At 35.7% G+C, this 144,179-nt stretch overlaps 7 protein-coding genes and 1 non-coding gene across 9 annotated transcripts; 3 read left to right on the top strand and 5 right to left on the bottom strand.

The window, feature by feature from the left end:
• Window positions 1-54,087: 54,087 nt before the first annotated feature.
• Window positions 54,088-59,068, top strand: LOC115455887. 2 transcript variants are annotated; one of them, XM_030184676.2, is made up of 4 exons: window positions 54,088-54,106; window positions 55,994-56,117; window positions 57,446-58,477; window positions 58,818-59,068. In XM_030184676.2, exons 2-4 carry the CDS (start codon window positions 56,004-56,006, stop codon window positions 58,932-58,934), a joined length of 1,263 nt encoding a protein of 420 aa, XP_030040536.2. In that variant the 5' UTR covers window positions 54,088-54,106; window positions 55,994-56,003; the 3' UTR covers window positions 58,935-59,068. The 2 variants fall into 2 exon arrangements, with proteins under 2 accessions (XP_030040536.2, XP_030040535.2); XM_030184675.2 differs by lacking the exon at window positions 54,088-54,106 and adding an exon at window positions 54,686-54,929.
• On the bottom strand, window positions 59,062-69,805 carry LOC115455886. Its single transcript, XM_037443410.1, has 13 exons — window positions 69,769-69,805; window positions 69,519-69,580; window positions 69,115-69,304; window positions 68,469-68,574; window positions 67,492-67,628; window positions 66,567-66,641; window positions 64,632-64,714; window positions 64,058-64,183; window positions 62,966-63,113; window positions 62,103-62,224; window positions 61,291-61,423; window positions 60,591-60,896; window positions 59,062-59,579 (listed from the first exon to the last, which is right to left on the bottom strand). The coding sequence occupies exons 1-13, from the start codon at window positions 69,803-69,805 to the stop codon at window positions 59,338-59,340; spliced, it is 1,767 nt and encodes a 588-aa protein (XP_037299307.1). The 3' UTR covers window positions 59,062-59,337.
• Window positions 69,806-70,494: 689 nt separating this feature from the next.
• Window positions 70,495-72,568, bottom strand: LOC115455889 (mediator of RNA polymerase II transcription subunit 20). The gene is made up of 4 exons (XM_030184679.2): window positions 72,321-72,568; window positions 72,105-72,247; window positions 71,112-71,371; window positions 70,495-70,849 (listed from the first exon to the last, which is right to left on the bottom strand). The coding sequence occupies exons 1-4, from the start codon at window positions 72,332-72,334 to the stop codon at window positions 70,646-70,648; spliced, it is 621 nt and encodes a 206-aa protein (XP_030040539.1). The 5' UTR covers window positions 72,335-72,568; the 3' UTR covers window positions 70,495-70,645.
• A 360-nt stretch (window positions 72,569-72,928) lies between these two features.
• Window positions 72,929-85,801, top strand: LOC115455888 (homocysteine-responsive endoplasmic reticulum-resident ubiquitin-like domain member 2 protein). The gene is made up of 4 exons (XM_030184678.2): window positions 72,929-73,316; window positions 81,275-81,708; window positions 82,697-82,936; window positions 83,274-85,801. The coding sequence occupies exons 1-4, from the start codon at window positions 73,182-73,184 to the stop codon at window positions 83,506-83,508; spliced, it is 1,044 nt and encodes a 347-aa protein (XP_030040538.1). The 5' UTR covers window positions 72,929-73,181; the 3' UTR covers window positions 83,509-85,801.
• Window positions 85,802-86,378: 577 nt separating this feature from the next.
• LOC115455952 (TIMELESS-interacting protein) lies at window positions 86,379-90,131 on the bottom strand. The gene is made up of 5 exons (XM_030184783.2): window positions 89,859-90,131; window positions 89,486-89,632; window positions 88,311-88,447; window positions 87,612-87,814; window positions 86,379-87,464 (listed from the first exon to the last, which is right to left on the bottom strand). Exons 1-5 carry the CDS (start codon window positions 90,004-90,006, stop codon window positions 86,552-86,554), a joined length of 1,548 nt encoding a protein of 515 aa, XP_030040643.1. The 5' UTR covers window positions 90,007-90,131; the 3' UTR covers window positions 86,379-86,551.
• Window positions 90,132-90,739: 608 nt separating this feature from the next.
• Window positions 90,740-122,137, top strand: LOC115455913 (protein lingerer). The gene is made up of 26 exons (XM_037443836.1): window positions 90,740-90,831; window positions 97,974-98,137; window positions 98,728-98,802; window positions 100,712-100,834; window positions 101,047-101,155; window positions 101,465-101,665; window positions 102,233-102,312; window positions 102,717-102,791; window positions 103,290-103,397; window positions 103,973-104,140; window positions 104,406-104,684; window positions 105,021-105,119; window positions 105,505-105,586; window positions 106,475-106,680; window positions 107,767-107,853; window positions 108,567-108,674; window positions 109,310-109,420; window positions 110,837-111,073; window positions 111,711-111,818; window positions 112,370-112,456; window positions 113,106-113,238; window positions 113,570-113,667; window positions 114,235-114,357; window positions 118,983-119,018; window positions 121,108-121,206; window positions 121,541-122,137. Exons 2-25 carry the CDS (start codon window positions 98,018-98,020, stop codon window positions 121,195-121,197), a joined length of 2,943 nt encoding a protein of 980 aa, XP_037299733.1. The 5' UTR covers window positions 90,740-90,831; window positions 97,974-98,017; the 3' UTR covers window positions 121,198-121,206; window positions 121,541-122,137.
• A 541-nt stretch (window positions 122,138-122,678) lies between these two features.
• Window positions 122,679-125,462, bottom strand: LOC115455942 (6-phosphogluconolactonase). Its single transcript, XM_030184769.1, has 4 exons — window positions 125,230-125,462; window positions 124,346-124,546; window positions 123,810-124,090; window positions 122,679-123,631 (listed from the first exon to the last, which is right to left on the bottom strand). The coding sequence occupies exons 1-4, from the start codon at window positions 125,345-125,347 to the stop codon at window positions 123,530-123,532; spliced, it is 702 nt and encodes a 233-aa protein (XP_030040629.1). The 5' UTR covers window positions 125,348-125,462; the 3' UTR covers window positions 122,679-123,529.
• Window positions 125,463-126,110: 648 nt separating this feature from the next.
• Trnal-cag lies at window positions 126,111-126,194 on the bottom strand. The gene has a single exon. It is a non-coding gene; the product is annotated as a tRNA-Leu (tRNA).
• Between the last annotated feature and the right edge of the window lie 17,985 nt (window positions 126,195-144,179).

Raw genomic sequence — 144,179 nt, 5'->3', positions numbered from 1 at the left:
AATAATGACAGACGCCTCTGACTGCAGCCTTGGTGCCGTATTGCAACAAAAGGCTGGCGATGTGTGGAAACCACTCGCATATTTTTCCAAGACGATGAGCCCAACACAGCGTCGCTACAGTGTCTATGATCGCGAATTACTGGCTATTTACACTGCGGTGAAACACTTTCGACGACTTATAGAAGGCTGCGAAGTGACCGTATTCACTGACCATAAACCGTTAGCTTATGCACTCAAACGTCCTGCAAGCAGTAGCGACACGCCAAAGAGAGAGAGGCAGTTGCACTTTATCAGCCAATTTTGTGGAAACATAGAATATGTGCGCGGCGACGAAAATGCGGTGGCCGACGCATTGTCTCGCATCGAAGAATTACAATGTCCTTCCCCCATCGATTACGAAAAGCTATCTCTCGATCAACGCGGCGATCCTGAACTAGAGCAACTTGAAAAGCAAGCCAATTTGAACTTCAGTGACGTCACCGAACAAGGAAACAACCGACCAATCAGATGCGAGATGTCCACTGGCAAACCTCGACCATATCTGCCGCCAATATATCGTTTTGCTGCATTCAGAGCGCAACACGATTTGTGTCACCCAGGTATCAGAGCCACACGGAAGCAGATCAGTACGAAATTCTTTTGGCCAAACATGAACAAAGACATCAGCAACTGGGCCAGAGCATGCCTTGACTGTCAGCGAGCCAAGATACACCGCCATGTAACCACACCTTTAGGCGAATTTCCGCCTTCTAAGCATTTCGAACACATACATGTCGATATTGTGGGACCACTGCGATTGTCTAATAATTGTCGCTACTGTCTTACTATCATCGATCGTTGCACCAGGTGGCCGGAGGCAATTCCACTAGTTGACATCACGGCGGAAAACGTAACGAAAGCTATATACAACAACTGGATTACAAGATTTGGATGCCCGTCACGCATATCAACCGATCAAGGCCGGCAATTCGAGTCGCAACTTTTCAACTCACTGATGATGAAGTTTGGCATCTCACGCATCCGCACTACAGCCTATCATCCACAATCCAATGGCCTTATCGAAAGATGGCATCGAACCTTGAAAGCAGCACTAATGGCCCGCGGTAACTCCGTTCAGTGGACGGATGAATTGCCTACAGTGCTTTTGGGATTACGCACCGCACTCCGCCCCAACGGAAAATTTAGCCCGGCAATGATGACATACGGAACAACACTCCGTTTACCGTCTGATTTCATCATCCCGACGGCTAAGTTAAGTCATGAGGAAAATGACTACATTCGTCGGCTTATGGACACCATGGCATCGCTCAAGTCTACATCTTGCTCTAACAGTACTGGACGAGAGCCGTTCGTGCACAAAGACCTGGCAACGTGCACACATGTTTTCGTGCGAAACGATCAAGTTGTTCCTCCGCTGACTCCGCCCTACGACGGCCCTTACGAAGTTATCAAGCGTTACGACAAATACTTTAAGATCAAGTTACCGCTTCGTTCAGCTGTGATATCGCTAGACAGGCTTAAGCCAGCCTACATCTGCACTGAAACGATCGAGGAGACAGCCGACCTTAGTTTTCGACAGTCTAACCAGCCCTACGTCACCAGATCCGGGAGAGTGGTAAAACCAAATGTACGCTTCGCTTGAGGGGGGGAGTGATGTGGGATCTACCCACATAACCACATATCGCTGTTAAGCATGCGAACTGGCTACAGTGGGTGCAATCTCACACCGCGTACATGGAGCGCAAAATGTCTGTCCAATCGAACAAACCAAGACGGTACGTGGCGTGCTCACCGGCATCGGACCTGAGGTGCAATCAGCCATCGGCGCGCTGAGGCGCACATATTTATAGTGTGCGAGCGGGCGCGCTATAGGTTCGTGCGAGAGAGATGGACTGCTGCCCGCGCGCACTCATTGGTTGTGTCAACCTTACTGGCGTTAAGCAATTGATATAAATATAGGGCACCTGTATCAATAAATCATTCATTATTAATCCGAGCTTCGAGTTTCATTCGTCTCCAACAATTACCATATTCATTCTGTGTCCCTACAAAAGCAATTGATATTAGATTCGACCATATGGTAGAGGAATAAGATTACTTTTTCGGGATATCGTGCTCGAGCAATGCTCGTGCATTACCGAATACATATTACGATATAAATTTAAGAATGCAACAAAATAATGTTAATGGAAAAATATGTCTAATGGAATATAGCCGCGAGAGCCTAGCTGGCAGTGGAACGGACTGCCGAGACGAATGTCCGCAGGTTCAAAACCCAGGGATACGCATCACTAATTTTTCTAAAAATCTATGTGTGTATTCTTTGTGAATTATCGCTTGCTTAAACGGTGAAGGAAAACATCGTGAAGAAAACTGCATAAATGTGATATTCTCCATAATGATTTCGAAGATAATTGAAGTCTACCAATCCGCACTAGGCCAGCGTGGTGGACCGAGGCCACCACACTGGCCTAGTAAGAGGGCTTACCCTCTCAGTAGTAGAGGAGACAACACCAGCAGTGGCTGGGCACGGGTCTCTTCTACTACTGGACATAATATAATACAAGGCTGATATTATCATTATATTATATGTATAATGGAATGGAATCTAGAGCAAATACTAGATGCTATGGACGAGCGAATAACAATCAAGCCGCATTTACGCCTGGGCAAGCGGAAGAGGCAAACAGAGGATCTAAGCAAATAAAGTTCTGCTTCCTGAACAACATAATATACATTGCTTGTTATAGTTTCTTCCTCGCTATGGTAATTGTGTCTTGCTTTCGTTTATCATTTTAAGGTTCTATCTTTTGTACAGTTACCATCAAATTACGTCATCATCCAAAGACACTATTTCAAGTTATTTGCAGAATATAAATCTGACAGATTTTAGGCAGATAGAACAGTTATATTATAGAGCAAAAATGAACCCAAAAACTGCCATCTTCTTTTACACTTACAGCTGTTTTTAATAAACGATCCCAATCTCAATCCTTAATCCGATTTTGAGTTTGAACCAATAAAAATAACTCCTTTGAAAGAATGTCATAAACTTCGTTCTTTTTGGTCCATTTATTAAAAATGGCGGTAAATCGTGACGGAAACGTCACGCCATCGGAATATGCGGACGCACCTCGACCCCCTATAAAAGGATGTCTGTAGACGCAAAATTTTGAAGTTGTGACAGTTTTGCCGCAAAATGGAGCAAATGAAACGATTCAATATTTATTTGATAAATTTTCGAGACGAAGGCAATCAGTCGGGCTGAGGAAAGCGCGGCGGCTGTAACCTACGAAATCTTGGATGCGGTTATTTTAAATTCAAACAAATCGTTAATTTAAGAAGTTCATTTAATTAACAGACTCGCTCACTTACGATACAACTTAAGTTTTTGGTGTACTTTCTGCATATCTAATTGTTTTATTTTTCTCAAGTTTAGCCTAGTCGACGAATTAAAACGCAGAAATGGTCTATATATATACTTTATATTATTTTAATTGTAATCTAATCGCTCACTTATGATACAACTTAAAATTTTGGTGTACTTTACTTTTTTATTGTTACTATTTTCAAATTTTGTTTTTGTTTTGTATCCACTCACTTTAATCCCGAAACGAGGCTCTGTTATGTTTGTTATAGTATTTTCTGGTTTTATTTTATTTTGTAATTTTAATTTGTAATTCTAATTTTAATTTGTAATTCTATCTAGATGTTATTTGTGTGAGAATGCTGTGCATACCTTTAATAGTCATATGTATCAGAATTAGTTTTATTATTTATTATTTGTGATTTCTAGATGCATGTGTCACTGGTGTGTTATTCAATAAATAAATAAATAAATAAATATCTAATTGTTTTATTTTTCTGAAGTTGAGCCTAATCGGCGAATTAAAATGCAGAAATTGTCTAATATAGTTCTAATTTAGTCCAAATTTTATATTAGTTTAATTGTCACCTAAAATTCACAAATGTTTATTTCTCTTGTAAACGATATCATCTACTGTAAGAACAAACTATTTTCCACCTGTGACGTAGTTTATTTTAAATTTTCTTGTTTATTACAACGATGTTTGTTACAACGATTCAAAACCAGAAATCAACCAAGACACTTAATATATAAGATGCAAAATACCTCATCCAATAGACTATTTTATTCATCCCTAGCAGGGCAGAGGAGACGCGGCGAAATTAGTAGGACGTGAAACGTTGACTAAATCAACTGTGCCCGTTCGGTGCTCTACGCCGAGTGAGAGCCCAGTCTCCTCCGAACGGAAAAATGTCTATATTTACATAGGCTATTTATATTTACATTTTCTTTTTATTTCAGTCTAGCTTCATGCAGCTTTATGCTGTGATTATGAGCAGAGAGATGTTTAACTAATAAATAATATATCAGTAGTGGAAACGCTTTTTCATTATTTTTTTATGTTAACATGCTTTGTATTATGCGTTATCCAGGGTAATAATAAGTGATAATGGGGTTTTATTGGTAAGTGTATTGTAATTTCTTTTGTCACCGTTGGGGTGTAAAAAAAATCCTCGAGACAGACGCTTTAACTTTCGCACCAGAAACAGGACACAAAATGACGGCAAACCATTATTAGTATATTAATCAGCATTTTAGAATGTACCGTAATTATAAAAATAATATAAAATAGTCGTACTGATATAATTTGAATATGAAAAACTACAAAAGAATCTATTTGAAACTAGTATTCCAACAAAAATATACATGTCTGTAAAACTATACCATAAACAACAAGACATGTCAAAATCCTCAAGACAATATTTAAAAAGCGTTCAATCAAATATATAGGACAAATTCTCAGTTATATCTCAACAACAAAGTATAAAACTCGGCAACTGTTCGGATGAAAGGAGCATGTGTAAGTATTTCTACCAATTTGTTACTTGCGAAAGCTTTGAGTTGTTTGTTTAGGAGTCTGACATCTTGGTGTTTTAGTATACGCGGATTAGCTTTCAATTTTCTAGTTTGATATTACTAAAGATTTAGGTTATGTTGCTAATAAATAAAAAAAAATGAAATGTGCTGTAAAACATTGCTTATTGATAAATTTCATGATCCTAGGTCAACGAGAACTTCCGTATAGGTTTTGGATTCCCTTGTGAAAATATATAAAATCGCAATACTTCAAAATATCAGAGAATAATGACATAAACAGTTATATCTTCTGGTCGCGTTGACGTAGAAGTTTAATTTCACGGCTAAAAGAGACAGTAGACTTGGATCTAAACTTAACTTGGATCTAAACTTGACTTGACTTAGTAAATACTTGGGTATTTGATATTAATTTCAACTTGATACCTCTATGCGTTTCTGAGAAAAAGGGTCTTGGCAGGCAGACAAACGAAAAACAAAGTGGTCCTATAAGGGTACTTTGAGGAACAGAACCCTAAATATGAAAAGATATTCCAAGATACAGATTATCATGTATCAATGTTATAATGTAAAAGAAATAAAAATAGGGTTCATGTTGTACCTTATTCTATATTTAACTGTAAATCGTACGAAAAGACAGCTCTTCCTCGAAAACTGCACTGAAATTGGTTAAAAATGAACCAGTAATTGATATTTCAATTATTACATTGTGCAGTGCATTGCAGTTGGCGCATATTAGAGTTATCGCTTCATCTCTTTCTTTCGCAAGGGTGTAATTCCCAATGACGTCACGTGCGCGTATAGCGCCTCTTTTATGTTTCTTGACACTTACCCCTTCTACCAAGATTTAAAGACTTCTAACGTATATTTTAATGATTCTTTCTTGGCTATAATTTATATGACTTAAATATCTATATATAAAAATGAATCCCTATTTCCCTTTGTCACGCCATCACGCCTGAACGGCTGGACCGATTTCACATTTTTTTTTTGTTGTGTTTGTTGTTGTCAGAAAAAGGTTCTTATAAAAGAAAAAATTCAATAAATTGCGCGGAAAATTAGAAAATTTAAGAAAACTTAAAGAAAATATTGTTTTACATAACTGTCAATTGTTTGAAATAACTGTCAGCGATTGACAGAATGCGCGCTGCACATTCATAGTTAAGACAGGACAACGTCTATCGGGTCAGCTAGTATTTAATAAAAGTACAGAACAAAAATAAATCCTTTATGCTAGTATATTTGAGTTACAAAAACATCTTAAAGCAGTTGTAACTGATCTAGCTCCGAGAGCGAATAAGAGTGTTGTACCCGTCGGGGCGGCCTCTTCTGCCCCTGAGACACTGATGTTTTCTGATAAATGTTACTTTATGTTTCGTAGTTCTCATCCTGAATTAGGGATGTGTAGTTAGCCGAAGGAATAAACGAAACTAGTTTTCGGGATATCTGATTATTCGGCTGTTAGTTTTATTTTATATTAAGGTAATTTGTTGGCTTATCTTTTTTATACTAGATTTTTTGTAATAAAACCAAGTAATTACAAACTTTATACGGCTATTGTCATTTTAATGGATTTCTTGAGAGGTTGTAAAAATCATTTTAGTGAAAGATAAATTCGCAGTGTGATAACAAATAATAATAATATATCAATTTATAAAATTTACACATATTATTCTGAATGTCGTTTTTATCCGTGGGTTGATACCAAAGAGTCTCGACAAATATCTCCAAAAGCTCTCAATTGGCTGTTGGATCCTACGCCAGATGCAGAAAGCAGTATTGCTTGTCAAAGCTACATTTTGTGAGAAAATTCCTTTTTATATTTTTAAGATATATATAATAGCAAAAAGGAATAATACATTCAAAATAAAGAACAATCTTATTATAATCGTAAACAAATATTTTACAGTATAAATATTTTAATAATCTATTTATTATGAAGCCTGCAGTTTTTCAAATTTCCTTCACTTTATTAGTTTTACTATAATACAAACATTATCCGAATATTATTCTATAAGTATGCGTCGACCCTAACCGTCAATTCGGCCCAACTTTAGTAATATTTCACGTTTTTCTTACATCTCTACCATTCGTTTATATTCTTCAATGTTTTATTACAAACAAATGAGTTATTTATCGGTAAATAGTTGGCGAATAAATGTAACTGACTTATTTATTACTTTCCTTTGTGTTATACATACTTACGCAAGAAATCTGGTTATTTTTTTTGTTTAGTTATTTCCTAAGAATTGTATTGAGATTTTTTTTATAAGAGCATAGTAAAGTTACCCCTATACCTAAAGGTAAGTTGTGACCAATAGAATGTCGACTGACGAGAGATACCCCTCGGCAGTCGACACAACTATGCCGGCCTGTTGGAATCGGATATATACAGGCTGATCCCGGTTTTAACACTTTGTGTACAGTGATCGCTATCCGGGCAAATATAAAATATATCCTACCACTAACAAACGCAGATATTATATCGGAACTTTATAAAGGCCGATCAAAACATGTTATGTATCTTCTGGTTTTGCAGTTAACCGAAATTCAAATGCATATTCAAGTCTTCATAATTGATAATTTTTTACTAATCATAATATTAATGATGTCATTTTATTTCTATAGTGTGATATGTTACGTAGAGTTCGTCAGTAAAATTTTGAATACATTATATCTTAATTATAGGTATTTCTCAGTACATTCCTTAACTTATATTTAGAAAATCAACTTGCAAATACTAACCGAATAAGCCTCTTTAAATATACACAAAACTAAGATTATATCTTATGCCTAACTTGATTTAATGAAATATCTAATATTAAAAGAAACCGACCCACGCAAATTTAATTTCGTTTTAGGCATTTAATAAAAATAAAGTTTTACCGGGAATGCAAGATTGGTTTTGAAAACAAATCTCATATATTCATCACGGACTTTTTGGATAAAATTTTAATTTATATTCAAACGTACGAGCGGCCTGCACACTCGGCTACGTTCGAACAAAGCGTTCGTGTTCCGACAAAGAAATTATCAAATGAGGTTATATACCGGCCGGCTCTACGTTGATTTAATATGTCTTGTTTGGACCGCTTTTAGCGCGGATTTTATACTTTGCTGGTTGGATATATTTTATATCCGCCCGGATAGCGATAATTGAACAAGGTGTTAAAACCCGCCATCATGGTCCACGTAAGTGTGTCGCGTTGGATCAGCCTGTATATCAGGGTCCGACAAGCCGGCATAATTTTGTCGATTGTCGAGGGGTAATCATCTGTCGCCAGTCGACATTCTATTGGACCCCACTTCACTTACCATCAGATGCAGTAGGGTCGCTTTGCAGTGCCAGTGTAAAAAAAAAAGTTTAAATTTAGAACACTGAACTTAACACATAATCGCTTGTGAATTTAATCATAATTCTGTGAGGAGTAAGCAAAGGAATCTTATTTCATACAGCCATATGTGACCATAACTATTTGATCTAGACCCTTTCGTAAAATTTTAGAATTTCATTAGGAATCGCATGATCCTAATTTACTTGTCTACGCAAAATGGATCAAACATGATTTCCATACTTAATTTCTATTACTTAAATACCTACATAAATTCTTAGACATACCTTTGTTCATCATTCTCAATGCATTGTACAGAAACTAGAATAAAAATTAAACGCACAATAAGGTACAAGGCCGCTTGAGTATCGGCTTGAAGGGTGTTATTCTAAATGGAATGGTCACGTTGAGGGAGAAGGCAGAAAGTTTGACCGCCGCCCCAACTATGGTCATGTTTTGCATAAACTGCCTCTGGAATATTGATGAATATGCTGCGAGAGTTATTTTGAGGAACGGTAATAAAACGATAGTACTATAAGGGTCAACTTTCAATCATATAAAGAAAGAGAAAAATATTTTTTTTTCTTCTTTCATAGAAATAAATCTATGTTCTTTTTTTAAATCTTTACTTAAGGAGTTTGGTTGTTATTTTAAGAACATGTCGCTCCGTACCGTCTGCCTTCACCGGGGTTCTCTCACTTTTTATTTATGGTTTTTCAATTTATTCTTAATGATACCATAGACCCTTTCAACGCAGGAAGCGACAAAAAACTATTTACAATTCCCACATTGAGACTCAAAGCATGAGTTCCACTCCGACAAATCTATGTTCAAAAGAAAGTTTTGACACTAATTCAGACCAAATTCATGGACTTAGGAAACCAAAATTTTGCTTATAAGAACGCTTATGGTATAAGGTAAAAAAGGAAATTTTGAAATTCAAACCTTACTACATTTAAATTTTGTATGGACATTTACACTTATGAAAAGCCGAGCAAAAACAAAATGTTTATGTTGGTAAAATTAAAGGAATAAATATATAATTTAGCTACAAATAAATTCAGGATTAACAATAATTGAACATACTAGAAAATATTCCTTACATATTATAAAATAAAGTGTCACCGCGTCTGCCTGTTTGTCTCAACGCGATAAACTCAAAAACTACCGAACTAATTTTGATTAAATTTGGTGTAAAGGCAGTTAGAGACCTTGTTATGGACGTTATTTTTTATCCCTTAAAAATAAATCGCGGGCGAAGCCGCAAACTAAAGCTAGTTAATTATGTTTCCACATAATGCAACGTAACAATAAAAACCATTTTTATATTCAAAATTATTTTCCACCATCTTATATTTTAATCATAATTTCATAGACCTTTATTTATATCGATCCCAAAGCATCACATTATTCACTTAACTTTACTTTAAAAATTGATATTAAAACACCTTTCTCGCGCCTCTGGATAACCCTTGTTCGCGCAGATTTCGCCGCTCGGATTGAATTTTAACCATGGCTCAGTTACAGGCGGCGCCGCGGCGCGTTGTTATGCCGCCCCCGTCCGCTCTAACCTCTGTAATTGTTTACAACTGTGTTACTCGAAGGGTACTCTTAATAAAAAACAATAGAAATCTTACTATATGCAGCCGTTTTCAATTGACGTCCCCAATCTCAATCTTCAATCCGATTTCGAAAATGAACCAATCAAAATAACTCATTTATACGTATGTCAAAAGAACTGCGTTCTGATTGGTCCATTTTTGAGATCAAATGAAAAGAACGATTGGGATCTTATTGACAATGGCGGTAACTTAGAAAGTAGCACTGGCAATCACTATATAAGGCCACCTATATAAAGTCAGCTATAAATGAACATGATACTCGCCGATATTATTTATTGTTTTGAATGACGAAACGAGCTTACCTTTCTTCTGATGGTAAGCGATAAAACCACCCATAAACAGCAGAAACACCACCCAACACTAATCCGATTAAATTCGAAATACACTCCATTCGACCGCACGAAATGGAGAAGACCGCGTTCAGTTCTATCAGACCCAGAGGACGATATAACTCTGGCAATCCGTAGAAAGCACGAGCTGCTCAAAAAGCTCAAACACTCCACACGACCGCTGCTCCGTCCTCGCCGTCGAGTACCTCGCCGCGTCCCCCGTCCTCCCGACCCTTCTGATAATTCCGGCCCGGGCGCCGATGTAATCATGTTAGACAGTTAGGTCGCTTGCGCACCTTTCGCGTTGTCCATAATCGTCGATGTCCCCAAAACATCTTCTCTCAGTGGCCGTCCTGAGCCGAGGCCGTGACCCTTTAGAGGGTCGCCCTCAGCATGGCCACTTAAGGGCTCGTAGTGCCTAAAGCACTCACCCGCAAGACCGGTGTGTTTGTATAAGCCGGCCCTGCCAGGCTAACAAACGTATGTCAGAAATAAAAAAAAAAAACACAACACTTTGAATTACAAAGTATTGTTTGGTTTTCCACTGCGCTTGCCATCCTGAGATATGAGATGTTAAGTCTTGTTATTCCCAGTAGTTATACTGGCTGCAATGTTCTTATAACTGGAACACAATTCTGACTATACACTGCTATATGGCGCTAAAAATAGGCATTGCAGTAGTACCTCCCCAGGCGGACTCTCACATATGAGAGACCTACCAACAATTAATGTTTCATATTAATTACTTAGTCTTTACTCTTACTTTGTTATTATTGTGGTTATCGAAAATTAATTGGCGAATACATAAACGTCCTAAAAGGTATTTAGATACGAATCGATCGCGAAAATAAAACAATAAAAATAATGAATTTGTAGACATCAAACAACCTTTAATCTGATTGGTCCGATTTCAGAATCGACACAAAGATAACAAATTTCATTTTTGATATCGGAAGTAAAGTGATCTACTTAGACGTTGAAGAAGGTAGAATAATTTACTCCAAACAGATCTATATCACTGACATAACTACATATTATTTCATCATTCTAGTTCGTCTACAAATTCATCCGTACGAGAATATCTATCAATTCTGTTCAACAAATCAATCAAGCCAATATCATGTCGCACATAAATCAAGTCAGTTTATCATGTCATTATTATTATTGTCAGATGTCGTTGCTGTAACTAAATCTGCGTGATCACTGGGAATTAATTAATTAGACACTATGATCAATTAACGATCGTAAAATCGAAGAATACGACGTAAACATATTTAAAAAATTCAGCCTAGATCCTATGCAATCTGATTAATGTAGAGGGAAATATACTCAGAATTGTGTAATAATAATTGAATGATTCCTTTCCAGCCGAATTTCGGCTTCGGTGGCCAATCTCAGAGAAAATCCGCTAAGTTAGCATAAGATATTACAGCGTGCATAATATACAGGTGCAATCTCTGTTCCTTTTCTCTTATAGTCTAGTGAGACAGCAATCCAACGTGATCAGAAAAAGATCAGGCGCAGGGCCAACGGCTTTACGACCTTTCCCCGAGGCAGAGTATACGCACCGCCAACTTCCTGACTCCGAAATGCGACTGAGTTTTTAAGATGGAAAATCTCAGTTACTATTATTTTGGCCCGGGATATGAACCCAACACCTTAGCGTGATACAAATATTCGTACCACATACGTATTACAACGAAAGAGAAGATAGAAGTCTATAATTTTTTGACCAAGGCACCTAGAAACAAACAGCCTAAATAACATTGGCGATTAGACATCATCTGTCAACATTTCCCATTATCCGGGCGTGGTGTTAACCACTAACCACTAATCTGAAGCTGCCGTTACATACTTATGGCATGTTTGACGAGCGACGCCGCAGGCTGCACGCAGTTGCCAATATTAGTTCGCGCTGATATTGTTGTGTGGTTTGACGCATAGTTAACAATAAACCATGCTGACAAACAAGCTTCCCATATCGATTACTAGCCGGGAATGCACTCAGATTAAATATAGGGTCTTAAATTCAACATATTTGCTAGTAGTGGGATGTATTTTATATCCGCCCGGATAGCAACTACCGTACAAGGTGTTAAAACCCGCCATAGTGGCTCACGTAAGTGTTGCGTTCCGGGATCAGCCTGTGAATCCAGTTGTAACACGCCGGCATAGTTGTGTCGACTGCCGGGGAGAAACTATCTTTCATCACTTATCACTCTATTGGACCCTATTCCACTTTCCATCAGGTTCACTGAAGTCATTATGCCATGTCCGCTTTAAAAAAACTATAAAATAAAATTTCACCCCACAGTAAAATATCCTACCTTAACCAAAACATTTTTTATTAATCACAAAAAAATTGTTCAAAATTCAAATATAACGTATGAAATTATATTAAATCCATGTCGCCCAAGTCAAACCATCTAATAACTCATTAAGGTAAGAATATAGATAAACCTCGCCCAAACCTTGGTATTAACCACTAATTATAATGAATCGGTCACCTCAACTCCGCTCCTGGAGCTCACTTTGTCAATACGAGGAGCGTCTCGCATTCACGCCGGTAAATCACTCTTCAGACCAATTCAGGCTGGAACTGACTGTGGTAACGAGATCCTGACCATTTGCATCCGCTACGTGTTTGCACATCTAATTATCTTATTACAAATAGCTTGTACACTATAACGCGTCGAATCAAATGAAATCTCAAGAACCAAAACCGCGTCTTGAATGTAATGTAAAGAACCAAAAGTGATTTATTAAGGCATTTGCTGTATAGTACTAATATAGCTTACAGTGAAGCAAGTAAGTTACATTCGCGGGTGGTAGGATATGTTATATCCGACCAGATAGTGACTAATGTAAGGAGCTAAAATTCGCTATAGTAGCGCGTACACGCACGATACGATAGCTGGTAAGTGATCGCGTTCCGTGATCATTCTGTGTGTCACCGGATCCAAAAAGCCGGCATAATTGTGTCAACTGTCAAAGGGTAATCATCTCTTGACAATCGACATTCTACGTACATTGTTTTGTACATTTATTTTGAGAAATATCCTTGTACATAAAGAAAGATGTTAGATTTTTTTAGCTGCAACATTTTCACTACACATTTGAAGTTATAAACGGAAATTTCGAATGATAAAACGAAATAAGTAAAACACAACATACCGCCACAGCACGTTCAAAGAAATAAATCCCAACATTTTCTCAATAAAAACATCACATCTATCAATATACTAAAATACAACACAGGCGAAAGCAATTTTCCTACTAAATAGAAATATAAAGAAGGCGCCGTGGAGGCGAAACCTCGGGGACCGTTGAAAAAAATATAACGCCGGCTCTTTGAAGCGTTTGTATCGATTTATTATTATCAAATACAAAGATCTGCACCCGGTATGTATATGACTATAAAAATAGCTTTCATATGCCATAATAGATACAGAGATCATTAAATAAGCCTAATGAACTGAATTCTACATCGCCTAGAACATTATTAAAATGAGTTAACCATCATCATCATTATAAGCCACAGAATTTCCGCAGTTTAACATATCGCTGACTCAATCCGAAGGTCCTATGTAAATTCTTATTCATATAGCAAAAATCGGAAGAAAAATATTCATAATATGTATTATTATTATTATTAAATAAAATTACTTATAACGGGAAAAAAATATATAATAGTAAAAAAATTTATTACATAACAGTATTTATAATCGTAAAGTTAGTAAAAATTAGAAAAGATCATATAATAATGGGTCCTCCTTTATTTAATTTTCGGGATTATTGGAAATTTTCTGTGAAAACATTAGAAATCATGTGATATGTAAAATTCAATTTGCACATCTAACATAAAATAGAACCTTGTAATAGTGAGCCAGCGATATGCCTTCCATAAGCATTCAGACTAACATCTGAAAGCGTTCCTCTTAAAAAATTCAAAAAATATGCTATAAAACAAAGACTTTAGCCACATCTGATGAAATTTGGTATGGATATAGTTTGAGATCTTGGGAAGAACATAGGCTACTTTGTATCCCAGGAAAATATAAAGCTTGACTGTTATAACGGACACCTTTATCCCCAAAAACTATATCACGCGGACGGAATCGCGGGAAAAAGCTAGTATTATATAAAAGAAATACATATTATACATATATTTCATTTTTCTACGCTCCTATATATTAATTTAATTACACCAAATCTCATACTCCTCTGTACGCGCATTATACTTAAGAATGGATAGCAAGTTGTTCTTTACATATTAATATATAGATTTATAATGAAATGCTTTTAATCTTGAGCAGTATATTTAACAGCTGGAGCTTCACATTATGAACTCAGCTGGACGCCTTTGTATGTTATTAAATTCCAAGCAATTTTGAAACTTTGTCTAAAGTACTTAAACAATTTAGATTTTTTTTCAGCTGAATTAAAAGACAAGCAATTCACTCGCTTCATTATAACCAGAAAAGTAATAGGAACACAACTTTTAACTGAAAACCAGTGGCTAGCGGTCTAATATAATATAATAATAATAAAAATATCAACCCTGTATTGTATACTGTCCCACTGCTGGGCACAGGCCATATCTACTACTAAGAGAGATTAGGCTTTAGTCCACCACGCTGGCCATGGGCGGATTGGTAGACTTCACATACCCTCGAAAATTCCCAGAGAGAACTTCTCAGATATGCAGGTTTCCTCTCGATGTTTTCCTTCACTGGTAAAGCAATCCATAATGCATAAATACTCACATGATTTTAAGAAAGTCAGAGAAGTGTGTTCCCCTAGGTTTTGAACCTACGGACTTTCGTCTCGGCAGCCCGTTCCACAACCAACTAGGCTATTTCATTTATCCATAGATATTTTATCTAGGTTAATTAAAATCATGCTGAAACAATTTTTAATCTTGCTTTTAGATTTCATAGATGGTAAAACGACTTCCATTTTTAATCAGAAATATGTCTACATTAATAGTTTCATGCTTTTCGAACACAGAGGCACGAGATTACCAGATTTTAGTTTTGAAGATTTTCGGAACTCTAATGAAACGTTAACATCAAAAATTACGTCGTCTAAAAAGAGTAGAATGGTAGATTTGGAGTAGTATATTAACAAAATAATATTTCTTTCAATAATGCCATTGATTGTGCAATACGCAATCTCCAAATTCGCGCAAATAGTCCGAATAATGTCAAGGAAATTCATTGTCATTCAGTACAATTTGTGCTGTATCTAAAAGCACTACACAACTAACTTCTTGACACAGGGTGTAGATTAAAATGTTGAACACAAAATGATGACGCAATAACGCTCATTATTGCGAGCCATGCGCGGGTGGAAGCGGGTCAAGCCGACCTGACGTCATAAGGCACGCACTCCGGCCAAAATAGCAAGCATGTCGTATGATAAAAGTTTAATTTTAACTACATTATTATTATAAAGGAGTGTGAGCGCTGAATGCCCGGTTCCTAACAATACCCACCTTCCACGTTTTTGGTCTTTTTTTATTTTAGTGCATAAACATACTTCGATATTTTGTTTGCCCTTTTATTTGATATGTGGCAATTTAGTCAATGGTTTATCTTTATATTTCTTCATGAAAGATTTTATGTAGATTTTAAAATTAAGTAGACTTCCAAGGTTCCGTTAATAATTTTTCAAAAAACCTGTCACCAAATACAATGGAGAATATATAATTGAGGTATTTACTCCTTTAGAGGCTATGTGTTTTAAATATTTTAAAGAACTGGCGAGTCCTGTTCTAAGATTATTTTTACTAGATGTTTTTTTATAAATTGCTTGAATTTATTTGAGGGTAACTTTAAGAGTAGTGGAGGAGACTACGTCACTATTACCTACACTTGACTCCGCTGCAGGAACGAATTCCATTCTACAACCCCACCTTTAATCACATACCAGCAAAATTGAATATTCCTTCCATCAGGCACACGTATAAACAAAATCTCGAAACACTTTATAAAACAACGTCGATCAAACTAGAGAATGTTCGAAATTTTATTTCGTAAACTCCATCGAGGCAATGTGTTGCATTGAGTGCGGAACAAGGTAAGCTTCGACGTGAAACGATTTTCTTTCAAAACACGCCCGTGTATTTCCTTATAATCTGACGCGCAGGAACGTGCAGCCAGCGGAAAATATGTTATAATAACTTGCTGCAGAATTGAAAAGGGTTTGATGCTAAATTACAGAGCCGCCGAGGTGATATATAGTTGTACATTTCATCAAAAACTATGACTTGACAATCAACATCAAAAGAAATATTTGCCTAATAAGGTAAGAATGAAAGAGGAAGGGACGATAGCCTAGTTAAGAATGAAATGGACTGCCAAAACAAATGTCAGCAGGTTCAAAGCTCAAGTGCACGCACTTTAGACTTTTCTAAAGTTATGTGTGTGTTCTTCGTGAATTATCGCTGGCGCGGTGAAGAAACACGTCGTAAAGGAACCTGCATGCTTGAGAATTCTCTTTAGGAATTTTGAAGGTATGTGAAACCTACCAATCTGCACTAGGCCAACGTGGTGAACTAAAGCTTACTCCCTCTCAGTAATAGAGGAGGCCCGTGCTCAGCAGTTGGACAGTATAATACAGGGCTGATATTATTTTTATTATCATAGACTTTTGAAGCCCTGACCAATTAATATAATAAAATTTAGTTACCAGTGTTTTAAGTTTGTCCCCGATATAGCGATAGGCTCGTCCGCTATCATATCACGGGACGGAAAATGGTAGCACCAGTAGCGCCTCTGCCTACTCCTTCGGGGACAAAAGCTGTAAATGTGTTTGTAAAATATACGCTTCACACTAACAGCTCTACGGAAATTAACATAATGGACTGTAACTACAAACACTGACCGCATATTATCGAGTATCGTATGAGCAATTAAATACCTCACTCCATTTTGCGCTCACTCTACTACAGATTTGTGTTCGCCACTAATCAGTTGTAGACCTCCACATAATTGCTTGAAGCTTGGTAACCGTGCTGTCGACTATTTAGACCTTTGCGAACTAATTTATCGCTTCAGCGGTTATACTAAAATATATCGTGATTGGAATTGTTTTTAAGCAAATAAACTAGTAGAAGAGCCGGTAGGGGTCGACCGCACCGAACCTTCGAATGCCTGATATCTGACATCATTAGTTAAGACCAGGTCAAAGGTACCCGGAACCGACGGGAATACATGAAAAGAATGATGAAGGTGGATGTAGCAAGAGAATTATGACAGAATCGTGCTAAGTGGCAATCATAGCATAGTCTCTGCCTACCCCTAAGCGACAGAGGCGTGATACTATGTACGTACATGTGTATGTAAACCAATAGATTTCCCGCAACTCCATTTACTTAAAAGTTATTCATTAAATATACTGACTATAAAACTTTTTAATTTTCGAGATAATAAATGACCTCTCTTACTCTGACATAAACTGTGCCTATTCAAATGTATTTCGTTTCTTCACTTTACTACTTCAAAGAAGAACAAACCAACACACTTTTCGCTTTATTCACCAAGGTTTCACTGAATTTTGTAATCCAAAGCCAATCACACAATAGCGCTCCTCGATCAAATAAATCCACATCAATAATCATAGAATGCAAATTGTTATGAACGAAACGTTAATTCCGGCCACCGGGAGCACCGGGACGCTATGCCCCGTGAATAATGAGGGGAGTGTGTAATAAATCTTACTGCTTTGACGCTGTGACGTGAACCGGTATTGATGAGTACGGTCGGCAAATAAACTTCGCATTTTGTGAATGCAATGAGTTATATTAAGCTCGCCAGATGTCGCTTTGGATTGAATGACACGATTGGTCTAGTCCTTAGTATTGGGCACTAGTTAATATTAAACAGGCTATAGGATCAATAAGAGAAGTATCCGTTTGCCGACGTATCCGTATAGGAAGTGATAATAGAATATTCTGCTCAGTGTAGGGGCCGAGTCTAGAATTGTGCCCGGTAAATGGTATTAGAGTAGCTTTTATAGTTTCTGCCTGCCCCTGCAAAAAGGAAGAGGTATAATGCAATGAAACGCATTATCTGCATATTTATGGTATTTATTTATTTATTACCGGACGAATAGTTATAAGAAACTGAAAAGCGCCTGTATTCTAAACTCTAACATTTATTTTAATTCGCATTGTATTGTCAAGTCTGTTCTTGAATATATTGGTATTCTGAACAGACTCTACATCTACAGGTAGCTTATTCTACGCTTTTAGCAATGTAAGGATAAAATATCTATACTATTATATAAGCTGAAGAGTTTGTTTGTTTGAACACTTATACTTACTGATTACCTATACATTCAGTATACCACACGACAGAAATTCTGCAATTCCATATAGAACAAACATTATTATTTATATTTTCGTTGCTCACCAATCAAGTTTATAATTCACAAACGTTCAAGTAAACACGTAATAATTATTATGATTTTAATAATATCATACAAAAATCGCGCCAATAGTTCGATTGTAATATGGAAAAAATTATTGCACGATATCTTAACAAAACTAAAATAAACAACAAACTCCGATATAAACATAATAAAAATATTAAATTTTTCATCGAATATGACTTAAATGCAGACGGTACACGTGTCAAAGGAAGTTTTTCAATACTTGTACATAATACTTTCGTAAATTTCGCCGCAACATTCACGTGTCTCATTTAACTTATAAATAGGATCGTTTTACCAAACTTCCTAAGAATTTCAAACATATAACCACATATTTAGGGTTCCTTACTCCAACAGGAACCCTAATAGAATCAGTTTTTCGTCCGTCTGTCTGTCAAAACGCTTATTCTCAGGAACGCGCAGAGGCATCATGTTAGGTCTCATTCAGCTGTGAAATATACTTGTAAGTCTACGCGATCCAAAGGTATGACATATTTATATGTTTATGTATGTCGCATATTTTGCCATTTCAATAGAATCAAAATCTATAGACTACTTCCCGTTGAGCTACAATCATGAAATTTGTCTAAAACCAATTTCTTAGAGCATATACGACAGTCGACACAATTATGCCGGCCTGTTGGCACCGGATATACACAGGCTGATCCCAGAACGCGACGCACTTACGTGAGCCACTACGGCGGGTTTTAACACCTTGTGTATAGTGGGCGCTATCCGAGTGGATATAAATATATCCTACCACCAGCAAAATAACACTTGTACAAAACGTTGGAATACGCCGAACCATTTCCTTTAGAACAAACAAACGCCAGGACCAAGAGATAATGACGTTGTTTACCCACGATAGTCAACGAGCAATGTTCATCAAATTAAATTGCTGTAACAACCGAATTAAGTCCGTCACGGCGGTCGCAAATCAATGTAATTTGATCATTTAGCACTATCCGTGGCTCGCGAGTCGCGTCCACCAGTAATTTACAGCTGTTGTGCCGTCAATTATATAATTTACAAACATTTGGCGAATAAAAGAGCAATCGATTACCACAAATTGGTTTAATTGGTGCAAAATGGTATTTGATTGTGTAGTCAGAAACAATTAAATTAACAAAGGGTATATAGAGTAAGTAATAAATATATTACGTAAGCGTAGCAGCTAAGGTAAGTTTGTCGCGTGGGCGGTGAATTCCGAGCTGTTTATGAAGTAAGTAATGAATTACAACGTAGGCGTAGCAGCTAAGGTAAGTTTGTCGCGTGGGCGGTGAATTCCGAGCGGTTTATGAAGTAATGAATTACAACGTAAGCGTAGCAGCTAAGGTAAGTTTGTCGTGTGGGCGGTGAATTCCGGGCTGTTTATGAAGTAAGTAATGAATTACAACGTAAGCGTAGCAGCTAAGGTAAGTTTGTCGTGTGGGCGGTGAATTCCGGGCTGTTTATGAAGTAAGTAATGAATTACAACGTAAGCGTAGCAGCTAAGGTAAGTTTGTCGTGTGGGCGGTGAATTCCGGGCTGTTTATGAAGTAAGTAATGAATTACAACGTAAGCGTAGCAGCTAAGGTAAGTTTGTCGTGTGGGCGGTGAATTCCGGGCTGTTTACGAAGTAAGTGTTGGGACACACACACTTGCGCAGCTATGTAAGTGCACGTGCGTAGTTGTGCGAGAACGCTGTGTCACACCATACCTCCCATATAAAAGCAACGTACGCCTTTGTTTAATTAATACGTCTTACGATTTGTTACTATTACCATCTAAGTACGCCACTGTGTATTAAACGTACTCTGAAGTTTTGAAATATACAATATATACAGTGCCATCTTTGGAGTTTCATTATAGCTAGAGTTGTGACTCCCATACATTACCATCAAAAACTCAGTCAACTCTACATAAGTAATGAATTACTACGTAAGCGTAGCAGCTAAGGTAAGTTTGTCTTGTGGGCGGTGAATTCCGGGCTGTTTATAGAAACTGGGAAATAAATGATAAAGTTACACACACCGGCAAGCCATGGGTCAAAATGTACAATTGGAAATTAAATTAAAATTTAATTTCAAATTATTGAACTACTCTTTTTTATTGACTGTCTCGGTATCGTAGTTGTGGTGTTCGGCTGCAATGCAAGTGTCGGGTTTAATATCCGGGTCGAACAACGTGGTATTGGGTTTTTCTACTCAGTATCAGCCCGGAGTCTGAAATTTGTGTCCGATATAGCGATGCTGTACGATGACCGCTATCCAGGCAGACAGAAATGTCCTACTAGCAGAATTGTATTCGCTTAAAAAGTTATCCGAACTGAACAAACTGGCAAGCGTAGCGTCGGACGTCCACCCACGAGGTGGACAGATGATCTCATAAAAGTCGCAGGAGGACGCTGGATGCGGCTTACAATAGTTACAATAGATCAATCTGGAAATCTTTGGAGCAGGCCTATGTTCAGCCTGGGCCGTAGCTAGACTTGAATTTAAGGTAGGGCAGTGGTGGTTATAGCAAGGGCGGAAGTAAAAATGTTACTAGATCTGATTTTTGGCTTTCTTGACTTGTGAATGGAAATAAGCCAGGTTAATACTTTCGTAATTGTTAGGGTAGTAAGTGTTGGGCTTCGAGTCGCCCTTGCAGAGTAAGTGTTAAAAGTAAACCAGGTTTTCCGTAGAGTAGGAACTTATATTTTCAATAGAGTTAACACGTTAGACAACCGTATTAGACTAGCACACATTGCTTAGTAACAGTACATTGTTATTTCATTCCAAATACAATAATTCAAAAGATACATACTGTTACACGGCCAGTTTACATAACATTATTAAAAAGGCTTTGTATTTGGCTATGCAAACCTCAACACGCCCCCCTCAAATACAAAGTCTTCAATTAAAATTAAATGAAATAAATAAATAAATCCTGCAAGTATAAAAATCTTAACAAGATTTAAGACCTATACCGTCTATACATTTATAATGTTTAATGCTAGGCAGCGGTTTTGTTAATACATCTGCTATCATATCGGTAGTGGCTACATGTCCCAAACTTATACTTTTAATATCATTTAGAACCCTCCTAACAAAATGATATTTAATATCGATGTGTTTGCTCCTAGCATGAAACACAGGATCTTGGGCAAGGAAAATCGCAGATCTACTATCGGCATTAAGGGATATGGACGCATACCTTTCAAGCCCCAATTCGTTGAGTAAACTTTGTAGGTACAATCCTTCCTTAACAGCTTCCGCAAGACTGACATACTCCGCCTCGCAGCTGGATGTAGCAACAGTTCGTTGTTTACGCGACATCCACGTGATGCCAGCACCAGCTAAAGTAAAAACATATCCCGAAAATGACCGTCTGTCTATAGAACAACTCCCCCAATCTGCATCGCAGTATCCTTTCACGAACTCACCAGTTTTCTTATACACCAGTCCGTAGTTTATTGTTCCTTTCAAATAGCGTAAAATCCGTTTTGCCGCTTTCCAGTCTTCTTGCTTAGGATTGTTACAGAATTGTGCCAGTTTTACCACAGAATTTGTGATATCAGGCCTCGTTGCAACACTTAGGTACATCAATGAGCCTATCAATTCTCGATATGGCCAATTCTTAGCCTTTTCATCATCACATCGTTCTATTTTACTACCATTACTAATTTCCATAGGTGTTTTAATATTATTCGCATCTTGCATATTATATTTTGTTAATAATTGTTTACAATATTCTTCTTGCGACAATGTAATGACGTTGTCAGTTCGTCGGATGTCAATTCCTAAAAAATATTTTGCTTGACCATAATCTTTTAAGGCGATACCTCAAGGTCCATTTTCATACATTTTGTTTCACCTTTAATCTGGGTAACTAAACAAGTATTGGCAAGTAAAGAATTTAAATTCACGTCTAGTTAGTGATTAGTTCTCGCAGTTGAAAGAAAAACGTAAAAATAATTAATAATCATGGATATTTCGGCCTTTAAAATTTAATATGACGAAATTTAGATAGTAGCCTATAACCTTCCCAGGGTCTTATACTATCTCCATACCAAATTTCGTTTTGTTATACCACATTTTATGTCACGTCCCGTTCCTGTGGGAACAGGATAAAAATTATCCTATGTCCGTCGCCTAGTTCTAAGCTACCTCCCCACCAATTTCCAGCCAAATCGGTTCAGCTGTTCTTGAGTTATACATAGTGTAACTAACACAACTTTCTTTTATATATATAGATGTCCCCGAGGCAAGATATTATTATAATAATATAATACACTTACCGAAAATATATACACATGCGCATTAAAAAAGTGCAAATCAATATGGAAAAAATATAAAAAATTTTGAGAAAAAAAAATTGGGAACCTCTTGCTTCAACAAATATTGGAACATTTTACAGCACAACAAACAATATTTTCTTAAATCATTCCATAAAATGAAACGACATTAATATAAAAATATTAGCACCTACAATATTCGAAACATTGAAAACTAATTATGTCAGAATGAAAGCGGTATGAATTTTAATAGTTACAGAATTTAACATGCTAATTAATAATCTCAAAAGCCCCATTTGGATGGCTTTGATCGTGTAAACGCAGTTCTATTTAAAGCTGAATGGTGATTAAATAGCTTTGATGTTTACGTGTCATATGTTATTACATAAAATTAAAACAGTACTACAAAATTTCGAATGAAACGGAAAACATTTATTGCAGCTGCGTTTAGTTGATTAATTTCTCAAATTAATAGTTTATATTGCGTACAGTTTCACAGTAATATATTTATTTATTTATTACAATTCATACAAATTGTCATGTAAAGGCGGATTTAATGCCATAGGTATTCTCTAGGAGTCAATCTGAGGTGATATAGAGATAAAAACAAAGACGGGAGACTGCAATAGTAAAAATATATTTATTTATTATATTCCATAGATAATATAGTTTGATAACTTTTTCATCATCATCATCAGCCGCAGGATGTCCACTGCTGAACACAGTGCCGTAGCTAGGAGGGCGAGGGCATTGTGGGGCAATGCCCTACCTTAATAATTAACTAAATTATACATAACTCAATCAAAATATATGGAGCATCAGGTATTTTATTTCACGATTTGGAAGTTGGTCCCATAGTAAGAGTCTGGTGGCGACGTATGCTTGCTAAAAAAATCCTTATACGGATTAAAACAAGCTGGTCGGCAATGGAATATAAGACTCGATAAGAAGTTAAAGGAAATGGGTTTAACACAAAGTCTAAATGAACCCTGTTTATATTTTAGAAAACAAGGTAACGAACATTTATTTGTACTTGTATTTACAGATGGTATTCTTATAGCGTCGGAAAAAGAAGAGCGCATAACTCGTTTTAAAAATGAACTAAGGAAGGAGTTTGAATTAAGGCGATACCTCAAGGTCCATTTTCATACATTTTGTTTCACCTTTAATCTGGGTAACTAAACAAGTATTGGCAAGTAAAGAATTTAAATTCACGTCTAGTTAGTGATTAGTTCTCGCAGTTGAAAGAAAAACGTAAAAATAATTAATAATCATGGATATTTCGGCCTTTAAAATTTCGTCATATTAAATTAAGGTAGGGCATTGCCCCACAATGCCCTCGCCCTCCTAGCTACGGCACTGTGTTCAGCAGTGGACATCCTGCGGCTGATGATGATGATGAAAAAGTTATCAAACTATATTATCTATGGAATATAATAAATAAATATATTTTTACTATTGCAGTCTCCCGTCTTTGTTTTTATCTCTATATCACCTCAGATTGACTCCTAGAGAATACCTATGGCATTAAATCCGCCTTTACATGACAATTTGTATGAATTGTAATAAATAAATAAATATATTACTGTGAAACTGTACGCAATATAAACTATTAATTTGAGAAATTAATCAACTAAACGCAGCTGCAATAAATGTTTTCCGTTTCATTCGAAATTTTGTAGTACTGTTTTAATTTTATGTAATAACATATGACACGTAAACATCAAAGCTATTTAATCACCATTCAGCTTTAAATAGAACTGCGTTTACACGATCAAAGCCATCCAAATGGGGCTTTTGGGATTATTAATTAGCATGTTAAATTCTGTAACTATTAAAATTCATACCGCTCTCATTCTGACATAATTAGTTTTCAATGTTTCGAATATTGTAGGTGCTAATATTTTTATATTAATGTCGTTTCATTTTATGGAATGATTTAAGAAAATATTGTTTGTTGTGCTGTAAAATGTTCCAATATTTGTTGAAGCAAGAGGTTCCCAATTTTTTTTTCTCAAATTTTTTTATATTTTTTCCATATTGATTTGCACTTTTTTAATGCGCATGTGTATATATTTTCGGTAAGTGTATTATATTATTATAATAATATCTTGCCTCGGGGACATCTATATATATAAAAGAAAGTTGTGTTAGTTACACTATGTATAACTCAAGAACAGCTGAACCGATTTGGCTGGAAATTGGTGGGGAGGTAGCTTAGAACTAGGCGACGGACATAGGATAATTTTTATCCTGTTCCCACGGGAACGGGACGTGACATAAAATGTGGTATAACAAAACGAAATTTGGTATGGAGATAGTATAAGACCCTGGGAAGGTTATAGGCTACTATCCCGAGGAAATATATAGGCGGACTTTTATCCCGGAAAACTCCTTCACGCGGGCGAAGCCGCGAGCAAAAGCTAGTTTCAAATAAGACAACTACTCAATACCAATTGGTAATAACTTTTAAAGGACAAATTTGGTCCTGATATCGGGTCCATAAATAACTATACTATTTAATGTCTGAAGGTGAAATAGAAATTTAAAAACATTAGAATATATAATTTTTAACGGGTACGCTGTTTAAATTCTACATTATGTTTTTATTATTTTAATTTCATGTCCTATTTACAGCAAGCCAAAAGCAGGACAAGGCATTGGCTAATATGGTGTTGCGTCACTCGCCATAGTAAAGTTTTGTTATTTATCTACGCCACAAAAAGGAAAAATAAATCTCTACAAATACGCAGCATAAAAGTGTTGCAAATCGCACGAATCGTGCACACAAAGCCTCTCAGAGGGTCCTTGTAAAGTCGACGCCCTCGGCAGCGGCGTTGCACACTTTTATTGTTTTCGAAAGATCAATGAACTTCGATAGGGATTCAATTTTACTGCGTAAAACTTCAATAGGTTATTTGACTATGTTTGATTTTATTCAAAAAGAAAAAGCAATTAGTACAAAAAAGAAATTCTTCTGTGAAAATAGCATTAAAATTCGATAAGAAATGGGGCAGTAATTCATATTTTAAATATTGCTACGTGCAGGAGTGGGCATGGAAGGAGGATATCGCTCCATCTCTTTCTTTCGCACGCAGTGTTATGTCCGTTGACGTCACATGTATTTAATCTCCTTTTTGTTCCTTGACAGTCACCCTTACTAAAAAATTTCAATGACTTATAACTTATGGATTTCTGATCACATTTTAATGATTTCATAGCCTGAATACTTAAAGCCGAAATCATTTAAAAACTTCTTCACAGGGGTGGGGCTACGTGCAATGTGTATTAATTGTATGAAAAGTGTATCGAACAAGGTTTATAACAAGTCTCTGATATAGCATCTTAAATAAGAGATCATTAAGAACCTAACTGCCAGACTTCAAGACGCTCTGAGCTCATTCTACGTAGATTGAAAGGTCAATAGCTAAAATAAAGTAATTTAGAATTGGAAATGTAGAAATTTTGTCTTTACTTTGTCCTCAGACCACCCCGTGACCATGAAGACTACAGACTCCTAAAAAAACCAAATACAAAAAACCGCAATAAATCCGAAAACTAATTTTGTTTCCAAATCAATAAACTATAATGTATACCCTATTCTAATAACCTTTAGGTACTTTATGACTCCGAAGTTATCAACAGAATAAATGCATTTATTGATACAAATACCATAACACCGTTAATAATTCTGCTCATTAGCACACTCTTCTTAATCGCAACAGTCGTAATTTATTACCAATTGCGCAATTAGTTTAATTGCACATCCGATGTCTATATTTCCTGCAATTACCGTACAACTACGGCTTATATTCAAATTACCTGAGCGTACAATTGTAAATTTTCAATACATTGCGTGCAAAATTAGATTCAATGGTCATTTAGATGCATTGTATATATTATTTTGGTGGAAGGATATATTTTATATGAACTGGGAGAGCGACCACTGTACACAAGGTTTTAAACCCGGCATAGTGGCCCATGTAAGTGTGTCGCGTTGCGGGATCAGCCTGTGTATATCCGGTTCTAACAGGCCGACATTGTGTCGACTGTCGAAGGGTAATCATCTCTCGTCAGTCGATATTCTATTGGACCACACTCCACTTACCATCAAGTGCAGTGGAGGCACTTTGACTTGCACGTGTAAAAAAATGTTATATCTAGGAAAAACATTATTTTCATAATTATCACGCAGTAAGCTTTAAATAGCTTGAAATAACATTTTTTAAAGCTCGTATGTGTCGTCCAAAAACTATTCAACAGTAATTTCTTATATCTTACGTATCTTCGATAGGTATAGATATACGTAACTATTAACCATATTTATTTATCTTGAAATATGTATTCCGCAGTAAATATAGTCGAAATATTAAAAGACCAACATAAATGTTGACGCAGCACGAGTGGAGACTAGACTGAAATGGCAGCGGACAGGGATCTCGGTTAGATCTCATTGCGATGCTCGCGAATCGCAAGGACTTGGTACGGATAGCAGAATAAAATTACATCAACTAAAATCAAAGACATTAACAGTATATTTAGTTATAGTTTATCCTTTTATTTCCTATCTATCAGTCCGAGCAGGTTACTTCGGTTTGTAACTTGTTTTAAATATAAATTTTATCCCTAACTTAAAATGTCCATAGTTATATAAGTAATATTAAGTGTTGTTTACCTCAGTATAGAGGAATCGGTTACCTTAAAAAAAAAAAAAAAAAAAAAAAAAAAGTGTTGTTTAGAAATAATAATCATAATTATTCTTATACATTGTTTTGCCGTATCATAAGTGCTACTTTGTTCGCCTACGTGATAAATAAATTATTTTATTTTATTTATTATATAGACCGGACATTAGGATCGGATTTTTGCTCCAATAGTTAATACCAATTGGTAATAAGCCGCTGTCTTATTTAAAATGTCCGTATGACAAGACGTGATATCTTTAGATTTTAATACGAAAATAATACATTTACAGAAAATATGCTAATATACGCAATAAGAACGGACTAATCACGATATGGAATAAATATGCAATATATTTTAACCCCCTTATTCATAGACGTTATTTATCTAACGACGGAGCATTGCTGTGATAACAAGTCTGTTTCTCAGCTTTATTTATCTGTCAGCTTGCTGTTTGTTCAGCTTTGTTTATCTGACAGTCGACTAGATTCAAGTTGTATCTCAATATTAACCAATCACAACGGCCCTATGTCTACGCACTTCGAAGGCTGCCATGCCGTCAGCACTGAGAAACAGACTTGTTATCACAGCAATGATAGAGCTTAGATAAATAACATCTATGAATAAATGGGTAAATGTATATTTATGCGACCAAAATCGTGTAGAATTAAAGTAAACTAAAATCGAATCATCGTTTTATGCGAACAGTATTTAACATCAAAGTAAAATTCTTCAGCCCTCATGCATATTTTTATGAAATCTATATAAATAGCGGGGATTTTGTCCTGTCCGTACGTGGAATAACAAGTGCCGTATAGATAGCGGCCCTCAATAGACGCATTCGAGTAAAATCATAATACGAACTGAGTTGAGCGATCTGCGCATGTCTCAAGATATAAACGTAAGCGAGATAATTCTACATATTTCTTCCTTCAATGAACACAAGTCTTACTTATAAGCGGCGATAGCCTAGTTGGTTGTGAAACGGACTGCCAAGACGAATGTCCGCAGGTTCAAATCCCAAGGGCACACACCTCTGACTTTTCTAAAAATCATGTGTGTATTCTTTGTGAATTTATCGTTCGCTTTAACGGTGAAGGAAAACATCGTGAGGAAACCTGCAATCTGAGAAGTTTTCTATAGGAATTTCGAAGATATATGAAGTCTACCAATCCGCACTAGGCCAGCGTGGTGGACTAAGGCCTAATCTCTCTCAGTAGTAGAGGAGGCCCGTGCTCAGCAGTGGGCAAGTATATAATACAAGGCTGATATTATTATTATATAAAAAAATCGCAAAGCTATGCTTAATTAAAACACAAATTTACTCGATCAGCCGTAAGTCAAAATCCGCCATCTTGCCTCTTAATAAGGTTTAAATTTGGAACCTGTTTTTGACAGCTATTTAAGCAATTCTTAATCACCTCTTAACGCTAAAACAAGTTTATAAGTAAACGGTAACCCCCTTATTCATAGACGTTATTTATCTAAGGACGTAGCATTTCTGTGATAACAAGTCTGTTTACCGTTACCGCCTAAGACTTATATCCTCCAAAATATAAGCGATTTGCTGTCGGAAAACTCTACGAAAATACTCGGTGCAGGAACAAACCATATTATTGGGATGTATTAGAATTTTGCATTCATTCTATATAAATATATAAAATTATTCCGAAATGGAGCCAATTTCTTAGCTTATGTAGCTGTCGTCCCGTTTCTTAACTTGCGTGTACACTAATTATAGGCTATGATAAAAATCTCCCAGGTTTCATTCCCCGTCTATGCGACTAAATGCTATTTTACTGAGTCATCTGAAAGCCCCAGAGACCTTAATTCTTAGCATGATACATCTTTTCTCAATAAGAAAGCAAAGAATTTCCCGAATCGGTTCGTTGCAGAGTCTTCTTAAAACCAATTTAGTTTTATATTATAGGCAGACTTAATGTTTCAATTAAATTATTGAAAATATAATTACCCTGTCGTGTCTAAAGTTAAAGGCTTAACATACTCTGTAACTAAAATATTGTTCTTAAGAAATAAATGAAGACCGATTCTGCGATTGGCAAGTGTTTTGCAGGCGGTAAGTATTGATAAAATCTTTATTTGGAATAGTAATACAGTTTTTTAATGGAATGATCGATGGCCATCTGTGTTAGTTAAAAAAACTGCGGTATAATATTAAGCGATTTTTTTTTTTATTTTCTTCTGCCTGTCTATTTTTGTATGTGTATTATCGCACATATCCAAAACTGTTGATTTGTATGTAGTTTCCAAAATTGGAGACTATAACTGGCTTCTTTTTCATTAAAATCGAATAGGTATCGGAAAAAATCGTTGTCTTTTCAAGATATTTGGAATTTACTTTAAAACAGATAAAGATTTTTCTACGCGGAAAACTAGTATTAATTAAAGCGCAGATTAAAATACATTAACATTTCCAATATTCTAGATACTGCAGATAATTTTGAAACATGCAAACTCGATACCTAAAACGAATATCGCGACTGCCAGCAGCCTGACTGACAGAATAGGCCTGCTATTGATTATTATGCTAATATATTTTACATAACAAATAATCTCTCGTCGACGTGGTATAACAGCTCGATTTTTCTTCAACTTTCAGCGCAAGAGACAAAGTTTTAAGCTGTGCTACGTATTCTTGGAAGTTAGATCTAAAATGTTGACACCGTCGCGTTGTGTCATAAAATACATTGTATAATTTTCCAATTTTATTATTTAAAAAATAGATATATCATAAATATATCATATACTGTCCCTGTATTATATACTGTCTCACTGCTGGGCACGCGTCTCTACTACTGAAAGGGATTAGGCTATAGTCCACCAAGCTGGCTTAGAGCGGATTGGTAGACTTGACTCAACCTCGAAATTTCTATAGAAATTCTCAGGTATGCAGGTTTCGTTACGATATTTTCCTTCACTTTTAACAAAAATACATATCACACATGAAATTCGCATTATCAACTGTGTGATCTGGGCTCAAGTTCCATGCTGGGAAACTTAATTTTGATTGAGTTTTTTGGTTCCCATAAACACTTTACTTGTTTAGAATACTAATAGATAGCCGCTTAACAGATTAACCAATTGATGAGCTACGTAGCTTCAGTTATTGGGTCTCTATCTACCACTTTAAGATTAAGTTCGCTCTAAAAATTGAATCCAAAACCTTTAATTCTATAAGCAAACTGCCACTAAATCACCGGAGAGTATATTAATATTATTAATTATAGACCAATGGTAGATCGTATGCGCAACGTCGATGAATAAAGCATTTTATTTTATTTTAAAATGTTTCTTACAAATCGGTGTGAATGTCCGCCCCGAATAAAACGTAGGAAAGTACACGCGAACTTGTTTGCATTTGAGTGAACAGATCGAGTTTCTTCACGAATCGAGGACAAGTTTTCAATTCGCGCCTTAGATCGCGTCAGATGTGTGTTGTAGCTTGACGTCTATGTTCTAAAATGTAGGCCGAGGGGCTTACGGACTCTCGTTTATATCCAAGTTTGTAAACTTTGAAATACTAAACGATAATGATGGTAGCATTGACAGTATAGTAAGGGGTCTAAGATATTTATTTGTGAACAATGAACGGCAACTCAAAATGGATGGCAGATTTCACGACAATATAGTAAGGGCTCTTATATATTTATTTGTTTAACAATGAACAGCATCTCAAAATAGATGGCGGATCCCACTTCGATTACAAGAATGACGATTAACCGCCATTTTCAATAAACGAATGGTTTTTTTCAATATATCTCAAAAATTGACCAATCAGAACAAAGTATTTTTTGAAACTTACAAATGAATTATTCTTATTGGTTCATTCTCGAAATCGGAGTAATTTGTGACAAACTCTTTCTAAATTCATTCGGCAAGTAGAATACGTAAAACCTACTTATAAACCGAAACAGCTTACAAAATACACTCGTCACCACGCATTGTTTAAATTTCATAATTCTGGGTTTTTCTTTCAAATTTAAACCAAAAAAGGCATTGCTAGAAATTGCTTGTTGAAATAGAAAAGTAATATTGAATTAAAGGCTATGAAATGCAATAACTTTACCCAGAAAAACTGCTCATTATGCCAAAAAGGAACTAACAATATCGGTTGTCATAAAGCAATTCTCAACAGCACCGATGCAAGTATTTAAAGCAGTTGAAAGTTAGAAGGAACTAGCCTTAAGAAAGTTCTCAATAGAGCGCGCCACAATGGAGATGACAGAGGGATTCTTGTTAATATCACATTGTTAAAACTTGCATGAACGTTGAGATTTTTCTTCGGAACTTCGCCCTCGTTCTGTATTGGGCCGTGGACAGATTATGCACATGCCACGGGATGCAACTATTGAGCAACATACGTATAAATAAATATACTAGCTTTTGCCCCCGGCTACGCCCGCGTGATATAGTTTTTGTTTCTGGATCCAGTTTTCCGCTATAAAAGTCACGCTTTATATTTTCCCGAGATAGAAAGTAGCCTTCCCAAGGTCTCAAACTAATCCATACCGAATTTCATATAAATCCGATGGTTATTTTTTGAGTTCCAGGCGTTCAGACAGGCAGACAGATGCGGCGGGGGCCTTTGATGCATATATTTTTTAAAAACTTTTTAAGAGGAACAATTCCACCATACATATTTATTTTAAAACCGTTTAAGCGCATGCAACGGAAGCCCTTAAGAGAAATAAATTTTCCTGGTAATAGATACTGTACAAATATATGGTAATGTCACGCTGCAGGTTTTGGCTACTTTCCTAAATATCCAAGTAGCCTAAAAAGATACCAACCGAGTATTTAATGCCAAAATTCCTAAAAACTAGTACATATTTCAGCAACTTTTTAGTATAAATCTGGCATTGTAATAGCAAAATTAAATGAATATCATACATTAACTGGATTAGAACTTCGAAAAATATTACCAAGATAAATTAATGGATCATAATGAAAACTGCAAAGAACTCGCAAGAAATTTTATTTTATCTACAATTTTAAAAATACTTAGCAAAGTTAGTCTTGTATGATTTCTTTTGTTGGTAAGTTATGAAGTCCAACACTTGAAATGTAGAACTGAAACTAACTTATATTACTCACAACTTTCCGAACAGAATAATTAAGAACTAAATTACTCAATCATAAATTCCCCATATTCAATTTATCGAACGATTAATCTCCGACTTCGGTGTCCACAATATGGTATTTTGTTATATTCGATTTTAACAATTATTCTATAGTCTATAATATGTACAAATTTGCAATTAATTAAAAGAAAAACTAATTTGTGTCATCAATAATAAAATTGGTTCAAGAATGGATCGGCACTTCATAATAAATGTCAAATATTAAAAAGTGTTACAATGGACGCGTAGCGGGGTAATCATTTCATCTCTTTCTTTCGTTCACATCGTAATTCTCCGTGACGTCACAAGGATATAATTGCGTATCTTTTTCATATTTTTGACATCTAGCCCTTCTTGGTGATATTTAACCGGATTTTGATCGTCCTTTCTATATAAGATTTTAAACGACGATATTTTATATCGTAATAAAATTATGAGTAAAATAGACTATAGAAGTGATTTTATACTTTAAGACAACTATGATAGGATAGTATCGCTTGACGTATAACATCCCGAATTATTGCAAGTTGCGTCACGTGTGGTGTGGAATATGTGTTTATTTCAACTCAATATATTTTGCCGCCACTCGTGCGCCGTATATTGTGTACGATGTGTGCGAGGTGAGAGAACGAGGACGATACTTAAAAACAAGTTAGGAAGTCTTTTGGAATTTTAATTTAAAACAATTTATTTCATTTTATCCTCTAAACGTCGGCTGTGTGTGGACTTTTTTTTAATAAAAATCCCACTGAACTTGTTTTAAGGTAAAACCTAGCTTTTTATATCAATTTAATACTTAACCCATCTAAGACATTATTTTTTATTAAAAAAAAGACATTATTTTATCCAAAACCATTGAGCGGTGTACGACGGTTGGCCTACTTTGAAATGCGGCACAAATTTTAATGGTGTACCATTTGGCCTAGTTGAATACGACTGCACAAATTCAATAAAATAATATTAGTAGCATATTTTTTTTTTAAATAAATGAGATTTAAATATTAAAGAAAAATACAACATAATTCTGTGAAGTTTCCATTCCAAGGTAAATATTAATAAACTAAATTGAATATATTTCTAGAGTTCTTTTTTTTAATTTAACTATAGGCATAATATATGTCTCCTTTTTATTTAGAGTTGAGATTGTACCTCAGGGAAACACAATTTTAGCAATTCATTCTATAATACGATATGGCCAGATATCGGCCCAGAATCTCACTTAGGAAGTGACTAACATTTCTTTTCGCGGCGAAATCTCTACCTATATAACTATTAAGTAAAACTTCGTAAAGAGCAATAAAGCTTGCCTTGGGGCTACGTATAAAAGAAATGTTTATTAATAGCAGCAATTTAATAATTCAATTAAACATGAATATAAATATTATGTAGCACAACCCTGATTGTTAGGCGCAGCGCTCTAACATCGTTAAACAGAAAATGTAAACTATCGAGAGGAAGCTTTCAGCTCGCTAATGATTTGTGCGCAGGGTTGTCACTACTCACTTATTTAAATACAACTACAACACAGTTCAGAAACTGTAATACCTACTAATGGGAATATTTTACCGGAAATCGAGTTTTGAAAGCAAAGAATTTTATTTTTGGTGTTTTGAATACCATGCCCTTTTACAGTTTTTGAAGTTATACTTCTTTTGACGCGATAGGGAAAAAATATGACAGTAAATTTTTACGATGCGCGCGCACACCGTCACGAAAAACCATTACAATGAAATTAGTTAGTGAACATTTTAGTTTTTTTCTATTATTAGTGTAGTTTTCTCTACAAACATAGGAAAACAGGAAGGATAAAAGATTTAGAAAGATTTTTATCTTGTTACGCCAAAGAAGTATAACTTCTTACGTGCTTACATAAGTACACACACAAGTTTTTTGATTTAGAGACGTAATTGAACCTTACAAAGTCATTTTCTTCACACCTAGCATCCTTCGATGTTCGAGAGGTCACTTTTAGAATGCGTCGTACGCAAAATAATTATTCTGTGATCTGTTCAATATCAGTTGCAGATTTTAAAAGCACAAGTCGATATCTTGACCTCGTCAAAACAACGTCCGATCCATGACGCTGACTGATTGGAATCATTTTTATATATAATTATTGTCAGTCTTCTAGAAAATATGAACCAGTGTGTTAACTGAATAGAAAACAAGTTCAACTGTAACAGGGTTCAATCTTAAATACCATTTTTCGGTCATTAATTTATGTTTTTTCTAAATAATATTTAATAGTTTTGTGAGGTCTTATAGGATTTATTTGTGACGTATATAAGATTATATTAACGTAAATTTAAGTACCGTGTGTATTGCCGTCAGTAAATTTGGGTGACTCCTTAGAATTGCATATAAAAACAAATTACAAAATATTGAACACAATCGAGTGGCAACCCTACGCGTAGTTGGCTTCGTTTTAAGCGGCGCACGACAGTTGCACCGGAACTACTTACAGGTGGCAGCCCTGGGTGGCACCTTTGTCGACGGCCTCTTTGTTGTTGCCACCGTGTGTTTTGTGAGATAAGTTTAGTAACGACGTACGCGTAAGCGATGGAAGAACAATGACATACTTACAGACATATTAAAACTGTTTTTCGTTAAAAAAATAGTGACATACTTGCAGACATATTTTAACTGTTTTTCGTTAAAAAAATAGATTTTAATTATGATTACCACATGTTCGTTTGTTTAGACGAACGAACCATTAATGGTTAACGTACCATTTAAAAAAAATTCCTTTTACATTCCATTCAGGACCGATGTTATCTATCCGAGTGCTCGTTTTAAGCGGCTATTTTTGACTCAAAAATGTTTGTTTTTTTATCGAGTTCAGCAAAATGGTTATAATAAAATAATATTTTTTTTTTATTATGGCATCTCTGACCCGTTAAACGAATTGAAGCCCAAAGAATGATACCCGATGATATCATAGAAGATGATGACCCGAAAGATAGTGCCCGAATTATTTTGTCACATGCCACCACTGACACACGTGCTATTGGTTGGTCATCCTTGGTTTAGAATTACAGCCTGCCTAATATGTTTGGCTTAGAGGTAAAATATCATTCGCACAAATTTTTGTTTTTTTATTTTTAGTTCCTATACTCGCGGTCCACTCACTTAAAACTTTGCTTGGAATAAATGTCGTAGAGATATAAAAAAAATGAGAATAAATTAATCCAAACCTGGTCTATCAGTAAGTCAAACATCCAAATAGTTTAATAAAATGTGGATAACATTTAAAATTAGAGCAATTTGTTTGTAATAAAATCATTCGACGAACCAGTAACCAGACACAACATAACTATTTCTCGAAAGTCATAAAACAAAATACTGTCTCAGGATGACGAGCGCAGTGGAATACCAAACAATACTTTGTAATTCAAAGTGTTGATTGATAGTTCTGCTGTTTATGGGTGGTCGTATCGCGTACCATCAGGTGAACGGCAAGCTCGTCTCGTCATTCAGAGAAATAAAAAAAAACATATAACCATCAAAACAAAATCACGATAAATCGGCAAACTATAGCGAACAATAACTTGACGTTAAACTTTTGTCGTGTACTTTGCTGCCGGAATTATCTTGACGGCCCTCGACGCTGCTGAAGAGTGCTCTTAGGTTTGGCGAACAAAATTGAGCGGGAAAATTGTTTGTGAACCGATGAGTATAGGTTAACTTTACCAATAAAACCATTCCTGATTCCTTTATATTCCATCCCACTGTTGGGATAAGATTGACATACTATTAAGAGAGTCTAGGCCTTAGGGCGACACAGTGCAGGTTGGCGTCTTAATAATAAATTTATTAAAACAAAACAAGCAAACATCACGCATTTATGAGTTTCCCAGAATTCAGAAAAAATGGGTCAATGTCAAATATCTTTTATCTCCTATGACCCACTATTATAATAGATGGAATATTTAAAAAAACAGAAGTTAGAAAAAGGTTTGTTTTGCTTACGAAAATTTCAGTCTCCATACGAAATAAAAAAGTAAATTGTGAGTTCGCATCGATTTTCTATTACCCACTGACTACCTCGATTCTACCACCCACAAAATTAGCTATTACACACCTTAAAATGAAATATGAAGTACGTTCAGGTTTTTTTATGAGGGCGAATCCGTCTTTTTACAATTACGGGCGTTTTAATTGGAGAACAGCTATAATGCCTATATAGACTAACAGGATTTTTGAGTCACTCACTTTGCCATGCAATTATGAAAAAAGTGTGCGCTTTCGTTACTAATCACAGATAGTTTTCTTGATAACTTACAACTCTCTTCCTTGTTCAAACATGTACTATTACTACTTGTTTTATTTCTGCTACTAGGTATGTAGATACATCAAAACCAAAACATCCTATAACTTTTCTTTTATAATGTCCTCAAATTATAAAAGAGACTTCACGCACTAGAAGTTTAATATGCTTTATTCATACTCATAACTCCGGTAAGTCCTAATCTGAACCTCATGAGACCAATTCTTTGCATTCATTTCCAAAACTTTATTCTTGAATTTATTAGAATTTTATATTTTTTTATTTATAAAATCGAGAACGTGGTGACTTTCTGATTAAAGAAATCACAAGCACAGAAAGAGAAGATACTTTTCACTGTAAAGTATATCGTAAGTTAACGAAGTTAGAGTATATTTCAGATCGAAGTTGTATGGGAACATATGACGTTATGTACCTCCGCAGATCGTTAATTGAGTGGTTCCAGTTTTAAAAGTTTTTCCGCTATTAACTTTTAAACATTTTTACTTTTTGCTTAGGTCGTATCGAGAGCTAGCAAGTAGCAACTAAATTAAGATATCTATATATTTAGTAAGTCAAATATTTAGGAACTTGACAAAGAGACGACCTGATGATGAATTCAGTGCATTTCAGAGAATAGCGAGAGTTAATACTTTTCAATGGAAATTATTTGATATTCAATAGATTTATTACACGTTAATTGGCTGGCTCTGGCTTCCATTACCTATGGATATAGCAAGCGGATGGGGTAGGTACTCCAAACCCACCATAGAAGGATATTGATACCTCTCTCCTCGCCCTACCAGTATCCTGCTGGCTACCTTTAAAATCTATTATTGTACCATCCATTAAAAATTTTGCCCAGAAAAAAACCCCTGCATCCATACTCACTTCGAAAACACTCAAGCATCTATTTTGCTTTATATGAATGTGATCTCGTCTTGTCTCGTAGTAAATTCAAAAACAGGTGAACGTATTTGGATGAAATTTGCAACACGGGAAGACCATGTCCTTGATTAATATGCTACTTTTTATCCCGATAATTTGCTCTTATGGGAAAGTAAGTAATTATAAAAATAGATGACTCTGGCGTTGTATAGTTTTAGGGACTTTTGTAGCGGTTAAGGCTTTCCACGAGTGCGAAGCGGCGAGCAACACCATTAAACCACGGGTCATTAGGAAGAATTTTCGACGTTGGTGATTACATAGGTGGGTAAAAAGAGTCGCTAATAACTCTTATCCTTACTAAAATGCGTTACACTACCAGCATATTAACTATGGTTTCATAGTAGTTCCATCTAGCGGACTCTAGATTCAATCAATAAATATAAAAGCTATTCATATCGTGTAGCGTTTAATGTGACAGCGGGTCAATTCTAAAATAATAGAGGAACAAATTGTGGCTGCAAAGTTCATCTTTTCGATACCGAAATAGCTTGTTGATGGCTGTTCAATTGGACAGGCCATATCGATCTCAGAGCCCATTATAAAATCTACGTAAAAAGCTTGTCTTGAATATTGAGCCGCCGATGTCAAAAATATCGAAAAATTCTTTCGTGGATTTGATTTCCACAAATAAGATAAACTAATATATTTTACGCAGGCTGAAAACTATAAGTATTGAGTTTAGAGTGTTTGCAAAATTTCAGGGTATTGTTTTTTGCTATGTAGAGCGTCATTTACCGAAAAAGAAGCTACAAAGCATTGTACTATAAAATATAGCATTTATTAGTAACATCTATAGTACTACAAAATACTTCTTCGAGCTTGCCGTTCGCCTGATGGTAGCCGCTACGACCGCCCGTAAACAGTAAACACCATCCAACACCTTGAATTACAAAGTATTGTTTGGTATACCACTGCGCTCGCCATCCTAAGACAAGAGATGTTAAGTCTCATTATGTCCAGTAGTTACACTGGCTATAATGTCCTTCAAACCGGAAAACAACAGTAACTACACACTGCTGCTTAGCGGCAGAAACTTTGCGGTGGTACCTACCCGAAGACTCTCACATATGAGAGACCTACCACCAGTAAAAACCCGCTTGTGAAAATATATCCGCTCGATATTTCCGCGAAGGCCGAATCAGGCACTAGACCGTGTGTTACCCGATTAAGGGGAGAGTAGACGGCGGTATCAGATCGCGCGCCGTCGCCGCGTCACGTTCCAGATTACAGATACTAGATAGCTTTCTGTTACAATCTATCGAATGCAAACGTTAATATACTTTTATAGTTTTAATTTTTATTCATCTTAGTTCCTTTTGATTTTATGTCTGATATGGTAGGGTTTATTTTCAGAATTGGAAGTTTCTCAGATAATCACAGATATAATATTGTACCAAATATGAACCATAGCAAAACAGTAACAAAAATAAATAATGAACCCAGCTCGCACTGCTATTTAATTATAAAAAAAATAATATTATTTACAGTAATGCACATACGAGGCATAAAACAGCTATTGAAGCAGATTGAAGAAAATTGTAATATGAACTTTAAAAAAATGCTAACAAAAATGAATAAAGTGCCAGATCGTACTACTATTTAAATATAAATCACTTAATAATATTTAAAATTATATACATATAAGCTCAAAACAGCTTTATAATAATAAGTTTACAAAATAAATATTTAATTAATAAATATAAAATACTCTACGATGCTGAATAAACCATTACCATTGCCAGCGTTGACGCGTCGAATTGGCTTTGTGCCAATATATTTAATTTTAAAGTTCATTTCGTATTAACGGAGTGTAATGAAATTATTAATTACTATTTTCATTATTATAAATGGCGCTTTATTGGAAAGTTGATTATTAATACGTTAAATTGCGGCTTATTTTTGTAAATACGGATTTGGATAATTGGTATATCATGTCCAGGAATAACACATAGGCTACTTTTTATCTCGGTATTTTTTTTCTTGACAAATTATTAGGAACACGGACTATTATTATCGATTAGGGAAAGTTACATTATCGCTATAAGGTCGAATGCATACATGTGTGGGTGAGGTCCCGCTATTTGATACTTCTGTCCTCCACCTATCTCGGTAATTAGCTCCCATGGCAAAAAATAGATGGTGCTGCCGTCGCGCCATATTCTTAAAGCTTTTTAACATATTTTGTAGCGGGAAATGCTTTTCACGCGAGCAAAACCGAAAACAAAACATAACTTTTTTTTATTTTCTTTTTTTTAGTAAAATAGTTTAATTTAATGAAGAAAATTTTGTCTAAGATAGTACACCCCACCGCTACTGACTGTAACGCAATAGATATTTAAAACTGCTTATAACAATTAAAACTGTATACGTAGTTATCTTTAATACGTAAGAACTAAAGCTGGCATCAGCGCCAAGCTATCTACGTAACACACGGAGTTTTTGTCCTTAATCCGTTCGCCAACGTTACCAGCTTTGAGAAGGTTTAAGTGGTTTTAGCAGAACATGAATTACCGCGCGAGCTGCTTTCTTGATAACATTCATAATGAATTTGCATCAAATTACAAAGCAAAAACGAATAGGAGCTGATTTATAGTTTCTTCATTGATAGTAACAAAGGTATGTCAAAATTACGAAGTTTGGGTTATGTTTTTTACTTTAGCTTTGTTTTTATGTGCTTTTACTTTAGCGACGTTTGTGTTGTGGCAACTCATAACTTTAACTGTTACTTTTACTTTTACAGGGCTATTATTAAAACGTACATGTTTTATAAACATTCTTAGAACCATCCTGTAATACGAAGACAGTGTAATGAAATATTTGTTTGCATGTTCCAGTATTTATGTCAATATAATGTATTGTGAACGACATTCTATTACATTACCTCGAGGCTCGAGCATCGCGAGTCCTAAATAAATAGTACAAATGAATTTAATTTTTATCGTCGTTTTTTCGTCTTCAGGTGAGTGATTTTTTATATCTCAGAATTACGCTGTTCATTATTAATATAATAAGAGTTGCACAGTTTCATTAGTTTTAGCGAGATACATCTCAACTCTCAATATCATTGCATTTATAATGATGTATTTAATTGTACTCTGAGCGAATTCACAAGGATAGCAACATGGGTAATCTATATATAAAAATAAATCCCTATTTCCCTTGGTCACGCCGTCCGCGTGAACGGCTGAACCGATTTCAATATTTTTATGTTGTGTTTGTTATTGTCAGGAGAAGGTTCTTATGAAAGAAAAAATTCAAAAAATTGCGCGGAAAATTAGAAAACTTAACGAAAATATTAATTTTATATAACTGTCAATTGTTTAAAATAACTGCCAGCGATTGACAGATTGCGCGCTGCAAATACATAGATAAGACGGGACAACGTCTGTCGGGTCAACTAGTATGTTATAAATCTAAATAAATACATGTACATATATAAATAGATTGTCGATACTACAGCATTGGGGTAATGACCCTGTAAGTATAAGTTAGATAATAAATAAATAAAATCTCCACTTACGCACTATCTATACTTATAATAAATCTGTAGAGAGGTCAATTCTGTACATGAAATATATTTCCAAAATAACTATCAGAGGGTGATTAGGGATCGATACTGATGCCAAAAATGCAATTAGTAAAATTTTTGTCTGTCTGTCTGTCTGTCTGTCTGTCTGTATAACCGTTATAGAAACAAAAACTACTCGACGGATTTTAACGAAACTTGGTACAATTATTTGTCATACTCCTGTGCTGGTTATAGTATACTTTTCATCACGCTACAATTAATAGGAGCAGAGCAGTGAAGGGAAATGTTGGGAAAACGGGAGAAGTTACTCCATTTTTAAGCTTCCGTCGCGTGTGCAGCCTTAATGGTTAAAGTTACACAGAAATCATGTACGACGGAAATGTTCTCCTTAAAATTATGTAAAAATATCCCACGACAGCATATGTCTATCTTTTATGGTTGACTCACAATAACACGTGTAACTCCCGATAGCTTAGCAGTTCGAAGCTTTCTCATTATATTTGTCTACTCTTACGTTTATAACACTCTCAGTCATCCCTAATTAAAAAAGTTAACATTATTAAATATTCGATAAAAAGAATCATAGAAATCGGTATAGAAACACCAAAGTTATACATGAAATACGCTAATAATAAGCCATCATGCGTGAATACTGAATCATGCTATAAGGATTATTTTTGTATATATATAAGGTCGCGAACGCACAGGCAGGCGGCTTGCTTGGCACCTAGAGGCTAGCGAATCACCTAGCGAGTAGCTTCGTAAAACGAACATTCTCGAGCGTTCGCGACCGGCTCCATTTTTGAAGTCCGAAATCCACGCGGGCGAAGCTGCGAGCGGAAGCTAGTATATAATATAATTACGATTTTTCCAAATTTAATTCGCAAACGTTTTTGAAAATGCTTTATCATAAAATCCTTTGTGGTCGCAAGTGCCCATTGTTGCAGATTTATTCAGTGACATATTTTTTGTAATTTGTCTGGGCAGGAGGGTGCATATGCGTTACTTCAACCCCCTCTCGGCGCCCATGTACAGTTTTAATTCTCGTAATACCTAAGTATGTAATATTTAAGTAAGTCCACATCCAGCACAATTTGTTTTAGAGGCAAAAAAGAGCAAATACAATCCTAAAAGAAATAATATACTATCTTTAAAGTGCATATCCGACTCAATTCGTTTTAAAGATAAAAAGGAACTAATAAAATACTAAAAGAAAACAAATGTATAACATTTTAAAGAATATGCTGTGAGTTGTGAGCCTTTGAGCACTATGGGTCGTTAAACATTTTAAAGAATATGCTGTGAGTTGTGAGCCTTTGAGCACTATGGGTCGTTAAATTATATTCGACACGGTATCCATCAATGTTACCACGAGTCGCATTACATTGATATCACCTATATCGGATGTTTCATTAGTCTAGCCACAAATAGAATTACTATGACTATTTTTGTCAAAATGCAATAAAACGTAAGTCGCAAACCAATCCTTTAATTACCTTTCGCTGCTTCTATCTATTTGAGCTATTGTTTTTGTTAGTTTTCTCCTTTTTTAAACTGTCATTGGTATTAGTAGCAGTAATTATAATTAATTAATTTGAAGTACCTACTTATAACTAATGTTAAATAAAAATGCTATGTACATCTGTCATAAATGTAAGCATAAGTTAATTGAATATTGCCGTGTTTCTACCCATGTTTGTGGCTGCATTGTTGATGTATCTGATTGAATAAAATATTAAGGAATAAATTTTCTAATAATAATAATGATGATCTTGCGGCAAGAAATTTACAATGTTTACCAAATTTAGACGCAAAAAAACGCAATTATAAACATACATACGCGCTTTCAACCATAATGTTTACAAGACTGAACATAACTGAAAACAAATGCAACCACCTTCCATATTAAATTCTGTGACACGTCCAAATAAAACCATTTCGCAGCGATGATTGCTCAAAGCCACAAAGGGCGCTCGTGTGGGGTCGACAACTCACCAATAACAGTTGTGTATGAAGGGACTGCCCGCGTCACAGTGTACCCCTGGATGGGCATATTGTTTTACCCGATGTGTACGTATGCTTTTTTTGGTTGGTTTTATACATATTTTAGTGACAATGGTGGAGAATAGGCCCTAAAGGCCCCAGGCGAAAGCAAAAAGAAGGCCTATGGTGGACTAAAAAAAACTTCTCCGGTTTTACTTTCATTAGTAAGATCGTAAAAAGAAGGTCCTTCAAGGCACCGCGCGGGACCCCATACGGTTGCTCGGTTCGCCATCCCCAAAGGCCGCCTCTGGTGGAGAAAACACCTAAAAGATAATCTTGTTCTGTAAAATATTTTCTTCATATTTGTGACTGATTTCGTTACTCTTTGGTGACGTAACAATAGTATTTATAACTGTTTTATTATTGCAACACACATTAGAATAAAAACTTTTCTTGTGCAATTCTGTGACTGTTAATTACAAATTTCCTCAAAAGCCTATACGCCTTTACACAGGTGAAATTCTATAAAAACACAATTGTTTTCATATCATTCTATATCTATATGAAACATTGCACGTTCCTTTATGCTAAAATTTTACAGATCACTGACTTAGCAAATTTAAACATTATATATTTTTTGAATCAGATAAAAAGCGATTGACCACTGCTGTGGTTCTCGTGACGCGGCAAATGGCTATTGGAACAGCTACTGAAATTGATAAACTGCCAAAGCATGACTTCAGGTAGGCTTTTATTCGTTATTATAGTATTACAAATGTTAGAAATATAACAGTATACTTAGAATAAGTCGGGCACAACGCATGGCCGTAGCTAGACTTGAATTTAAGGTAGGACAGCTGTAATTATAGCTAGAGCGGAAGTAAAAATGTTACTAGATCTGAGCTGGTCAATCGATTTTTGGCTTTCTTCACTTGTGATCGTGAATGAGTCAAGTTAATACTTACGAAATTGTTAGTGTAATATACAGATTATAACAAAATACCCTTAAATCGAAATCGAAAGGGGTTATTCCACCTATCAATACAAATAACTCTTACTGTGGAACCAACTTCCAAATCGTGAAATATATTTTTAATCTGCTCCATATATTTTGATTGAGTAAGTATATATAATTTAGTTGATTATTAAGGTAGGGTATTAGTATTTTAAGGTAGGGCATTGCCTCACAATGCCCCCCCGCCCCCCCTCCCCCTAGATACGGCCCTGGCACAACGCTGTGAATGAATCATTGGTATGACTGTACGAATTAGTATTTTTTTACGTATACGCCAAAGTGACCCCACTTGCTCCTGATGGTAAGTGGAGGTGCCATAATAACTGTTATTATATTTGTGAGATCAAGTGTGGAAATCAGTAGTGGCAATATTGTCATTCAAATAACATGCGACAAAAAATTATCTATTTCTTTTTATATGTAGTAATTATTACATTTCAGAGAACGATCGAGGGTGGTGTTTGGCCACAATTGCAGTGGACCTACTGTGGGCATCAGAGACTACACCTTCCATCCTGATTATGAAAAAAATACTTACAGCGCTCTAGTGATGATTCAGTTAGAAACTGACCATTTGCAAATAGGTAAGACGAAACAACTTAAATTACTGGTGGTAGGTCTCTCATATGTAAGATTCCGCCTGGGTAGGTTCAACCACTATGTCTATTTCTACCGCCAAGCAGCAGTGTGTAGTCACTGTTCTGTTCCGGTTTGTATGACATTGTAGGCAGTGTAACTACTGGACATAATAAGACTTAACATTTCATGTCTCAGGATGACGAGCGCAGTGGAATACCCAATTTTTTTTTGTAATTCAAGGTGTTGGATGGTGTTTCTGCTGTTTATGGGCGGTCGTGACGCTTACCATCATGCGAACGGCAAGCTCGTCTCGTCATTCAAAGGCCATATCACATGATTATATAAGTTAGTAATTTCGTAAAGCTAAGTTAACAACATTATAAATGTAAATGCAAGAAAAACGTACATATAATATGGAGGAAAAATAATATACCTAAAAGATATTCCCACATCAAGCCATCTACGTTTTTACATGTAAAGCTAAACAGTGACTATGATATTAATTCTTTCTAAAAGAATAAAATGACTGGATGGTACCCAAGGCGATAGGCTCGCTCTCTATCCCATAATGTACATAGCGAAAAATGGACCTTTATCTACCTCGTGGATAAAGGCGTGATGTGTTATGTTGTTGAAAATTAATATAAACAATCGAATCTTGTGTCTAATGGTAATGCTAGTGGGAACTGGGATGCAATCTCAATAAAACCCTAGGACCATTAAGTCACCACTTGCGTCTTTAAATTCCATAAAATACAATTGGCTGTAAAAACAATACTTCTAGTTGTCCGAGACTGAAATTAAAATTTTGTTTGTCGTATAATTAAAAAAATAAGGAAACGTTTTTGAATTTAGTGAAACAAGTAATGAAATAAAATAAAATACTTATTTGAATTAATGTGTTTTTATTGTTTCCTTATTACTAAGATTAAAGAGCTTCTAAAAATACGTCGCAAGATATTCGATTGTTTTGGTAACAGTAATGTGAAGTTGACAAGTATTGTAAACTTGCTGAATACAAAGTTAGCAATTCATTGAAGCATTCCTTAAAGCTTGTTCGTGGTAGACTCTAGACAGCTCTGTCTACGAGAATAAGCCGGTCAACTGAGATAATACAATTATCTTGTGAAAACAGATGTGAACTGGTTCGCAGTCGTTTTTGGGGTTCCTAGTACTTCAAAAGGAATTTAGGATCATTTTTGCCCGTCTTTGTGAATTTATCGTTCGCTTTAACGGTGAAAGAAAACATCGTGAGGAAACCTGGAAACCTAAGAAGTTCTGTGTAAGAATTTTGAGGGTGTGTGAAGTCTTTCAATACGCACTAGGCCAGCGTGGTGGACTAAGGCCTAATCCCTCTCAGTAGTAGAGGAGGCCCGTGCTCAGCAGTGGGCAAGTATATAATACAGGGCTGATATTATTATTATTATTATTTACCCGTCTGGATATCAAAACCCTTTTTCTCAGGAAGGTTTAGAGCTATCGAGTAAAAATTTAAACGAAATACTCGCGACCACGGTGTCTATCAGCTGTGAAAAAATTAAACTTGTAAGTCGACGCGATAAAAAAATATGATCCTATTCACATTTTTGCGATTTCACTAAATAATCAAAACCTATAGGGTACTTCCCGTTGACCTAGAATCATGAAATTACGCAAGAAGAAAAATCTTACAGCGCATATAAAGGAAAAATCGGTAAACCATAAATATGTACTTTTAAAAAAAAAACAATATACTATTACAAACTTATTATTGCGGTTAGTGTAATAACAGTATCTAGAGGTCGAACCGCATAGTTAAGTTTGTTAAGAACTTAGATGTACATAGATATCTTACCTACAAGTTTGCACGGAACCCTCGGTGCGCGAGTTCAACTCGAACTTGTCCGGTTTTATACAAACATTCAAATTAACACCTTAATCATAAAATGTTTAATTTTGAATTTCTTTACAGAATTACACCCCATATGCCATCCGCCTAACCACTTCGTACAGCCCCAGATGTACGCAATGACTTTGTCTAATGGTATGACCAAACAAATCAATAACAATAATATATAAATACAGGGTCATGTTGACATTGCATTACTAAATGAAACCGCTAACTTATCTACTTGAAAATGACGCTTGGAATAAATTACTCGAATCGTAGATGTAAAATAAATAAGTATCGAACAATCAAATAAAAAGTAATTTTAATTTTACGCGCCCTAAGGCCACTAAGTCTAATAGAATTCGTCGAATGCATTCCGGTACACACCATATTCGCGCTAAATTACAAAATGATAAAAGAAATCAGATAAGTAAAACCGGGATTTCTGGTGAAAATATTCGTTATTCATTACTGATTGTTAGTAAAGATAAAGACGAGTATGTGGTTTAATTTAATAACGTAATTTAAAATTTACCCTATATAAGTATGTAACTACTTCACATTTCCTTTTTTTATTGGAACTACGATAACAGTGTGTGACATCAGAACTCTTAAGCACAACATTTAAAATCCACTGAGCCTAAACGAAATAAATACAATTCATAGAACGAGATAATAAAATTTATGTACTAAAAATTCCCTCTTGTGTTTGAAAAGTATATTTCACACTAAATTCTATGACACTATATTTATTTTACACTATCCGTTTTATCATGCAAAATATAAGAATTTATAATGTGATAAAAAAATCGTTTGTTTCCATTATTCAGATACTCTATTTTAAATAAATCCCTAGGTAATATTCTATTTCAGAAGCAAAGAACAAAATAATCGTCAATAGTTCCTTCAATAATTTTTCAAAAATGTTACTGCTACATTCTAATACGGTTTTCAATCAACAAAACAATTGAAATAGAACTACGTTTTATATCTCTATTCAGACACGAAAGGAATTGTATTTGTTAAAGAATTTAATAAATGAATGCAATATTTGCAGACTGCAACAAACCAATAATAAGAATACACAAAATGGAGTACGTAAACGAAGCGGAATGCAAACAATATTATAGAAGATCTCAGGTTTGTACAAACATGTCGACGCTTAAAAGGCAATCATATCAAAGCGACAAACATACCGAAAATTAGTTATATAAATGTGAGATTTGTTCAAAATAAAAATGTTTTTTAAAATAACTTGCTTCTCTAACAATTTTTAAGTCTAATGTCTTGACTAACCAAACTTCGTCTATTCACACTTCTCTCTTTTATCTCGCTCACGCACATTACGTTCCGTTCCATGCATGCCAGCATGTTTTACAAAATATTTGTTGTTGTCTTGAAACTAAAATTCTAAAATGTCTTGTATCTTCACTTTCGAGATAATTGTACAAAATTGTATAAGTATATAATTTTGTTGCGATTTCAGTTAGACGTAAGTTCACTGTGGCCCTCGTACGCCACGTGTGCCCGCGCACTAGACGGGGGTGAATGCGTGTGGCGCAGCGGGGCGGCGCTAGTCATGAAACTCAACGGCAGATGGCGACTGGTACGTTTTAGGTATACTTATATTTAAGTATATAGCAGACCAGCAAAGTAAAAATATAATCTAATGGTAAGTAATTATCTCCATCTAGAATCAACTAGCAGCAATTCTAGCACCTTCCTATAGGGTAAGTTGGTAATGAGGAAGAATGCTCTATGGATCACTGTTCAGAAACTCAAAGCTATTATATTGAACTATTAACTTAAGCTGTAGTTATGACAAGACTCTGACAAACATGGTATCAAATCGGAAGCATTAGGTTTTATGGTCCCTATAGAAAACAATAAATAAAATATATAGGGATCTTAACATAGAAGTTTACACACTTATTAATACAGCTCGGTTTCGGCGTGCATGGACCAGGTTGCAGGGCACCGGCAAGGTTCCTGGACTATGGTATGTACCACAAGTGGGTGAAACGCAACATCGCGCGCATCGGCACGCCGACTATCACCAGGCTGGCACCGAACCACATGGTATTACGGAGAAGTAAGCCAAGATCTATACCGATTATTAACAGAGAGTTTCTTCGTGAACTGAAAAGGAACAGCTAAACTAAAAGTCCTTGGAGTTGCCACAACACAAACGTCGCAAAGTAGAAGCCATAAGTGTTACCGTATCACAAATGTCGCTTAAGTAGCAGCCATAAGAGTTGCCATAACGTAAACGTCGCTTAATATAACGCAAACGTCTTTATATCTGGCGCCTACACTACTTATCATCAAGTGCAGTGCAATTTGCTGTGCTCGAATGATAAAAGGACATCAAAATTATTAATTTAATCACTATTTTTCAAATACGTTCAACTATGTCTGGTTTCACTCAGTTTAAAATTTGTATAATTGTTACATGTAGGTAAATAATGTAACTTTCACTTTGCGGTTGGCCAACACCTCAGTCCCCCCGTGACCAGGAAGGCTGCAACGTCTTCGAAACGTCATTAAAGAACATTATTTATGACTCCTATAAGCTACATTAATATTTTCTAAGGATTTGAACGTGAAATCGCAAACAATAACCCAGGCTGCAATGAAATATTTCATAACTGACTAAACGAAAAACTAAAGATTATTTGAAAATTTGTCCAAAATTCCTTATTTCCACAGCGCTGTCCACACTGCAAAGGTACGGCCCGTGCGACAAAGGCGAGACAAAAACCGAGATATACACTGACACCGTACAAATGGAGAAGAAAGGCCAGTGGTTTCATGTAACTTACAATGTACGTAGAGTTGCAGTTTTAATCACTTTAGTATAAGTTTTTATCGTCCCGTGGCAAAATGCTTTCATTATATCTGACGGTAAGTACCTTTAGTAGTGGCATCCCAAAAAAGTTTATGGATTGCGGAAAAACGCAGAAAGTTTGCAAGGTCTGACCCAATCCGAAAAGTTGATGCGTCTTTATTTTATTTGGAAACTCTCCTACCCTTATACTCGCCACTGCAGCTCCTGCAAGCCTGGGTCAGCAGTGGCACGTATTTTATGTAAAAAACGATGAAAGCTCGCCGAGTCTCAGGGAACACTAATCTGCCTCCGCAACGCAACTAATAAAATAAAACTATGGGGAGGAGCTAGAAACTGTATTTATTTGTTTATTTATTCCAAACATTATTTCCAGCTATCGTTGTACGCCGACGTAGAATACTCCTGCGTAGTTTTTCGCGCCGACAACTACAACCCGTTCGCTGAACGCGGCCACGATTGGTACTCAAAGCCCAAACTGCGCCTGCGCAGGTGGTGCGCCTGCTCCACTGCTGTCTGCTACGACTTCCAGTACATCGAAATACATTTTCACATCGATATATACTTCGTAAATCATATGATATTCAAGCTCAGCGCATACGGCAAAGAAGCGAAAGTAATAGACCCGATCAAAGCCAGCGTGTACGCAAATCAGGTACGTAGGAAACCTAATATCACGAAGTATGCAGATTTGAAAAAAGAATTAAAAATTAAGAAGAACGGACGCAATTCTTTTTGGTTTTATAAAGATGATGTTAAATAAACCTAATATTTAATGTGTGTTTTATTTGCCCAACAATCCTTTGTAGCTTTAAGTACGAAGAGACTCGATACGACATCGATACTAAAAAGATGTGTTCCTGTTTCGAATCCTTACTATTAAATAGGACGCATAATGATGTTTGTTATTAAATATCAAGACCGATAAACCGTATACTTATCAAACATTACTCCGTATGCGATCAAATTTACCCTTAACCAAAGTTTTCATATTTACATAAAATACTTTGACCTGTACCGTTGTAAAAAATGTCCATTCTCAATACTTAAAAACTGCCATCAAACTTGAACGTTTAAAAGCATATATTTTTTTCTAACAAAATCGAAGGTAAGTTCGCAAGTTGGGCACGAGTTTGACTGCCATTTGCATAATTTCTGTCGTTCACAAGTTTCACCGGTTGACCTCTGATTCGTTTTGTGTCTCAACTATGCGAGATGGCCGGGAAATAGCGGTTCAAGTTATATTATTAAAAGTTGCCAGCCTCGGCCCGCGAAGACTTTGCAGACATAAAGATTATAAAAGGAAAAATATTACTTTACAAAGTAAAAAGCATTGGATGTATACGTGCTTTGGAAGACAATGGAGGAATATTCAGAATACAACACATTACAAAATCAAGTAATCTACCAACTGAAAAAAAACTTGTTAAAGAGAATTTACCAAGTTTTATATAACGAAAATATTTTGGTCTAGATCAACAGAAAATACGTTGAATAAAATTTTGAATTTAGCTGTAAATACAATGATAATATTTTGAACCTAACTTAACAATTTTTAAACGAACACATTAAAGATTTTGCATTCATACTCAGACGAATTGTATAGGACTATACGGATGTAGTACCAAAATGATTATGATTCATCGACAGAAGGTTTAAAAATGTAAATACTGGACATAAAGTATAATGTGTGCTTTTATTTTAATTTAAATTGGTTTTATGATCTGAACAGGAAAAATAAATAACTTGCTATGCTGTGGTAAAATAATTATAATATTTTTTTTTGTAGTGACAACATTATCATTAAAGCGATTTTTTTTTCCTGTTAGGCTCTAAGTCCTAATTCCTCGTGTCAATGCTGGCTATTTACACAACAGAACGATAACACGAGGAAGTCACACGCCTGACGGCATAAATAGTTGAAACGCCATCCAGAGCAGCTTTGAATAGTAAAGTACTACAGGACACTTAGATAGGACAATATCTTGTTCATCCTCTCGAGTAAACTGCTTTCCAAACTGTCGTTAGAGTTTAAATTTATTTACTTATTAAAAATAATATTCGTTTTGTAAACTTTTATAGATATGAATAAGCACTGATGGTAGGATATATTTTATATCCGCCCGAATAACGTCCACAGTACACATTGAGTTAAAACCGGTATTAGTGGCCCTCGTAAGTGTGTCTCGTTCCGGGATCAGCCTGTGTATATCCGGTTCCAACAGGCCGGCATAATTGTGTCGACTGCCGGGGGGTAATAATCTCTCGTCAGTCGACATTCTATTGGACCCACTCCACTTACCATCAGGTGCAGTAGAGGCACTTTGACGCGCACGTGTAAAAAAATTACAATAAATGTAAGCTAAAAGATTCGGGCTATAGTAAAATCGTTAGCAAGTCTACTAATCTGAACTGATGGCGCAATTGTGAAAACCGTTTGGGTCCGCTTCCATCTTAAAGAACGAATGGTTCAATTCGGCTAAGCATTAAAACTGTATTGGGCGTCGGTTAACGTAATAATCATGGATATTTCGGCCTTTAAAATTTCGTCATATTAAATTTTAAAGGCCGAAATATCCATGGTTCTAATCACTGCTACTTTGTTATTAAAGTGACTAACGTTTGTGGCAATTTGCGATTTCGCTACTTCATTTATAGTGTTTGTTGATCACGAACATTTTCCTTTCGATGTTTATGTACTATTTTAGTAGGTACAGGTTATTTGGTTGATTGTTCTATCGAAGCATATTTAGACTTTTAAACAATTAAATAAAATAAACGCGGTGGATGTAAGTATATCATATATGAAATTTACTCAATTCTAACCAGATTGTAGGCACGGAAAAAGAAACTCCATGAAATCTCGCAGCAATCGAATTAAATCCAGGCTTTTTCATCGCATCGTCGGCTTAAAATATTCAGTGTACCAACCACACGCACCGTGGCGAGTTACCCAAGCCAATTTAACCTGAATAATTTAAAACAGTCGAATTTCGAAGTTCACTCAAAGTCGAAATGGTCATTTACAATTTAGCAGTATTATAGCCCTATAACCCCGACGGGTTTTGTAGAGCTGCGAATCGTGAGTGAACGAATGAATTATAAATGACCGTAATGTCAACCCGCGACTGAATCAGGTGAAGCAGCGATGGGATTGAACTAAAATAAACAAAAGGATACAACTTATACGTAAAGCTTGTTTGTTCCTTTATTTAGAATCGAATCGCATTAGATGTGGATGTGGGTGCTAAGAGGTCTGATTTGAGAGTAACATTTATAAATACCCCTATGTAGACAAAAAAGGAATGAATTAAGTACATAAACAGGTTTTATGATGGAAATAGCAACTTGACACTGATGTTTAGCATTTTATCCACGAGATTAATAAACTAATTCATTTTTATTCAATTTTTAATGAAGGTCAACATATTCTTTTGATGGTAAATAGCAAAATCACTCCAAATTTGAATTGCAAACCACAGCATAGCACCACATTGTACCACCGCAAAAAATTATATTGCGGATATACAGATCCAGACGGCCAAACTACCTTTAAAACAATGTCATTCTCTTTCGAAACACACTCTGGATTTTCAGAGGTTGTTCAATTACATATTGTCATCATATCTAGTTGCCTGGTCCGCATACTTTTTACGCTGCCGTTCATTATCTCATAAAAGCATGAGTTCACAAAGCCGACATCCATCAGTACGTCTCGTTTTACCGTGATTACATCTCAAAAAGATGACAACAAAAAATACCACGCGTTGCAGCCCACAGGCCGTCTCAAAGCCAAGCAAAAACTCTTTTGTTTTCCATGCGAACTGGCGCGAGAAATTCTTGATTCGCGCCTTCGGGCGGTGCGACGACTGCTTTTTGCTTCGAAACTAGACATTTTTCTATACAAACGTGTGATTTGCGATATTAGTCTTTATATCGTTGTCATAAGATATTGGTTGTGTTAGGTTAATGGTAAAACAATGTGTGTTACAGTATACAAAAGACTGATTGTGGCAACGGAAGACCCGTGAGGCAAGCGACCTTTGCAGTTTGTAAATATTTATTTAAAGATTTCGTTGAACTATGCTCAAAGGTATTGTAGCTGTTCCCATACATTTTCTTAACGGTGAATTTATAATCGCTGCAATTTAATAACTTTTTATAAAAATTAATGAATGGACGAGCTAATAAATCTAATCTAATCATAAATTTCTTGTTTACTGTTAACAGTAGCAGCGCCAATCCGAAATTCGAATCGCGAAGTATTATACGAATATGTCCTGTGTAATCACGCTGCAATATCAATATCATCAATTTCTTTACCTTTTCAACCAACTTCAGAAAAGGAGGACTTTTCCAATTCAACCTGTAGGTACGTACCTATATTTTTTATTCGTGTTACCTCCGAACCTCGTCATCAATTATTAACCGTTTTTTTTGTTTAAAATAGCATGCCGACAGATTGATGCTACTTTTGATTTACACGGAGATAATAAAAGATAATGAAATTAACTATATGTAGTAATATCCACTTTGATGTATAAAATAGTGGTATTACATAAATCTATTATGAGAAAAAAATATTTTCCAGGCTCCTCAAGTCATCGAAAAACCATCGGAACTTAATTAAATGCACCTTACCTATTTATTCTATTTTCATACTGGCGTCCGACATTATTAAAAGCATTGAGAGAAACAGATCTAATTATGGCAGATATTGCGACACCTCAGACATATAATAATTAAAATTCCAAATAAATTCAAATTTTTCTCATCTAATGCTAATTTTTCATGTAACAGCGTCGCGAATACCATCCCAACACGTGTTTTGAGGAACGTCATTTCGGTATACGAATTGCTCCTGTCACAACTGTCATGACGACAGATGTTTATTCTATTAAATTTCAAATACTGTCAAATAAATAAATAAACATTACCCGAGACTGTATTCTCAATTTATTCGGCTATTGCCGATTGTTTATTAATAAGGCGCGCAACTTTGGGCTGTTATTGTTATTTCGTGCTTTTTGTTATAAGTATTACGTGTATTTTATTACAGAACTAAGTATTAATATCACATTCAGTACCTTTTTGATAAAGTTTTATTAATATTTTTGTACATTAATGTTTATAAATAAAATATTATACTAAAGTTATCATAGTCACAATATTTTTTAACGTTTAAAACATTTATGGTAAGTAATATATAATTAAATATTTTCAAACTTGGATAAAGAAAAACTTCATTAAATAATACTGCATTATACCCATGTAAAAATAGATGAGAGATGTTATTATTGTTCTAATTTCAAATAATTTTAAGATTTTCATAAGTAATGAGAATTTCTGCAAAGTACCTAGTAAAACAAATATTTTACTACCAAAAATTTATTTTTAATTCAGTTATGATGTGTAATGGATATAAATGAATTTTTAATACATAATATAATTAATCACCTATGATTAAACTGCATACTAAAACAAGTTAAGACTCAGATTAGATCAGTGCTAGACACAATTGTACTAAGGTGTTAGATATAATTCATTATTATCTTGGTAGCCTATATTGATCAAGTAATTTCCATGATTTTTCACTGCTTGGTTCTGGGGGTAGTAGGATACTTGTATCAGGCCTGATAGAAACCACCATATAAAAGATGTACATCCTGCCATATAAACCCACAAGACTCGAGTTCCAGTACCAGCCTGTGAATATTTCAAATAATAATATAATATCAACACTGTATTATACATTGTTCCACAACTGGGCACGGGCTGCCTCTACTACTAAGAGGGATTAGCCACGCTGGTCTAGTGCGGATTGTTAGACTTGACACACCCACAAAATTCATATTGAAAACTTCTCAGGCATGCAGGTTTCCTCACAATGTTTTCCTTTACCATTATCGCAAGTGATAATTCACAAACAATAAACACATCATTTTAGAAAACCTGAGTTTTGCTCAAATTACAAATGGCTATCGCTGGTATTAATTTATAATTCAAACATAAGAATAATTATGTGCATCGGAGACACTACTTGGACCCCACAACGCTTTCCATCAGGTGTAGTGGTTGTAGTGTGTGAAAATATTTAAAAAAAGCTTACTAGTAAATATTATGATACATATTACCAAGGGTAACTTTGCGATGTTTATAATAATTTCCTGTAATTTTATTTATTTTTGTATCATTTTAAGTTTTTATATTAGAATTATTTATGATACTATACTATTTAAATTTTAATATTTTATTTCAGTTAGCTCAATATGGCTGAAGATTTTTCCACTTTGATCCATGTGTCACCAGCACTCACAAATGAAATGCTGAGCGAAGCTCTTTCTGATTGGTTTAAAAAAACTGTGATATTTACAGATTGGGAGGTAATTTTTTTTACATTATATATTAATTTTATCCTTCATTTTTGTAGTGGTCCATCAATAGAAAACTACATTATTGGTACTTATAGGCTGTTTGATATCCTACTAAGAATTTAATGCAAATTATTACTAAATTATGACATAATAATACCCAGTTATTTATTCCAGTTAGTTTTTTAATTTCATTCTATAAGTATTTCTTATGTTTACGCCAATGCAAGACATTGAAATAAAACTGGCTTTCGGATATAATAACAGGTTTTTGAAAAATAAAATCGCAAAATATGTGTGACCATATTAATAATTCATTTATTGAAAAAAAGTTATTGAACTTTGGTGTCAATAAATCAAGGTTTGTGCACTTTAAATGGAAGAAAAATTTCTTTTACTAATTTATTTAACTAGTCCGATAATAACAGTGATTGTAGTTCTATGAAATTGATACTACAAACATTATATCTGACTGGGCACTGTTATCATAATTATATAAGATAGGCAAGTGTTACAATTCAATTAGGTAAGAGAATTTTACATTCATTAATGATATTTTGCCTGCTTCACAATAGGAGACAATAGCCGAATTATTTGTGTATGTGTGTGTGTTTGAGTGTGTAAGAGAGACACAGAGATAGACTGAGAGAGAGAGATTACTTACTTCAAAAAACTTTTCCATCATAATTTAAGTTCAAAATATATTTTTTATATATTTTTTTCTATAACATTATTTTATACCCATAATTTAATAAGGATGATAACTTATTATTTTAGTTTTTAATATTTCATATCATTGTATCAAGTTTCTACTATAATGCTACCAATAAAATAAGAACCCAAAATCAATGAACGCGAGATTTTAAATGTTTGAACCTAAGTTTTTTCTCTACTGTACTCCAATAGGCATACCCGTAGGTTACAGTAAGGTATTTTATATTTATTTTAAATAAAAAACACATTTATACACATACATAAGTAATTTCAATCCTCATGGACGTATGCAATAGCACAGGGGAGGAAGTTTGGCTCCTATCTTTCCAGTTTCCTATACTTACTGTTATGTAGCTTGACCAGAAAAATAGAAATCATGCTTGGAAGGCACTACTTTTGCTCCTTCATTTTAAAGTTATATTTGTCAGTACAAGGAATTATTTATATTTTTTACCACCGTCTTTTTTTTTTGGTCGGGCCATACCTTGTTTTCTCGTTTTGATATACCTGTAAGTAATTTCTAATTGACCCTTCTCCCGCCCTTCCCCAATGCAAACAGCGAGATACGACCATGACCACTGTAACGTGATAATATTGAAATGTCTAAAACTAGATGTTTTTCTCAGTACGTCAGCGATACCGGGAAAGGCGACTCCTATCTCAGCGAGTTGATAAGAATCAAAATACACGGAAAAAACGCTGACAACGTCGCTAAACACGTCCAAGTGATACTCAAAAACATACCCAAAAGCAAATCCCGACGGCTCACTTTCAAAAGCCACGAATTCTTCAAAAACGAGATCAACTTCTATGAAAAAGTATTGCCAGAGTTAATTACATTCCAGTCTGGTAGAAACGTGGCAGAACCCTACGATAAATACGTAAATCTCTTCTTAGCTTACAGTGATGGGACGAATGACGTCATATGTCTCGAAGACGCCAGTCTAGAGAACTTCGGATGCGCAGTACGCCAAGAAGGAATTGACTATGAACACTGCAAGATAACATTTAAAGTGTTGGCCAAGTTCCACGCTCTGTCGTTCGCCATGAAAGACCAACAGCCAGAGAAATTCCAGAAGATTAGTACTGAATTGTTTGAGACCTACTACCACGACCGTCTGTGGAATTGGTACTCCAGGTTCTGGAAGAGGATATGCGGTATAGCAATAGACGCTGTTGAAAAAGAGTATCCGAACTCCATATACGTGGAGAGATTAAAGAAATTTGCGGTGCCAGAACGATACCAGGACATGATAGACGCCGCCACGAAGACTACGGCCACGGCGGTCATATCCCACGGCGATTCCTGGACTAATAACTTCCTGTACAAATATGAAGATAGTCGGCCAGTTGATGCCAAGATTATCGACTTCCAACTATCGCGTTGCGCTAGCCCTGTCTTGGATTTGACCTTTGCCATTTACGCTTGCACTTCTCAAGATCTAAGGCTGAAGTATTACGAGGAGTTGCTAAAGTATTACCACGATGTATTGTCTAAAGAAATAAGAGACATGGGAAGTGATCCAGAAAAGATATACCCATGGAGCTTATTCATGGATGAGATCCAGAAGTATTCCTACTTTGGCCTCGCTTTTAGTTTTGAGTCGACTCCATTTATTGTATTGGACCCGGAGGATGCTGTTAATATGGAAATGGAGGTAGTATATCCATAATAATTATTAAATTTCTATATACAGGTTAATGGCGGACTAACTGCTTATCTGATGGCAACTTGCACCTACAAACAATAGCCCAAACTCCCCGAACTTTTAATAATAAACAAAGGCGGATTCAGCATTAGGTCATTGGGGTCATTACCCCCTGCCTCCCCTTCTGGGCTAACCAGGAAAATAGAAAACCCGTTTTTGGGGCGCCACTTTGGTTTTCGTTTCAAGGTTAGCGTCAGTACAAGAAATTAATTCCATATTTCACTACAAGATGGCGACATATTTAATGTTTCTGGTAAAGCTATATATTATAGCCTACGTCTCATTTCAGGGCGACGAAAAACTAAACATTGAAGACGTGTGGCAGATAGGTCCTTTTAAGACTAAAGAAGGCCGGCTACGGGAAGCGAATAATGTTGTATTTTGTGTGGACAGAGGATATATATAAAGCAATTATGATACTAATAGTGTCTTTTATAAATTATTGAAGAAAAAATAATAAAAGAAATCTTAGTTTTCAAACTCATTATGTAATATCATTCCAATTTGTATTATTTTGGAATATAAAATGCTTATATTGAATTATTTTTTTTACTTATTTTACCTATTTACCTAAATGAGAAACATTGTTTGGATATTTGGGGTTTTTATAATATTTAAGATGCTAAAACTGATGAACAGGTTTGGATGAAGTTGGCGTAAAAATAGACAGTATCCAAGGTTATCTTACAACATTTTTATCCCGAAAAAGTACTTATTTTAGAAAATTCTTACTCGTGCACAGAGTCCTGAACCACAACTAGTGTAAATAATAAAGCAAACACCAATTTTCATTACACCATAATTTAACTTTACGGCGCCGAAGTCGTCGTTGCTTCTTCTTTGGTGGTTGTCGTGACTGGGGGAGCTGTAGTAGGCTTAGCTGTAGTCGTCGTAGTCGTTGTAGTCGTAGTTGGCGTAGTCGTCGTAGTCGTCGTAGTCGTAGTTGTAGTCCTCTTAGTTGTCGACCTAGTCTTAAACCTCTTCTTCGTAGGCGGTGCCGTGCTTGTCGTAGGCTTGTAATCGTACGAATCGGAGATGACGTCCGGCCCGGCTGTAAACGATACCATGAGTCTGAATTGAACTATCATGAAAATCAAAGGCTCTCAGTAGTAGAGGAGGCTCGCGCTCAGTAGTGGGACAGTATATAATACAGGGCTGACATTATCAGTCTTAATTATAAAAAATTGTAAAGCTATGCTTAGTTAAATCACAAATTTACTCGATCAGCTGTAAGTTAAAACCCGCCATCTTGCCTCTTAATTAGGTTCAAACTCGGAATCGGTGACGTTTTTGACAGCTATTTAAGTAATCAATTAACCAACAAGTTTATAAGTAAGACTGTATATATTATATAAACTAGCATACTTATATAGCAACGGCGAAGGGTCCACATAACCCGATTGATACCGCCATCCCTTTAGTAATTCATGTGATATCTAATTATGAGAACGATTTGCAGACTTCATTTATGTGTTTGTGTCTATATATTGTATTGGATTCCAGAAAACTTCACCCCTTTACCACAGCTACATAGTAGCCTATATAACACCCCAGGACATTGTCTCCTCGTGTGCTAATTACATACAAATCCGATCAGTTTTATTTTAAGTCACTTCTAACAATAATAATAATAATATCAGCCCTGTATTATATACTTGCCCACTGCTGAGCACGGGCCTCCTCCACTACTGAGAGGGATTAGGCCTTAGTCCACCACGCTGGCCTAGTGCGGATTGGTAGACTTCACACACCCTCGAAATTTCTATAGAGAACTTCTCAGATGTGCAGGTTTCCTCACGATGTGTTCCTTCACCGTTAAAACGAACGATAAATTCACAGAGAATACACACATATTTTTTTTAGAAAAGTAGAGGTGTGTGCCCATGGGATTTGAACCTGCGGACATTAGTCTCGGCAGTACGTTCCACACCCAACTAGGCTATCGCCGCCGCACTTCTAACAAACATCAAACATTTTCACAAACCTTCGAATATTTATCAGCAAAAAAAAAAGACTCGCATTTATGATTAGATGATAAGATTCTTTTGTCTATGATACGTACATTCCTCCTTCGTGGGCGGCGGCGTGGTACTAGACCACGTACTGTTATCGAACTCCGTGGTAGTCCACACATCATACTCCGGCACCCACATCTTATAATCCAGCGGTTCGAAACCGAAGTCCGTCATGTAAGTCTGTCCTCGATATTCGACGCGCGTCATACTAAAGTCCTTGTAGTAAGTACCCTCTTCCCATTTCCACTTCTGTATGTCCAGGAGAGCCATGGATTGCTCCTCTCCCCATACAAACATTTCGAATATGCATTTATCGGAGAACATTAAGTATACGGACACATCCAATACGGAACCTGGAATTATTAATTCATACTTCAAATATCTGCCGGTTTGAGAACATAGTTCTTTTTGGAAACAGGTTAAAAAGAAGTTGAGAACTGAAGGTATAATACGATTTTCATTTTAATTTTAACTGCCGGAGTGAAGTTAGTCACGAACGTAATTATTTATGTCATGAAATTTGTTTATATGGGCGTAGCGCCTATTACACGACTAACTTCACTCTCCTTTAACTGTCAGTTCATGTAACTGCTCTGAAGTTAGTCCACTGTCGATCCATTTTAAAGGGCGTATGAGGATGAACTGAGAAGCAATCAACCGAGCGGCAAAATTATAAACTGATCAGTAGAGCCGATCTACGTTATAGAATGCAGGTATTTTGCTTAATATTACAAACAATTATGCTACCTTTGTAGGTGTAACAGGCAGGCCCGTGTGAATATCTTTGGCAGTAATGAGTGATCCTCATCTCGGAGACGGCCGACGCGTTTATCAGCTCCAGCGTGATGCACTTGTAGTCTATATTGTTGTACAGCGTCATCTGCGAAACAGAAACTTGGTGGTTCAGGCTAGTATGGGGATAGTTTAAGACCCTGGGAATGATATAGGTTTTTATACTTTGTGTTTTATTTAAGAAAATATATAGCAGGACATTTATCCTTTCAATATTTTACCATGAGAGAAACTGCAGGCGAAGGCTAGTATAATAATAAAATAAAATACTCCCTATTATTTTCTCTAAGCTAGAAGACATTAAAACCTTTATACTAAGTACTACTGCAGTAGAAGTAGTCAACAGTGTTTACTTCCGTACACAAGACCCGCCTGAGGCCTTACTCTATAATCCGCACGTTATTTTGACAAAACTTAACAAGCACGTAACGCTCCGTGTCGCGTTTAAAACAATATAAATTGGCATGCAGAATACCATTCCACGGAAATTTCACGAAGATAATGTAACACGGCCGGGGTGCGAGTTTTCTTTTTCATCTATACATATTATAAAACTAAGTGCCCTTTTCTATCTGTATGTTATCAATTTTCTCAAAATCTACTGAACGGATGTTTATGAAATTTGGTACGGAAATAGTTTAAAACCCAGGGAAGGTTATAGGCTACTTTCTATCCCGGAAAACTTCTTCAAACGGGCGAAGACGCGAGCACAAGCTAGTAGAGAATAAAGCCCCAAATACCACCAAGTACATAACTGTGACACTCACATTGTAGGTGAGGAACTGGTATTGATTATTATCCGTTCTCAGTACAATAGACTCTCTAAATATTAGATTCGTAGTTTCCTCAGCGTCGCAAGCGCCGAACTTTTGTGCCGCAGCGCTGGCGGCTGGAAACAAACAAATTTTAAGTTAGGATACATTGAAATTAAACTAATTTTCCGGATTCTATCGCGGTTTTTTGTTTTTTATTTTTCTCCCGACGTTTCGAAGACTTTGCAGCCTTCATGGTCACGGGGGGGACTGAGGTGTTGTTCATCCGCAAAGTCAAAGGATTAGGATACATTTTCAATAATTTATTACTGACATTATAGCCAGTGTAACTACTGGACATAATAAGACTTAACATCTCTTGTCTCAGGATGGCGAGCGCAGTGGAATACCAAACAATACTTTATAATTCAAGGTGTTGGATGTTGTGTTGTGTTGGTGTGTTGCTGTTTATAGGCTGTCGTATCGCTTACTATCAGGTAAATGGTAAAATCGTCTCTTCAATCAAAGAAACAAATATATCTAAAAAAACGATATACTTAAATCCGTGTACTTAATATTATTTAAACACTTGATTGGCCTATTTCGTACCTGCGTATTTTACTCCGCTAAAACCGAACAGACCTTTTCGTACAATTAATTAAATTATTTAGCACTGAAAAAAATTTACTCATAATCACATTGCTTGCCTAAAAAACAAATGCAATCACGATTCCTTCTAGTTTCTATGTTGTGTAATATGTTTAAAGGAATGACAAACTCTATCAAGCGCCCTACCTTCCTGATCCATTAAAAATGGTATTAAATGCTACATAGTCTTTAAAAACTTCGGTTAGACCAGCTAACCTGCTCATACTTACATCGTAGTATGTATTTCTGTTTGTTCAACTTGGTGATGGTGATGCGCTGGAACTTGCGAAGGCTGGACCTAATCCAGGGGTCGTAGCTCATCAGGTCCAGGTATCGGGACGGGACTCCACAACCAGGACCTCGGACACCGAATCCGAGCTATGGGAAAAGTGAAATATATTTACCCTCTTATCCATAGACTTTTTTATCTAAGGACGAAGTATTCCTGTGATAATAAGTCTGTTTCTCAATGCCGACGGCATGGTAGTCTTCGCAGTGCCTAAACATAGGGCAGTTGTGATTGGCTAATATTGAGATACAACTTGAATCTAGTTGGCTGTCAGATAAATAAAGCTAAACAAACAGCAAGCTGTCAGATAAAGCTGACAAACTGACTTGTTATCACAGCAATGCTCCGACCTTAGATAAATAACGTCTATGAATAATGGGGCTATAGTTTAATATCGGCGTTTGCGAATAAAGTACGAAAAGTATACCTTATAGTGTCTTTAAGGTATTTATTCCCTTGCGCAATCGCAGTGTGTGGATATAGGCGACATAAGCGGTAATATCATTTGTCGTATTCGCGATCGCGTGACGAGACTCACGACAGACAGCAAAATTTAACAGTTTTTGTTTCCCACAAGGCTTAACCTGGTTTGGGAGTTATTGTAAAATAATGAAATTGTATAAAACATATAATTTTTTACAATAAATTAATGTAATTTAATTAAGTACAGTGACGTAGCTTGCCGTCGAGGGTCCCTATATCAAATTTTGTTCATAGCCCTTCAAAACAGTTACGAACTTTTGGCGCCCGCTTAGCTTAGTGTAAGTTTAAACCAAAAGGCCCCTAAACCTCAGAGGACCCTGTATCATTGATACGGCTGAGGCGGAAGTAGCTACACCCCTGATTAAGTATATAAGTTAAGTTTAATTAAGTATTCAAAATACTTTTATTTATTTATTTAAATGTTATTTTATTGTTATTGTTGCCCGATTTAAATTTAGAGTTAAATTATATTGTTAGATGTAAGTGTTTTGACCTAGTGCTATAAACTTTCGTTAAATTTCATAAATAAATATAATATATAAGATGATACCAGTTGCCATCGTCCCCAGACGTCTCGGCTGACGAGCGCGGCGCCCGCGTGCCACACGCACGGCCACTGCATCTGCAGCGACAGCGCACACGCCACGTGCGGCGGACGCATGCGCTCGCTGTACAACTGCGCACACGCATACGTACCGTCAGACATAAAATTAAACAAATAAATTTAAATCTTCAAATCCCGCTATAACTTAATGTAATTTTATGACTAATTATTTTAAAATTAAGTAATTATTTATAACCTTTTTAAAAGACTCATGGAATGAGATGAAAATGTATGGCAAAATTAAAATTATCAATAATTAAATAATTCATTGTTTTTATAGCATAGGTAAGCCGGCAAATTAGCAAGTGGGACTTTTTGTACGCGCCGCACACAAACACCTATGCACTGCCTACCTTACAGGAGGAAAATGAATTAAAGAAAGATTAAAACCTTCGAAATTCTCACTTCGAAACGCAACAGCAATTTGTTACTTTAGCATAATTTATCTGTCATACAGAGGTGGTACCACTCTGTCCTGCCTATAACTTACTCTATGTCCATTCTCGTAAAGAATACTTACATTACCACCAACGTAGAAGTCCTTGCACCAACCGCCGGGAATGTGTTCCATCTTGTGAACTTGTTTCTGAAGAGTCTTGTAATCTGTCAGAAATATATTTTTTTCTACATAGGTAATCTATACATATTATAAAACAAAGTCCCCTTTTCTGTCTGTCTGTATGTTATCTATTTTATCAAAATCTACTGAACAGATTTTTATAAAATTTGGTATAGAGATAGTTTGAAACCTTAGGAAGGTTATAAGCTACTTTCTATCCCGGGAAAATATATAGCGCGACTTATATCCCGAAAAACTCCTTCACGCGGGCGAAGCCGCGAGCCAAAGCTAATTGTTTATATAATCTGGCAATTTAAATTAAGTACAAAGTACAAACTTAAAAAAAATATCATATAAACATAAAACACGAATTGGAAAGATTATATTGCTTATGTGAAAGAAGTCACTAGACACTTTGAAACAGAAAGCCATTTCATTCATAGTTTCTAACAATTGGCAATGAACAAGCAATTAAGCAGACCGGCATAATAGCTACGGTTGAGATCGCCGCGCGTCTTTGGTCATTGTCTTACGACTGCGCATTTACTGCTAAGAGCAGTATAATCGCGCCATACCATTTACTTTATTTTACTGCATAGAAATATAATAAGACCACCTAGAACCATGTCTATACAACAGTCCTTGTACATAGCTGTATGATTCTGCAGCCTGCATCGAGCGACATGAATTTTAATTTTAATACTTTTGCAGTTAAATATTATAATTTAAAAAAATCTCAAACTTCGTTCTGGAAAATAATACTTAGTTGTTATTAATTTATATTGTACTAGCTTCCGCTCGCAGCTTCGCCCGCGTGGATTTCGGACTTCAAAAATGGAGCCGGTCGCGAACGTTCGAGAATGTTCGTTTTACGAAGCTACTCGCTAGGTGATTCGCTAGCCTCTAGGTGCCAAGCAAGCCGCCTGCCTGTGCGTTCGCGACCTTATATATATACAAAAAATATCCTTATAGCATGATTCAGTATTCACGCATGATGGCTTATTATTAGCGTATTTCATGTATAACTTTGGTGTTTCTATACCGATTTCTATGATTCTTTTTTATGGAATATTTAATAATGTTAACTTTTTTAATTAGTGATGACTGAGAGTGTTATAAACATAAGAGTAAACAAATATAATGAGAAAGCTTCGAACTGCTAAGCTATCGGGAGTTACACGTGTTATTGTGAGTCAACCATAAAAGATAGACATATGCTGTCGTGGGATATTTTTACATAATTTTAAGGAGAACATTTCCGTCATACATGATTTCTGTGTAGCTTTAACCATTAAGCTTGCACACGCGACGGAAGCTTAAAAATGGAGTAACTTCTCCCGTTTTCCCAACATTTCCCTTCACTGCTCTGCTCCTATTAATTGTAGCGTGATGAAAAGTATACTATAACCAGCACAGGAGTATGACAAATAATTGTACCAAGTTTCGTTAAAATCCGTTGAGTAGTTTTTGTTTCTATAACGGTTATACAGACAGACAGACAGACAGACAAACAGACAGACAAAAATTTTACTAATTGCATTTTTGGCATCAGTATCGATCCCTAATCACCCCCTGATAGTTATTTTGGAAATATATTTCATGTACAGAATTGACCTCTCTACAGATTTATTATAAGTATAGAAGATGAGTACTATGGTGGCACCATATTATCTAGGTATCTAAAATTAAAGTCTGTTTTGGTGTCCGTGACCTCACCAAGTGGCCTGACAGCAAATCAGCGCTGGTTTCATTACTATCATATGAGTTAGGGCCTTTTTGTGACATTTATATTAAGTTTTTATCAGTTTCTATTGTATACACATACTCAATTGTTATAAATAAGGTGATTTTCTTCTTTTTCTAGATTATTCTTGAATAAATAGACGGTTTAATTACCTTCATCAAACTTTACGACGTAGAATTTCGGTTTCCTGAGCCTTTCTGGTGGTGGACATAGTGGCTTGATTTTAGCTGAAACAATAACTAGGTAGATAATAACAGCAACTTAATGAATATATTTAAGTAGATATTTGAAACAGAGTTATCAACATGTGAATCGTAGAAGCTATGTCAATTGTCCCCTGGAACGTTTAGGGCAGTGGTTTCCAAAGGATTTTTACCACGCCACCCTGCTGCCTAAAATAGAAATGGCCACGCCTCCATTCTTGAAAGAAGAGGAAACCAGGGGTCTCCCCAAGAATCCTAATATTAAAATATAGAAATGCCCACGCCTCCTTTTCCTTCAAGGAAAAGGAAAGTAGGGACTTCACAAAGTATCCCTAACTATTATTATAGAAATTGTTTTTTTGTCACACCTTTACTTCTCAAATTGGTGATCATGACATTTTGCATATAGTCGTACGTTGTCAAATGTATAGAATAACCTATAGCTCGTAGCTTCTATAACAACGGGAACTATTCTTGAAGGATAGAAATTGATTGACAAAATCTACCTTTACATGTTATCACGCCTCCCTAGGGGGATGCACCCCATAGTTTAAAAAGCAATGGTAAACTCATCACGAGTTTACAGATACTTACCGGTGATAGCTTATTTAATAATATGTAAAGATGTCAGCGCTACAAAAAATTATGCCTGCCTCGTTGGCGTGGTTTTATTACTGCACGACTGCAAGCTGAAATCTCGGGTTCGATCCCTGAGTCGGGCATGATTTTAGATTTTTCTACTCAGTATCAGTCCAGGGTCTGGAATTTCTGTGGAAAGTGGGTGCAGTAGTTGCGCCTCTGCTTACCCCTTTGGCTGTAAAAGGCATGAGTTTGTGAGCGTGTATATTGAAATCTAATGATAACGGATACTCACGGTTTCTGACAATGTCAGTCAACTGTATGAGTGCTAGTGTGTTGTACGTCTCGCCGTACTCAGGATGAATGACGTAGTTGCGCACGCGGCGTCCCGGCGCCTCCCAATCCTCGCCTAGCAGGACGCGGGAACTTTTCCTGAAACAATAATTTAGTTTTAATAATATATCACTCTTAACGTCTATTTTCAGTAGTTATAGATGTGATTGAATTGAGGTTTAATAGGCTACGAAATATTGGTGATCCGCGTCGATTTCTGGACATCCAAGGGCTACATTGATAGTTCACTTTGGAGAAACGTATATATTCTTAAACTCTCTTCATGAGCAGTTAAGGCAAACCATTTCTGCAGATATTTTTGCAAATATTTATAGGCTATTAAAAATATAATGAAATAAACATTCGTTTCACTTTGAACTGCGATCGATATGCTATTACAGACCTATACAGTATACATTTCACCAGTTAATTTGTATTTTTTTTGATACGGTCCCGGTACAGTATTGTACACACAGGCTGATCCCGGAACGCGACACACTTACGTGGGTCACTATGGCGGGTTTTGATACGATGTCTACGCAGGGCCGTAGCTAGACTTGAATTTAAGGTAGGTCAGCTGTAATTACAAGCAGGGCGGAAATAAAAATGTTACTACATCTGATCTGCTCAATCGATTTCTTTCTTGACTTGTGAACGTGAGTAAAAAAAAAAAAAAAAAAACAGCTTAATACTTATGTACTTTTTAAGGTAATATACAGATTGTAACAAAATTCCCTTAAATCTCGAAAGAGGGTTATTTCACCCATCAACACGAATAACTCTTACTAATGTACAATTTAGTTAATTATTAAGGTAGGGCATTGCCCCACAATGCCCCCCTAGCCACGGCCCTGTGTCTACGGTGGTCGCTTCTGGGAGGATATAAAATATATCCTATCATCAACAATAAATACTAATAATAGGATTTTTGAATGAAACCTGAAGTGCTTCTTCGATATGGGACCTATGTCGGCCGCTGCGGCTAACACGAACTCTTTGTGTATCAATACGACGGTCGTCACCGCTCTCACCTCACCTTGAGCGTCTGAAAAAAAAAGGTAGTTACCCTGTAGACGAATTTGGACCTGCGTTCGTCTCGGCAGTCTGTTCCACACTCAACTAGGCTATCGCCGCTTCTGATACTGTAGCCCCCTTATTCATAAACGTTATTTATCTATGGACGGAGCATTGTTATAACAAGTCTGTTTCTCAGTGCTGACGGCATGGCAGCCTTCGCAGTGCGTAGACATAGGGCCGTTGTGATTAGCTAATATTGAGATACAACTATAATCTAGTTGGCTGTCAGATAAACAAAGCTGAGAAACAGACTTGTTATCACAGCAATGCTCCGTCCTTAGATAAATAATGTTTATGAATACAGGCGTACATGTTTATAAATTGTTGATATCAGTTAATAGTATATGACAAACGTGCTTGCTTCCATTATATCTATGCTATTGGAAAAAAGAATCACGGAAATCATACCATAAATGCCAGTAATCGATATAAAAACGTTATAAATTGAAAACCTCATTTGAAAGTCGGTTAAAAATAACCCCTGATGAAAACTTATTGAGTGCCTTACAATCCAAATAATAGAGTATTCCACTCCATGGATATTTGTCGAGCGTGACGTTGCCCGTGCTGACGTCGATCTCGTGGTCAACCCCGCAGTTTATTAGATCTAACTCAACAGCTATTGTTAGCGTTGCTGAAACAAACAGCCTTAGTAGTAACAAATGCGTATTAATTATATTATTATTATTATGACTGGGCTATTTCGTACTTACCTTCTTGGAATTTTTAAGAATGTTTTTTTTGGGTGGAAGAAAGCACTCATTCTGCCAACAATGAAGTCCACACATACGCCTTTTAATTTTAATTTTCATATGTTACACATATTTTCTGTATTCTACACCTCAATATATCAAGACATTCCCCGCTGTCCTCTCTTCTCTAACCTATTAGCTACAAGTCGTTCTGGCCCACCCCAGAATATCGTCGAACAGCTCCCAAGTGGTAGTGCGAGCTCCCAGCGTCCAGTAACGGATCTACGAATTATTGATCGTAGCACCAGATCCTAGGGGGGGACTCGGGCCCAAGGGGACACCACACAGTCCCTCGAAGCGCACCATAGTCTTAAGATATATAGCTTTACCAACCCCTAAGGGCGCTCGAATATCTAAGCCTAGCATTACACCCTACACACAGTAGATTGATTTATTTTCAAATGACTTACCTCGTAAAAGCAGAAACGTTATGATTTTCTTAAACATTCTGATGACAATGATTTATATTGTACTTGTCGCGATCATTTAAAAAACAATAACTGACGATCAATGCTTAAATACACGCATCTTATTATGAAATGTGATTTTGCTTACAAATATTTTCATTAACTCTGAGACGAAGGGAAATGCCAGAATATTGTTTTCCATATTATTATAACAAATAATAATAAGTATTTGAACAGAATGATCTTTACCGTGAACTCAGTAAACACTTTGGTCAATTGACGGCAAATTCCAATAAACTATCCCAAACCGTAACTAAGCATTAATGGTAAAAATTAACCAATCAAATAACCTATACCTATGCTTCCAAAGCATGCCAGTTTTCTGATCGGTCGATTTTTGCTATGGATCAGACGGAAGCAGTTTTATATCAATTCACCACAAATTGCTTTGATTGAAAAAGTATTTTAAATAAATATAAGTGGGTTGACTCTGAGCTATTACAGAGCAAGACCGTCTTGAATATGGCAGGAAACATAACAAGAGCTTCCATGTCGTTTGATTGTGATTGGTCAAAAAACCAACATGTGATCACACTTTGGTCTCTCGACCAATCACGATCAACACAATCAAACGACATGGACGTGCGTGATATTTGCGTTTCGTTTTTTGTATTTTTGATCTGAAGTATACAATGTAACCATTATGGGTCTTGATGAAAACAATCAACATAATAATGTACAAAATATTTATTATTAGATTTAAAATAATTTATATCTAGCGTGGGATCTGCAAGTATACACGGCCGATTAAAACTTTATACGAAACTATCAGCGTCCCAAAATATCCATCTCCAACCTCCATAAAATGAAATCCACTGAATCAAGCACTTCTCAACCCTTTCCTATATGCACTAAAATGTTCTAAGTACTGATAAATGGTGTCTATTGGTGTGTATATCTCGTTCATTCTGCTGAGTAGGTGTTGTGGTGGCTGCACCGGCACTGACGGTCCCAGAAGACCTTGGAGAAACTCGCGCAACAGACCCCACACTGCGTTAGCCATCACGCATGGACGGTATTCCACCTGAAAAATACATGCTAGCTACACAAAATACACCATACGTGTTTTTCCGCACTGCTGTTGCGCAAACTTTTACACCTAGGGTGTGTCGACGCACTCGTGTTGCGCGTTTTAAAACACAATAGGTGTGGCACCAGCCAACATAATATTAAAAGGTTTTAAATACTCCCAACTGGCTTACCATAATAAGGGTGTAGAAATAAATTGTTGACTATATTGAGTAATTTATTAAATATCATGCCACATAAATGTTTATAACACTCACCTCAATCAAAACACCTTTGAAATTCTGATTCATAGTGACTGAACCAAGCTTAACACAAAAGTCACCCAGTTCAAACCTTGGTCCCTTGCTCTCGATCTTGGTCTGTTTCTTAGATGTATAATGCTGTGACAGCTTCATCATCAGCAAATCAAACAGCCCATCAGCGATGACATGGATGTTCTTTGTACCACTCTCTAGGATTGAAAACACTGAAGCAGGCTGTTCCGAGTTGTGAAGAATGTGAACTGTTTTTGTTGTTCCTGTAAAAATGAATTGATTTTACTGCAATTATACATACACACACACACTCATGGCTTTTATCCCCAAAGGGATAGTCTGACGTGCATCTAGTGCACCAATTTTCTGCAGTGTGTGTTTTGTTCTGTTGGGTAGTTGAGGGGCCTGTTTAAGAAGCATATTCAGTATTTGATTCTCATCCCCAATATAGTATACAACATTATTTTTTACAGGAATTTTAGCACCTCAGTATTTTTGCCTAAGCCACTTTAAAAATATGAAGGGAAAATGGATCATACTTAAGTCATATTTATACAAAATGACCAAGATAGGTTAAACTAGTGCTGGCACCAGGATTCCCATAGATTGAGAGCATTTTTCTGCTTTTTTTTAGGTTTACTCAGTCATTCATAATTTTAATTGCATATATTTTTAATAATTACATGCAAGCTCAAACTACCATATGTTAAAAATAGGGCCCTGGACTAAAACTACAAAGTGGATACATAATCATGTTATGTTTTATACTCGTTCCATTATGCCCTTTGATCTTGTTTATTCACCTAATTTCTACAATTTAATAAATATTTATATATTTGGTTCATAGTTAAGTATAACTTATATTGTAACTTTTGTTATGACAGCCCAAGATATAAGCGTAGTTTAGTTAGGGTGCCATTAGCAAATACCGTATGCCTCCTAAGTCTGTATTTGAAATGAATAAATAAATAATATAAAATAGGATTAAATACAAACCCATTTGAGGATGTGATAAATAACTTTCGCAGTCCACCAGGAACTGTCCCTGCTGTGTGGCTCCCAGCGCGAGAATACGTTTCGTCAACAGCTCTATCACATACGTTCCGGTCTTGTTTTCCGGTACATGGAACTGCTGTAACCTAGATACAAACATAAATAATGGTAAATTTTAAGTAAACTCTTAACTGAAAGTACATAAAACTGCGAACTTACACTGTTACACCCATCTTTTGTATTGTTTCTTACTAGAGTGAGGTTATATTATTGTATACAAAATAAAAGACTAAACCAATGTATAGATATACTTGAAATTGTCACAATCTATCAATAGTTACTAGTAATTAGAAAATTAATTTAAATTTATCGATAATATCCTCATAAACAAGTTATTTCCATTCCATTTTGCCGTATCTTTATTTATTGACAATTTGTCCAAAATCTAAATTGACAAGCTATATTCAGTGTTGCCACTTTTGTATTGAATAAGAAAAAAATAGTGTTTAACTAAAAGACAAAATACAAAAAAAATATTATTAGTAAATATTTTAAGATATTCGTGAAAAAATGGCCATTTTTTTGTAAAAAGTCATAAAATAAGAAGCATACAACATTACTTTTATCTTCACAGTGTAAAATTATGTTTGAAAAAAAGTAACAAATAACGATTCAGTCTAGATCTTACGGAATACGTAACCACCAATTGAAAAGTTACATACCATACCACACTTCTTTACTAACCAATCATATGAAATATGAACATAATTCAACACGTAACGCGCAATGCGACAGTAAGAGGTGGCCCAATCAGAGAGAGACAAATAATTTCACGGCCAAATTGACAAGTGCGGGGCCCCGACTTATTATAGTATTTATTTACATCAAAATTATAATTTGGCCATTGCATATTTGGGATATCGTTGTGTATATAAAAAAAATATCAGTTGACATATTGCATCAGCCGTTATTAGTGGTTTCCATTGTGGATTATAAGTTTTTTGAAGATATTAGTGTAGTGCGTTTGATCACGAGAACTGCTTATTATCTAATACTTAAATTTTATTGGATGATTGAAAAATGATACCAGATAACGTGACATTGGTTGTGAAGGCGCCGAATCAACAAATTGAGGATCAGAACATCGAGTGTCGCACGTCATGGACGGTCAGGCAGTTGAAGGGGCACCTCTCTGAAGTCTATCCTAGCAAACCGGTAAATACATCGTAATTATCTAATATTACTCTATATATTCTTAATCGCACAAATACTTTTTATTTTTATCCGCTCAGCAATTTAACCATGGTTAAGGAGACAATGTCAAGTCTCTCCTCGGAAGTTAGAGAGATCAAAAAGTCGAGGTCCCCCGTAACTAGGCGCAGTAGGAACATTGACCGGGCGTTATATCCGTGCCATCTACGTCTTAGCTTATGATTCCATGATTGAAAATTATTGTAAGCTTAGAAAAACATCAGCATTGTATATTGTCTCTTTTCTGTTTGTATCTTTGACTGCATTAATATGAATGCTTTGTTCACTGTAGGTAAAAATACTTGGTACTATTGACTAATGGTGTGTAACCTTTTCATTATAATCATAGATAATTCATGAAAAATACTGAAGTACAAACAATTAAGCATGGCAATAACAACATAAATCCATGATTAAATGGTTACCATTTATTCAGAATATGTATTTATTTATTCTATTTTCAATTGGCAATGGCTTCACTTTGTTTCCAAGTATACATAGTTTAGAGTACCCAACAGGATATTGATAAGTACACATATTATATACATTGTTAAGTTTGTTACAAAGATAACAATGAGCCTGCTTTATATTTACATAATAATAACCATTAAACTAAACTATCATAATATAAACATAGAAGGTACGAAACTAGGCTGTTATATTCTAGTGGTTTGTTGAATTTATTGATTTTTAGTTCATGACTCATGAATGAAATTAATGTAAGATTTAGAAAATGAATAATTCATTAAAAAAAATATACAGCGATAGGCTTGCCTCCTATCACATAGTGTGACAGAATATACAGGGGAAAAGTGACCCCTAATATTACCTCTGCCTACCCCTTCAGTGACGGAGGTGTGATGTGAGTATGTAAAAATAAAAAAAATACTTATAATTATGGGTATTGAGATCAGCATCTGCCCTACATGAAAGAGCACCACTTTATAAATAAGTGTTAATAGATGTAGCATTTGAATGTTAGCAACTTTCTACCTTATATTCATTCCAATAAGTGTCACAAAATTGTCAGAGAATATTTGACAAATACAATTTTCAAACCATGTGTAAATCAATATCATTAACACTTACATTTCAAATGAAATAAAACCTGAACTTGAATCTACTAACATTGTAATGACCCATTGTGCATCATTTGAATACAATAAATTCTGTACAATATACATATTGATAACTTATTCATGAACCTACCAGCTAAATAAACATACAATTACATAGAGAACTTAAAAATTTCTATATGATTGAAAAATAAAATTCAAAATAATAAAACTGTAAATATAAACTCATTGGTTTTACAATATTTTCTATTTTGCTCTGCACCTGTGTCTTAAAAGGAACATATTTTAAATGTTTTTGTTTAAGCACATAAGTCTGTGTGCCTGATAAGAAAACCCTATTAGGACATGAATTTCCAAAAATCCTTCCTTACTGCCCACCTGTTTTTTACAGTTTTAAGAATATTGTCTTTTTTTTGCAAGTGGTTTAAGCTGTGCGTTATTTGTGTGAGTTCTTTTTTATACATACACATAACGATTTGATTGTAAACAGAGTTGGGTCAAGTAGAATGTCGACTGACGAGAGACGGTTACCCCTCCACAGTTGACACAATTATGCCGGACTGTGTGAACCGTATATACATAGGCAGATCATGGACTGCAACTCATTTACTTGGGTTTTAACACCATGTGTGCGATGGTCGCTATCCGGAAGGATATAAAATATATCCTACCACCAGCAAAGCAAATTATCAGCTACTAAGAAATTTTATTATGTAGGTGCAAGGAACGAAATTACTTTATAAATACATTATTCAAATTGGTAGCATGAAATGCAAAATATTCAAGATACACTGATAGAATGGTTGCTGTTGCTTATCTGGAATTTTCTGAATACTATTTATTCTGATAACAGTAACATTGTTTTTTACTCAAACACCTGTATCCATACATGAATTCAAGGTCATGTGAATTAATATGACTACAATGGAGCCTGCATAAAATAAAACTTCATTAGTGCCTGAATACAAATGTGATTATTTTATGGACCATAATAAATGATGGTCACATAAATTGTATATTTTGTACAAATTTAGTTTTAGTTTAAGTTTATGTTCATTTTTAAAGTTGATTTGTATCCATAACAGGGAAGGAGGAAAATTTTTTAAGTTGTGCCAATGGTTATAATGATTTTGTTTGTGACTATTTTTATACATGAATTATTACTAAGCAACTCAACTTCATCAATATATAAAATTCATAAATATATGCTTATGTTTTTAGACATGCTTAACTGGTTTGAAACAAGCCACACTTTTTGGCAATACCCAAAATGGTGTTACTATATGTTTTCAGGTACATTATAGTCTTAAAATAACTACTATTATTTAAAAATGAAATGTACGAAATCATTTTTTTTTATTAATTATGAAAATAAGGCTACAATATAATAAACTATATATACAATTTATTGTAAATAAAATAATACATAGAAGTGAAGCAAGCCATGTTACAGGACATAAAAAGTAAATATAAAAGTGCCAGTTCGCTCTTCCGAATAGGCGCTTAATTATTTGCATCCTTATTTCCAACAATTAATTACAGGCCAATGGAAAATTATACAGCCAAAAATGCCATAGATTTTTGTGTAGTGTTTTATGCTTAATTTTTAGGCCCGCAAATTAGATTTATTGATGTTTTCGATGCAACCATTGTATGATTTTTCGATGCAACCATTGTATGATCATAAACATTAAATATCCAACCTTTCCTAGACTCAAATAGTTTAGTTCTAGTAATTGACTGGTTAATATTTATTTATATTATGTTTATTGTAAAATCTGTATTTGTATTGGATGAAGGAAAAAACTTTTATAACATGGTTGCTATCATCATCATCAGCCACAGAGTGTCTGCTGCTGAACATAGTACTTCTATCTTCTAGTCTTCTATAAGACATTTTTAGAGGTTAAATTATTTGAGATTCAAGCTATGGTTAAGGTGACGAAAAATAGAATGGCACAGAATTTCCTAAATACAAATAAGCATCTATAAATGTAACTTTTATAGTTTTATGAATCCAGACTTATATAATTCTTCTTAGAACTTTTGATGGGGTGAACCGATTTTGATGATGCTTTTTTTTATGCATCTATGTAATATTTAATGTTAGTTGCGATTGCTTGGGTAATACGATTTAAGTGTTTTTTTTAATGTATCATAAATTGGCGATCTAATACAAATCAATATAAATAAAGTAATATAGGTATCGTAAAGATCACGTTTATGTTATTATCGTAGCTTGCGTCGCGTCGTGATAAGTATAACTGATAACAACTAACATCTGATTGTTAAAATAGATTGTTATTAATATGATTATTGTGTATTCGTTTGACGTAGTACGCGATACAGAGCGCTTTGTGGCCTACTGAGAACTGAGAAGTAGAGTGTCACGTTCAATTATTACGTCTATTAATGTAGTACCGAAAATGTTACTATTTTTTTTATAACCATCTAACATTTGCTCGTAATTCCGCGTGAAAAAAGGTTTGCGCGATAAAAGCCCCGCTTTATATCTCCCCAGGATAAAATGGAGCCCATATTAGACATCTAGCAATATATTGGTTAAAACTGAATTCAATTCCATGTAGTAATTTTTGTGTGATGTGTACAAAGATACGCAAACAAAAAAAGCAATTTCTAAAAAATGTTGTTTTGGCTTCTGTTGCTTTAATAAATACTTTCAATGTTAGTTTTTGCTCAATATCTATAATGAATAGACATCGGCCTGATACAATTTTATTATATGTATAGATTTTTTGTCATTTTTAAGTGCATATTATGGGCTATTCTAATTATAATTGCGTGTTAGTCCCACAGATAAATCCTAGCGTAACATGACCTAATTTAAAGATCACATCGGAAATGACCTAGATTTAATAATACTGTTGTGACAGGCCACTGTTACAATTTATTAAGAGCAAAATGAAATACCAATCATTTTGTTTAGACCGCAACTATTGATTTTTTTGTTGCGTTTGTTTTATAACATTGCGAATTGCGAGTACGATGATAAACAGCAAAATATATTTTGACACTGATTGCTTCAGTGGCGCAGTCGTTTGTGACCCGAGTTTGAATCGAGTCTGGTAGTAATATTGGGTTTATATGTCCAATATCTGTCCGGAAACTGGAAATTGTGCCCGGGTTGGTACTGAGCAGGGGAACCTTATATCAGTCTGGTCTGAGATTCAGTCCAGAGACCTCAAAGCAGTGGAGTCGGGATCTCACCTAGTAAAACTTCTCCTTAATATTACATTTATGTGTAACTTTAAAATTGCATTAATAAAGATAACGCGTGACTTGTAGTCGTAAAGAACAGTACAATTTTTTTTATTTTTGTTTTATATAATTTTATCGAATCTCGTCTTTCACTCGAAGCAATCAGTATTTATTATACGGTTCACGATCTCGGTATTATATTCGCTATAGGTACATCTGTCGCTAAGCCGGCAGTTGTTTGTACGTCATTATGTGACCTCGTAAAGATCGGGAACCAACTGGATGTAGGCCTCTGACAGATTGGTTTAGAAATCTTTAGGGAAGGCATATATTCAGCAGTGGACTTCCAAAAGCTAAAGAAAAGAAGGGGAAGATTCATATCTACTATCGGAATTTGGCGCAATAATTTGTTATGATGGGGCTTTTCAACTGTTAATCACATCGGTTGATTCAGTATCTATGGTATTCATGATTACGTTTGATAGGCTGTAAATCAGTTCAAGTGGAGCACACTAATTATTTTTTGGTTTGAATGACGAGATGAGCTTGCCTTTCGACTGATGGTAAGCGATACGACAACTCATAAACAGTAGAAACACCATCCAAAACCTTGAATTACAAAGTATTGCTTGGTATTCTACTGCGCTCGCCATCCTGAGACATGAGATGTTAAGTCTTATTATGTCCAGTAGTTACACTGGCTATAATGTTCTTCAAACCATAAAATAACAGTGACTACACACTGCTGCTTGGCGGCAGAATTAGACATGGCGGTGGTACCCACCCAGGCGGACTGTCACTTATGAGAAACTCACCAGTTGTCTTTCTTGCCGTTCTTTAATGAGTTAATCTTAGTAAAAAAATTGAATACTTTATACAGACGCCACACTACACCAACTGAAATATATATAAATACACACAATCACAGAACAAACATTACGTGTACCATAGTTATCACTTATCAGTGTATACACGCCGATTGCAATTAAAACCACTCGTTAACAAACAGTGTACGTACAGCCCACAAAGCAACGTGATCATGATTAACTCATAAATGTTCTGTGAATTTAGTGCTAAACGTAAGTGTTCAGTTTTATAACCTACCGTGTGATTACTTTGCCTAAGAGTTTGCTAATATGGATATTAAGTGAGTAAAATTGGAACATGTTTAAAAATAGTGGTAAGCCGATAGGAAATTGATTATTGAAATGAAATGAAATGAAATCGTTTATTGAAAAACAGACTTACAGAGACTTATTTCTACCTAAAATAAATTTATATAAAAAGTAATGAGATCCTTAAAACTAAAATTTTCAGGGGTAGCCAAATTAGGCAAAGCCTGTTGCTTAGGCTACCAGCGATAGAGTTAAACTAAACTGAGACTTAGGACGAAACGAAAAATAAAGGCAACAGAAAACAAAACAAAATTAATGACAACCTAAAACATTGGTATTCAAATTGCCAGTATGGGTTAGTGTCAGGTAAAATGTTTAAAAATATAATGTGGCGATCTCAAGAGTTCAGGCCGGTTTTGAAGGTTACATTGCATTTCAACTATTTTAGAAGTGGAGTCGAATAAAATTTAGATTTTTAAGTCGATATTTGCTAGTGGAAAAAGGTCCCTACAATACGATTGATGCCGACTTCCATTTTTCATAATTTGAACGATTTGCGAACCACCGCATTTACGCATCTTAGCATCGATATACACGTACTACGCACTAGATTTGGCGTTCCGAACATTCACTGTGTTCAACTGAACTGAACTGTCATCCATTCAAACTGATTTTAGTATGGTGTCAATATTGATGCTTGTGGTTGCGTACGGAGTGGCGCTCATAATATACAAACGCGAGTCTAAGTGTAAACCTGGATTTGAATAAATAATATTAGTCAAATAAGTAAAATTATTTGTTGTTCAAGTGAATAAATAGGTTATAAAAGTGACGTTTTGGTTGCCATTTTAGTTCAGATTTTGAACAATTGTTTATATGGATGTTCGTGTCTATAAGATATACGTCAATGCATGTTAGTATCTATATGTCGTATCAGATTCCCTTTCGGGGAATTATCCTCTACTACTGATACTCTCAAGCTTGCATCACCTACGACGTGGACCTACGTTTTCTACAACTAATTCTGAAAAATCAACGAAATACTGATCATACTCATAATTATTTCTCGCTAATCTAAATGACTTCTTTGTTGTACTGTACTTATCAGGTGCAATGCTGTCACTTTGAAATGCTTGAATGGAATATAAACATTTTAACTCGTGACCTCTTTATTTATTAACGTTAGTGTTTTGTTTTTATCACTCTTTGAGTAGGGTAATATATGACGTGTAGTGAATATCACCGACTTCGAAAATAGGAGGAGGTTATCAATTCGACGTGATATTTTTTTTAAATCTTTTCTTTATTGATTATCAAAGGTATACCATATTTACAAAATTTCTGTATATGTGTTTTTACAATTGGGGTATCGGGAGTAGATGGGGGTCCTATTTGATACGTAGCTGCCCCTAAACTAAGGCATATTATAACATCCAACAAAATTTAAAACATTCCCTATGTCATATAGGATGTTGTAGCTCATCAATCATAATATTCATGCTGGTTTAGGAAGAGTGTAATCCGCCCTCACACGTCTGAACAACTTAGGAATGATTGGCGAAGGAATGCAGTTTATAATACTGAACGACGAGTCTGGGACACTAATCAGTCTCAAACCCGATCACGACTGTTTGTCTAACTTCTTCTTCACATTCTTAAAGACCTAATACAGGTTTCTGTCTACATTGAGTCTTGAATCCAGACATGACGGCATGTCTAATTTTTTATCTAGGAATACAGTACCTATCTACCATACCGAATTTTCCAGATACAGATTACGGAATGTTTATAGAAAGTTCCACAGACTATAGTTGTGTATTTAGTTTCGCTCCAATAGGCCCGTCTATTAACATTACATCATTTATCTGCCCGTCCTTCGGTAACTTCCGGTTCTTAACCGCCAGTTTATTTCGACCATTCATTGCACAGCTGTTGAATGATGTTATCAGAATCCATGTAAGGATTGTTTAATAAAATTTTCTTGTTAATGTTAACGTCTTATAATTTCTTTATGAATTATACAAATAACAGCTAAATTAAACGCCATAAAAGTTTCCACAGCACTAACTTCATAATTTTGACGGCAACGACAGTAACTGACTGTTCTTGATTTACTGTTACTGAAGTAACTTGCTAGCGAAAGCCGTTCATTTTCTTTACACGTATGTTTTACATATTATGGCCAGACTTTTATACATTGTATAAGCACTCACTCACTCACCTCAGGCAACAAAATTTAATTACATACAGATTTGGCATCTTAAAGCTAGATGTCCCTGAATATTTTAAAAGTTGGAGTCATGCTAGTAAATGTGCAGAACTGTTGACTATTGTAACAATTTTGTGACAAAAAGATTTGTAACTACCATGTTTGTAACGATTGCAACTTCCATATTTCGAAATATTTATTGGTTTCTTACTTCTATAGATCATTGAGCTTACTTTCAAATCTAATTCATAAGAAGCAAATATATCCTGATTTTTAACGTTTGCCAATTATTCTCTATTTCAGAGAACAGAAGAACAAAAAATAATATACTCCGGTCAACTGTTAGACGACAACGCAATTCTAAAAGACGTGCTTCGCACGTACGAGAGCCAGATAGTGCATACTATGCACCTGGTTTGCGCTCCGAACAGAAGGATGCCAGACCCTACCCCGAAACCCGCGGAAACTGTCCCCGAAGGACTCAGGCGCAGGAATGTAGAGCCAGAGAGAACGGAAGCGGCGCGCCCGGAAACGCGGCAGAACGATCAAAACCACAACGTGGAGATGCAGAATTACATTAGTTCTTTTGTGAATAATTATGGAAGGGTGCCGCCGTACCCTAACTACGGTATCGGGGAGGGGTACCTGCCAGTGCCTAATGACCCGGCGTCACTCGCAAACCACATGATGATGATGCAACAGGCCTACTTGCAATACATGCAACAGTATGCTAATATGTAAGTACCCACGGTATTGCTGGTCATTTTAAACGGGCGATTAGAAATCGCTTGAAGCTTCGGAGATGAATAGTCTACATCTAAATCCGTGTCTATATTGTATCAAATTTTATCCAAATCCATCACAGCCGTTTTTGGATCAGATGTTGAGAATATTTCAAACATCATTATAAAATTTCGTATTCATAATATTAATAGGTTTATAACTAAATCTGGTGCTTAGCAGACTTCAAAATATACATGACAAATTCCAGTTAGATCATTTCTTAAACCAGAATATTTTTCCTTCCTCATTCAATGTCTGTTTGTTTGAATTTGATCTGTGTTTAGTTTTTGTATGAATTTATTTTTGATAGTATAATTATGTCTGATATTGAACAGTTTATCAATGTTTACATCCTTCTGCGACATAATTATAAAGGTCATAATATGTTATCTAGAACCGATTATTACTTAAGTAATTGTATTATACTCGAGTGAAAATGCGGGTCATTATTTATAATTGCTAATATTACAGGTTGGCTTCACAGACTTATGCATTTAGGTAATAGGAAACATATATAACTATAGGATGTGGAGTATATTAAAATTATGTCCGCTTTAATTCGTTGGCTCGCTATTATTTTTAGTTTTTAAATTTTTACTTATGTTGTAAAAATGAGATTGAAATTTTTTATTTTGGTATCATTTTGTAAAGGCAATAATTCATTGATCCCCTTTATTTATCTTTCGGGATTACTGGTATTTTTTTATAGATGAGCGAATCACTGACGTGTAATTTTTGATTCAAAATTGCCATAATTAACATTAATAATGGCCGTCCAGTGATCGAAATTCGTTCGTCGAATTCAATATTTTTGTAACACATACCTAGATTTTATTTGTCTGCACTCCTCTATCTAAACATGAATTATGCAAAATCTGTTCAATGTGCACAATGTGCTTAAAAAGGGGTACAGTATTAATATATAAATAATGTTTTCACCAGGTGGCAAGCGACAGCCAACGCCGGTCCTGCTGCTGCGCCGGCGCAGCCCGAAGCGCCTCCACAACCACCCGCCGAGGTTCCGCCGCAGCCAGAGGAAGGTGAAGAAGGCCTAGCAGGGCGGGACTGGCTGGACATCGTGTACGCAGCGTCGCGACTCGCTATACTGTTCTCGCTGGTTTATCTATACGGTAGTCCTGCGAGGCTTCTGTTGGTGCTTTTGCTTGTGGCCGCTGGATATCTGTAAGTATTTATCGACAGCTTGTGTACACATCCCTAGTAGAGGTTGATGAATATTTTTTATAGTCAACTTCATATTGTCTATAGGCTTCCAATCAAGATCATGGTAAAAGAAATGTGTTTATTATTTTTCACTGGGTGTCAAAGGTAGATTAAAGATGCAACTGTGCATGTTATGTTGAATGCGAGAAACCAATCTCGTGCACTACATAGTATAACTGAACTCAAACCTCTGTAAATGCAATAGGAAATGAATATGTTCATTCTTTAAATATTGTATTTCCAATACATATATGTTTGTGACCATAATCTGTAATTTAACTTTTCCATTTTTTTCCAGGCATCAAATAGGATTCTTCCGCGACCTGCACGTGAACCCCGCGAACAACGAGCAAGCTCAGAACAACCAGCCCAACCAGCCCAACGAGCCCAACAGGCCGGCAAACACCCCGGCGACCGACGACGCGACCGCGACCAACCCGCCCCCCGCACGCGACGACCAGTCCATACTCGACTTCACACGGATGGTATTCACATCGTTCTTCGCATCCCTCATACCGGACACTAATTATTAAGTATTTATTAGGATTTTAAAGGATAAATTTGGAGTGGAAGCCAGTTTCCTAAGACTATACCATGGTCTCAATGGGACGCTACCCAGTGGTATAAATGTGCTGTAGGAATTAATTGTTTGAACAGGACTGTATTGTAAAAAGATATGACAGGAACACTCGCTTTGGTTAAGCAGTTTACTATCGATGGTAGAGTACCAAGTGTTATATTTTCATAAATAGGTACGAATTTTTAAACCCTTTAAATATCTGATCATAGACAATCCCAACATTTTTAAGTAAATGTCTGCCTGTAAGGGCAAGTTTAAGAAACCTCTTACTGTTCAATAATGCTCTTAGGTGTTGAATGTGTTGTGTAATGTAAATTAAAAATACTAATCGTAATGAATTTATCCGTTTACTTCCTTGCGTGAGCCCTGCCGTAAGCTTAGGGCATACGTCTGCGCGACAATAAAATGAACTATAAATCATTGTGATACAGAATATTTCGGCATGGCCTTTCACTGTAGGATTTCCTAAGCCATCGAGCTTGCCGGCTCTAGCGAGTTGTTTTATAGATCTCTAACCTGGCGACGGAAAAAATACCGAATTTCGATGCATATTGTGATTCAAACAAATCTCAAATAAGAAAAAGCGGCTAACACGCGGCGCTTGCGCAGCGGCCGCCCATAACAAGTGAATTACGTCGCCGAGCTAATCTTTAGTCTTTAAACATGTATTAATCAATTTTATTAGATGTATCAAGTATTTATTTTAAATCAAGAACATTTAAGTCCAAAACTCGGATACGAAATTTGTAAACTCAAGTAATTTAACATTACCTAAAATTTAGTTTTGGAACATGAATAAAAACATTGTGTACTGATATAACAAACCAAATATATTATGCATGTACAATGTACATATTTAGTGATAGATATGAAAATGTTATATTAACTTAGTGCTATGTGATTTAAAACTCGTGTATAAATAACAGCGTTTGTGATTGTTTTTGTGTCATGTGGTTTTCGTTCGCATGCTCTTGTCGGGTTCGAAGGACCAATTTCGAATAAAACTCAAAACCCATCCCACGGGTTTTGAGTAATGAAATATATCGTCCTCGTGCGAGGTATTTCGTCCTGTTAACACTAACTACTGACTAAGACCGTATGACATAAAAATGTTAGACGAGTGCTGATCGTATCCATTATTCCTTTGCCAAATTAACATAAAGATGAAAATATATACTTTTTGGTAATGCACTGCCACACCAGTAAATATTTCCCAAATTTACTTTTCTCAATAAGTGTGCATACATGATATAAATTTAAAATGAACTTGGTTTTTTTATATTACCAGCTAAGCTAACTGTTGTAACATTTTCTGTAGAAAAACGTGCTATAACTATAGTGTAATAAGCCTTTTTTTTATTTTGAATGTCCTTGTAAATCATCTTATTATTAGTATAATACTGTAGACATGTAAATTTCTTTGTATTCTTGGTAATTGGATACGATCGGAACATAACCATTTGAGGCAACCATTGAGAGCTTTTAGCTAGATTTTGTAAATACCTTGTAGTTAACTATTTTGTGATTATCCACTGCATTTTCATTAAACGTTAATATTTATCCTTCGCAAGTCATATTTATATAGATTAATTTATTTTTTAAGTTTTTTTTTAACGCTGTTACTATGGTTGTGATGGCAGCGATATTTTAGTGATTATTTGCTGTTCATATATTCTGTAAATAACTGTTTCAAAAATAATAATCTTACTGTCAAGTCTCGCTAACTTATTGGTTGCGTGTCCGCCATTTTTGAATAGCGTCATTTAAATTTCGAACCTATGCGTCCGTGCATAAAAACAGGTTTGGCCCAATTCAATCGCCTTGGTCACTAGCGACCAGATTAAAAGGAAGGTTTAGGAAAATTTTAATTTCCAAAACTGATACCTCTACTATTTCTACTCTTAAGGGGTAAATGTGGTTCATTATAAATTATTTTTGGTCTTAAAAATGGCGAATAAGTTCTAATTTAAACTAATCATTGAAGTTGCGGTTGGTATATCCGCTAATTGCTATCATCATAACCACAGGCTATTTCTATTTTAATAAAATTATGTCGTGCTACTTTAACATTATAACACATTTTTGTGATTTGAGGCGGGAAATTTTCATACAAAGATATCTGCATTTTGTAAAATAAGGTTATCGGATATTTACGGATATTAAGCACGATGTGGAAAGCTATTGTATACCTACTGTGATAAGGTTTGTTTTTGTTTGCAACATCATAAATAAATTTTGAAATGCGATTTGTTTTTATTTCATTAGTAGACCACTACCTTCGACTTCTGTGTCCCGACTGTCGGCTTGGCCGATTTTTCTAGTGTGTTATTGTGTTACACACAAACTAATTTATGAAAAGCAAACTCCCAAAAGTCTCAACTGTGAAAACATTTTAATATTCCAGTATTTTAACATTTCTAAACAAATACTGAGACAAACTTATTTTGGGCAAACCTAAGCAGCACAGTGCGCTGTCAAGACATTTAGTTTTTTTTTGGAACGGCAATAATAAGTGGAGTGGGGTCCAATGGAATGTCGCCTGAGATTATTAACCCTTGAGAGTCAGCACAATTATGCCGGCCTGTTCGAACCTTATACACAGGGCGGTCCCGGTGGTCGCTATCTGGGCGGATATAAAATATATTCTACCATCAGCAAACTTCGCACAAATATATTGAGAAATGAACTTTCTCTGCTTTCGTGTGGCTATTATTTAAGTAATTGTTTTTTTCTTAGGCACCACAGCTTGCTGTGCCTTCTGTATCTATGGTATGAAAAAGTGACATTCCCCTGGACAAAGCCATGGGCAGAAAGTATACAAAATAAACATAAATTAATTTTAATCAGAAAAAAATTCGCACATTTTCGTATCACATACATTATAGTTATTATTAAGGCATAAATGAACCGTAAAATTTTACCGTCGACTTATCATACATAACATAAACGAAAAAAAATAATAATGATAGTTGGAAAATACAAATGATTACAATAGTTCAAAAATCATCATCAAAATCGACATCCATAAGTTCACTTTCAACTAACTTATCAATCTCTGCATTTTGAATGGTATCTACAGTATTAACTTTTTCGTTTTGTTCATTTTCTGCCATTTCAGCACTTTCTTCATTCACTTTTACTATTTCTTCAGTCACCTTTTCTATACTTTTATCACTACTTGTATTTTTAAATTTATTGTCATCACAATCATTTTCTACCTCTTTCACTGGAGTATCATCTTTCGTAATTTCAAGATTGTTACAAGTTTCTTCATTTGTTAATGAGGTGCGTTCTTCATTCATTTGATCTTTATGTTTTCCGTTTGTTATTTCATTGACATCTTTGTGTAACACCTCTATTGTTTCTTGGTGCCTGTTAAGAACATTTGCTGAAATATCTCCGTTTATTTCTGGTGTGCTATGTTCAACATCAATCTCATTACCATTTCTTTGCAGTTCTTTTAAACTGTTATTCATAATTGTATTATCACAGTCTAAAGTATTTTCAGTGTGGGTAGAACTATTAACAGATGTTCTTTTTGTATTTGTTTGTTCTACCACTTCTTTTTGACCATTCCCCTGTTCATCTACATTATCATACATTATTTCATCTTCATTTGCATTATTTTCAGTACCTTTATAATTACTTGAAGTATTTATTTGAACAGATACAGAGACATTTGCATGATGTTCTTCATCTGATGAATCTGAATGTTCATTTGCATTTGACATCCTTTCATGTAAAGTATTTAACTTTATGGTTCCTACTGCAAGATTTTCATGGCTAGTGTTTTGTTTAAGCCTCGCAAGACGCCTTTCTTCAGCCAATTTCCGGTTTCTTAGCATTCGTTCTTTTTGCTCATCACTTATTGATGGTGATGATGTCGCTTTTGGCATTGTGAATGGTGACCTAAAATAAAACGGTATTTCTATATGTTATTGTTGTTTTAATCTTACCCAATTCGACATTTTTTTTGCAATTCGAAAAAAGTAACAATATTAAAGATTTTTTGGTATTATTTTCAACTACAATTACTTTGGTGCAGTTCAAACTTACATAATATGTCTAGCATTGGCGGGTGGTGGTTTTTTGGCGGACTCCGGCGCAGGCGTGGCCCTGGCTAGCTCTATTTGCTGCTGTAATAACTTGTCAAACTCATCCTCTTCTGGCGGTGCTTTATCCTCATCATCGCTCGAATCCTTCTGCACCACTGTATCAACAGATTGAAGCTGGTCCGATCTTATTTTTTGTAGATGTACCTGCAATTGTAAATTTGTAATAAAATTCTTTAAAACAAATGAAATTTGATAACTTGTCAAACTTAAAACAAATGAAATTTGATTTCATCCATTTTTAAGAGTACAATTGCTAAGAAATAATAATAGTTATTTCATTCCCATTATGCAGTTTATTCTTGTATCCTTTTGTTTCTTTTTATTTCTAGTATCTATATATATATATATATATGTATGTATCTATACCCTATTGGTCATGAATTGCAATCTTGGTGGATCAAAGTTGTATTTACAAATAAAACTGTCAAAATGTGTTACCCAACCCAGAACCTATTTATGACACAAGTATAGTCCCAATAGAGGACCTACTTTAATCTTTTTAAAAAATTATATGTTTCCAGCCTCAATATCAAGGGACCAAAATATCTTTCAATAAAAAACTGTTAGAATAGAAAACTGTTTTGTAGAAATACAAATAACATGAATCAATATCCAATTTAAATGTTTTTTCTTTACTTACCATTACTGGCCTTTTCTTTCCTAGTATTTCTATTTTTTTGAGGCAGTCTTCAAAAGCAAATTTTGGATACAGTCTGTAAGCCCAGTGCTCCAATTTTTTCAACACTAAATCCAAATCCTCTTTCTCATGCCCTTTTCCTAAAAAAGTTAGTTACACTTACAATTAGTCATAATCAAAATTATATGTTGAAATTTAATCTCCTGTGCATAGTATGGGTGCATAGTACTCATAAAGATATTTCTGCATCACCAAAATGTAAATGGTTATACTCAGAAGCTGACAATTTTTTTTACCAGAGATTTACATTAAACTAGTGGGCCTGGTGTATGTCCTGCCACAAAACACTTTTTATTTAAACTACCTTTCATCTTCTGATTCTAGAATAGGGCCAGCTATTGGGTCCACAATTAGCCTAAGATTCAAGCTAGATCCAACCAAAGACACAAAATTTTTCATTGAAATTGTTTAGGTGATTTTGGAGATTAGTTTGCAAGTAAAAATATTTTAATACAAAAATATCACCAATATTGCCCACTTTTCTCATAGGTTTTCCAAAATTATTTTTTGATACAAACCTTGTCCTTATAATGAGGAACATAACAAAAAAAGTTCCCAAGAGATGGCCCTTCAATTACATGGCTAATGATTTTAATTTATATAGATATGGAAAATTTTATTAATAAATGCACCATAGAGTTAACTAAAATATATTTTTTAACTAATGAGCATTAGATAAATGGACCAGTTAATTTTGACCACTTATACTTATTGACATGTCTTGAATCAAGTGGGTGTGAAAATAATCAGTTGCCAAGCAATTCGCTAACGCACACAATTTAATATTGATGCCAGGTGTTTCATGTTTTCTGCCCTTTGCTTCCCTTACAATACAGAAATTTTGGAATACATTTCTTAGACATGCTTACAAACAATTTATTTTGATTGGTTTCTTAATATTTGACATGGACACAAAAGATTAAAGGAGATTTGAAATTTTTAATTAGTTTAGCTATCTAAATGGCTGACTGTATATTACCTTCTTTTTGTAAATTACAAGTTTTAAAACAAAAATAAATTGCAACACACCACCTTCATTGCCTCTCAGATGACACAAATGTTAGTTTTTTTAACAGAGTGGTACATTAAAAAAGGTATTTCTAGAGGTTTGTGTTTACCTTTAAATTTAAAATCCTTGAAATGTTCCGGTATAATCTCTATGCCTCTTGGTCCAGTGAGTCGAGCTGGGTTCAATACAAATCTTGGGTTCTTTATTACTCTCTTCGTCTTTCCACTTGCAGGGTCCACGCGTCTTTTATCTTCCTCTAAAAAGGGAACGACATTGTGGCTTACACTTGACACTATAGTTAGAATCTTTCTTTTTAAATATTGTGTAAAAAATATTAATATCAAAAGTTTAATTTTAATTATTAATGCCACATTTAAGACATGTGAATACTTCCCAAATAGGTTAGATTTACACTTTCAATGAAAATGTTGTTTATAACTAAATAACTAATTAAGTATAAGAGAACATTTCTAAGCTCATACCTGCTTCATCTTCCTTGGCACTATTTTCATCGCTGTTAGAAGCCGCACTTCGTGGCCGATCATCATTTTCGTCGCCCTCTATAATGCGCTCCAATTCCTGAGCCTCATTTGCTTCATCTTGTAGAAATAAATCTTCTAACAGAGACATTTTATTTATTGTTAATTTAATACTACTTTATGTTAAACACCATAATAAATTGGTGCCGACGAACGTGTTTTTGTTTCATTTTGACAAACTTTTCGGCGGGAATTTTATTTTTATTCTGTGCTCTTTTCCGTTAAGTTGACGGAATTAATATTGCCAATTGCACCGTAATTACCATGTTTCCTTCATAACCCATTTATTAAAAATATCGTTTTATGTTTACTGTAAAATAGGCTGTATTTTTATAACCACAGCATCCTTTTGAATAGGATGGACTTTGGGAAAATCACAATACAATGTGGACATGTAAGAATGTTTGGTGTATCCTGAGTATGTTCAATTATATATACTTTCACATCATTGATTACATATTTTATTCATTGGGTGCCCCTAAAAATATAAATCATTTGAGTAATATACAAAAAAAGAACGTAATATTATTTCACAACAAACTATTTTATTTTCTGAAAACCGGACTTATTGTTGCGATTTTTTACGATTAAGATTTACTTACAATTATAATTATTTTCAAAAAAATAAAATAATACATTTGAAGTTTTTTCATCTGCAAGTGTGGAATACTATATGAATATGAGAATGAAATGAAAGTCTCAAGTCTATAATTGATTTTTTCTTCGCTTTGTGTGTCAATAATAAATTAATTTCTAAAATTGTTTTTTGAAAACCGTAAACTAACGTAATTATACCACATGTCACATCACTAGGAAGTCACGTGACCAGCTTGCGTTTGAGCGCATTCACAGGTATGGAAATCGGTCAATTTTATTGGAAATTCAGTTAGATTTTGGACGTTATTGTAGAAATAAGGTAATAAATAATATTATGCGTTAATTGTGTGATAATGTGCGTATAACTGTTACGTTATTTGGTGCCGTGCACGTTTATTTCATCAACAAAGACTGTCATATTGATACCAAGAATGGTGTTCAAGAATGGCGTCCCCCACATGTGCCGCTGCCCTATTGAGTTTCGTCTTGGCGTTGTTCGAATTTGATGACGTGAGCTAACGGAATGGCGTGGAAAACTTAACGCGTCGTGTTTTTGCTATTGTTCCGGTGGTAATCAGTCGGTTTTCAAATGCAACTATTGTATCCTGCAACTATGATTCATTGCCCTGATTTTTGCATATAACTGCAAAAAAAATCCAATATAACGCCTCCATAGCGGTTGTAAGTCGTGAATTTCGTATGTGTACACAATTTTTTCGTGTATTTGTCGTTAAAACTACATAGTTAATATTAGTGAATTGTGCTCGCTAGTTTTGTTTACTAAATTACCGCCCGGAATTGTGTTCGAGTGAAATTTTATCAGTTATCATTGTTTTTGTCTGTTGTAGGTAATTTCCTTTGATTTACATATGTTTATCAATATGAGATAATCAGGTAGCAGTTGTATGTTTCACTGAACTTACATTTGTCTTTGTTACAAAACTTTTTTAACCAAACAGATTCTTTACCAAGATAATCTTGAATCAAAATGTTGAGTGTCTCTTTTTTAACTTTCTTTAAAATAGAACTATCCCTTTGTGTGTTAAAATCTTTAATAGCAGCTAAAAAATATTAAGTATTTGGTTCCATATGTCCAAGTCTTCAAATTCTGTCTGATTAATCTGTAGGACATTTAATGGTTGATATAAACTGCATATTTGTTACCTCTATCTATACATATGTATAATAACTATTATGAATTTGTAGGTAGATGTTTATAAGAACTTAAATCTTTCATAACTTTTTATTATTATTTGCATAGAAAAGAAACAGTAATAAAAACAAATTCCATATTTGAACTTGAAAGTTCTATGATTGTAGATTTTTATAGCAGTTTTTTTGCCTTGAGTTTTGCCCAGTGTGTGATCTTTCCAAAATAATAATCCAAGGGTATATTTTACCAATAAAAAGGTAGCTAAGGTATTTTAAGACCAGACCAGGCCATTTAAGACCAGGTACCTCCAGGTGCATCTATTCAATAGTTAATGCATGATTGACTAGAGACTGATTTTTCAATCATCAGATGTAAAAGCCCTTCATAGGATAAAAGGCAACATTCACACATTGAAGATAATAATTGTGTGAAAAAAGTTGTTCAATTGTGTCAGTTTTATTAATTCTCAGATTATAATTTATTTGATTGATTACTTTATTTGTGAATTTTAAAATGAGCCCTCAAATTCAAACATTAACATTTCTGCATAACTTTTAATTTGACATAGCAATTTGTGACTTTATTAAAATGTATGTTTCATTTCTACTAGAGGCTTGGACAGAAATAATAATGATGCATCCATTTATGCAGCAGGACAGATGGTGCCCATTACTCAGTAGTTACATCCATTCAATTTTCAAAGAAGCTAATGAAAAGTGATATTTTTTTGTTCTAATAAAAAAATATTCTTATTGACCATTTTAACTATTTAATTGGTGACATTAATTGTTAAATTAAGCCAATATTGGCTATGAATTCCAATCCCAATAAACAAGAGTTGTTCCAAATTTAAAATAAACAATAGTATGGAGAGGGTCCGGTGCCATGTTATGTCATATTTAATGTGTGACATAAACACTCCTTATATTGTTTCGTCATATATTATGGCTGTAATGATTCATACATCCTTGTTTGGCTATTTTCCAAAATTATATGTCTGTACATGAATGGTTAATTCATTGGACTACCAAAAAGTGTTGGAAATCAGAGAACACATTTATGTTTTAATATTTCGAAGGGGTCTAAACTAATTTATTCATATTGACATTCCGAAACGACTATTTTTTGTAACAATACATACTGGCCTACCATTGCTAAGTTTGGTAAATTGGTACTTTGAGTTCCTTTATACTAATAATTAAAATGTTTTTTTCTGTGATAACTAACTGTACCACACAGTTATAAGTTGTTTAAAGTTTTGGATAAAGTACTATCCTATCTTAAGAAGAATCTTAACTGTAATACAGAGCATAGCTACAACTGTATCAGCCATATTAGTGATACAGGGTCCCTGAGCTTTGGGGCTCTTGGACCATACCTACATTAAACTAAGCGGGCACCCAAAAGTTCGCACTGCCCTGAAGAGACCCCAACAACTTTAGATATAGGGCCCACTGTGGCAAATTACGCTACTGATATAATAACTCAATAGACCGACATTGTATAAAGTATTTAAAACTTAAATTTCAAGGCCCAACATCAAAAACTTGAGGAAAGACTATAAAAAACTAAATCAATATATTTGTACCTTGAAACCAAATATACCGTATAGGGAAAAACTGACCTATGACCAAGTCCGAATGGTTTTATTTAAATGACAATATATTTAGCTCTTGTTGAGAATGTTAATTATTCTGTAGTTAACCATAAACATCTCTGGTCCTATTTTGGTCATTCAGTTGGTATTTTTTATTGCACTACTTTCTAAATGGGTATAATTAAACTTAGCATAGTATTTCAGTACACAGTGTATTGTGAAGATTTAAATAACTTTGCTACTGTTTATAACTGGTTGTTACTTTGACTATCAGGCAAGTAACTTACTGGTTGGTAATAATATCTTTCACATATGTTTTCCATAACAGTTATTGTAATTGTAATTTGCTGCCCCTTTTAGTCCTCAAGTTGAGTGCCTGCAGAGTGCTAATAATGTTTTTATCTCTGACATGAATAAGTGGTAGAGCAAAGCTTTACCAGATTAGGTGAAACCCGGATTCTTAGTTGAGTTTGATTCTGTATGATGTCTATGAATTCATTATTCAAGTTATTAGTGTTCAACACTTGCATTTGTCGGCCCCGCCCATTTTCAAGTTTTTCCTACAGATTAAAATTAATCTGTGGTACTATAAAATGTAGCTTTCTCTAAGTTCATTGATTTTGCAATATTGAAATATGTGATTATTTCTTACTGACGAATTTTTACCGGTTTAATATTAGTATAGAAGTAAAACCACACTACTTTGCCATAAAAAATAATAACATATTACTTTCTTCAAAGATTTTATCTTTGTTCCATTAATAAAACATTGTTAGGAGCTGTTCCTTTTGGAAAGATTTAGTTTTAATGATTGGACGAATTGAAATACTTATTTCTCGATGTCAATTCAGATAGCAATCATCATTGGTCAGAGAATGTCCAAAGAATTTCTAACAGAGGCACAGCTCAAATTAGTTTATGCTTGCATACGGCTTGGAGAGTTTAATTTCTATATTGCACTGTGTTTTCAAGACCATATTGGTATGTGAGAAAACATCTCTGGCAAATAGATCACAATAGCAGTGGACACGTTCCTCATAATTCTTGCATTGCCAAACAAATTGATGCATTTATATACTACAAACTTTATATCGTTTGGAGATAACCTTAGGGTAATGCTATTGTTAACAGTAATTAGTTGTTAAATAAAATATTATGATATAAAATTTTGCCTTATGGGGTTGGATTCGCCGTTTGAAAACCGACGCGACATAAAAGCCGGTTGTAAAGAACTACTATGTTTCGCTTAGCTCTGAGACATTTTGGTTATACTTACGTGCAGATGTCAACTGCTTAGCTAGCTTAGGTTACTTAGTCTGCAGTCTATTTACTTTCTAGTACATAGCCTGTGTACGATGTGTATTTTCTCAGCTATGTGAGCTAAGGTAAATTAGCTTAGTTCTTGGTCTGCAACCTACACAAGGGTTTTTGAGATTGTCCAAAGTTTATATCCTGGGTTCTCTGTCCTACAAAAACTTTTTTATCCTCGTAGATCGAAGACGTCCTAACGATTATTCCTGTACTGTAGTTTGATCTCGGCTCCGCCCACGTGAAAAAGTTTTTCCGGGATAAAAAGTCCCGCTTTCAGTTGCGAAGGGTGAAATTGTTCTAAAGGTAACCCGAGGAAAGAAAATTGCCTTAGTCAACATATCGTGACCAATTTAATGGAAAACAAACAAATGCCCGCTTTATATTGTTTCTTGATAAATTGGTGTCTATATTTTAAGTTATATCTCTAACTATATATCGATGAAAACTGCATAAATTCCATGAAATAAATTCCAACATACAGACGGACAGACAAGATTCTAAAAGCTGTTGTTTTGACTTCTGTTGCCCTAATAAAGACCCCCCATATTAGTATTTCTTCAATATCTATGTAGACATCGGCCTGTTACATTTTTATATACATCACTTGATAGTAATTTATGATTAAATGAGCTACTTGTCCATATACCGGCCTATTATATTAAAAGGTTTATGAAACAATTGTTTATTATACTGCAAAATTATGTTCGTTAAAATAACACAAACCAAGCAAAATTTATTAATAGTTTCGTACTGCATTTTGACAGACAAATTTTCCATGGCGGCTCGATCCGAAGAGTAGGTAAACGCATTCAATCTACATAGAAATAAATATGAACGTATAATTAATAGGCCAGCAAAATACTGGCAACCGTCGGTGATTCATGTTTTCACGTTATAATGGACTTACAGTGTTGTCCGCCATAAGTGAAACAATACCAAACGTCACTTGGTTTTTTGGACACTGTTGGACACTGCGTTTGAGGTTCATTTTCCTTTACCTTATTCGCGGGAGGGGTAGAAATGGTTACGGTGTTTTGGTGGCATTAGAAATGTGTTTTGTTTGGCGGACCTTTGATGGTCATTCTAGGCCCGGACCTAGCAGGTCATAGTGGAAGTCGGTCATTGGTCATTTGTCAGAATTATTATAGATCCAATAAAAAAATTAGGGCGTTACATTAGGAACATAATTTGTTTGGGCATTATTAGGTTAAAAAACTTAATGTAACATATTAATTTCAACTTGAAATCATAATTCACTTGTGAAGTTTAATATACGGACTTTCGCCCTTTTTGAATAAGCGACCCCAAACTGAAACTGAACTGAACGTCATTTCTAAGAATATAATAAAAAAAGCTTTGTTCTGATTAATCTCTTTTCGCTTTAGATCGAAAAAAGCGATCGGGATCGACAGCGGCAGGTAATGATTAAATAAATTTATAAAAAAATTGTTATGTAATAAAAAAAAATACTTGCTGTTCTTTGATACTTATTGTGAAGTAAAACAAACTTTATGTTTATGTTGTACTTGTTTGCGCAGTTGTATGGTTTTAGTTTTATTTTTTTGATTGTTGGTTCGGTCATTGTTATGACGGAATTCTTGAAAAGTTTGAACGGATTCTCGCTTTATTAAAATACAATCAAACGCGAAGTTCAGTAGAGCTAAATTACACCTGTTCCGTAAATAGTATAGGAGTAAATTATAGACAGCTTCGGTGGCATAGATGCACTGCATACGCGGTACGGCAGCGCTCTGAAGTCGTAGGTTCGAATCCCGGGTTGGGCAAAGTGATATTTGGGTTTTTTGCTCAGTATCAGCGCGGAGTCTGGAATTTGAGCCCGATATGGCGGTAGGCTCGCCCCCTATCACATCATGGGCCGGAACACATTTGCTGAAAAGTGGGTACCCTGGTTGCGCCTCCGCATACTCCTTCGGGGATTAACGCGTGATGTGTGTAAATAATACACCCAATGCTACATTTGTTTCTTATATTTATTTAATCATAGACTAGAATAAATAACACTAATTAATACAAGAAGTAATAATTTTATTAGAACATACTCTTAGCCCCTTATTATGTAAATTTAGTGCTGCAGCTAATACGCGTCGGGTATTATAATTTGATCCCACCAGGATAGTTGAGAGTTTTGTCATTGCACAGAATAGTAATCAGGAGTCAGAGACTTGATGCCACAAAGAAAGATGCCAACACTGGTGGTAGAATACGCCGTGTTTTTTTAATTGCCGGCATGATTCTCGCTAGCATCGACGGCTATAACATCTGATGTCTGTCAACATAATTACACTGCACTTTAGCATCGGGTCCAATCACTAACGTAGCTGGGTAACCAAGGGTCTAGGCAACAGATGACCAAAAAGTTAAGTGTGTAGTTCTGTTTGAGGTTTAGGTACTGGGTTAACAACTGGTAGGGGGCGGTGTACTGCACTACCTTGCCCTACGAGTAGCTACACCCTAAAGACGAATTCAGTTATGGCCAATATCCAAAAAAAACCTGATAATTACCTCCAGCTCTATCTTAAATATCAAGTTACTAAACTATTCGGAAATAATGTCAGAGCGGTGCGATCAAACTATATTCTAATCTGTTTAATTTTGCATAATATAATCCGGCGATCTTTAAAAATTGTAACAGGTCAATGTCTGTACATTATAGATTTGGAATAAAAATTATAATGGAGATCTTTATTAGAACAACAGAAACCAAAACAAGTTCTTAGATCATTGACTGTCTGCATGTTTGAACATGCGTCACGCAAAAACTACTAAATAGAATTGAATGCAATTTACATCAATGTATTGCTAGACGTCGAACTTCAATATAGACTATTTTATCCCGGGAAAATATAAAGCAGGACCTTCAACCTGGAAAACCTTTACGCGGCTGAATCCGCGAGCAAAAGCTAGTACCTAATAACGTCGTTTATCAATTTCGCCCGTTAGTCACGTCATTGTTATAAAATAAAATAAAAAATCTAAATCTGCATTCAGATACCTACGTTTTATCGCGGGGCAGCGATCAAATTCTGTGGTTTGTTTTCATACTTCGCATAGACTGTTGGGTCGTGAAGTTCTGTCAGTATGAAAGATAATGTTTTTGTTGTGGATATGGTGCATAGATGTTATTTACATATTGCTTACTGTACCATTAGTTGCGTTTATATTCAGACAATTGATAGCATAAATGGGCTAAGAATCGGTTGCGTCTGCGATGGATTTCCTTGTGGTATGAATTTGACAAACATTTGTCATGAAGGTGCTAAAATTATATAACCATTTATACGTGTTAAAAATGCATTCAGGCTCATTATTCGTTCGTAAATCGCAATGCAACAGATTGATCAACAAAAAATGTAGTTACAATGTATTTTTTTTGTTTCAGCTGCTTGTAAATAGAGGCTGTATATATAAAGTAATAGAGTAAAGATGAGTTTGGGAGCGCGCGCCACCAAGGGTGGTGCGAAGCCTGGAAAGGATGGCAAGCACGCGCAGGACAAGGGCAAAAACACAGACAAACCACAGCCCAAGGAGAAGGTGAAACCGCAGGTCAGTGCAATGCTTTCATTCACTAACTATTTCGTATAGATTTTGTAGATAAGCAAAAGTCGTATGAGATTTGATTTTCTCTAATATTTGTTTAGTGCTGACAACAATACACAACAATATTGAAGATCATAATTAGGAACTAAAAAAAGAAAAAGACGAAGGAAAGTTTAATGCCCACACGTTAATCTAGTGCAGGTCTAGTGTGTTTATCAAAAAGTACATTAACTACTGTCTGAGGAAGTAAAAACGGATTTAGTTCAGAATAAAAGAAAGAAAGAATCTTACTGCCACAGAGGAGGGTACATGTAACAAATAGATACTTGCAATAAAAGAACAAGGGAAAAATACAATAAATACCATTGTTCAGTATATCCATTTCCACTCGTTCACCCACATCGTGCCGACTGGATAGCCATGTCGCTTACGCTGTGGTATGGTGAGAGCCATCTAACTTAGCACTGGTTTTCAGTGGCCACCTAAACAGACATTGGATAGTCCTTTACTTCCTTTTCCTGGACGTACACCTCCTTTAAATTGGGGGGATATGTTTGGTTGTGCGATTGTTCTGTACGTATGTTTTGATGTTCTAGGCAACAACAGAACAACTCCGCATGGCACACATGATCGATCGTAAAAGCGAAGACGCGTCTGACGTTCGGAGAATGGTGAGTGAGGAATTGTATTTTTTATTTCTTTTTTTAATTATTTGGCTCGTGATTTTTGCTTGTTGCGTACCATAGTTTTTTAAGCGACTTCGAAAAAGGAGGAATATCTTAATTCAATGTGATTTTTTTTAAATGTTTGTTATATCAGATATCTGTAAATTAAAAAAGGGATACAAAAAAAAAACCTTGTAAGAAAATGCGTTCAAATCCGTCCATAATATTTTTACAAAATCGGTTTATTATAAAAACGGTGGTAATCTTGTGTAACTTACTAATAATCTTACACGTACTATATGGAATCCCGCCTTTTTCGTCTCGCAGTCGCGTCAATATTAAGAATTGAGATTCTGATTTAATTCTCCAATTGGACAGTAAAAATATAAATACTCAAAGGTTATTACGAAAATGTTAACCAATTTTCAGTTATTTCTGTTACTTTTTGTATATTTGTCAGGTTCTAAAAATAACTTCATTAAATAGATATTTGCTTGCATTTAAATTTTCTCTTCCGTTATATTGTATAATTAGGTACAATACGGCAAATTTTAGTTTGTCTTGCTTAAACTTAAAAAGGGACGACACGCACCCTCTAAAACGAATCATCCAAGTTCAGTTACACATGTGGCGAAGTAAAATTAATAGTAAAATACGCGTATAGTTTACAGTTTGTTACGAGCGATGCTTGCTAGCCTAGGGTGGCCTTTACAGCTTCACTGCACGCGTGGGCCCGCGCTGTCGATGTAAAAGTTTACAACTAGTTCAAGGACTGAGCACCTCGAATGAGGTGATTGTTCTTAGATGTAGGCTGTTAAAATAAAACAAAAAGGAAAAGGTACTCTCCTTTTTATTTTTATTGTTCACCTTCGCTTCGATGGTAAGCGATACGACGATACGGGTCCACGGCGATACAGCGATACGAATAGTAGAAACACCATCCTACAACTTGAAGTATAAAGTTTTGTTTGGTATTCCACTACGCTCGCCTTCCTGACATATGTCATCTCAAGTCTTATTACGTTCAGTAGTTACACTGGCTACAGTGTTCTTCAAAACGGAATACAATAATGACTACATACTGCTGCTTGGCGGCTGAAATAGACATTGCGGTGGTACCTATCCAGTCGGACTCTCACATATAAGGGACCTACTACCTGTCATTGATTAGTGTTTATTAAAATTTAGCCTTCGGGAGCCCTTAAATATTCTGTATTGTTTTGGTTAGATTAGATTTATACTATATTATGTTCTAATGGCACCCAACTGGGGAGTGGGAAGCTTCTTACTCACTAGTTGGGTGCCATTAGAACTAAAAATAGTAAACAACAAAATGTTTATTTACACGTTTACACCTTTATCAATCAACTTCGAGTGGTGCTACAAGTACGCCTATTTTTCGCCAAGATTTTTCTGTCTCGTGATGTGCGGACCTATGGGTATACAATCTAGAAAATTACGTGTTTTAACCATAAAACTCACAATTAAGGTTTGTTCAACCTTGGTATCCAACTCGGTAAAACACGAATTAATCAATACGTTAGGCAATTAAAGCGAAATTGACACTTAAAATACGATACATATTGCCTCGGTAAGCTGTATTACAGTACGACTGTAGTGCTGAGATCTCGGGTTCGATCACCGGGTCAGGCAAAGATATTGGGTAGTTACTCAGTACCAGCCCGGAGTCTGGAATTGGTGCCCGATATGGCGATAGGCTCGCCCACTATCACACCATGGGACGAAATACATTAGCACAAAGTGGGTGCTCCAGTTGCACCTCTGTCTACTTCTTCGGGGGTAAAGGCGTGAGTGTGTGTGTAAATATGAGACATTATGTTATTGGGCCTTCATTGTACTTTCATCATATGTAGCAATCCCATTACCTAAATAAAAACATGGTGAAACTGTACAGGTGCAAGAACTGATGGAGATGACGTGCCGCACGGAGGACGAGGTGTGTTCCGCGCTGTACGACACAGACAACGATCTGGTCGCCGCCTGCGACCTGCTGCTCGAGGACACTCAGCGGATACAGGTCGGTGATGCTCACTACCATGGGATATTCACTTGGGCCCATGTCATTCAATAAACGGCCGTAATCGCTATCGCAACCCAATCATTCAGAATATAATTTGTTTGAAATGGTTTGATATGCCTTTTGATTGCTCTATTTTTGGCATTTGGTCTGCATTGATTGAGAATTTTATTGAACTTCTTTAATATTAATAAGGTGTTTATGTAATGCAGGGCGAATGGCAGACTACTGAGAAGAAGAAAAAGAAACCGCCTGCCCCTGCGGGCAACGGCGAACTAGAGCCGCAGCGGGACCCGCGCAGCCGCTCCGGACCTCGCCCACGTTAGTACACACTATTGTCCTATATAGTATTTTGAAATTAAATGTATGGGTGATACTGCTACAGTTTGCAGTATGCAGTTGTAGTTTTACGTAAGCCAGCGGCTTGCGCGTTTCTTGATTTGTTTTTATAATGATGGCACTAAAAACCAAAATTATTTGCGACTTTTGGGCAAAGTAATATCTATTTTGTTTTCTTTATGTACAAAGTTTATGTTGGATTGGTGTTATTTAGCAAATACTCTTAAATAATAAAAAAAAAATGGTGGCAATACCTAATAAAAATACTAAATGCTATGTGTGTTGGTGCAGGTCGCGGAGAAGGCGAACGCGGCGAGCGCGGCGAGCGAGGGGAGCGCGGCGAGCGCGGCGAGGCGGGCTGGCGCGGGCGCGGCGCCGCTCGCGGGCGGGGCGGCGCGCGCGGCGGCCGGGGCGGGGGCCCGCGCCGCGGCGCGCCCGGCCGCGCCCGCCAGGGCCGCACCAACAGCGACTGGCCCGACAACTCCAACCTCGGTGCGTACATCCCACACGCGCCTCACTACTTTACAGTGTGCGTGACCAGCATGTGTGCACAAGCACACTACGTTGGATAGCGTCGAAGCTGAAGCTTGGATCAGTCCTTTTACTGCGCAACACCCCCGCTTTAAAAAGTTATAAGACAAGTTTTTGTGGTTGAGATGATCTATACACCCTTTAACATCATTTAATTGCCGCTTTCAATAAATGATCTTAATCTTAATCCTAGATCTGATCCTGAGAATAAAGCAATCAATATGTTATTTATAGGCATGTTAAAAATACTATTCTGAAATGTGATTTGTCCCTTTTCCTAACGGATGGGAAAAAGCGATGGGGTCGTTTACAAAAATAGCTGTAAATCATCTAACTATCATCATCTATAATATAAATGGTACATGAATTACGTTTTATTCCAAGATTATTAAATAGACTGTGACATGAGCTACCACTTATCTGAGATACTAAGCTGCAATTATATTATTTTATGATAAATATTTACATTTACCGCAAAGTTTGTCTGCAGACTAGAGAACGAATAATAAAGTAGTATATTTCCAACAGTGACTAACATCGTGGACCCGTTCCCCGCCACAGAAGACTGGGACAATGAGGAGTGGTCTGGATCTCTCTCAGATACTAAGGTAAATAACTTAAATTATACAATGAAACTAGGTTTGGCTCGCGGTTTCGCCTACTTGAAAAAGTTATTCTAAAATAAGAGTCCCGCTTTATATTTTCCTGGTAAATACTTCTGTGAAAACTGCATTCAATTCCATTCAGTAGTATTTGCGTGATGATTGTTCAAACATAAAGAGAGGCAGATAAAAAAAATTAAACATGTATCTGTAATAGAGATCTTGCATATTAATACTTCTTCAACATGTATAATGTACATACATTGGCCTGATTCAATTTTGTTACATGTAAAGATTTGACACGTAATATAATTATAGCCTTTTTTTACTGAATAACAGCAGTATGTTTGGTGCAAGCCGCAAATTGTACTCATATGCCATAGATAATACAATGAATTTCGCGTGCGCAGGTGTTCACAGCAAGTTCGGCTGTTCAGAACGCCGTCGTGGACCCCGACTCTGTTGGCGCACAAAACAATGTGACGGTGAGCGATTCTCATGACTATATACTTATACTATCTATATAATATATAAAAATGAATCCCTATTTCCCTTGGTCACGTCATCACGCGTGAACGGCTGGACCGATTTCACTATTCTTTTTTTGTTGTGTTTGTTATTATCAGAAGGTTCTTATGAAAGAATAAAATCAAAATATTGCGCGGAAATTTAGAAAATTTAAGAAAACTTAACAAAATATTAATTTTATATAACTGTCAATTGTTTGAAATAACTGTCAGCGATTGACAGAATGCGCGCTGCAAATTCATAGTTAAGACGGGACAACGTCTGTCGGGTTAACTAGTATACTATAAAAAGATAAGATAGAAAGAAAATATTTTTAGGTATAGTGAGTCTTAAAAGAAAATATTTTTTTCTGGTTTAGCTCTAACTTGTGTCAACTGTCAATGAACTGCATGCAGCCATTGTGGGGGCGAATTTAATGGACATGAAAATAGGTCTTAAGCAGTATTGTATTGCAGGAGGACTGGGACAACCCGGAGGCGAACGGTCCGACGGAGGGCCACATCCCAACGTACACGTACCACAACACGGCGCACACCACGCATCATCATCATTCCATCATGGACGTGAGTAGTTTTGTGTTACTTTACAAATATAGTTTTTCTTTTTCTTCTGCACGGCACCTGATGGTATGCGCGATGCTGTCCAGATCTAGTAGCAAATGGCAACAGACGGCTACCTCATGTCATTCGAAATCATCATGCTGGCTTCTGCACGCTATGTCGAAGTATGACCATATCGTCGGCGTAAATGGATGGAATCTGGTGGGAGTGTATTGGATATCTCTTGTGCAGTGCTACATAGCAAATACTGTAGATCTACCTTAGTTCCTTTGCTTGATGTCTTAAATTTAGGATTCGCTTGTGTTCATGCCGTGAAACAGGCTGGGTTATTTCTTGGGACCATTGTTGAGGCATGTAATATATTTAGATTAGTTTACTACCAGGTTTCATGTTGTAATTTAACCACGCGAGGATAAAAACGACATCTATAATAGCCAACAAACAACTTGAGCACACTAGCGTGTGGTGTAAATGTAGCAACACTAACATACAAAAAAAATCCCACCACACGATCGTGAGTTCAAGTTGTTTGCCAGCTATTAGAGGAATGTTAACATGTTGAGTTTTTGCATGTGCAGCAAATGAGCTCGGGCAGCCCCGGGCCGGGCGCCTCACCAGCTAGTGCAGGAGGCGCGGCGGGGCCGGGCGGCGCGCCCGCGGGGGGGCCGGGGCCCGCGCCGGGACCTGCCGCTCCTGCGCCTGAGCCCGCGCTGCACGAACAGTACCACGCGGCGCACCAGCACCAGGTGACCTCACCACACATGTTACCGTGCATGCTTACAATATCGATACAAATATTTCGTATAAGTATCGATACAAACAAGGAATTCTAGAGAAATTGTTAAATATTAAGTATTGATCTCAACATTTTGCAAGTAATAAATATTTCCAAGAAATTGAAAATTTGAATAAATTTTTTACACACTCTTGTATCATCTACGCATCGAATCTATATCCTTACGGGATAATACAGCCTCTCATCAATATATTGAATCTTGATATTTGTTGCAGCCAATGGGCATGTCTGGCAGCCTGACTGCAGCGCAGTCGCAGTACCTGTCTCAGCTGACGCAGCAGTCGCAGCGGCACGAGAGCAGCGTGTACAGCTCCAACTACGGCGTGTACTCGTCGGGCGTGGCGGAGCTGTCGGCGCGCAAGCCGGCGCGTGCGCGCGTGCCGCCGCCCAGCAAGATCCCGGCCAGCGCCGTCGAGATGCCCGGCGGCGAGGCGGCCGCGCTCTTCCTCGACGTGCAGTTCGGCGCGCTGGACCCGGACGATAGCGACAAACCGGTAACTACTTGCTACTAATTGTTAAAGTAAGTGTAGCGACTAAAGTAAAAGCCATCAAACCAGAACATAAATGGCATATTTTTTACAATAGTAACAGTAACTTTTAGTGTTACTGTTAATGAAGAAATAAGTCGTTACAGACTAATTATCAGCATCAGTTAAATCTATACACTAGTCAGATCAATCATGGTGAACAACGGACCTGAGAATATCAGTATTTGAATCAAACATGTACATAGAAACTGATGGCTTTAGCATAATAGGCCAGCTTTCCAAAGCTTATTCAACTTTATTGATGCCAAAGATCACTATGTAAGAATTCAACTAATCGCACAGGTGACAACACAGGCGGAGAGCCAGCCGGCGCCAGTGTCCACCAGCCACGAGACAACGACTGAAGTTCCTGTCACAACATATCCCAGTTCCAACAGTATGGTAGGTAGACAACTTTATCATTCTTTTGAGAATGTTAATTTCAGTCTAAAATCAGTTTTTGTTAGATTTTATCGATATTTTGATCGCAAAACTATTAGGATTCTTAAATAAGTCTTGCATTAACGAAGAGGGGTGCCATTATTTTTTACCTTTTTATTTCATTATTTTCAGGCCTTATTCAATATGTGTAGTTAGACTGTAACTGTCGATAAACAATCCCAATTTTAATCTTCAATCCGAATACGAGAATGCACCAATCAAAATAACTAATTTTGTAAGCATGTCAAAAAATACCTTTTTCTAATCAGTCCATTTTTGAGATAGATTGAAAAAAGCGATTGCAAATGCAATAGCAAAGACTAATTATATATTAATTTCATTGCAGTTAAACGAGAGTCTCTCGGTAGTAGAGTCGTCGACGCCCAGCCAGCCGGTCACATCAGAGCCGGTAGTCACAAATGCAACGTGTGAGTACACCTTTACTCGCTACAGAATAATGGTTTGGACATGTCACCGTGCAGGGTTTGGACGTGTGTGTTGTCCTTGAAGTTGGGCTGTAATGATATTCGTTTACGCGAAAATACGGTGTTTTCGCTCGATTTTCTCGATCACCTCTCTCTCTCGAGTGCGCTGTCTCTCTCCGTATATATCTCCTGCTGTCTACACTCTCTTATATCTCTCGTTCCGATTCTTATTATGTTTTTGTTTTTTTTTTTGTAATACTGCTTAGCTTTCTTATTTCTGAGTGATTTGCAATACTATTTCGCATGGTATACACATCGCCCGTACCTTGCACGGCTGCGTTTCCCAAATCGTAACGCACGTAGCTAGAGCAACGCGACCCAATGTCGTCAGTTTGCGTACAAGTCGTGCTAGAACAGACCGGCCTCGTCGCCCTGTCCGCCCACTCGCGACATGATTGGGTGGAGCTTGTAGGGCTCGTACATTTGTATAATGGCTGTAGTTAATGTAGCATTCAGTCGCTTTGTCCTGCACTAACATTGTACACCAGGCCTAAAATTGTCAAAATTTTTATACTAATACTGAAGGTAATTAGCTTTGTGTCTGATTGGTTACTATTAATTGGCATTACTGCTTGCTTTATGTTCAATAAGTTGTAGTGGTGGTAATGTGTTTCATTCACTCTAAGAATCAAATACTTTAAAACATTGGTTAACATTTTGTATTTCAATACAGAATATTCGATAATAATTCATCAAAAGTAGCAAATATTTCACAGCTAATGGTATTAGCTGTAAAATATTTGCAAGCCATAAAAAAATCTTGGACGCTGATGTATAATATTTTGTTCAGTGTATTATTTATATATTATAAAGATGTGTTGTACTGTGTAGCAGCACTAGAGAAGCAGTTGAACGCGTCGATGAAGCAGCTGAGCGTGTCGTCGCCCCCGGCTGCGAGCGGGGCGAGCGGCGCGAGTGGCGCGAGTGTGTCGAGTGGCGCGGTGGCGGCGAGCGCGGCGGAGGGCGCGAGCGCGCCCGCGGCCGCGCCGCCCGCGCACGCCGCGCACCCGCAGGGCTACGCGCACCACAGGCCCAAGGTATACATACACACCACGCACTCGCTTATAACTTGACACCAATTTCACCTCTTTGGAAATTTTAAAAAACGCGAAAACAAATTAATTTATAAGTATAGACCTAAAACATAATCTTTGAACTGTGACTATAACGAATTTCAATGTTAGCATTCCTGTCACATTTAATGCGAGTATGCTTCTTAGAATGCCAGTTGGTTATACTCTGCATTGTTTATCAGTCAGTAAAAAAATACAAACCGCATGTTGTCTAGGTCCGGTGAGGTCCGACGCAGAAAACAAACATGTTTTAAGAGTGAACCTTGAAGTCTAATACTTTCTAAGGGTTCCATCGCTATCTACGCTTAGTCTTGCGATTAAGACATTAAAAATAATATAACAGTAACTATCGAACCAATATTTGCAAACAGTATCGATAGTTATCAGATATAAATATCGATATTTTCATTTATCGACATTTAATAGCGACTTATTTTTATGTATGAGGTAATATGACTAACCCTTTAGAAAACGTAACAAATAATGTTTATAAATTAACCTAGTAACACAAAACAACTTATCATATAAACAAAACTGACTAATGTTATGATTTCACATTTTATCAGTGCAGTTAGCTGGTACTGATAAGGCCACTAATTCCTTTAGAGATGTGATTCATTGCATATACAGGGTCATGTTTACGTTGCGTTACTAAGTGACACCACATATTCGTTATACATCGACTTTACCTCTGTTAACATTGTGCCAAAAATCATTGATGAATAAAAAATATTTTTGCTAAAAATACCAGTTTTAATATTCTGATTTTAAGACCATTTTATAGCCTTAGTGCGCTGAGGACATCTTAAATTTAAATTACTTTTATTAAGGGGTAAGTGACGTCATCAGGAATTATGCTTGCGAAAGAATGTGATGGACGATATCCCTTCTACTCGCCTACTGTATATAGAGCATAAATTTTGGACTCCAGGGCTTGGGCTCATACTGACCAGGAAAACCCAATATCGCTTCGCCCGACTCGGGATTAGCCAAATAAGACTACGATACCGCAGGACTATGTTGTACTAAAAAGGTTATACTTTGTTTCAGACGGTGGGACCACAACAGAATGTGTACGCGCACCACGCTGTATCTCATCACCCACCTGTATACGGCGCCAACGTGTACGCACCACAGGTCAATGTTAGCAGATTATAATCTTTATCGTATCTAATCCTGGGAACTTTGACTGATGATGATGAGATGCTTTTCTACAACTGTTAGAGCTGGCTCGAATATGGCGGAGCGCTCAAACTATTATAGACATTTTGTTCATTGAAATAATATTCAAAATCAATTAACACATCAATTTATTCTTGTGTTAAATTATAAATATTATAGCAATCAAGACAATGTCGATAGTACTTTGAGAGTAAAAAAATCTACGTTACGCTCCGCCATATGTGCGCAGGCTCTTAATGTTAACAGAAAACAAAAAGTAAAGGAATGACATTTAGTGATAAGCCATGCAGTCAGAGTGAAAGAATAAATAAGAAAAAACTGGAATAGAACATTTGCAACTTGTCTAAAGCCTCTAGATTCACACTATCCATAAATGTGGGAGAATGTCTCTTGCCACAAAATGTTCTTATTATCGTGGGTAGTAAAATGTAAATGAGAGATGTCTGATAATTGAGTAAGACAAGACATACCACCGAACACCCTAAATTGTTAATCTATATTTATACAGGGTGGTGCATGAATTTGTTCTGATATTCAAACTGTATACATAAAATATGTTTTGTGGGTTATTAAAAGTCAACCAAGAACCTTACATAACATCTAAAATACCTAATAAAGTCTTCGGCTATGTAATAAGATTTTGAAGCTTATATAAAATATCTGTTCAGGTTAATTCCACGAACGCATCGCTGACTGGCGCGTCGGCCATCACGGCGACCGCGTATCCGTCCAGTGTGACGCTCACGCAGTACCAACCCATTATCAACTCATATCAGGTAACAATGTTTACGTAATCATTTCTTATGTTTACGCGAATGTTAGACATTATAATTGAATTATTTCCCCCCTGTGACCACGAAGACTGCAAAGTCTTTGAAATGTCGGGATAAAATTAAATATAAAAGCCGCGGTAAAATACGAAAATAGTTACATTAATCTGTTACAATGTTTACATATTGTAACAGATTAATGTCTGTACATAATAGATGATTCAGACTGTTCAAGACTTAGCAGCCGTACTACGTAATACTATACTAGATAGTACATTAACTGCATGTAATAAATATTTCGGTTTAAGAAGTTAAGTACACAAACTTTAATGTCCGTTCTGAATATAGTCACGAAGGCGGTAGCTAATGTTTTCAGTCTATAAAACGACACGCTACTTAGAGGGCGGGTGAAGTTCTCAATTATCTAGCGATCAAAAAGATACAAAATTCTTTTTTAAAATCAAGGTCCCTTCCATATTTGATACCTAGGAATCATACCTTATGATGTGCTCCGCAAGCACTCTAGACAGTCGGAGTGTGTACGAGTGGACAGCACTTTGTCTCCCCAAACTCTACAATAGGAGCAGCTTAAATTAGAATAATGTATGTATTTACTATTTAATATTATTTATCTTTAGCAGACGTCGTCATCGGCGGCGGTGTACGGCGGCAGCGCGCTGTACACCGCGGCACCATACACGGCGTACCAGCCCACCGCACAACCCAAACTGCCACCCAAAGAGACGCAACAGGTGAGCTAGTCACACAGTGTCTTCACATAATCTCTCATTGTGCACTACAGTATACCATAGCATAGTAATACAAGTCTACATTCGATTAAAATGCTCACATCTCAGTATTTTTTGTGTGTTTCCATCGTAGCTTATTGTCAACTAGCTTTTGCCCGCGGCTCCGCCCGCGTTATAAAGTTTTTCAGGCTAAAGTTTTCCGTTATAAAAGTAGTAGTTTCCCGGGAGCCTATGTTCTTCCCAGGGTCTCAAACTGTCTCCATACCAAATTTCATCTTAATACGTTGGGTAGTTTTTGAGTTTAACACGTTCAGGCAGACAGATGCAGCGGGGGGACTTTGTTTTATAATATATTTTTTAGAACTTTTTGAGTGAAACAATCCCGTCATACATCATTGTTGCATAACTTTAACCGTTTACGCAGCGCAGGCAACGGAAGCTCTCAAAACTCATCATTTTCCCGGTTTTGCAACATGTTTCATTACTGCTCCGCTCCTATTGGTCATAGCGTGATGATATATAACTTTGAGCACTCCACAAACAAAGTACTATTCAACACAAAAATATATTTCAGTTTGAATCGGTAGTTCCTGAGATTAGACATTACTGCTCCGCTCCTATTGAATATAGCGTGATGATATATAGCCTATAGCACTCCACGAACAAAGGGCTATCCAACGTAAAAAGAATTTTTCAGTTTGGACCGGTAGTTCCTGAGATTAGCCATTACTGCCTCGCTCCTATTGGGTATAGCGTAATGATATATAGCCTATAGCACTCCACGAACAAAGGGCTATCCAACGCAAAAAGAATTTTTCAGTTTGGACCGGTAGTTCCTGAGATTAGCCATTACTGCCCCGCTCCTATTGGGTATAGCGTGATGATATATAGCCTATAGCACTCCACGAACAAAGGGCTATCCAACGCAAAAAGAATTTTTCAGTTTGGACCGGTAGTTCCTGAGATTAGCCATTACTGCCCCGCTCCTATTGGGTATAGCGTGATGATATATAGCCTATAGCACTCCACGAACAAAGGGCTATCCAACGCAAAAGAATTTTTCAGTTTGGACCGGTAGTTCCTGAGATTAGCCATTACTGCCCCGCTCCTATTGGGTATAGCGTGATGATATATAGCCTATAGCACTCCACGAACAAAGGGCTATCCAACGCAAAAAGAATTTTTCAGTTTGGACCGGTAGTTCCTGAGATTAGCGCGTTCAAACAAACAAACAAACAAACAAACAAACAAACAAACAAACAAACTCTTCAGCTTTATATAATAGTATAGATTATATTTATCTTGATTTTAACTATCTTATTGCTCGTCAATATTAAGTGTTTTGGATACACATTCATAATTCATAAGCAATAGTATTAAAGCAATATAGTTGTATTTGAGATATCGTTGATATTGCAGCAACAGTACGAGAGTTCAGTGTCGTCGAGTAACAGCTTAACGTCGACGTCGACGACGCAGACGTCCACGTCGAAGGTGACGACGACGTCGGGCACGGGCGGCGGCAGCTCGGCGGCGTACGGCGCGGGCGCGGGCGCGGCGCAGGGCGCGGGCGCGTTATACAGCGGCGCCGCCACCGCCACGCCTTACGCCTACGACGAACCGCAACTCATGCGCACCACCATGCCGCACCACATGGTACGCACCTGCTCATAATACCAGTTCTAGATTATATACTCTCCTCTAACACAGAGGGGGCCTAGGTCTTAGTCCACCACCTAGTGTTTTTTGGCGAATTGGTACTCATGCTTTATAGTTATTATTGTGCTGACATTACATTAGACATATTTGTTTTAATATTTGCGCCTTTTGGGCTAAGTAATATGGACTCTGTATTCTTGGTGTGGAAAGTTGATGTTGTAATGGCAAAGTAATGTAAATACATATTATTAGATCTTGCGCCTACCTAATCAAGAGTCATGAACAACATGTAAATAATGGATGCCTTAGAAAAAAAAAAACAACTGTTGTTATGGCTATGGAGTCTTTAACTAATTGCAATTTAAAACGAAACTATTACTATATCCTGTACTAGTTTCTGAGGTATAGTGTTAATATGTCTAGTCAGTATTATCTATTCATGGTATAAATGAGAAACGAAATAAAATATTTTGGTGAAACTGGTTTCAGGTTCAGTTACGCCATTGTTCAAACAGGTTGTCATATTTCTGGTCCCTATTTTTCCGTTTAATGAGAACACAGACTGCATTAACATTATAATGAGAAATATTATTTGTCATTTCATGTGTTAGATTATATCCGCGTTGTGTTGTAGGGTGGTTACTACGAGGTGGGGTACGGCGTTGGCGGCGGTCGCGAGGGCGCCTTCGGTCTCGGCGCTGCTGACCGCTTCGGACGCGCCGACGCTGCCTCACCGCAACAGGTACACACCATACTTGTAACATTATTACGTTTATAATCTCAAGATTAATCATGTGACTAGGTCGGATAATCGAGTTGCGTGCGGATAAGAGCGCTCTGAGCTCCTGGGTTCGAATTGCAGGTTGGGAAAAGTGATATTTATTATATGGTAATAGGCTCGCTCCCTATCACATAAAAGTTGATGCCTTCGTTGCACCTCTGCTCTACTCCTTTTACCATAAAGGCGTGATATATGTTTTAATGTATATTTCATAGTAGTTAAACAAAGTTATTTCTCTCCATTTTAAATGACAATGAAATGACATTTAACAACAAAAAATAACGAAATAAAACACCAGAGTGGTATGCAGTGTTAATTATTTAGCCTTTTAAAGTATATAAGTTTATTAAAACCACAACACAAGCGGGTTTTGAGATGTTACAATTCTGAAAGTAGTATATTAAAATACATTCAATGATATTTGGATATAGCATTGGCTATAATTTGGCGAATCGCATGGATAGTACCTATATGAAAAATCACCACTGAATGTTTATTTATTAATATTGCAGGTGCCTGCCGCCGCGTTACCGCCCGGCTATGCGTACTTCACATACCAGCCACCACCTACCACGTACCAATACGGAGTGTACCCCACGGTAAGTCTATTTCACTTTTGAATCTAAACAGCCTAGCACTTAATTAGCAGCTACTTTAAATAACAGCTAAATAATATTCGAAAGAAATGCGAAAACAGGAACGTCGCTAAAGCCATGCACTACAAAGCATACTATGTTCATTTTGATTGTTACTATCAATGTAGGAAGTGGCCAGAAGGCCGAGAGGCCCTGCAAAATGTAACTATAATATTATAAACAACTGTTATATCAGAAATATATAACAAATCTCACAGCTATATGTTGATTAAGGTTTTCTTTTTTTCAAATGAAGTCCCAAATATTTATTATCGCATAATTATACTAGGGCGTGTTTACGTAAGTGAGGTGAACAGAAGGGGCGTGGTTATTTGATACACCCACCCCCTCCCGCCCCTTCCCCCTCCGATAGGTTGGTTAATTAAAACTGGCACAGTACTCACGCACACCAATATAATTTTACACTGTGTGTTAAAAACATCATAATTGTACGGACAGTATTTTTACTTTGTTGAAGGGTGAGCATTGCGTTGTCATGACGACTGACGTATATTTATGTATAAACACAACATACTTACAACCTAGGAATGCGTTTTACATGCCAATTATAGATACTTGACCTATAGCTTCATCAATTCGTTTCTCGTTACAGTACGGCGGCGGTTCGAATGTGGGCGGAGTCGGCGGCGTGGGCGGAGTTGGCGGCGTGTCGGCCACCGGCAAGGTGAACACGTACGCGCAGCAACAGCAGCCGCCATACGACGCGCAGGACTCATACAAACCAGGTACGGCACTCGTGCGCACTCAAACAACCACACATGAGTTTTAAACCATTCACAAATAACCACATATCATTTCAATCAAAAATCTAGCCCTGATTATCTTAAAATTATAATTTTTAATGGATTACACTAAGTTAATTAAGAACTGATAATAATTTGTTGTGGTAAATGATACCTCTGATATTAATATACCATAAGTTATGTTTTGGGTCCGGTCTGTAGAACGATAATAATAGAGGCCCGGTATTTTGACTATAGATAAAATTTTGTAGAGCTACACATGCATATTTAAAATGTATACAACTCTAATTTGACACGTGTTTGGTTTGTGCAGGAGCAGCGTACTCGGGCAGCGGGGCCAAAAGCGGCGCCGCGGCGGATCTCACTAACGCCATGTACGCCAAGACGCACGTCGCGCTCAACAAAGTTAATGTTAGTATTCACTTGTTTTATTATTTTAATTAGCTTTTTCTGATCAGTATTACCTCGGAGTGTGGAATTTATGCCCCATATGGCTATACTATCACATCATGGGGCGGAACACAATTGGCGAAAAATGGGTGCCTTGGTTGCGCCTCTGGATTGCCTTCGGGGGCAAATGCGTGATTTTGTTTATATGTGTGTTGTATTCTTTCAACTATACTGTTTGTTCATGACACGCTACAATTGGTGTGACAGATAGCTCAGAGTTAGGAGAGTTGGTGGTGTGATACCTCCGTAACTCGGAAAGCACGTAAAGTTTATTTATTAGAGGAGGCTCGTGCCCAGCAGTGGGTCAGTATATTTTATTTACAAACCATAGCACTTACATCATATGGTTTATTACAGGTGAGTTAGGAAGCGCACTAAGTTTAGAACTGGTATTGCGTATCCTTGACAACATATAGTATAACACTGATATTATTAATATGTGAGTTTGGTAGTTTACTAGTATTCGGAAATATATTCCATTCCGCCCCATAATATCCAGTTGTGTCAATAACGTATCGTGCATTGCAGAGCTACGAGAAGGCGGGATTCGCGGGCGGCACTCCGCCGCCGTTCGGCGCCTCGCATCTGTACATCCCCGCGCCGCCGCACCACCACCCGCACCACCACGCGCCGCAGCACCAGCTCCAGCCGGTACGTACCACCACACAACCACTACCATCACACATGCCATCAGGGGAGGACACGGCACACCAACACTTGTTAATTAGTTGCGTGTAAATAAGCAAAGAAATTCAATAAGAGTTAGAAATAGTTTACCAGATTCATTTTAATACTGGTAATGAAAATAATAAAAAGTTAACTATGGTTTTCTTTTTGAAGTTTGAAAATTTTTCCAAATTCTGTCTAGACAACTACAAATGGAACAAGTGCTGTATCCTCTCCTATTATGGTTTATTGGAATAAGCTAAAGGAATCTCAATTTACTGTTAACCTAATGCCAATTATTTATACTAGTTCATGAATACAAAATTGAGTTTCCGTATATAATTATGCTGCCATTTGAATGAAGAAATCATTTTTCAATACAACTTGTAGACATTTGTTCAAGACTGAGTTTTGAACTGAGGTGATTATTTAAAAAAATAAAATTTATTTTATTAAAATCCCCACATCGCCCCATAAGCAACTAACTGACCTTGATTTTAAAGTTTTGACCGTTTCGGTTTTGCTGACAATCCTAAAGAATTTTCAACCACCCTGAAATCTGGCATAACGAACAATACCCGAAGGTGCGTATCGTTTAATGTTTGTGATTGGTCGACAAATCGTAAGTCACACGCTTATCTCTCGATAGATCCTTTTTTATTTTCAATAGGGAGCCTATCTTTTTTGTTTATCACGCATAAGAGTAAATCATTTTTGTTTATTTCCCATAAAGGACAGATCATTTTTTTTTATTTCCCATATAGGACAACATTTTCGGTTATTTCCCAGAAGGGTCAGAGCTTCTTTGTTTATTTTACAGAAGTGGTAGTACTTGTTTGTTTCCTATAAATAATCATGCGCGATTCTTTGTTAATTTTTCATACATAGTAGCCGTGCGCTATTAAACATACTGTTACAGTAATGATTTCTTATGTTTACGCGAATGTTAGACATTGAAATTAAACTAATTTTCGGATTCTATCGCGATTCTTTGTATTTTATTTTTCTCCCAACGTTTCGAAGACTGCAGCCTTCATGGTCACGGCTCAGTCCCCCCCGTGACCATGAAGGCTATGAAATACAAAAAACCGCGATAGAATCCCAAAATTAGTTTAATTTCAATACTGTTACAGTGTCTACAAATTCGATTGAAATGTGATTTACATCTACGATTGCATTTGCGACCTGCATTATCGTTACGTGTACAATGTTACTGTGTGCCGTTGGGATCGCTTCATATATCTATATTGCTGTGATAAATTGGGTCTTTGAGCTAAGAAAACTTATTAGAAATATATTTATCATTTCCTTAAAAAGTCGTTAAGTTAATTGACAAGTGACTATTAATTAATGTGATAGGATGTATGTGTTTGAGTGTTGTCATTCATTAAACTAGATGCTAAGAATGAGCGCATCTGGATATGTTTGCATTTATAGTGAGTTACAACAATATAAACCTTAAATAAAATTCTGAGCATCACATTCATAAATAATAGCTTTGGCAACTTCATTAGTGACAATTGTTTGTTTTTCTTTTGTGTTATTTGGTTTTTTCGCCTACGGAACTAATTTACGAATCTTATTCATTATAGCACTAAATAACTATGATTTTTCATACCTTCTAGTTGTTTTCCTTAGCTTACTGAACCGAATTTGTTATAAATTTGAATTTAGCTTTTGCAATAAAGTACTTGACAATGAAAAATACTAGATTTGATTCTAAATTATTGATTATGGGACCCAATGATATGGAAAAGTATAGACACGTTGTACCCTAACAAATAAAAACAAAATAGGGCTTATATACGCACACATACACATCTTCTACATTCTACTATATTAACATATCTTGTGAGAGACTAACACACTGCCGTTGTAACGTACAGGGCAGTAAGTCAAAGGCGATCTTTTTATTACTGATTTAGAATGTATGTTAAACGAACGTTTTTTCCTACATCTTTCATACATCTACGTAAATTAAAAATGCATTTTCTTGTTTGATAAACAGCAGTAAGAACGATAAGATTATCTAGTAACAATGTAATGAAGCTGAATCGCCTTTTTTGACTTCCCTCTCTATTACCACAGAATAAACCAAAACGAACAAAAAATAGCCAGTATTTGCTATTTACATGTAGTATATTGAAATGTACTAATTATTTCGAGTCTTCATATAGTGCGTGCTAAAGAGAAATTAATATATTTTTTATATCATTGATTCGGCCAGTTTTATACGTGGTGTAAATCAGGGTTTTCATAGTTCAGTTTTTGTTGTCATTTTCTATTTTGTTCAGGTGTCAAGTATTGTATTGTTGTGATGTTTGCCGTTGTGAGGTTTCCAATGTCGTGAATTTATGGCATGCGTTGTCGATTTACGATTATTTACTTGAATCATCATTGCATTATATTTTTTTTACAGCCACACAGTATGATTTGCTAGGAAAATCACTCGAATCATGTTTTTTTTGTGTAACATTGGTTTTGTTTTTTTTTTATTCTTATCAGAGACAGACATATTTGGTTTTTTTTTATATCTTACCCAAACAACCAGGAATTTAATTAATAAAATTAGACAAGTTTATGAATGGTTAGAAAATGTGATAAAATATTATTGGTTATGAATAAAAATATTCTTTTCACAAAATTATGTTTCCTTATTTGATAATCACATAATGTGAGTAACACATTTTTATACTTGGTATCTTAGTGGGTTTAAAACATTATGTCCTCTGTAATATCAAAGATACATATTTAGTAATAATAAAAAAATAACCATTTTTCATCTTATTGCAATTTTTACCTACCAAAATATTCCTTATTAAATGGTCTATTTAATAGAAGGACATACACGGAATTAACAATTTTAGTTTTTACTATAAATTAACCACCAAAGTGAAGATAATATATAGTATATGATGATTTTTTTTTTCTGTCATAAATTTCGACTACATAGCCTCCATAAATGCGGAACCTCGCCGTTTTGTTGGGGTATCTTATCACATAGTTTCCATTTCGCCATTGCCGAAAATTTCTGAATGCATCTTCAAACTTTGTATGTGAAAGTATTGTATTATTTTACGTAAAGTTGTCATATTAAAAAAAAAAAAGTCTAATTCCCTTCCATCATAGTACAAATTTATGACATTTAAGGTATTGTATAATAAAAAATTAAATCATGGTAAGTTAAAGAGTAAGGAGTCAACTAAAAACATTTGGTTGTTTAGCACATCTGCATAGTCAAAAGTAAGTGATTTTATATTAATTTATTACAATCATAAAGAATTATCAAAGCTATTTATGTTTAATGGATTAGACAGTATCCTATGCCGCAAGTTATAAAATTGATTGACATAACGTTCAATAGTAAAATGCTGTATTTCTTATGTATAAAATAAGGTTATTTAATAATTCATGCTATAATAAATATCAAGAGTTAAATATTGTTAGACATTTTATTTCTTTCAAACCGATTACTGGGTTAAAAAGCAAAGTTTTATAGTAACTAGTGGTTTTAATATCTCCTATTAACAATCACAATTGTTTGGAAAGCCCGTGTTTTCATATTTCCCAGGTTCATTTTCTTCCATTTGATTTATTCGACACATGTATACCATTATATTTTTTCGCACGGAATATTTTCATTGGATGTTGTCTATTTTATGATTTTTTTACAACATACTATACTATATACTACCTTCTAATTGGTACAGATGACGATTATGTCTAATTTCATCTAAAGTCTATGTTAATGATACGCCGTACGTTTAATATTATGAAACCTTTATCTTATGAAAGAGTTGGTGAAAATGGTTTTAGGAGATATTATACTCCGTAATCTTGACATTGCGATACTAAATGAAACCACATACTCGTATTTTCTTCTGCTAACATCACTCTAAAAATCATTCATGAATACTAATATATCAGCCTAAAAACTAAGTTTTAGTTTTTCTGATTTTATGATCGCTTTGTAGTAGTGCGACTATAAACTCATATTCCCACGTCCACGTGTACGTGAGAGTATTTCTGTCTGAAATTGTTATAGTTGCCGGTTCAACGGATTCAACTAGAGTAGTAGGTAGTGGCATTAGGCCACGTGGCGTGTGAAATTAAAATAACTTATTATTTTTAATTTGTTGTGAACTTGCACCTTTTTTATTCTACATCTACCATTTGAGAAACTTTAGGCGGTTTCATTTAGTATTTTAATAGCAAAATGATCTTGTAAATAATTAGGAAAAGTTCTCGAATAAGATAGAACTTATAGATACATACATACTTATTTTTTTATTCTTTGTTTTATGTTAGAAATGACGTTTGTATCCACTATCACATCAGGCATATATATACTCTAGTTTATTAGTTTGGATTACTCTAAGCCTTCGTAGACAAAGTCGTAATCCTATGTTTTCATAGCTCTACAAAACTCATTATCACCTACTAAACATAGTTTGTTATTATCTATATATAAACAAAGTAAATATTCGTAAATCGGCATACGAACGCGTCCGAGCCACACAGTACGTAATGCATGTATGTATAGATATATTTCTTTTCAGTTATCACATATTTTTGTTTATTATATTACAATAGTTTGCTTTCGTTTGTAGATGGATGTACGGGTGAACAGTAGTCATAACAGGCGGGTAAGTCGTGTCCGTGTCTCACACACTATATATGTATATATTTACGGCTGTTGTATGTAGCTATATATACTTATTTATGTTGGAACTACCCGCCTAAACTAACCTTATGCAACCTTATGCATGTATATATTATGTTGTGTTTAAAATATTTAGTCTTACTATAAATTATGATTTATTTCATTGTCATAAGTTAGTTGAACGTTATCGTGCGTCAACATACGTTAGTTTTCTATAATACACACAGTATAAACATATCTCTGGCTAAATGAGTATTCTATCATACAACGAATAAATTAATCCTTAAACCTTCCCCAGCACTTGTAGTTATTACTTGATTATTTTTATGCGGCATAGCATTTTAAATTGTTTGAATTAGATGTAGAACCGATAAAGCATATTTGCGTCCCGCGTTTATAGTCAGTATAAGAGTTCATTCGCGACATGAACTCTTTCGACGTCATAAAATCCATTAATATGCCAATAATATAAAAATGTATAAAATATGTACATTGTTTTAATTTACAAGGCACTAAATTACAAGTTTCCACTAAATTATACGGGCTTATACGAGAATTTAGTGTTCTATTTTAAATTTATTTATATATATATAAATTTCAAGAGAAGCTAATCGATCATGTACCATACAAAATAAAAAATATATATAAAAGAACCCCGCCCAAACAAATTACAAAGAACTTTACTGCACTCAAAATTCTGAGACATTCAGATATTACTTATCATAGTACATATAACTAAATATAAAAGTACAAAAAAGTTACTACTTGACTGATCATTTTAATCATACTTTTATATTGTTAAATTATTTGTTTTACTTTAGCTGAAAAAGAATTTTCAAAATCTGCACAATAGTAAGTAAGTAATGAAGCTTTGAAATTTGGTGGAATAGGTAGCTGTCAAAAAAAGTATACATACAATAGCAACTGTGACGTCACCCACTGTCACCGGTCATAACGCTGCGTGCGTGAGAAGGAAATAGCGCGATAACTCCACCACGCCCTTCTTTTGCTTACAATAATATTTCAAATATGAATAACTGCGTATGTTTCAAATATTTATGATGCTCATTGCACATTAAAAAATCTTTTTCGTATTTCCATTACATGTAAAATAAAGTGCAAAATTAAACATAGGAAACTAACCTATTGTACTATACAAGAAGTACAATTATTCACACCCTGCCGATTAGATTCGCACAATTATGTAGACATTATTCGTATTTTTTTAAATAATTTATTTACTTGCTTTGTGGCATTTTATTTGTCATATTGATGTATATTTACTTTCGCTATTGTTCATTATGTTTGTTTACCATACATTATTTTAGGAGAAACAGTGTTTTAATTATTCTCTATTATTTGGTAATTTTTATAATAGTAATTTACGTATCAATTGATTAAGAAAATTAACAAAGTCGCGGTAAATCTTTTAAAACTTGCTATATGTCAAAGATGAAAGTTCTCTTGCTAAGTAATATGAACAAGCTACCTTCATCGTAAACTTGTAACATTGTATATAATCTTACCAATAAAAGAAATTAGGCTTACTAGCTAAAAATATTGTCAGTTTTAAAATCGATAAAATATAATATTTAGAATATTGATTATAATATATTGAAATCAGTCGAAATTCTGTATTTCGTTTTTGAATTGTGAATTGTCGAATGAAGATATATTTAAATGTTCACAGGTATTATGTTTATAACCTGAAAGTTATACAGTCAATTGTGTAGTGACGATAAATACAATGCTTTAACTTTAATATCAAACCCCTGTTATGTACTAATGCTTTTGTTACACAATAAAAGTAGTCTATAGCACTATTAATATTCATGAAAGTTCAATAGCACTGTCCTAACTCAAACATATTCATATCAGTATCAGTTGCACCTCTATGATAAACATTTATATTTGATTTTATTGCAATTTTTTTGTAAAAATTTGGCACATAACAAAATTATTAAACATATATACAACCCTAAATTCAAGTGATATTGGTGCTATTGAATGCTTATGGACATGGTCATGAATATAACACGAGAGTAGAGTAATAATGAGTGTTGTTATTGCAGGAGAGCGGGTCTGGCGGCGGCCGCGCGGCGTCAAGCAAGCCCCCAGCCAGCAAGCCGAGCTACTCGCAGTCCTACTGGGCGCCCAACTAGCTGTTGCAGGTAATTCACATATTTAACTCTATTCCTACCTACCACAAGTTCGCTTATGGTCTGTCAATCCATCGCGATTTATACCATATCTGTGAATGAAAGTTATAAATATTGTGGAAGTTTTATTATACCGAGTGTCTCAGTGAGAGTATATTGATAATAACTCTACTGAAAACATGGATGATTTGAACCCTATTGACAGCTTAAAATTCCGTAATGTTAAATATAAATTTGTATTTGGTTTTTGCAATATTTTTTTTACATACATTTTATAATGCAGTATAAATATGAATCAAGATTGACTATCACATTTAAGATTTAATATTCATGGTAATGGTTGCAGGCACTCAACATTCACGCAGTCGTCAGACAAATGTACATAGAGTTTGGCTCGGCGCCGCCGCCCGAGGCGCCGCGGCCGGCGAGGCGCGCGCCCCCCGCGGGCCCCACGCCCCCCGCGCCGCCCCGCACCGCCGCCCCGCCGCCGCCCGCCGAGCGCCGCTGAACACAACTCCACGTGTAAAATAAATCCAACCGATTCGATTGAACTATGTTAATATTATTGTTTAAATTCAGTGTGACCGACGTCGGCCGCGGACCTGCCCCGGCCGACGTCGACTCCGAATAGGTTACGGTGTGTTTAAAATAAAATAATTAAAAAAAATTAAGTAGTGCTATGTATATCCTATGTCTACGAAATATGTATATGGATGTAAGCGTTTGGTGCGCTATGCGCGCCGAATTTTTTGTATTTAGTTGACAGACTTTTTGTAATTAACTATTATGATTATTGAAAATAAAATAAAAATATTAAAGTTGTCATAGGCGGTTAATCGTAATGTAACAATTAAATAGTCGAGGTCTTTTTTATGTGAAAGAATGCTGTTGTGATGATCTCGCGGGCATATGAAACTGAGGGAATACACATATTGGAACCTGCCATGTCATTTTATTAATACACCTTTTTCCTTGTTATGTTTTGCTCCATGGGAGTCAATCATCATCGTCGAAGTTTATAAATTGGTGGTCAAACAACCTAAAAATTTGCTTGAATTTCTTCTATTAGATGGACTCAAAATGGTAAGCTTATCTTCCTTTCCCTTAACTGTATATTAAGAGGAGCTATACCCTTTTTTATATGGACCATAAAGAAGTTAAGTTTGGTGCCTCGGGCCACATTGTAAATTCAGTTTCTAAAAATATATTTAAAATTTTATGTTTTTTTACAATTTACTTAATCATATTCCCATGAGGACAGTGATACAGTTCGAGTTATCTTTGATAAAGTTTCTTTAATAGGAAGATTTTTGAAGTCTGGTGTTTAATTTGCAAAATTTTGGTGAATTGCAGGTTGAGCATAGCTGATAGTGTTAGAAATAGGGTATCAATTATGTGCTTAATAATTAAATCTGTTTACCTAATCTGCACTCGAGTTTTGTAATCTCTAAATATCTGAAGTATTATGAGGAAATAACACAAAGTTTAAAAGCCAACAATTTATTGATAATAAATACAACAAGGAATGTACAGAAAATATACATAATTTGACATTAATTGCGAAAATATTGATCCCTCTCCAAATCACGATAGCACAAGAATTTTGTTGTTAAGATAATTACTGTTATTCTGACACAATCACCTAAGCACTAAATCTATGTTTTCTTTTCGACATACGTCTGTTAGCCTCACACGGGTCTGTTAGTATAACGACCCTTGTGAGGTTAACATTGGACTTTTGAGTGAGCACTTTAGGCGCTCGCAACCCTTAGCAATTAAGCGACCATGCCGAGGACAACCCACTAACGAGTTTCAAACCTCGGCTCAGGACGGTCACTGGGAGAGGATTGAGAAGGAAGACGAGGAATACGGCGAGGTCGGAACTATGGTGTGGCACAGTGTTGGGAGTTTCAAGAACACGTTCTTAGAGCGAATAGCCAGTGATATCGTCCTCTGTATCGGATTGAACTGACCGCGGCCGTCTCTATTTAGCGCGGCCAAATGGAAATCTTTATGATCTTTGTTCTAGGCGGTCAATTATACCTTCATAAGGAATTCCGAACTAAAAAACATCGCTTTCCTTGGAAAAGCTAGGGGTTGATTAACATTAGAGGTGCTAAATTGCTTCAAATGGTCTGCATTGTGTTGAGTGACAGACTAAAAGTGCTGATATAGTGCCAGGATGAAAGTATGTTAAGTCTAACACAGCCAAAAAACCTTATTGTTTTATCACCCTCATAATAAATGTAGATGTTCTGTAGTTTTAATTTATATACTTTTTTGGAAGAATTTTTACTGCATTATATGTTAAAATTTAATAAAAGTAATATAAATATCACAGATGAACTGCAGCTGCTTCATCAACAATCCAGTAGAGGGAGCCACCATCGGGTTTCACTCTGCCAGCTGGCAGATCTTCTTTGTCTTTTAATATGCGCTGCAAAAATATATGCATACTTTAATAACATTCTTAAAATACCAATAAAAATTTTTCTTTGAAAATAAGTTATATGAAAAAAATTATAATTGAACAATTGTTCATCTTAACTTCCAAATATTTCTAATTCAAGTGTTTGCTTCCACAATGTCCTTTAGTACCAATTTATAATGCTTACCTTAACCATATCAGCCTTTCCAGAACCACTAATAGCATAAATGCAATTTCTGGCATTGTTGAGCACAGGGAATGTGAGTGTGATACGTGCGGGTGGCGGTTTTGGAGAATCCGTTATGGATGCCACCGACACACTTGCCTCGGTCAGTAGGGGATGCCCAGGGAAAAGAGAGCATGTGTGACCATCAGGCCCCATGCCCAGTAGCAGCAAGTCAAATTTAAATTCATCACCACCAAATGCTTTTTTCAACTTTTCTATGTAGTCTTTTGCTGCTTCTTCGGCTGGAAATAGATTTTTTTTATGTGACATAAAGTAAATAAATATGTTTGAATATTCTTTATAAAATACTATCAAGACTGTCAATAGATTTATTTATTGACCACATATACAAATATATACCAACAAACTTGATATAATGCTCATACACTACTTGTATAACAGAATCCCATTCATAAATAAATGTGGAAGCATTTATAGAGCAAATTTAAGATTGTGTGTTGCTAAGAATATATCACTAGTATGTATTTGAAAATTACCTGAAACACCCTGTTTTATAGTGACAAACTGGCTCTCTTTCAAAGAAGTCTTGGGTATGAGATCTCTCTTATAAGTGCCAAATGTAGAATCATTGCTGTCCTCGGGCACAACTCTCTCATCACAAAATGCAAGCGTCCATTTTGACCAATCTGTATCTATTTTGGGAAGACTTTCACAAAGATATTTAACTACTGAGCCACCTGTAAAAAAGAAGAATTAGCCAGTGGCTATGTGGGTTTATGCAAAATATTAAATATACTATGTTGAATATTTTAAACTAGCATCTACTTGGGGAAATTTAATCCCTATGGTAAGTTATTTTTTTATTTACTGTTCCTAGGTCTCTCACATATATGTGTTCACCCGAGTAGGTACCACCGTAATGTCTATTTCAGCCACCATAAGACTTAACATCCCATGTCTCAGGATGGCGAGCACAGTTGAATACAAACAATACTTTGTAATTCAAAGTGTTGGACAGAGTTTCTATTGTTTATGGGCGGTCGTATCGCTTAACATCAGGTGACGGCAAGCTCCGTCTCGTCATTTAAAATAAAAAAAAAACAACAGCCAAATTTAGTTAACATATCAAATATCACAGTATGTATTAGTATAATTTTTGCTCTAAACTTATACATCCATACATATTATAAAAGGAGTCGACCACTGTTAATTCCTTACATACGAAGGAAACGGGGAAGTTTCAAGTTTTATCGCATTAATAATATGGGATAGAGGTTACATTTAAACATAAAGAGTAAATGACTATATTTAGGCTTGTAACTGCACAATAATGCTTTTGATTTCCAGTAATTTAAAGATTAATTTAATTGATTAAAAAATAGTGCACGTGAACAATTAAAGTGATACAGCAAATATTTACCTGATAAGCCAATATAAAAATTTCCTCTGTTGTAAATAGCATCGTTGGAAATTTTCTGTACGTAAGACGTAAGTTTGTTTATTATTTCTTGCTCATCGCTTACTTTTATTATAGTCATTTTTATTAAATCTTTGTAGTAAATAGTTCAGAGTTATGTTTTTCAATCACGAAACAGTAACAAACACCACTGAAAACTTTTGAAACTTACGACCTTGGTTTGACATTAAAAAAAATTTAACTTTGTTCCGTTTCATGAAGAACGAAATTAATGTAAGATTTTTAATGTCCCTTTTAAGTTAATAATATCTAATAAAAAAAAATACGAGTCTACTCCTTGAAACAACGGATTAATGTCGTTGTTTTAATAAATTTATTTTTAATCTAGAGAAATAAAATATTTTATACCAATATTATACATCGTCACTAAAAGAGATGGCGGTAGTAGTCAAATATGTATGTTCCCAAGGAATACAGAATACCACAATAATTTTTATTATGTACTAATATTATGTATTTTTTTCAGTCGCTGTGAGTTGCAACGTTAACTTCTATATTATGCGGAAGAAAAAATCGAGTTCTACATTTTATTGTAACCGTAGTCAACGATGTTTTTATAAGCCTTACAAAGAGCTTTTAGTTGGCCTGCCTCGGGCCATAACGTACATTATTTAAGTATCTAAAAACTTAGTCGACTTGCAAAAAAAAGCTCGCCGGTTTCATGGGAAATCCCAGGCGGGTCGCAGATTGATTATAACTTCAGTTCTTGGGCGTTCTATAAAACATATAATCTACCTACATAATATTAAAGTTACATACATACAATATTATAAATCATAATCAGGTTTAAAATATCAAATAATAAACCAAAAAACAAAAAGATCTGTCAGAAGTGGGATTCGAACCCACGCCCACAGAAGTGGACTGCGACCTGAACGCAGCGCCTTAGACCGCTCGGCCATCCTGACTTATATTATCTAATGCCGTAACTAGCGTTTTATAGGCTTGTATGAGCTTTATTGAATTAATATACAATATAAGCCATATACATAAGTACAGTAATACCCGTAATGCTAACTGCCCCGCGCCGGTGGCGTAGTTATGATACATATGTATACGCGGTACGAGTACGATTACTGCGCTGTCGTCCTAGGATCGAATCCTGGGTCGGGCCAAAATAACTGTGACTGGGTTTTTCCACCTCAAAAATTACTCAGTCACAGCTCAGAGGGAGGAAGTTGGAGGTGTAATACTCCTATACGTCGGAAGCCAGGGTAAAGCTGTTGGTCCTGTGCATGAACTATTTCTAGTCATGTCGGATTGCCGTCTCATCATAATAGGAGAGTGAAGAATTAATATAGAGTGCACTTGTGCACTGCGGCTTATGTGCGATGAGATTGGCAATCGTGGCCGAAATTCAGCCAGGAGAGATTCATCCAAAATGCTATAAATATTAAATAGGTAAATTTCTATAGATGTTACGTTCACTCCTGGACTTACAATAAATTTATTGTACTGAAATCGTTAATACGAAAAAACAGAACTTCCACTCCGCAAGCTTGTTTTTTATATTCGCGGTCAGGTTTTACCTACAAGTTGTTTTTGTTGATGACGAACGTTTTGGGGTTTTTAACGAAGGTTGCGATACTCAATAAAAATGCATTGTAGGCGAGAAAAGTCTTGTAACCATTAAAAGATGCCGTGGTGGATTGAAACGTTACTAGTTTTGTATAGCAACGTAATTACGAGCTCGCGCACGCACTGCTCGGCCGGGCTGGCGGCGATGCGCATCCGAACAATACGACGCCGTGCAGCCCGCGCCGTGGTTCGGGTTACAGTGCGCCGCGACCAACAACAATCCACCACGACACCCGCCAATTACATCCAATATTACAATTGCATACGATATCAAACAGAAGATCGAAACCTATAAATTTTAACGTGTTACCAAATTGTGCTTTCGTACACTTTTTGTTTTTACTTAAAATTTGTTGCAAATTTTGAGTGTGTTCAAATAACGATGGTTTATTTATTTCCTCTCTTATTTAATTTATAAAGCTATGTACTGCAAGAGAAAAATATTCATACCTAGTGACTAATAGCATAATTTTCGTTGTTTATTTTTAACAATGAATTCTTTATTATGAATCATTGCAAATCTTATTTGCAATTTTTTGCATGAGTAATCCGCATCGCGTGGTGATAGAGGGCGCTCTAACGTTAGCGGTTTTCTTATAAAAGGATGTGGAATACTGTCATCGTGGCTATACACGGTGGTGATTATAATGATTAGAATTAGTAACAATGACACCAATTAAAGTGGTTAGATTCTTCCTAAACAGCTCTGTAGATTGAGCTTTTCGGAGTTTATCGGGCTCGCTATTCAAAGGAAACTTTGAATTGCAGACGACTAGCGCGGAGCTGCGCGGTACATTATAATGCACTTCTCCAAACACCCTTAACCGACAGGGCGAAACTGGCACCTTTTGTCGGTGCAACGGACGTAATCGATCCGCTCCCAATTTTGTTTTCCGCTCTTTTTCTGTGTAGTGCAGTCGTGCAAGAAATGCGGACTTATAGATTTGCAGTTTTCACACACCACGGGCTATTTGGCCAAGATAAGCGAACTTTAACTAATTATACGTGGTTTTGTATGCAATAATATAGATAAATGACGAGAAAACACGTGACAAAAGGGTTTTGACGGGAACTATTAATATAAGACTTGCATTGTGCCAATAGTACAACAATAACATAATTAAGTATGTAATTCGAAATTCGAAATTATTTAAATAATAGATATTAATCAGGTTTATTAGGTAGTCTACATTAACATTCCCCGTTTACCATTGACACCTGAAAAACAATCACAATAGTGTATAAATGTCTGAATCGATTGGCGCTTTAAAATACAAATGTAGTCTATGCGACAAATAAAAGATGTCGCTCTAAGTCCAAGAATTAATAAAAAATGTAACGCGTACGAGTATGTAGTAAAAAGTGAAAGTGCGATGCAGTTTGCGTTTGCGCACGTTGACCGCGACCGGCTCGGTTGTTGACCGCCAAAAAACCATTCCTTCGGTGACGTAATTGGTAATAGTGATTACGAGATATTCTTTAGGGCTTCGATTTAGTTTTTGCTTTCGGAAGAAGGTAGACATGTTCCTTTCCTTTTTAAATTGCCACAATAATTGGACATGTTGCTTCCGGCATCAATGGTACACGCATATAATTATTATTTATTATTTTCTTTCATTTAGTTGGGTATTGAAGAGCTATATGACAGCAGATATAATTAGAGCGACCATCGATCGACATGAACGTCTTTCGATAGTTGATATTTTTAATAACTGTCGATTTCCTGCAGTAAGATAGAAAGAGAAAGAAGCAGAAGTAGAATTAGGAAGACGAAAAGAGTTTTCTATAGTTAACGTTACTCGGCCATTGGTTTCTCTAAAATATAAAACTTTAGAAAATATGTATACTATGCCATAATACAAAACACCGTAACATTAAAAATCTACCTAAATATTAAAATACACTAACACGCATTTAATTTATTGAAAAACATAACCTGCAATATTTATATGAGCATTTGCCAAAATGTCTTGTGGCGTCCAATCAAGCAAGAGTTTGATTTTTTTTTATAGTGTCAGAATACAAAAAGTACAAACAAGAAAAATTAAGCTATTCATTAAAAATAGTTATAATATAGTTCTCTGGTAATCATTCGCGCTCTGCCGTCATACTACAGTTCGGCTACAACCTACATAGGAAATTCTTAAGTTTTAGGTAAATGGTAAAGCGGCCGCTCTAGTTTTTGCTATCATCTAATCTTGCAGGTTCGATCAGGGTGATAAATCGATATGAAACTAATTATGAATTAATTTAACGTTACTTAATTTGGAGAGTGGAAGTCATAAAGTAGTATTTAACGACTCGAAATTATTTTGAGTCGGGAATTTTAGACTAATGTCGCGATAATACATGAAAAGATTGATGAAGGTGAAGAAAGCGAGAGAAGTATGCCAGAATCCAAGTGGCAATCCATAGTCTCTACCTACCCCTATGTTATAGAGCCGTGATATTATATATTTATGTATGTGACAGTGGTGAAAAGTCCATACAACTCGATTCCTACCGGCTTTTCTTTTAGGTTAATTTACTTTTGTCTTAGTATTTGTTTTCTGTTAAATTGACGGCGATACGTAATTTTTTTTTGCCACGTGTTCACTTTTGAAAAATATCAGCCTTCGCCACTGGTATTAGACAAGTCATACAATGGAATCCATATAGCGAAAAGTACACTAGTAGCGCTACCCTATTGGGAATCAAAAGCGTGAGTGTGTGTATGATTTTTTTTCAGTGTTTTATTTATGGTAGCCTTGATAATTCGCTATAATTTTAAGAAAATCAACCTGTAGAGTCGATCTTGTCCATAACATCTCTGCAGTCGACATGTGAGGTTGTAGCGGAGTTTGCCACACCCTACCGTATGAGAGGTCAAACCAGCTATGGCACATGTTCTCGCTGGCTAACCTCAGTAAAACCATTACCTTTTGAATGTAGACGCAACGAGTTTAATGATATATCGTACATTACACGCGTTTATACGCGATAAATAACTTTAGCATTTATTACTTGTAAAATACAACTTAAATTGTGTTTTTATTTTTTATTATTATGTGTTATTGGCTTTATTTTATTCCTGCGTTTTATTTTCATTATGTTATGTCATCTATACATATTATAAAACAAACTCATTCTTTCTGTCTGTCTGTATGTTAACGATTGTCTCAAAATTTACTGAACGGATTTTTATGAAATTTGGTATGGAGATAGTTTAAGACCCTGGGAAGGTTATAGGCTTTCTATCCCGGAAAACTCCTTCACGCGTAGCCACGATTAATGCAATAACCGTGTCTAGGGATCGAATACAAAAGTTAAGTTCGTCAAGTTTGAACTTGTATACTTAGATGAGACCTACAAGTTTGTACGGAACCCTTGGGCTGTGAGTTCAATTTACACTTGGACGGTATTTTTACATAGAGATACTGAGAAAACTAGTGTATATTATATTATAAAAGAAATTCCCAAAAGCTGTCTTTATGTGATCGATTTCCTCAAAATCTACTGAACACATTTTTGTATAGTTTTTACTAATATATAGTGCAATTCTTGAGGAAAGTTTACGTTACGGTTTTATGTAAATTGACTAAACTATAATCATTATTGTTTAAGAGGTCGCGTGGTTATAGAAAAATCTCGTGGGTCCGGATTTACGCGGGAAAAATTTTGCGACACTCTGATTTCCACGCGGGCAAAGCCACGGGCACAGCTGGTAATAATATGAGTATGTAGCATCGTATAATATTTACACATCTGAAAACATGGCTAATATAATTAATATCTTGCAAAACGTGCCCATCAGGCGTATATTGTATGTGGACACTTTGTAAATCGAATCAATGGAGCAGATATTCAAATGTCAACACTAATCATTTAAATTAGTATTATTAGATACAAAACTAACATGTTAGGCCTTAAGCGGTTATTAAACAATTTACCTTTACACGCACATAACACCAGTTTGGCGAGGCAAGTGTATAGATATACCTTGGACAGAGAATGGACTAAGTGGGCCCAGTGGTAATTAAATAAGGTTAAGTGGGAGAGAGATAAAGAGACGGTGCGGTCTATAGAAATTACATAGACTGTTAGAAACTTAAAGAAAAGAGATAGGTATATAAATATTTTTCTGAGTGATTATATGTGTGAGGCCTTTGTAACAATTTGTAGAGTCCTATTACATGAACTTAGTTAGATCTAGACCCAGGGCAGTATGTCCGCGTATTTCGTATCTTTATCTTCTACAATCTTTCATGAAAAAGCTACTGCACGGATTTGGAAGAAACTTTACAGTTATATTGGGTAAACATCAGAATAATACGTAGGCTACAAATTATAATGATTGTGTGTAATTTGGTGATAATATGACAATACATATCAAGTAAATCGGAAAAAAAAATCCCGGAAAACCCCTTCACACGGACGAAGCCGCGAGCAAAACTTAGTTTTATATTTTTTTCTCTCTGTTAATATGAATGCTTCTTCTATGAAACTAGCATTATGTCGACTAGACAGCCGGTTATTCTTGACCACCACTAATGTAAGTGTTAGTAATGGAATATTAAAGGTAAACCATAAATCTTCCCTTTTACTTTAGCAAACATCCATTGATTGACTAATATTTCGTAATGTTACTGTATCAGAATTTATCATGTTTATGTCGATATTAATTTCTATTAATACATTCTCTATATAAAGAGTTTATTTAAATACTTTAGTGTCAGCACCCAAATATATTAGTTTTACATAAAAAATAAAGATGGGGCGCGAACACAATAATTTTTAGCAAACAGTACCTAATTTGCTTCACTTTGAAATGAGAGCCAGGTTCTTGAGGATACCGTCTACATTCTTAAAAATGTTATTTGTGTTATCATCGTTAAGTATTTTTCTCCTTTATTGCTAACGGCTATTTTAAATACAATCCCGATCTTAATCTTCAACCCGATCTTGAGAATAAATCAATCAAAATAAGTTATTCGTAAGTAGGTAAAAAAAATTGTTGTGATTGGTCCCTTTTTACAATTGATCGAAAAAGGTAGGCCTTTGATTGAACCTTGGAATTGGTTATTGCAAACGGCGGTTAGTGACATAATGCTTGGATTTGTAAAATTGCGGTGTTCAAGAGGATAGTCATAATTACCCTAGACAAATTCTGTTTACCAAAATATACTACCCGCTTTCCAATTATAATTTGTGAAATTATGTGGTCTAGTTTTTCGCCTACGTGTAGTAGGTTGTCTTGGTTAGTGTTGATAGGTCCATAAGAAATCAATATTTAAAAAGTTTTGTGTAGCTGTTTATGTCGGAACCGTAGGTTAGTAGGCTGATGAATACAATTTACTAAAGAAATTTGGATACGTCCTCTTGGATTATGGTACAAATCGATTAAAAATGGCGCCACATAACCAATAATGTTTCTGATAATAGCTTACACTTTGTGATCCCAACCTTTCTATGATGTTTTCATATTGACAATGGAGTTCTTATGTATGAAAGAAGTCACAGAGAAGCTCATGTACCCCCTAAATTCTTCTCACGCAAAATTAAACTCCAAAGCTAATTCCATAGTACAATACGTAATATTGTAATTGATTGCATTGTTTTTATATCATTATTTTCTTTATGTGCATTGGTGTTTGTCTTTATTTATTTTGTTTGATAATTTTTTCTATTATATTGTAATAAAAAAACTCCATCTCCTATTATTTTTACCAATCCGATTTAGATATGCAGTGGAAAGCAGTTGGCCATTACATTTATCTAGACGGCCAGTCCGGCCTGCCAATAGTCCCCAGGCAATCGGATTAATATGGAAAGGTCAATTTTTATAATCATGTGCGCGTACCTTAAACATATGTGTTAGCTGTTGCACTTGACCCACTTACGAGGACTTTCTGCACACACACGACTTGTGTAAATACGTGTACAGAGTTCTAGAGATATCGAGAAGCAGTATAGTTCTGTTTACAGCCGACGATCTAATATTAATCATATTGATGGTATTAAATGGCCTGTACATGTTAATGTTTGCTTAAAGAAAATATTATTTGTTATAATTTTTGTCACCGTTAAATTTAAAACACATGAGATTTTGTAAACCAACGCTTCTTACAAACTCTAACGTACATTTATCAAATGGTTCATTAGATGGTAAGTGATCGAGACCGCTATTAATATCTACTAGTCGAAAACTAGGCCTTATTCAGTACTCGAATATCTTATAGTTTGTGAATTTATCGTTCGCTTTAACGGTGAAGAAAAACATCGTGAAGAAACCTGCACATCTGAGAAGTTCTCTATAGGAATTTCTAAGGTGTGAAGTCTACTAATCCGCACTAGGCCAGCGTGGTGGACTAAGGCCTAATCCCTCTCAGTAGTAGAGGAGGCCCGTGCTCAGCAGTGGCCAAGTATATAATACAGGGCTGATATTATTATTATTATTATATCGTATAGATTGGTTAACACACTCTAATAAATAGCATATTTAATGCCGTCTGCTAGCATCGCCCGTGATCGAAATTTGAACAATTATGTTCTCATGCAATGAAAGTGAAGATCATACAGCACGTCATGAAAATCTCTTTAATAAGTTAGCTTGACTGTAAATTAATACTTAGAATTATATTTTAATTTAATATTTATTTTAACCAGCGATCGCACGACCTTTTCTATCTCTCGATGGTCAGTAAAATCAGAAACAGGTAACGTACTTTTACTAAACTAAGGTTTTGACATACTTAACATTTTTTTCAAATGGGTGAAATATTACTTTACTTCCACGTAAAAATCATTCAAAATCAATATCGTTAATATAGAAAATGTCGTTAGTTCGCATCCATTTACCACGTACATGTTTACATAACGCACCTCTGTAATAGGATAGAAAATAAGCATGGATTGGGAAAAAAGGAGAAAGAGAGGGCTACAGTTGGAAATAGACAGAGATTACTCTCTGCGATATCTTTTATTTCTTGCGATTTGATTTCTACCTTCGATCTCTACCTATTAGCTATCCTGAAGGATAGATCATAGAGGATAGAGAATAGTAATGGATCACTTCATAGCACATATTTATTTTCATGTCAAACACCATCTGGCTCGACAAGGCAACGCCGTGATACAACTTACATGTAAACTATACAAATGATAGTTTACAAGATCATTAACTGGCCCCACGATGAGTCATGAAGCATTGGCAGTACCTCGCGAGGCGCGCCTTATCGGGGTAACATCAATCTCTCATACAATAAATCTGTTTATTTAACACTACGTTTGGTAAGGTTGCTTACAGGAAAACTTGCGAATCATTTTTCGATGGCCGCTGTCTGATTTTTTACTGATGGTATTGCAATTTGAAATATCCTGATGCTTTAATGTGAGTATGTCTGAGTTTGTACTATATTATTGCCAACAAGCAAAAATTCCGGTTTACCAGATATTGTGACTGGATAGAGTGATTAAAAGGCCATTTCAGAGACCTAGGTAGACGAGCAGTAATTGAAGTAGTTAGGTACTTTGTAATTCGAAGTTCTAAGAAGTGTAGTACTGTTTTGAGCCGTTGGAATCAGTCCCCTTTTATATATCTATAACGTAGAGCGTAGACATACGCTTATAAGCTGCATGACCACTTTTTCTACCTTTTCAGTTGGATATCATTAAAATCGTTGATGACTGGAATTATCATGCATATGCAGTACGGGCTTTGTTTAAAACTAGCTTCAAAATGGAGAAGATTCTCAATTCGACCCGTTTTTTTCAGTACCATATGTTGTCATCAGTTTCTCTCAGATCGTGACGTGTTGTCCTTTGTTATCTGTGCGTTATCACTATCAGCGTATGTAGGTGAATGTCACGCATTTATAATTATTTGTATAACCTCTACGCATCACGCGAATGTGTTCCGAAAATAACTCCGCACTTCTGCTGAAATGTGCTCAAAACACGCGTTTGACGCTTTGTGGAGATTCATGGACATGATATAAATTAATATAACAAACATAACTATAACACTTAACTGACACCAAAAGAAACAATTTCGAAACATTCCCGTGATAAGATTATGCTTGACATTAGGTCAATGCAGAGGTCCTAGCAAATTATGACTGCATTCAATAGAGGTAAGAAAATATAGATGTTTTTTTTTTATTACTTTGAATGACAAGACAAGCTTGAGGTCTGTCTGTAGGTAAGCGATACGACCGCCCATAAACAGTAGAAACACCATCCAGCACCTTGAATTACAAAGTATTGTTTGGTATTCCACTACGTTCACCATCACCATCTTTATGGCCAGTATTATGTCCAACAGTTACACTGGCTACAATGATTTTCAAACCAGAATACAACAGTGCCTACACACTGCTACTTGGCGACGGAAATAGGCATTGCGATGTTAACTAGGCGGACTCTCACGTATGAGTGACCTACCACCAGTAAAATTTTGTAGATTAAAAAATAGCTAAAAGTCACGTCTGTTTTGAGGAATATAAAGTTTCAACCTATTTGCAAATATCGAATCAAATACTAACTGTCCCTGTCAATTACTATATTTACAGTTTAATTGACCTTTCCAATGTCTAGTTGTTAGATGGTGTGCGATAAAACGAGTCAGCGAGTAAACATAGTAATGGGACAATGTGAGCTAACTCGGCTCAATCTGGCAGTTCATATGCCCGCATATCGCGGATATCAATCTACATCGGTTATTAAGCAATTTTGTACAGACAACATATTCATTTATAACGTAATGTGTTAACTAGTTTTAATAAGTGTTTTCAGATCACACATTTGTCGTAAGAAACTATGGTTATGGAGAAACAGTGTTGCAAATTAATTTAGTTCAAGTGACTGTCAATTTAATATTGACAGTTGCAACTATTTTGCGTCTCGTATAACAACCGACAGCACCTACATGGTGCCTAATAACGGTCATACCTTGACAGATACTTTAAATTACTTTTACTCTTGCTTAGGTAAGGAATTTGTACTTTTTTAAAAAAATCCAATTGACTATTATAATGAACGTATTATTTGCTGTTAGTACCATAGCCGTATCTACATCGAACAGAAAAGTTTTATTTTCTTTTATACGTGTTCGGCTGTGAGCCCACTACACCTGATGGTAAGTGGAGTGAGATCCAATAGAATGTCGACTGACGAGAGATGATTACACCTAGACAGTCGACACAATTATGCCGGTGTATTGGAATCGAATATACACAGTCTCATCCCGGAACGTGATACACATTCGTGGGTCACTATGGCGGGTTTTAACACCTTGTGTACGATGGTCACTATTCGGGTGGATATAAAATATATCCAACCAGATTGTGTTGTGGTTATTATTATCGTTTTTACTTTAGCAGTTACTGTTACTGCTCATGCACAAACTGGCTGTGGCCTTTAGGAAAAAGTGGTAAGAAATAAAAGAGCGAGTATAATTTTGATGAGTTGTTTTGGTGACGGTACGCGGTATGTGTGTCGCGGGCGGGCGCGGCGCATGTTACGCTAGATCCGTATATCGGCGACCCCAGCTACTGGTACTACTCATTGTGCTCTCAGAGTAGTTACGCATATGCTAGTATCACTGGACATGGAACACTGGACATGAAATAAACTGTCTGGAATGGAAATATATATAAAATAAATAAATAAAATAAAATAAAAAGCCTTTTATTTCTTGTTCATTCACAAATAAAAATTACAATAAAATACCATTAGAATTTAGAAAAACTTAACAATTCCATTATTTTTATTTAGTAAATAAATTATTAATTTATAAAACTAAACTTCACTTATTAAATAAATAAATATATTGTCACAAATTGTTTGTAATTTTTGGTATGAGGTAATTAACGAGAAGTTTCTCTATTGATCACGTGTTTTTATCCTTATTTAAGGATCTTCGACTTAACTACACGATGACTTCCCTACGTCCAAGTTAATTAGTGTCTAATTATTTCTCCTTTTGGTATTTTTTTATAAACGTAGTATTACTGAGCATTTAAGCCTTCAAAAGCTCATATAGCAAATCATGAATTTATATAGCATTTAATTACAACATATCAGAAAAACAAATTTCTTAAATCGATAGTATAATCGATTATAATATATTGAATAAAAACTACGACTTTGATGGAAGCTTTTCATAGATTTTAGTTACTGCAGTCCGCCCACAGATAATTATTACTGACAGTTAATGTTCTCTACTATAAGTACATGTTGGAATTATTAACGAATAAACATAATACATATCGCAGTTTTAGAGAGATTCATCTTTTTCTTCTTTTATATTACGGCTGCCAACGTTTATTTATCAGTGATTTTGCCAATATCGAGTAATAATATCAGAAACAAAACAAAAAAGAGACTATAAAATCATTGTTCTGTAATAAAATCGCAATTTTGTCAAAAACACTTCAAACAGATTAGAATAATCTCGTCTTCGTCACGAACGAACCCTTAATGTATTATGCCATTTCGTTTTCCATTGACAACTTTACATTTCGCTTTGAAATTGATAGTTTCATATCCATATGTATCAACATAATTTTTAGTGGAACGCACCAGTAAACACGCAAACAAAAACTAAACAATGTCTTCAACAGCTATTATAATAGTAAAAAGGAGTTGATAAAGTAATTATGCATTTGCGTGATACGTTTCAATTTCGATTCGATTAAATTGGTCAAACTAAAAAATCGATTATGCAATCGATCGCGTATAAACATGCCCAGTCCAGTGATATTACCTCGTTTACATAATTCTCTCGTGTTTTGATACCAGCTGAATAATTATTCGCTTTTATCACACGTTTCGAGTAAACATTTGGAATAATTAATCTAAGATACCATCGGTAATAAATTCGTTTTCATAACATGTACGAATTTCGAATTTGTTGTGATTTATATTAAAACGATAACATTATGATATTTTTTGTGTAATTTTCGGAACTTTAACACGTAACGAACGTAGGATCATTTAAAATAATTAATTTCTAATGCATAGAAGAGTGTTTTTAGAATTCCATGTAAATAAGATTCAATATTATTTTTATTTAAGTCATAGTAATGCTGTAGCTAAAATTATCTGCAGTAGCGAAGCGTCCATACAACCCAATTCCTACTAGCTTCATAGTTTTCTATTAAATTGGCCGCGATATGTCAACTGAGGCATTTTTTATTGACTTAGTTTCCTTTCGAAAAAATCATCCTTCGACACTGTTGATTAGGCCAGCTTGATAATATTGGCAAAAACGTGTTATACTAATTTCAGCAGTATTACAGCTCCGTCCTTGATCCGTCCCGGGGCAGTTGTAGTCAAGGTTTAGATTGCAAAAATGTATTTTGTTTAGAGCCACTCCTTGTCTATTAATAGCCCTTGCACATAAATAGTTCCTATGAGTGTGCTTCCACGGAGGTGCGGATATGCGGGGGAATGGAGGGGCGAAGGGGGGGAGACCATGACACGCTTGGCCTCATGCCAGGTTCAAGACTATGTACTTACTGCCCTTTATAATAACACCTTTTTTTAATTGACTTTATACTGATTTTATTCAACTATATTTTGTCAAACATTATTGCTTTCCATTTAGTAACAGTAATGTACATTTTATTGATGATTCTTATCAGGCAATGTGTAAAATAGTCTTCTATAAATCTAATTCATAGCCAATGTTGAAATTGAATGTTTTTTTTTATCGAACACTATTCATTTGTTAATTATAATTAACCAGCTATGTTCACAGTACCGAATAAATGTTGGAAGTGTTCTTGGTGTAAGGGAAAAGGGACAAGGAAAAGGAAACAAAGAAAGAATAATTGCTTGAAGTATATACCATCGCCGAACCGCGACAACTAGATGGCCATCTCAGCATAAGCTGTGTTATGACAATCAGTACACTGCCCTAGTATTCAGTGGAAAGAAGGTCGATTATCATTTTTGATTACCACACATCTCATCATTAGCGGCAATGTTCACAGCTGAAAAAAAACCTCTCTAAAGATTTCCAGACCTATTGGAAGCGGTGTTAACGGGTGATAAATGTTACTTCACACTAGTTTTCTGTTAGGTACTCATGCCGTTGCAGCCTTTCATCACCATAAGCGATATGTAGACCACTGTAAATAGGCCTCCCCTAAAGATTTCCAGGCGGACCTATCAAGAGTACGTAATTGTTGGCCTGTTCAAGGTGCAGTGAGTTTTAATTGCTAGAAAACTGCTAGTTCACGCCGGTTTTTTATTGCCGGTCCATTGAACTCGAGTTAGTCCAATAGTACTTATTCATTTACCCACCTATTTTAAAGGAACTCTTAACAAAAGGATTTAGGCCTCAGTCCACCACGCTAGGATAGTGCGGGTTGGGTGACATACTTTTCTAATAAAAGAGGTCCATTCTTAGCAGTGCGATGTATATAATTCTGGGGTGGTATTATTGTAACTGCCTCTGTCGCGTAGTTGTATTGTGTGCGCAGTGCGACATCGTAATGACGTCCCAAGTCTGAATCCCAGATGGGACAAAGTGATATTAGGTTTCGTCTCAGTATCAGCCGGGAGTCAGGAATTTGTGCCCGATATGTTGATTAGCTCGCCCCCTGTTACATCAAGAGTCGGGACCTATGAAAAGTGGGTGCCTTACCTTTGCCTACCCTTTCACAGTAGAAGCGTGATGTGTAGTACATTTTGGTATCATTATTATTATAGGTGCAGTCCAAAGTCCTCGTTTATGCCCTTAAGCTAATTGTTGTGACTTTTATTTTTGCTAAAGCGCCCGGAGCGCTCGCCGACCTGTCCACATGAGGTCACCTGCTGTCGTAGTAGTTTACTTGCAAGGTTTTTGGACGGCGTGAGAATACCTCCCCTTATTGAGAGGCGATTTAGGCATTACTAGTCATAGCTATGATTGTTTGAAGCCCCTTTGGATTAATCAACGAATAGGGCTTCTGGGTACGATTTCAGTTTTACAACACTTAAGGGCTTAAGAGTTAAGCTGGTGGTGTAAAATGTAAGCCGAAATTCTTTCTGGAATATGTCTAAAAAAGGTGTTGCACCAAATGGCTGTGTAATAACACCAAGTGGAAGATCTGCGAAGATTGGTAATACAGTTGGATAATGGGATTATTCCACTCGCGAATATTGTTGCAAAGACTTTGTGAATTCTGAATTTATTGCGGTTGTTTGTCAATCTTGGTTATCCCAGACTTCTACCAAAAAATATAGGCTTAAAACCTGGTGCGAACCAACCCTTATAGTAAACATTACAATAAAACTATCTGAACTGCTAGTGCCATATATGTGAAGATTTTTACACATACATCGACACTACAATGTCAATGATTGTCGCATTTGCATACAATTATGGCGACGAGTGTGAGGAAAGGACGCCCGCTTGTAAACGACTGTAGATAGTGCAAGGGCTTGTACTGCATGTAATTGATATGTATTGCGAAACGTTATGGCGAGGAATCGAAATAGATTAAGAAAAATAGGAATGCTTGTCGCAGATGTGAAAGAGCATTCTAAAACAAACTTAATACAATACGTTTTAATATCTATAATATTAAATTAGTAGGCTAATTTGAATTTTGAAGCTAGCATTAATCATACATGGGTGAAACGTTCCAGAACTTATGCCATATAATTTAGGTCCCATTTAAAATTTGATTTGATCCCATTTAAAATGAGTTTTCATGTCTGTATCAACAAAACTGTCTTGTCGAATTAGACTACTACACCATCGAGAAATAATATATATAATTATTGTCACCGAAGGGTAGTAGAGTTTAATTATGTGCCCATTGTTAAGGGTCATCTATTATTTGTTCCCATTCTATAATTTACTAGCTTTTGCTCGCGGCTACGCCCGCGTTATAAAGTTTTTCAGGCTAAAGTTTTCCATTATTAAACTAGTAGTTTCCCGGGAGCCTATGTTCTTCCCAGGGTTTCAAACTGTCTCCATACCAAAGTTCATCTTAATACGTTGGGTAGTTTTTGAGTTTAAGACGTTTAGGCAAACGGATGCAGCGGGGGACTTTGTTTTATAATATATTTTTTTAGAACTTTTTAAGAGGAACAATCCCGTCATACATCATTGTTGCATAACTTTAACCGTTTACGCAGCGCACGCAACGGAAGCTCTCAAAACTAATAAATTGTCCCCGTATTTGCAACATGTTTCATTACTGCTCCGCTCCTATTGGTATATAGCGTGATGATATACAGCCTATAGCACCCCACAAATAAAGGGCTATCCAACACAAAACGATTTTTTAGTTCAAACTGGTAGTTCCTGAGATTAGCCATTACTGCTCCGCTCCTATTGGTCATAGCGTGATGATATATAACTTAGAGCACTCCACAAACAAAGAGCTATTCAACACAAAAATATTTTTTCAGTTCGAATCGGTAGTTCCTGAGATTAGCCATTACTGCTCCGCTCCTATTGGGTATAGCGTGATGATATATAGCCTATAGCACTTCACGAACAGAGAGCTATCCAACGCAAAAAGAATTTTTCAGTTTGGACCGGTAGTTCCTGAGATTAGCCATTACTGCTCCGCTCCTTTTGGGTATAGCGTGATGATATATAGTCCATAGCAATTCACGAACAAAGGGCTATCCAACGCAAAAAGAATTTTTCAGTTTGGACCGGTAGTTCCTGAGATTAGCCATTACTGCTCCGCTCCTATTGGGTATAGCGTGATGATATATAGCCTATAGCACTTCACGGACAAAGGGCTATCCAACGCAAAAAGAATTTTTCAGTTTGGACTGGTAGTTCCTGAGATTAGCGCGTTCAAACAAACAAACAAACTCTTCAGCTTTATATAATAAGTATAGATATTAAATCGATGGCACATGCATCTGTTCATTCGATACAAGTTTACAGGTGTAGTAGTACAATTTCATGCCGTTTCAACTGACCATAGGTTTAAGGTGCAATGTGTAGAAGACAGATATATTACACCTACAATTTTTGTACAACTGCATTACACGAGCGAGTTGCTTGCTTTGGCGTAAACATGTGCAGAACTTGCATTTTAGCTGGCTTAACCGGTAGAATTCATATGAATGAAATTACTCAAGTTCTTCCGATATGTTAGTTCCTCAGAACGTTAGTTCGATTTGTTTGACAGACTTCAGATGTTCTTAATTCAAAATGATTCCTATATTTTAAATTAACAATCATGAGTATAATGATTGAATAAACCTCATTATGTAAGTAAAGCGAATTCAAATAACAGTCAAATATAATGCCTAGGAAGGTTGTTTTTGCATTACCCGATCGTTATGGGAGAAAAATATTCGTCATCCTTTCCGCTTTCCTTTACACAGGTACTTATAATTGTCTGTCTCCCTGGTTTCAAATTATATTAGGAGTTACCAGTACCTCATACCAAGAAGATGTTATTCTGCTCTGAACCTGGCGTTCCTGCTTATCCTCATGCTAGGGTACAGTACTGCCAAGTGTTTCTCCAACAGGTACTCTCCATGCACGGGGAGACATTTGCGTGGCCCTAGGCACACAGTTCAGTGTGCAATGTGCATACCTCATGGTTGTAAGTACACATTGAGGCCTATGAGCTTTCGAACTTTTTTTTATTGTTTTATTGCTTTGAATGAGGAGAGGAGCTTGCCTTTCGCCTGATGGTAAGCGATACGACCGCCCATAAACAACAAAAACACCATTCAATACGTTGAATTACAAAGTATTTTTTGGTATTCCACTTTCTTACTTGGTATTCTACTGCACTCGCCATCCTGAGACATGAGATGTTAAGTCTTATTATGTCCAGTAGTTACACTGACTATATTTCCTGGCCTTCTCCCCTCAGCCTATCCTAAAAGGGTTCCTATCCTTTTCTAACATTTCTTTCCCCCAAATATCGCCATCCCATCTTCCCTCCAGGCATCTACAGTCGCTAAGCGAGAGGACTCCAATATTCCATTCGCATGTTTCCCCCGGTTTGGACTGCGAGGTCCGATAAATAAAAAAAAAATGTTGATGGTAATGTAGAGACATTGTTGCGGGCGTGGCACGACACAGTTGCAACACCACACGTGTTACACAACGAATGCGTCGCGTCGACGTAGCTCGCATGTTAGTGATGTCGCGTTGTCGATATTATGGTCATTTTTGTTCTAATAATTCATACAAATAATATAGATACAAAAGTAATTATAGTAATCGTTACTTGAGTTTCTTTCGCATTTATAGAGTGGTATAATCTATACTATAAATACAAAAGTATGTCCGTTTATTATGGTTACACGCCTAAACTAATGAACTGCTTGTGAAGAAATTTCGTACGGAGAACCAAAGCTTGAAGCCTAAGCAAGTAACTTTACATTTTTTCAATATTTCTCATTAAGTAACCTAAAACTAATAATACATACATATATTTTTAAAAAAATAATGCTGTTTGAAGTATTCTTTGGCATTGTGGCCACATTGTATCTTAAAATGGCGACAGATGTTAGTCTGAAAGATGATAAAACATTATTAAAGTAAGGTTTTTTGATTTACAATTTAACGACTATAAATATAGGTATTATAATTCAATAGACGCCCACATGGCCCTGGCCGTGTATTAGAATTTGTCTTATCAACGATATCAGTAACACCATTAAAATGAAAACATCAGCCTTGTACTAGAAATATAAACAAATATACACTCAGTCATATTTTTTATACAAATTAATGATAAACAACTAAATTTCTCGCCTGGTGATAAACGATACGACTGAACGGATATATTAATACATGCAATTTAGTTTTGCCCTGAAATGCAATATCACCTGAGATGTCAGACTAAGTCGGCATCTTAAGATACTCGATAGTTAATAAACTCATAATAACATTAGTTCAAGTGATATATAAAATCACAGTATGAGACTGGTTTTAACAAATGAGTTTAGTCTATCAAATAGTACCGACTCAGTTGAGAACAAGCTTATAACGTCAGCTCAATCTTCGTTTATTAAATAGTTCAAACCCTTAATCCTGCTCAAAGGTGAGTTTGATTTATTAATATGGCTTTTAATTACAAAGCACTACGTGGAATTGCACTGCGCTTGTCACCATGAGACGTTATCTTAAGTCTTACAATAACCACTAATTACACCGGCTACAATATCCATCAAACTGAGATTCAACAGTGCAAGCATACTCTTGCTTAGTATCTATGACATACGGATATTATCCTTGACCATCTTACTCATCGGCAGAGAAGACTGTTCTAAAAATAATTATTCAAAAAATGTACATATTTATTTACATTTTCGTTACGAGGCTGGTGATTATATTTTACATATATGACTCT

The sequence above is a fragment of the Manduca sexta genome, chromosome 5 (assembly GCF_014839805.1).
Source record: "Manduca sexta isolate Smith_Timp_Sample1 chromosome 5, JHU_Msex_v1.0, whole genome shotgun sequence".
NCBI lineage: Eukaryota > Metazoa > Arthropoda > Insecta > Lepidoptera > Sphingidae > Manduca > Manduca sexta.
This window is presented reverse-complemented; position numbering and strand designations above follow the sequence as displayed.

Coding starts and splice junctions, on each gene's coding strand:
- LOC115455913 (XM_037443836.1), top strand. CDS start 98,018: ATGAGTTTGGGAGCGCGCGCCACCAAGGGTGGTGCGAAGCCTGGAAAG. Junction 102,313..102,716: donor GATCTCTCTCAGATACTAAG/GTAAATAACTTA, acceptor TCGCGTGCGCAG/GTGTTCACAGCAAGTTCGGC. Junction 103,398..103,972: donor ATCATCATTCCATCATGGAC/GTGAGTAGTTTT, acceptor TTGCATGTGCAG/CAAATGAGCTCGGGCAGCCC.
- LOC115455952 (XM_030184783.2), bottom strand. CDS start 90,006: ATGTCTCTGTTAGAAGATTTATTTCTACAAGATGAAGCAAATGAGGCT. Junction 89,633..89,858: donor TGCCAAGGAAGATGAAGCAG/GTATGAGCTTAG, acceptor TTCCCTTTTTAG/AGGAAGATAAAAGACGCGTG. Junction 87,465..87,611: donor GCCAATGCTAGACATATTAT/GTAAGTTTGAAC, acceptor GTTTTATTTTAG/GTCACCATTCACAATGCCAA.
- LOC115455942 (XM_030184769.1), bottom strand. CDS start 125,347: ATGACTATAATAAAAGTAAGCGATGAGCAAGAAATAATAAACAAACTT. Junction 124,091..124,345: donor TATAAAACAGGGTGTTTCAG/GTAATTTTCAAA, acceptor ATCTATTTCCAG/CCGAAGAAGCAGCAAAAGAC. Junction 123,632..123,809: donor GAAAGGCTGATATGGTTAAG/GTAAGCATTATA, acceptor ATATTTTTGCAG/CGCATATTAAAAGACAAAGA.
- LOC115455888 (XM_030184678.2), top strand. CDS start 73,182: ATGATACCAGATAACGTGACATTGGTTGTGAAGGCGCCGAATCAACAA. Junction 73,317..81,274: donor AAGTCTATCCTAGCAAACCG/GTAAATACATCG, acceptor TCTCTATTTCAG/AGAACAGAAGAACAAAAAAT. Junction 81,709..82,696: donor ATGCAACAGTATGCTAATAT/GTAAGTACCCAC, acceptor TGTTTTCACCAG/GTGGCAAGCGACAGCCAACG.
- LOC115455889 (XM_030184679.2), bottom strand. Junction 71,372..72,104: donor TTTATCACATCCTCAAATGG/GTTTGTATTTAA, acceptor TCATTTTTACAG/GAACAACAAAAACAGTTCAC. Junction 70,850..71,111: donor TCAAAGGTGTTTTGATTGAG/GTGAGTGTTATA, acceptor TGTATTTTTCAG/GTGGAATACCGTCCATGCGT.
- LOC115455886 (XM_037443410.1), bottom strand. CDS start 69,805: ATGTTTAAGAAAATCATAACGTTTCTGCTTTTACGAG. Junction 63,114..64,057: donor TCTGGGGACGATGGCAACTG/GTATCATCTTAT, acceptor CTTTTCCCATAG/CTCGGATTCGGTGTCCGAGG. Junction 59,580..60,590: donor GCCGCCCACGAAGGAGGAAT/GTACGTATCATA, acceptor TATCGTTTACAG/CCGGGCCGGACGTCATCTCC.
- LOC115455887 (XM_030184676.2), top strand. CDS start 56,004: ATGGCTGAAGATTTTTCCACTTTGATCCATGTGTCACCAGCACTCACA. Junction 56,118..57,445: donor TGATATTTACAGATTGGGAG/GTAATTTTTTTT, acceptor TGTTTTTCTCAG/TACGTCAGCGATACCGGGAA. Junction 58,478..58,817: donor CTGTTAATATGGAAATGGAG/GTAGTATATCCA, acceptor GTCTCATTTCAG/GGCGACGAAAAACTAAACAT.